Source organism: Vicugna pacos, chromosome 12 (assembly GCF_048564905.1).
Source record: "Vicugna pacos chromosome 12, VicPac4, whole genome shotgun sequence".
Classification (NCBI taxonomy): domain Eukaryota; kingdom Metazoa; phylum Chordata; class Mammalia; order Artiodactyla; family Camelidae; genus Vicugna; species Vicugna pacos.
The window spans coordinates 14,707,805-14,851,983 of NC_132998.1; the positions used below are offsets into that span (position 1 = coordinate 14,707,805).

The window sequence follows — 144,179 nt, forward strand, 5'->3', positions numbered from 1 at the left end:
AAAGGGAGTGGGGAAGGGATAAATTCAGAGTTTGGGATGAGCAGATACAAACTACTATATATAAGATAGATAAGCAACATGGTCCTACTGGAAAACACGGGAACTATATTCAATATCCTATAATAAACCATAATGGAAAAGAATATGAAAAAGAATATATACACCCACACAGCTGAATCCCTTTGCTGTACACCAGAAATTAACACAACATTGTAAATCAACAATACTTCAATTAAGAAAAAAAGATCGACAGGAATAAGTTTCTAAACTCTCAAAGGAATGTCACAAAGGGTAAAATTTGCTTTTAGATTAATTTGATATCATTTCCTGAAAGCTGTCAAGCTATTGTGTTACCCAACAATATCAAATTAACGTCAGTCTCTGTTCAAACACCAGTTGTGCAAAGCACGTCAGAGTTGCTGGTAGCCTGGCAGACTCAGTCACCTACTGTCTCCCCGGGCAGCAACATTATAACTGGCCACTTAATCTTGGTGCCTCCTAGCTTTACAGGAAAACTAGAGAGAGGATACACAGCATCATTAGAGAGAAATCACAGGTAACTATTTAACAAATAACTCAGGCACAGACAGTGTTTGTTACGATATGCAAATCATAGGGGAATTCTGCACTCGTTCACACACTGGTTCAGTTAATAACTACGGAGTTATGCTATGGCGCGTGTCAGGAACCCTGATGAGAAGAGCACAGAGGCTGGCTGCCAGGGGCTCGAAGTCTAGTGGGGGCCAGACTCGTGTGTTACGATGTGCTTCTGGAGCCCAGACGAGGACAAGTGTAATGATGGGACAGAATGGGGAGAGCTTTGGAGCCATAGGCAGCCAAGTCCTAATTCTGATTCTGCCTCTGACAAGCCACTTAGCTCATTCACTTTCTGATGTCTCATCTGCAAAGTGAAGTTTAAAAACAATCCACCTCACGGAATGGTTGTAAGTCCTGAGTTCCACGTCTCAAACATGACAATTCTCTTGACCCCACCCTTCTTCTTCTTCAAACTTCCCCACCACTCCATGTCCTCAGCGTACCAAGAGAAAAAAAAAAAGTTGGAAGAGTTGGAAAGAGTTTTTCATTCACTTAAGTGATGATATGTGATCTGAGGCTTGAAAGACGAGTAAAAGGTGAAGCTGACAGGCAGAGCTGTTAGCAAGGGCTTCCAGGAAGTGGGGACAGTGTGTTCAAAAGCTCTAGGGCACAGGAGACCGCAGCGCTGGTTGCTGGGAGGCAGTGAGGGTCTAGAATATGGGTTGTAGGGAGGGGTGACATTAACTATCTGAGAAGCTGTGAGCATCAGGCTGGAAAGGGAAGGTGGCCATGACTGGTCAGCTCTCCATATGTGGTGCTGTTTCCCAACCAGAGAGACAAAAGCCGACCTCCCTGGGGGGCTGCTGTTGAATACTGACCACAGGATGCCCACTCTCCCCCATGAGCTATTTCCAGATGCCGCATGGGCTCAGTTCCGCTTTTCACCTCCTGGATGGGACCTCAGGGTCTGGACCCTGACATCCCAATCTTGGACCCTAAAGTTGGATCTTCTAAGATCCTAGGTCTAGTTTGATATTTTTGTTTTGAGATCCAGTATCTAGTTGTTTCATCATGTGTGTAAGCGAGACCGTGAGTGATCTATTCGAGCATCTTTTTCCTAGAGCCCCAAGAAATAGTAGCCCACTGAGAGAACTTAACACTAAAGAAACTCATCTGCAAGCATAATTCATGGTATTACTCAGTCTCACATAGATCAAACTCATATTCATAGAAAAGAAAATCATGGTACTGACATTAGAAGTTTGTAGAGGCTCATGGAATTATAGTAAAGAAAGAAACCATTACTTTTACAGTAGTTATTTTAAAAATCATAATTTTATGGCTAAGTGTGCCATTGGGGGCTGGCTACATTATAGGCAGGCAAACAGTACACAGTCTTAGTCATGAAAATACTCAGGAAAAAAAAAGGAGGCAGGCTGTGGAAAGGGAGACATTGAATTCGAAGCCAGAAAACCTGGCTCACGCTCCAGTCTGTCATATATTGGCTCTGTGAGCTTGGAGGAGTCGCTTAACCTCTCTGAATCTTGTTTTCCTCTCCCGTGAAACGGGGAAAGTAATAATACCTCTATGGTGGGCTTGTTTTAGCATCAGGAGGCAAAATATATGTCAAGGTGCTCTATAACCTGAAGCTATTTTGCTAATTATAATAATTATTCACTGAAAAAATAATCCATGTTAAACATTTACTATCAAAGAAAAAATTTAAACAAAAGTTTACTAAAATCACTGCAATCAGATTTTGCAATGAGTCATAAATCAAGGAACTTCGTATGTATGATGTTTGAATAATAATTGTGTTTTATGTCCTTCCTAAGTATAAATCCTTTACTTACACTAAACTTCAGTAATGACTGTTGCCTGGATAATTAGACCTTAGAAACTTTTCTCCAAAAAGAGTTCATGGTCATAGAGTAAACTTCATGCTTCATCCCACCTTCAAGAGACTGATTCAAACCTCTGAGGAATCCCACAATAACTTTTAGCACAATGCTTTCCAGACTTATTGGAGCACAGAGCTCTGTTTCCAAGTATCAGCTTTAGTTCAAAGGAATATATTTGGGGGATTTTTTATAAAGATTTTTCTTGAAATAGAAGCATCCACAACAAAACTAATAATCATTCCTAGGAACAGGGTGTTAATATAACTTTAGAGTGGAGAGCTTCGATCAGTTCAGCTTTGTGAAAATGATGGTAAATTCTAACCATTCCATTAGTTTTTTTTTCTCATTGGCAAACAATTTATTTTCCTCTATCACTATTTGAGTTTGTAGTACTGTCGGAAAAGAAGTAAGGAAAACAACGTATTCAGAAAAGTTCTCCATTTTTCAGATGGTGAACCTGAGTCACTAAGAACTTAAGCGCACTGGGCAAGGCCACACAGCTGGTAAATGGTGGCTCTGAGGTTAGGACTCGGGTTTGTCTGCTCCAGAATCAGCAAATGGTCTGATGGTAAATCAAAATGCATTTCACAGTGCGGTTCTGCTGGGACATTCATGCTGCTGGTCAGGGCTGCTTCACATGCTCTCAGACATTGGCTCAAAACAAACCCTTGAGGATCGTCGGGTAGATTCAGCGTGGTCATTAAGGGCTCACGTTTTTGATTGCAGCACAGAAGACAATGGCTTGTCAGTCGTCTCATAGTCCCCTGACATGACTCGGAGCTCCTCTCAAACTCTACTGATGTACAATAGTAAAAAAGATGTCAAATTTGAATTTTGCTTAACACTTCATTGCTTGATAGATGAATGCAACTCAGTTTACTTCATTCCACACTGGGTTAACATTAATAGCACATATATAGATAAATAAGCCATAGTTCTCTCGTAAATTAGACCATGAACTGCTGTTTTTGATCTTTTCTGTCCTAGCTAAGATACAGATACTAAGAACTGACCAAGTAAGCAGTTCATTAAAAAGTTGAGCAGCCGCACAGGGCTGCATTCATCTCATCTTTATTTGTCTTTTCTCTGGAATAGCTTTTTGGTTTAGAATCCTGGATTTTTGCTTTTACTGAATCTCAGTTTAGGTACAGAGAAATATATATCTGTCCTGATCTCTCACTAATCCTCTCCCAATCCTATCAAGTTCGACATTTTAGGAGCTTTATATAGATGCTCATATTTATTAAGTTAGAATCAATGGAGAAGTGTGAGAGTGTAATGCTAATCTAGTTTCAACAAGTTTAGAGGGACTTCACGATTATTCCAATATATTCTAACTTCATAACATGGAAACTTCTTACAACAAACTAAAGAGGGATACCATATGTGACTGGGCAGGAGATAATCAGCTTTCATAAAAAATATTTCTTGTGTGCTCTGTTTACTCTTACAGTGGAGGTACTTATCTTATCACCCTTCTATTGAATTTGCATCATTGGATGGCTTTAGCGCAACTTGATGTGCATGCCTGTGTGCTAATGGAGAGGTTTTTTTCTAAATACTCCTGACTGTTACACATTTGCATTATCCAGATGGAGTTTTGCTGTTGTTGTCGTCCTGTTTCTTAAAGTGCTGAGGTGCTGTTAATATACTAGTTAATGGGAACTGTAAAATGAGATGGTTTGAGATATTCTTGGGCTGAATAAACAGTGAGACTTAGCATTCTGAATAGACTTCAGTTGGATGTGTATGCGAAAACTTAGAAAGGTATCTGTGTTGCCTGATGAGTTTGTTAAACTGTGGGGATCAGGTCTCCACTGGACATTTTTTTTTCCTTAAAGAATGACAAATGAATAGCAAATAAACAAGGGTGTGTGTTTTTTTTAAAAAAACAATGCCCTACCTGAATATTTTTAAATTAATGCTTAATTAATTAAATAGATGTAATGCTTATGTACACATGTGTGTAATATGCTTTCTTAGAATGATATTTGATTTAAATATAATACATATTATATTTAATACATATTACATATTAAACTGTTTGAGGACAGCTGTCTTGAAATGGGAAAACCAAATCAATACTTGCAAGCATTTGTAGTCAACTGTCATCAAACAGGTGGTGAACAACTTAAAATCCCACATTTTTTTAGTGGACTCTTTACAAGTAGAGGCTGTCAGCAAACACAATGTCTGTCATGATTTGGGCGATTCTTTCTGCAAATTTATTTTCTAGCTCAGTGTTTCCAGTGGCTTTTGCTGCTTGACACACTGGTCGAAGTAGTTCTCCCAGGCGCCTCCCATTTGTTACGTGGGCTTTCTTTGAAACAAGAATTTTGGTAACATCAGAAAATAGGTTTAATATTAGCAGTCTTCCTTAAAATGGTAAGGAGTGCCTCTAATAAGCAAAACTGAAATTATAGTCCTATTTATTATATCCTAATTTCTTCTTCGTGTATACTGGGAATTACGCTTACAATACAATCCCAGGAAAAGATGGTACCACAAAAGCCTCCTACCTGTGGTTAAGTACTAGCGAGCTGTCTTCTGCTCTGCTCTTGCATAAAGTGCTTTTGACTGTAAATGAAAGGTTTTTTTTTTTGTTTGTACCCCTTCCCCCCAATTTTTTTTCCTTTATGTCAAGTTCAGGTTTAACTTGAACCCAAACCTGGAGGTAGTTTAGAGCCACCACCTGAAAAAAAGATTCTTTTACAGACTTCAAAATGAGGATCAACATGTGTTTCCGCATATAAAACAGATCCAATAAGTGCAACCTTGACTAATGAAGAAACTTAATCGTCCTAAAAAAAAAGGAAAAAAAAAAAAAGAACCCCTCAAACCCACAAAAAAGCCCGACTCACACCGAGGTCTTCTCTGTTATCATGGACCCAGGAGAGCAGGAGCAGGGGCTGGCAGGTCCCAGCTCCACTCTTTGGGGACAGCTGGGCAACTCAGCCCCACCTGGGAAGATGCTTTTGTTTACATCTCAGGTTGCCGCCTGACGATTGGTGGCTGGGCTGGAAGGGAGGGTCCACAGGAAACGCGACACTGGGGATGCTGCCCCCTATCACATGATGGAAATTTCCACTTTGTAGAAAGGCGAAAAGAAAGAAGGGTCTCTCAATCCACCCTTTTCCCCTGGACCCCAATCGGGAGAGGGAAGAAAAAGGCGGGTGAGTGAAGCTGTTGATATTTTTCCATTAGACTTGAGAGACTTGTCATTGTGCAGACTTGTGGCTGGATCCCAGCTGGGATGAGTGTGGGTGTGCGCATGGGGACACGCACACGTGTGCAGCCCGGTCTCTCAGCCATCTGGGACTTAGGTCACGCGTTGTGACTCCTCATATCTTGTTGATTGTCCCAAATCCGTTATCATTTGCCAAAGGATCCCACTTTGGGTGGGTTATTACAGGCTACAGGATTGACTAGAAATGAAGTAAACCAGGGCACACGGAGGGAAAGGGCACCGGCTGGGAGCGTTCCTGTGAGTCCCTTTGCCAGGACAGGTGGCTGTGCCAAGGCTGCCTATTCCTGGGGAGCGGGCAGGGGGTGGCTGCCGCGTGGGGCGCCCCCGCCCCCGCCCCCGGGCCCGGGATTCCCTGGGCGCTTGAATTTCGAGATGCGTGTACTGAGTCAGCCTCGCACCGCTGTGGCCGCGCCGCCTGCCTGGCGGAGGAGGCCTGAGCCCGCTGTGGGGGCTGGCTCTGCGGCCGCTCCGGATCGTGCTGGCAAGGTGTCACCCGAATCTCCGGACCCGTGCCCGCGTCCCCAGGGCGGGAACACTGGCCGCAAGACCCAAAATAGACTCATCGTCTCTGACAGCCGGACCGCCAGGAGGCCAGCACGATTCCCTCGGGTGGGGGGGCTCCGGCCCGGGAGGAAGAACGCGTGAGCAGAGCTGGGTCCGGGGGCCTGGGCTGTGGGCGGGGAGCGGGTTCCAAGACCGAGCCCGCGGTTCCGAGGGCGGCGTCCCGCGCCGTCGGACTGAGACGCCTGGGGAGCGTTGGAAAGACGGCACCCGCGGGCTTTGGGGAGAGAAGAGGAGAGCCGAGGACTGGAGAGAGGACGTCGGGGAAGCGAGAAAAGTCCAGGGAGGAGGCGAGAATGAGAAAGATAAGGGTCCAGATCCCGAGAGTGGTAGGAGTAGGAGGGAAAATTGGGAAATGAGGAGAGGATGAAAGCAAGGAAGAGAGGGTGGGAAAAGGAGCGGGGACGCAGGGACCACCCTCACCCCCACCTTCCCGCTCCGAGAGATGAGCTGGGAGCAACTCCGGGTCTGAGAGAGGAGAGAGGCGTGCGCGGGGAGCAGCCTTGGCGCTGCGGGGGCCCACAGAGAGGGGCTCTTAGCACAGGGGGGCGGGCGCCCTGTGGGGGGCGCGGACTGCGGGTGGGGGCGCGGGGCGGGGAACGCGCGCGCCCCCCAGCTCCCCTTAGTGATCCAGCAAGTACAGGTGGATAGGTGCCCCTTGTACGTGCATCAGGACCAGCCCAGGAGATGCGCACCGGGCTGCTGACTGGGCTAGAGGAAGGGGATGAAGTAAACCGGGGGACCCAAGCCCGGGAGACTGGGTCGCTGGTGTGCCGGGGCGTGTGAGAGGTAATGAGGGCAGGAGCTGGGGGTCCCGAGATAACTTGGGGAGGATCTGGAGATCCCGGCCGGCCCCTGTCCTCCGCAGTGCCTTTGAATACCTGGCCCTGGTTTCACCGGAGGAGGACAGGTTGGCTCTTTATGCGTATCTCTCAGTGCAAAGGATGTCTCTCCACCTGTCTCAGGGGAATGTTAGATCCTGAGAAAAGAGGTGAAGGGGAAGCTGTTGCCCTGGAGGTGTAAACAGACCTGGGCCGGGCATTTCCCTCCGGACTTCCTGGCCGGTGCCGCATCCCCCAAGGCAGCTGGACCTGCTTTCTTTGTTATCGGTGGATACTGGTGCTCCTTCTCACCCTTAAGGAAGGGAGGGAGTGGCCAAGCTTTCACCGTGACTGGCCTGTTCCCCAGTTTCCTGATTTCTTATATTCATCTTTATCTGCTCCCCAGACAGCACAGACATAATCATCATTATGACTAAATTGTCTTATGTTGGAAAGAGAGCACGGCACACCCAGACCACAATTTCCAGGGCCTGGTAGCTGGGATTTGCTTCAACTTTGGTTATGACCTTTTTGTAGATCTTAACTTTTGGGAGGAAGGGGTGTAAATTAGCTCATGGATTTTTTTTTTCTGTCCCCATTGCAAACAAGTCTCCAAGGAGTGTGTGAGATTGGTGGACTCTCTCATGTGGAACACAAGAAGAGTGTGTCTGTGTGTGTGTGTGTGTGTGCATGATAGAGCCTCTCAAATTCTAACAGATGAATCTACAGAAAATCTGTGCTCTTGGTAGAACTTTGTAAGGACCAAGACACTGAAGAGACTATCTGATCTTCCCAAATGACTGCATACCATGTGTGTTCAGAGACAGAAAGCTTCTCTTGGGTTAATTGTATCCCCAAACCCTCAGGAAGCAGGAAGGTTGGTATAAAGGGATAAATGACTTCCAAGGCTGGCAGATAAGAGGACAGCTCTTCTGCCAGAGCACACAGGGCTGGGCACTGGGAGGAGGTTAGTCTCCACTAGGTTAATGATCGTAATGGCTCTCACACACACACAAATTACTATATTCCGTATAGGTTACTGAGTGCTTCTTTTATGTTAACATTTGACCCTCGTAACAACCTTACCAGATCTATTCTACTGTTATAACCCTTTTACAGATTAGGAAATGGAGATACACAGCGTGGGGGATATAGAACATCTTTGGCAGTTCTATTTTGTCACTTACTCATTCTAAAATGCAAAGAACAATTTTCTTTCACTTTGCACTTTATCACGGGCAGAACCAGACAGGTGACATCTAGGGACCCAAACCTGACTTCTTAGTCTGTTAGAGACTAATCCTGTCCTGAGAAAGCCATAAACATGATCATGCTGCTAAAGAGTGAATCTTTGCCAGCCCCAGAATTAGATTTTCTACAAGTGACTATTGAGAAATGCACACTATAACTATGGTTACCTCTGACTTTCTCAAACCTGGTGAGCAAGCATAATAAATATAGTATCTTGTGGACTTCTATGTTAAATGTTTTTCTTCCTTTTTTCCTTCTTTTATATCATTGTCTTTGTTGATTTGTTTTTTTTTCTTTTTACTTATCTATTTGTTTTTTCCTTATCCTTTGCACCCACTTAAGAATATTTTCTAATTGTTTAAAAAACTTACACCCCTTTTTTATTTTTTATATTTCTATAAAAATCAAAGGTTTAATGGGGTTTTATGACGTTTTACATGTTTGAAGATATATTATAATAATATTACAAGTTCTTAAAATGTGCTTGCATGTTACCATGTGAAATCACCTTATATTTTACTACTGCTCTGACGGCTTCTTGCAGTAAGTGAGCGCCTGGAGCAGGGGAGAGACAGAAGAAAGAAAAGGAGGGCTCTTTCAAGCCAGGCTTTGAGCTAAACCCCTTCCACGCATGAATCACATTTACTCTTCACACAGTACTCCGTGCTGTAGAGGCTCGTTACCTCCATTTTACAGAAGAGGAAATTGAAGCCCAGAGAAATTAGGGAAAGAGCCAAAGGTCACACAACTAGTAAGTGACAAGGCTGGCATCAGAACTATGTCCCTCCTACACCAAAGATCCTGCTTCCGATAAACAGCAAGCAGTGAGATACAAATTACTAGGAGAACAAAAACTTAAAGCAAGAAGAGGCTTAGAGAGGTGACACCAGAGTAGGATGTGAGGGGAAGGGGAATGGAAAAACCAAATGACCTTCATGTGCCTGCTAATCTGCTCCTGATCTTCCTCCTACTCTGTTTGTAAAGGCCTAATTCCATTCATTCATTCCACCAAGCATCACTGGGTATCATTGTCTCCCGGGAACTATATTAGGGAGTTTTTTTTATCCTTGTCTCCCTAACACCTTCCATGGTCCTGGATAGATACTAGGTGCTCAAGAAATGTTTGTTGAATAAGTGAATCAGTCTAGTGGGGGAAAGAATAAATAAGCAAACGGTTGCACTAACAGCATGTGAAGGGCCAGGGTTAAAAAAAAAAAAAAGAATCAGATTTGAGCACTCTGCCACCGAACCTGGCTTAGGACAGAGGTCAGAGAAGATTTCTAGACCAGATAATGTCTGAGCTGGGTTTTGAAGCGGAAATAAACATTAGCCGGGCAAAGAAGTGAAGAAAATGGAGGAGGATTCTCAACAGAAGGACCCTACTAAACATTGAAAGGAGAAGGTAGGAGCCCTTTGGAAATTTAAGAGTTTCCTGGGAGGAGGCAAGGAGGGGACATGGCGGGGAGGTGTGGTCTGAAAGTCCTTCCGTGGTCTCTCTGCAAGTGTCCCATACCTCTGCCCCTCCCTTGAATTTCGAAAGTGAACTGTGCTAACAAGGAACAAAATGACTGAATACAGGAGTCAGCAATACCTTTTATTACTTTATTATGGCCCTATAATAGAGAACTATAGGTTTTTTTTTTAGACTATAGTGTTAGTGTTTTAAAATGAGCTCAAATGGAAAGACTAGACTTCATTGTCTCCTGTATGGGAAAAATAAATCATTTTTCTTGGTTCTTAAAGAGATATTCTATTTTAGCATAGATACAATCTACACAACCAAGAAAAAGACTTCCAAATGTTTCCCTTAGGAGGTAGCTAAGGGGGATTTCTCTCCTTATTTTAGTTTTTACTGGTCTAAATTTTTTTTTAATTTTAGTGTGTTATAGAGGAATCAGGAAGTAAAAATATTTTTAAGAAGTGAAGCGGTGGGAGGAGGGTATAGCTCAGTGGCAGAGCGCATGCCCAGCATGCACAGGGTTAGGGGTTCAACCCCCAGTGCCTCCATTAAAAATTAATAATAAATAAGTGGGGGAGGGTATAGGTCATTGGCAGCGGGCCTGTTTAGCATGCAGGAGGTCCTTTCTCCAATCCCCAATACCTCCACCAAGAAAGAAATAAAATAAATAAACCTAATTATCCCCCTTTCAAAAATAAAAAAATGAAATGAGATGACAGTAATGATATTTCACCCTCTTATCTCCAAGGTAGATGTTTATGCCAGTTAAGATTCTGGCTTTTGATAACAGACTTTGAAAACTTAACTGCCAATATCTCTTCTTTCTTTAGGGATTTTTTTTTCTTTTGGTAACAACTTTATTGAGATCTAATTCACATATCATACAATTCACCCACTTAAAGTATGCAGCCATCACCACAATCAGTTTGAGAACATTTTCATAACCTTAAAAAGAAGCCCAGCATCGCACCCGTTAGCTGCCACCCCAACAACCCTCAGCAATCTTTTATGCCAACGTTTCGTTCCAGGCTCCGAGGTCTGCGTGCCACTTCGCCATTTCCACACTTGGGAAATACTCTCAGTCATACTGTCATTAGAAAGGGGATTCAAAGCATAAATAAAATCTGTAAAGAATCCAAACCCTAATTTCAGTTCACAGATTAAAACCTCCACTTTTTAACATTATATCCTTGGGCAAGTTTCTGAATCTTTCTGGACTTCAGTCTCTTCATCTATAAAATCAGGATCATAATAAGCATCTACCTCCTGAGACAGTTCTGAGGATTCAATGAGTTACCACATGTAAAGTCCTTAGACTCGTGCCTAGTACATAGTAAGCGTTCAATATGTGATAGCTCATATTACTAATGTTACTGCTTCTGCTACCCAAAGCACCATGAAATGTTTGCAAATGTCTGTACTGAGTGTTCTTTGATAAATGTGTTTTCCTCCAACTGTCGTAACTAAAATGAAGGAAACAGAAGGAAGGAAATGAAAAAAGGGCTAAATAATACTCATGCGGGACAGTGCAGCTGAGAATAACGTCATTCCCTGGGTAGTAAGACTGAAATGGTCCCTTATTTCCTGTTTACCATTTGCCCCTGATACATCTAGTGTGTCTCCATCATTAAAACAAACATCATCTCTGTTTCCTTGCTTTCTCTCATTTGTGTGTCTTCTGATCACTGCTGTCGCCCTGGTGCCTCACATAGTAGGGCACAAACTGGCATAAACCACATTCATGCATGTTTGTTGAATGAAGGAAGGAAGGAGGAAAACCTGTCCCCTGCTCATCTTTTTTTTTAACAATATTTTTTCTTCAAGTTAACACTTTATCATTGCAATATTAAAAGCCTTTACAAAGTAAATCTGCATTGTTACTAGTCAATCTAAACATGTTAAAATTAAATTATGTCTTCAGTGTGCATTGTTACACCTGGTCAAGCAGGCAGGTTGGGAGTCAGGATGTGTGGATATAAATCCTGGTGCCATTGTGGAGTTGGGCTTCCTGAATACAGATCTCGACTCCATCCTTACAGTTTCTTCCAAGTTCAAATCTTGGCTCACTGGCTCGAGCAAGTCACTTAATCTGACTGCTTCATTCCCTTTATGAGTAAAGTGAGGGAAACAATTCCTACTTTGGAAGGCTTTTATGAGAATTAAAGGAGCTAATCTATGCAAAGCATTCAGAAGCATATCTGGCACTTGGTAAGCACTAGAGGTGTTTGTGAAACAGTTAAAAGAAACCCTGGGTTTCCAATTAGACATAATAACAAGCACCTACTTTATAGAATTAATTCGATGCTACTGCATGGCACATCCCCCTATTCCTACTGCTATTATTGCAAATCTTTATTTCTACTTTGTGCGCGGGAGGGGTTGGGTCCCTGACTCACCCTTTCCATTCTTGGTCCATTGGAAGGCTTATTGATTCTACCTTACTTTTCCTCCCTACCCTGTGTTTGTCCTGTCATTTTGCCTTGCGTCATTCGCGCCTTTTACACGGCCTGCTCCTCAGGACAAGGACTTTGCTCTTTGTTTTGGCATCATTTTATAACACTGAGTACACTCAGGGTACTATAAAAATGTTAAAGAAGAAAAAGAAAAAAAGATGTAAGTCACCAAGAGGCAACTTTGGCCGACAGCTGATCGGGCTGCTGCTGGGTTTGCCGGGTTGGTACTCGGTGCGGGCTGCTCAGTAGCATCTCCAGGTGGCTGGTGGCTGCTGGCTGGTGGCTGGTGGCTGGTGGCTGGTGGCTCGCGGGTGACGCGCGCGTCCTGCGCTGCGGGCGGCGGGGCGTGGGGAGCATGAGCTGGATCGCGGCGCGCAGGGAGGAGGACCGCGGGAGGCCGCCGCACCGCTCACAGGTTTGCCTGCTTTTGCTAGGACTTCGCCAGAAAATCCAGGCGAGTGAGTGAGACGAGCTTGGTGGGAGACGCAGCAAAGAACTGGAAAAGGAGCGGGAGAGGGAGGCGTTCGTTAAGGAGACCGGCTACGGGGACCTTTCTGTCTTAAGAGATGTTTCCTGCGTCCTGCGTGGGGCTCCATGCTGTGGTCTTATTTTCTGGAATTTTTCCAAATGGGAGAGAGGAATGTGGGACCGGGATGGAGAACGTCCGCGTAAACTGTATGACCAAACTGACCTTGATCGTTAGCCTGCTCTAGGAAAGGGGTTCGTCCTTCCAGCCTCTCTCTGTGAATGCCTGGAAAGCAGTCAGACGGTTCAGAGCTCTACGGAAAAGGGCGACTTTGTCTTAGTCTGGAAAACTCAGTTCATCACTATTTTGTTCCTTCTTGTCTTTGAAGCAATTCTTTAGTACAAACACATTTTTTAGAAAAAAGATCTGACACTTCTTTTGGCACAGGTTGTTATGCTAAATTTGTACTTGCTGTACAGAGGAGTCCAGGCTGTTGGTTGATTTCTATATATTTAAACTTTTTATTTTAAAGTAATTATAGGTTCTGGACATGAAGATGGTCATTATAAGGGAAGTGGGCCAAAAGAGAAAGAAAAAGGCCATATGATATCATTTATATGAGAAATCTAAAAATAATAATAATAATAATAATAATAATAATAATAATAATAATAATAATAATACAAATGAACTAATTATTATTTTGCTTTCCTGAGTTTGTGTAAGCACATTTGACTGTCCTTTATGACTGGAGTACTGCATTCTGTTGATTCTTATTTTGCAGTTGGCTTTATTCCTTTGATAACTATGTAAAAAAAAAAAGTAATTATAGGTTCATCGGAAGTTGCAAAGGTAACACAGAGAGGCTCCAAATACCTTTAACCCAGTTTCCTCCAATGGTTACATCAGACATAATTTTCTTACAGTAGCAAGACCAGGAAATTGACAATGGTGTGTAGAATTTCTGTGCCATTTTATGACGTGCACAGATTTGTGCAACCACCACCACAACCAAGATACAGAGCTTCCACATCTCAGAGATACAGAACTGCTCCTTTATAGTCACACCCACCCCCTTCTCTCTACTCTGACAACCATCCAGGTATCTTCCATCTCTGTATTTCTATCATTTGGAGAATGTTACATGGATGGAGTCAAGTGTATGGGATTTTTTTCATTCTGCATAATGCTCTTGAGATCCATTCAAGTCGTTGTATTCATAGTTGGGTTGTTTTTATTGCCAAGTAGTATTCCAGTTGCTTGATTGTATTTACTAGTATTTCTCTCTCTCTCTCTCTCTCTCAATTGATGTACTTATTTCGAACCTTAGTTGGATTAAAGAGTGAAGTGAAAAGTGTGACGATAAAATCCAAGTATTTTTCTCTTAAAAATGATGTTTTTACAATTGGGCAAAAGGATGGATAAATTGTATCTTTGTTTAAAACAGAGGCCACTAGAAGGTTGGAAAGGAGAAAGGAATAGGGCAGAGAAAAAGTATGTATTCAGTTAATAAGGTATAAAATTTAGCACCTTTTAAAATTTCCTCACCTGTATGATAATCTATTCTGTGATTTTACTTTAGTTGGGATAACTCAGGTTTCTTGAAACTAAGGAAAACGAAACCCCTGTAGTTAGGAATTCCCTGCCCGTCTATGCTCAGTCACATAGCTGATAACTCAGGGACAGATGCATGGCTGGCAACGTGAGCAAGTGGCTCTTCTGTTTGACAAGGGTCACCCAGAGTCAAAACAGCATCTTCAGCCCCGGAGCAACTACCAAGGGTCCGGAGATAGCCAGTGTTACCCTACTCTGGCTTTTGCCCCACCTGCCAGTGGGAGGAGCATCTCCTAGAGGTCACATAAGTCAGATTTTAAAAGAGGACGTTATCCTTCACCTGAACACCCACAAGCATAAGGAACCTGGACCCTGGCGGCTGTAACCAGCCAAGGGAATTGTATCATTTCTGAATAGCACCTAGAAGAGGTAGACTTGACCCCTCCATCAGCCAGCATCTATTGGAGAGCTCCCCCAACCATCACTGCCACATCCCCCAAGCAGAGGAGAAAACCCAAAATCCACTACTACCTGCAAGTGTAAATATCCCTTTAAGTTTGTAGAATTTCACATTTGGAGTTGTCGGAGACATAGCAATTCAAAAAATAACACAAACTATCAACCTGGAACCCTGATTGGACCCAAGTGTAACTGAAGGCACTGCTCTCAGTCTCCATTTGAATGATTTCTGTTACCAGAAACATATTCCTTATCCCAAACCCTCCCTGAGGATGGAGGGTAGGTCCGGGATGCTGGTTCCAAAGCCTAAACACAGAAAGGACCGTCATAGCTAAAATAACTGACAATTCCTTTTATAGGCAAATCTGCTTTGCTGAATCTTTCAAAATGGGATAGAATCACTTGTGCTGTCTCTATTATTTATTCTATTTTGTGAAACGTTAGATACTTTGTGTCCATTTGCAGACTGTTCTACGTCCTATCTCCTGTGTTTGGACCACAAGGTCCCACAGCCTGTGGTGGGGCAGAAAACTCAGCCCCGTAATCGTGAGGGAGCCAATGCTTTGCTGTAAATGAGAAGACTGAACAAAAGGCCCAGCAAATTTTGTTTACCTCTCTTATATTATACTGTTTACTTATATGACTAATGATGACTAATGATGACAGCGTGGGGGACAGTGATGTTAAATGTAAACACATACATAGACCGTGGTTCCCAACAGTGCAGGAGTTGTTTTTTAAGAGGTGACGGGAAAGTTGGTTTGTTTTTTGAACTTTTTCTTTAAAGAGAAAAAATAGAGCTTTTCTGAAGGAAAAATAAGATAGAAATATCTCCTGTACTATCTCAATGTCGACAAAAATCAACCATTGGCTGTACAATTCCTTTTAAACAATTTTGTAATGCTACGGCAGTATCCATGCTTTGAAGAATGAAATCAAATACAATGCTTTACTGTGTTTTTTTTTTATACCAGAATTCCATAAAGTCCAAACTCTTTAACCTGGCGGTCAAGGCCACCCTCAGTTAGGCTCTACATACACATTCCATGTGAGCTAAAGTGGACCCAAGCTGTTTTGGTATTTCTGGGCCTAAACTTCTGATGCCATTTCTTCTGCCTGGAACCACCCCCTTCTCTCTCGGAAGCCACACCATTTTTTCCTCCATGACGCCTGCTCTGTTTGCCCCAGCTCCCATGCTGAGCGCTCTGGTTCAGTTCCATGCCTTGAAGACAGGGATCTTGTTAGGAACAGTGTCCAGCGCAGAGTGGGTACCCAGCGGTGATGGAACCAGGTTCTGCAGTCAGACGTGGGGGGTGTGAGCCCTGCTCAGCCAATCATTCACCAGCTTTGGTCTTTGGATAAGTTACTCAGTCGTTTTGAGCATCAGTTGCCTGCCTTGTAAAATGGGGAGGTAATAAGACTTACCTGGAAGGTGAAGGCATTACTGATTTGATACAGGAGAAGTGTTTGGCACAGTGCCAGGCCGTCATGAATATGATAATTACTAATGAGAGCTAAAAAAAAAAAATTCAGACTTTACAGAGTTAACATAATTTTGATCTGAGTGGAGGAGAAAGACCACAGAACTTGGTTGTTTAGGCTTCTCTGTGTCTTTCCACCCTAACTGCTATCAGAAGAAAGAACAGAGTCCCTTTATGCCTGTCAATCAGGAAGCGAGAATCTCCAGCTGCCCACCCACTGAGACTGGACACAAACAGATTGAGACAGAGCGATTCTTCCCTTCTTAGATCTAAGAGAAACGTGTGTGGCTTGGCACCAATTTTATTTTTGGTAAGAGATAATCAAGTGATGGGTGAATTTCTATAAAGATGGGAACAAATGCTAGAATTATCTTCAAAGAGTAATTAAAATAGCCTCATGATGAGTCATCTGTCCTTGAAGCTACTTACAAATATAACCTGTAGCCTTAGAAAAGTGATCATTTCCATGAGTTAATTTGTTGTTTGAGCTGCATAATACCACATTATTAGGTGTTCTAATGTTTCCCTACAAAGTGGTTGATATTTCACTGAAGCAAGGCTTCAGTCAAATCAAGGACTTAACCATTAGCACTTCTTTTGGGTTACCCTGATGTCTAAACAAACCCCTTTTGTGCTTTGAATTACAGGTCTAAAAAGGACATGTTTAGATCACAGCATGTAGTTACAAACAGAGGGGCAATACTTTACATAAATAGCACGGTAGATTGGGTTTGGGTTGAGGAGTGTAGTCCCATCAGAGTCTGATTTTTCCCTGTTCCTGGGGCCACACCTTAAATACTTACTCTTTGTTAAGTGATTGGACCTCTACGTGTGCAAGTGTTTCAAGGTGACAACCCCCTCTGAAGGTGTCCTCAGAAATTAAATGAGGTGCACACTGATATGTATAAATTTCATAGGCTCAGAGGCGGAATATTTGCTTAAAAGTCTCCTTCGTCTAACTAAGGATATAGAAAAACTCTGTTAAATGATTGGGGAATTCAGTGTTCCGGTTAAGAGGAAACCACACCCGTCATGGATTGTCAATTTGCAAAGAATTAGAATACAGCAAGATCTATTTTAATACCAAAATTTTATCAAACATAATTTAATCTTTCAATGTTTCAGAGTGCCTTCAGCTCATCATTGTGAACTTCGTCTGTAATGGCAAAACTCAAAAGTGCCCATTAATGAAAATTTCTGATTGGTTGAAGAAATTTATAGTATCTTCCTCTGCCTTCAGACTTTGGGAAGAAATATCAAGGAAAATGTATGTAGTAGTTCTGAACTAGGAGACTTTTTTAATATAGAGAATTTCTAACATATTCCAAAGTAGAAAATGGTATTAGGTAACCCCATCTTCCTCCAAGTTCAACAATGACTAATGCTTGTCTGCTGCATCTCATCTATACCCAAGCCTTTCCTCCCTGGTGCCCCTACCATAACCATTACTAGATTGTTTCTAAGTGAATCCCAGTTATCATACCATTTGATCCATACATGATTCAGGATTTATCTCAAAAAGCTAAGAAGTCTTCAAAAATAGCTGAGATATCATCACACCTTAAGTAAACCAACATTACCTTACTAGTATCCAATATCCAGGCAGTGTTCAAATATCTGATTCTCTCTCTCTCTCTTTTTTTTTTTTTTGTTTTACTCTTAGTTTTTTGAATCAGAATCGAGAGTTCACACACTCATTGGTTATTATGTCTCTTAAATCTGTTTTATCCCATGGGTTCAACCTCCATTTATCTCCCCCCTTCACCACCCTGTTGCAATTTATCTGATGATGAAACCCAGTCATTTGTCTTATAGAATTTCCAATATTCTGAATTTTGTTGATATAACTTTAAAATGTCATCCTCAAACTCTGATTTTCTGCCTTCTTCAATCTAGCCCTCATAAAATTGCTCCAGTTTTAAAGGAAAATTGCACCTTGTCATTTCTTTGCCTGTTTCCTTGGGGAATCCTCCAGCCCGTATTTTGCCCAGTTTTGCACAAATTATCCTTTCTCTCAGTACCCATGATTTACCTGCCATTTCTTCCTGATGGAATCTGGCTGACCTGGAGTGCTCTTTCAGTTTGTTTTCAAAATGTGTGCTGGTCTACTAACCCATGTGCTTACTCAACTTTCTCTAAGATTGCAAGACATCACCAGTAAACAGTAGGGGTTGCGTTGAGTTTTTAAAATGTGCCACATAACTACTTTTTAATTTTTTTCCTTTTCTCCTTTTTAAAAGAAAATTTATTTTTTTTATTGAAGTGTAGTTGATTTACAATGTTACTTTCAAGTGTACAGCAAAGCAATTCAGTTATCCATATACTGGATTTGGACATGGTCGATCATTGCTGAAGCTAGAGAATGCACATGCGAGGTTTCACTAGGTTATTCCACCTACATTTGTATAAATTGGAAATTTTCCCCAATAAGAAATAAGAATGAAAGCTACTATATAAGTGAAGCTAAGTAATGAAAGATTTCATTTGGGGAACCTTATTGTAATCCTTTTCCAAGGACAATCAAAAATCACATCTAAGGAACACTACACTTGCTTTTCTCATTTTGCAAGTCTGGTTTGCCTAAAAACAAAGTCAGTTTTAAGGTAAAAAATTTCAGCATTAAATAATATTTAAATAAAATGGGGGAATGGGTTGGAGTGACTGAAAATATGATTTCTGCAGAGGTGCTTCGTAGGTTTTGTGAGTTGTCTAAGCTGCCTTTCTTAAGACCCTGGGTGACAGAGCCCACTGGCATGCCCCTGTAGTCTGCCCGTAGCTGATGAGAGACACCCTGAAGAGGAGTGACCCAAACCATTTGATTATCTTGTAAGAAAAGGTGCTGGGGTGGATTATGAAGGTCACACTTACAAGCGTTCCCTGCTCCTGTGCCAGATGAATATGCAGGTCTTCTTTTCCCAGGTGAAAAATCAAAAACCCAAACTTTCCAAACACCTGTCAGCTTTTAACTTCAGTGTGATTTCTCTTCATTCTGTTTAACTATTGAAAAGAGAATAGAATTAACCCCTTGGGGTTACATTAGCCATTTATACTGGACAATACTTTTTAAGGGGCATTCAGCCTCTATTAATAATAAATTTGTGTTACTTCATTAGCACTCTTTTAATCAAGTTATTTATTTTTTTAAAAATGTTTTTAATTGAAGTGTAGTTGATTTAGAATGTCAGTTTCAAGTGTAGAGCAAAGCAATTCAGTTATACATCTACATATTATATATTTTTTTCTTTTCAGATTCTTTTCCATTGTATCTTATTACAAGAAATTGAATATAGTTTTCTGTGTTCTACAGTAGGTCCTTGTTGATCTATATTATATATAGTGGTGTGTATCTGTTAATCCCAAACTCCCCGTTTAAATTAAACACATTAAATTGAAATTAGGAGTAAGTAATTTATATAATAGTAGTTAATTTTAACAGTAATCTGCTATGCAACAGCAACAGTTAAGATTCTAGAAATGTTTTAGTGAGCAAAAGGTGAGAAGTTGAAATTTGATTGTATTTATTCACCATCAATTTAAAATATGTAATGATATCATTGGTGATATTTTTACATTTATGAGTATAAAAATATTTTACAGATTCACTCAGGCTTGGCCCCAAGCCCATAAGCCATATCTTCTCTGTGAGTTATTTAGTTACCCAACCTGGAATTCTCCTGTCATGGACTTTTCAGGAATTTGATCCTCTCAACTGCTGAGAGGTTATTCTACACACAGGTCCCCCAGTCCCTCTGGGGCGTTACTTCCTACAGAGCCACTTTTTAAAAGTTTCGATCGGAGTTGAAATAAAGGGCCAACTGGTGCCCTTTTGTAATTCTTTTCAATAAAACTAATATTTTAGACGTATATAGTCCTGAGGTTCTAGACTTGTAAATATTTTGTTTTGCAAAAAAATTAGAAAAGGAATTCAATAGCCCATGTGAAAACTTTTTTTTTTTTTTACTCCCTTAGTCTCTATCAAACTTAAGTGAGAAAAAATAAATGAGGGCAGCCCACTTTTGTACAGGGACAGTAATGGAAATAGTCGTGTGTATTGGGCTTCAAATTGCATGAGACTTAAGTCACCAAATACACCAAATATTGAGGCCAAAAGCAGGCCCAGTCACCTCCCCGCCTGATAGTAAAGCACAAATCATTTTCTCACCATAAAAATAGAAGAAATGTTTTATACTTGTTTAGAAAGATATAAAGTGTTTTTTCTCAGGTTCTTCAAGGTTCATTGTTAACAAATAAACTTCAAACATATATGTAAAATATCATTCAAAATAAAAATAAGGCGTTATATTTACAAATCATCACTTCTATACAATGATAGTCATTAACCCAAATTCTTTGCCAGAGTCACTGTTATACATCCAAATACCCTACACTCTTAATTCCTTTTGTAAATAATAATAATAATAATAATAATAATAATAATAATAATAATAATAATAGCAGTAATCAATACTTAGAAACATTCTAAGGATTTGGAAATATTTTTATGGTCTCCTATGAAAATGTTCTTACTATACACATTTCCATTTTGCAGAATATCTAGTCTGTACCTGTACAACTAATGTATTTGTGCATGTTTCTTTAAGAAAAAGATCTCCTTATCTTAGAAACACATATATGCGTTGTGTTGCAATGGTTGCTATGGTAAGTGTGTATATTTTAATAAATACCAGACCAGAGTAAACAGACATTGCAGCAGATGGGGGTAGGGCTGGAGGCACCAAGGTCATGTCAGCATTTCTGTTATAAATACACATGTGTTCAGGGCTTCCTACATGTGAAATGTTAACTCTGCAACAAGTTAACGCACGGCAATGGATGCTAATGCTTAAGAGGCTGAATATCTGAACGAGCCCATGAAAGGAAGCTATGTCTCTCAGGGATCTGTGAATAGTGCAAATAATGAAAGTTTGGGGACCATTCCTGGAAAGTTTGCCAGTAGACCTAGGAATTACATTTGCCATCTGGAATTCAGGCAAGAGTATAACATGAAATGTTTAAATTGGGGTTTAGTTAATATATGGTAACTTTTTCTGAATCAAAAATAATCTACTGTTGAAGAGGTTTCTCATAAAAATGTTAAATTCCTAGGCTATTTTATGAGGTTCACCAATTTAAAAATATAGAACCAACAAGAACAATTAATATTTTATGAGTTCTTACTTTTTCTCAAGCCCTGTTCTAAGCTCTGTACATGTATTTTATCCCATTAGCAGAAAAGTAAATAAAAAGTATGCGTACCTTCTTTAATAAGTCACCGTGTTCTGTGCAAAAATAAGGAAGGAAAGAAGGAAGGTGGGAAGAAAGGAAGGGAAAAGTATTAGAACGAAATATAAAGAGATATTAATTATCAGTCTACTCAAGATACAAAGCAAAGTCTGTCACCGTAAGATTCATAGAGCCATGCTTAAAGAGTAAGACAGGTACTCTCTAACTTAGAATCCTTAAAAAGTAATTCTTTCCCCAAATCTACTCATTACAGGCACACTATCTCACGTACATCTCTGTCAATTAGTCTCAAATAATTTCAGCGACCACAACATACAATAACTAAGTGTGATTAGATGAGATAATACAAGCTTTGAAAGAAAATTATTCCTTTCAACATTTTTGGTGGAAACTCATGTGCTGAGAACACGTGACCGCACCTGTTTCTACACACTGAATATGGGTCTGTGTAGACACCCAAACACGCCTCGTGGGTAGAGCTACACTTGGTGATAATGCGTGTACAAACTGAGCGCTTTTCTTTGCTGAAATCCTAGGGAAAAAAGAACAAACAGAGCCTCACTTTTCCACTACAGCTGGAGTGATTTAGCTGATTGAAGTCATACAAAGGCAATTACTCTGTTGAGAAGACATCTAAAAATGTGTTTTATGTTTTGGCCACATATTTCTAAATCCTTCTATTAGTTCATTAAAAAAAAAACAACTCTACTGGACATTAAAGAAATATGTAAACAATATTGTGACTAAAATGTGACCAGAAAACACTGAGTAAAATCCTAGGGGATTTTTCAACAACTCATTGCAGCCTCATTTCCTTGATTTTATATTATAGTTCTTGTTCTTGTTGATTCTTTTCCTAATTGGGCATGGGAGAGTTAAAAACCTTGTTTCCTTAATGACTGCCCCCAAAGAACCAGTACTGGGGATTGAACCCAGGACCTTGTGTGTGCTAAGCGTGCACTCTACCACTTGAGCTATTCCCTCCCCCATGGGGTCCTGTTTGATTAAGAACCAGCCTCAAAGAGAGCCAGTCATCCATCCATACTGCCAGCTTGTCTGACTCATAGTGATGAAAAGGTCTTACCTTTGTATCGACTGATTCTGATTAGACCAAAGCTTTGTGGCTGGACAATCTGAGAACTAGTACAAAAATGCCATCTCAAATCCCAGCATGGCGGTAAAGTGTAGATCATTTATTGTGGCATCTGGAAATGTCTTGGTACATATCGGGCTCTTCATGCTTTGTCAGTCTCACAGAAAACAAAATAATCCAAAGCAAAGTCAAACCAAACCCCCCAAAATCTATCAGCACATTTGCACGTTTAAACACTGGCTCTGAGGGCAGGTTCAGGGGTAAATACGGACTATGGTGCTGTTCAGTTTCACGAGTTGGTTAATGTTAAACAAACACATATTGCAAACCGTATCTTATTACGAGGTTGTTTTCTGAGATTCCAGGGGTCAGGGTCAAAACCTGCTGTTTTCTAGCTTTTCAGCAGTGCTGATCAATAGCTTAACAAATGAAATAATCGTCTAATAAATAATGACAATACTCTGCCTAAGCAAAAGGTGTTGAAACTAATTTAACTCTAGGATCAATTTTTGCTAATGCCACATTGCCCTTATCACCAAACAGCAATAAAAATGCTTCCATAATGCTTCAATATCCATTATCTCATTTGATCCTTACAGTAATAATGGTTTTTATTAGATCTGGTTTTAGCGAGCAAACTGATTTTCAGAATATTTACATGACTTGACTTTTCAACAAAGACTTACTAAGTAGGTACCTTATTAGGTTTTGAAGTTAGAGACGATTCTTTAAGTATATATAACAAATATTTATATAATGTTTACTCTGTGTCAGACACTCTTCTAAATGCTCTGTGAGTATAAACTTAGTTAATCCTCATAACAGCAGTGTGAGGCGGACGCTATTACTGTCTCCTTTTTACAGAGGGGGAAACTGAGGCGTGGCGATAGCAAACAACTTGCCGGAAGTCAGACGGTTATTAAGTGACAGGAATCAGATTTAAGTCTAGGCAGTCAAGCTCCAGAATCTACACCACATGCAGCTCTGCTGAATCAGACATACTGTCTGCCTCTGAGGAAGGGCTTCAAAGTCTAGGAGGGCAGACACATAGGCAAATACGTTAGTAAAATATGTGGGCACAATGGTAAGGCTTGTAGGAAGCAGAGACAGCACAGAGGAGGGAGGGATTAACTCTGCTTAGTCTCAAGTCTTTCAACTAGTAGGTGGCAGAATAGGGGCCCCATCCGAATCCTTGACTTTGGGCTCCAGAGTCAGAGAGCTCTCCGTGTCCTAATGTCATACTGTTCTTCAAAAACAGCCAGATGTTCAGAAGTAGAAGGAGAGCCTAAAGACAGGGAGACACGGATGAGCATCGTTCACGGCTCATAATCGCTGTTCAGTGTTTACTCCTAACACCATATTTGATAAAAGAATTTGGAATTACAGTGAGAAAATAACAATGCACTCAGGAATATAGCATATGAGTCAAAGGATAAAAACTAAGTTTCTTTAAATAGGGGGAAAAAGCACTATGGGTCCTAACAGATATAAATGTAAATGTAAATACAGGTGTACAGATCTCTCTCTCTCTGTTTTTTATATATATTTTTATGAAGTATAGTCAGTTTACAACGTTGTGTCAATTTCAGGTGTACAGCACAGTGCTTCAGTCATATAGGAACATACATATATTCATTTTCATATTCTTTTTCCCCATAAGTTACTACAAGATAATGAGTATAGTTCCCAGTGCTGTACAGTATAAACTTGTTTATCTAGATCTCTCTGTATATGTGACATATAATACATAACTTAATATATGTGTAGATACCCTCAGCCTTCTTGTGAGTATCAACTCAACTGGAAAGCTCTCCATTTCTCCAGGGCTTGTGGTCAGTCAGAAAAAAACAGAGGCAGATGTTCAGAAATAGAAGAAAAGCATAAAGACAGGGAGACGTGGATGAGCGTCGTTCCGGGCTCATAATGGGTGTTCAGTGTTTATTCCCTAATTGAATGATTGCTTGATCGACCAATAGAAAACAGGAAGAAGGAAGGAAAAAAAAGACTAAAAACAGTCCATTCCATTGTTCACCTTTTAACTTGGTAAAAATGTTGATGAGCAGAATTATTTAAATCTAATTATTTAGAATCGGAATTTTATGCCAACATATCAGAATTTCAGCCCACTGTGTCTCTATTGGACAAACACTTTGCTATTTCTTCGACAGTTGTATAAGGATAGCTACTACCTACTTATGTTTCTAAGTTTTGTAGTCCAAACAGCAGCAATAGATGCTCCATGGGAAGAAAGAAAGAACTGTTTTGCCACTTTGAACAACAGTCATGTTTATAAGTGTATTTTGGCACATAATAGGTCCTCATAAATGAACGAGTGCATTTCATTTGCTCCTTCCAATGGTCTTGTTGTCATCCCAGGAATGGTATATTTTTAATAAATGAGAAAATGAAGACCCGGAAAGTTTACCAAGTTGTTAATAGTTCCACATGGTACGTGATGGACTTAGAACTTGAACCCAAAGCTTCGGTATCCAATGCAATGCTAAATGTTAGCCTAACAAAGGAGGAAGACTTTGTTCAGCCATTCAGATCCTCTGGGTGTCAGAAGCCTGCTCACGCTCAAGTAGATTAGAACAGTTGACTAGAGACAGTTTCAAGACCAAAAAAGTGAGCTCCTCTCAGGCTTCCTCTGAAAAAACTAACAGTGAAAGTCTTAAGTTTCAAAGGAAATACCAGCCTTTTAAACTCAAAAAAGCACGAGCAAAATTATTTTCATCAATACGATTGTCTTATGCACATGGAAAAATCAGATCAGCTGTCATTAAAAAGCAAGTATCAGTCTTCCAATTGTTATTTATCATACTATACTAGATACATGGGGAGGGTATAGCTCAGTGGTAGAGTGTGTGCCTAGCATGCACAAGGTCCTGGGTTCTGTTCCCCGCACCTCCACTGAAAATAAAATAAATAAAAACCAAATTCCCTCCCTCCTCCTAAAAAACATACTATACTAGATACCACAATGAAAGAATTAGAGACTATAGATGCTTGCAAATTAGGACACTAATATTACTGAATCAATTACTCATATAATTTAGTTATCAACCTTTACTTAGATGTATTTTTAAATAATTAAGAAAAGTTTAAATAAGTTGAACCTTAGAGTCTAACTTTAAAAATAATCTTCAAATATCTAGGTAAAACTGAAAACAGAATCAAGATTTCTATAGTTAAAGATTCAATTTTTGCAAGTCTTGTAATTAGCTCCTTTTTCATATGTTTTACACTATTTGAAGCAAAATACCTTATGAACCTGAATTTTTCTGTTCTCGGTCAAAATATAATACAACAATTCTGTTGGTCCGAACACAAAGCAGAGGGCCCAGCCCACCTAAACACTCTCTCCAAGGCCACAATGCAGGCAAGAATTGCCTCATCCTACCCTGGTGGTCATTGCTGTTTGCAGTAACCTTAATTTTTACAAATCCTAACAAAGCACATTTTTTTCCCATATCTGAAATTGTGAGCTCTATGTGGCATTGTTGGGCTGGTCTTTTTTATGAACTCATTTGAACTGCACAGAATAAAGAAAGACATGGCACCCAGACCCTCTGTGATCCCATCAGTGACCTCTCCAGTCACATTTCTCAGCATTCCAGAAACACCAGGCAGCCAGGAGCCGCTTCTGGCCTCCTTGCCTTTGCTCATGCTGTCCGTCGGCCTGCAGTCTCTCCCCCTCCAATGCTCTTGGCTATTTCTTGTTATTTCAATCTGAGTCCATCTACCACCTTCTGCAGGAGGTCTCCTCTGTCCTTTCCAAGCTGAGTTGAGTACCACACTCTCTGATCCCTCAATTCCCATGGGCATGTCACCCACCTCATTATAGCATCATGACCTACTTAAGCAATGGATTCCCTTGTGAGACCAGGGCTTCTTGAGAGCAAAGACTGGGCCTTATGTTTTGTCTGTCTTGCCTTGACCCCTGCTATAAAGCCTGGCACATAGGTGTTCAATAATATTTACTGAATGAATCAATGAAGATGGCTGATTACTATGATCTAATAGAAACTGACTATCTCACAGCATTATAAAAAATCATTGAGGCTCCAAATATATTTAAAAGTCTCCATTTCTCTCAACAACATTTTGAGATCTATTAGAGTGCCTCTTGCTGATGGGGAGAAAACAATCCATCCTTCCAGAACAAACTGGACATGTATAATTTTATCTAGACTCTAAATAACTCATAAGTGCCCATTCAGAATCGAAGATTTTTTTTAAAGCGAGTTAATTGCTGCTAGTTAAGCACCTAAAATATTCTCACTAAAAATAAAGATTTACATAGTGGCTAGTGTCTGGGATTGATGAACAGTTGTTACAAAACTAAGAGAGGGAGCTCTTTGTTTTTGTTGATTTTGTTTTTAATAATGGTTTTTTTTCTCATGGTGAAAAGTTAGTTTTTTAAGGTTTAATTTTTTTTAAGGTATTTAAAAAAATTTTTAAAGGTCAGTTGGCAACCATACGTGAGAAAAAAATAAAGATTATCCACATCTTCACAATCTGGAAATAACTGCTATTTACATTTTGATATGTGTTTTTTCAGGCATTTTTCCCTTTGCAAATGTTTTTTATCCATTACATATATAATTAAAAATAAACACATATTACTGTTAGGCTTTGTCTCTTGCTTTTTAAAACTTGTCATAATTATAATTTTCCCATACCTTTATTATTCTTGGACTATTCTTTGAACACGTGATTGGTAATTTACTGCTTAATATTCTGGGAAGGCAGCTCTATAAAAGGACTAACAGCTCCTTGCATATAGCATGGGCATTCACTGTACCATCTCATAGCTAGCTCTGAGCCTCGGAAGGAACGACTGCATTTTAATACACAGCAGGATCTCAGTTAGGACAATTATTAGAATGTTTCTTGTTGCAACCCTTAGGTAAGTTCTAAAGAATTGTTTTGGATGCACAGATTGAATCAATACTTTTAATAAAGACTTTTATTCATTTGACATTTATACAGTGCCTACTATGAACTAGGTATAATAAGGTAAACAAACAAAAGAGATTGTTGACAGCTAATCTAAACTGGCCGTCTAGACATACTTGAATCCATCCCCAAACCTCCTAAATATACCATCTGCCCAAATGTCCCTCTACTGCTGCCTGCTGAATGAGGTCAAGACATTTACTTTTTCTGAGTCAGCTTTCCTATATTTAAAGAAAGATTGGTGCTCCCAACTTTATACGCAGCCTTCCAGGAAGTATAATTTCTAACTCACGCAACCCATAAAGTACAAACATTTCAGTGAATCTTGCCATGCTGAGCACTGCTAACCCTGGTAGCAAAGGACAGTACATCTGTCAGCAAGCATGCTGTGAAGGGCTCTGACTGTGCGGTGGCCGGGCCCTGGGGTTGCTCACAGCCCAGCGCAGAGCGCGCTCCCCAGGCAGTAACCTTCCCTCTCACTTACTGAAGAGCCCCGACCCGACTCGGGAAATCCTCTGCATTCCCTGTAAAGTCCATGAGGAAATGTCAGCATCACTATGCTATGTCTTGCTCTACTCAAATTCCTTTGAAGAACACTGTATGGTGGACACGCATTCCTTATTTCAACATTCTGGGTAGGCCAGCCTGAACATATCTTTTGTTATCAGGACACTGATTCGTTTACAGCAAAGATTTGTGTCATCACATTTTCGGAGAGTCCCCTCCCCTTAGAACTCCTGCTGAGTGCTCCTCTGCCTCCTCGGTCCTCTGTCTCCTCCCAGTCTAACCAGGCACCCTGTTGGGTCCCAGCTCGGGAAACTGTTGGTTGTCCAAATGCGAGCAAGATGACACCAGGTTGACAAAGTCCAATCGCTGATAAAATTACAAAATCCAAGTGCACTGAAATCGTTCCGGTAGGGAATTTGCTTCTAAAGGAAAGGCATGGGTGGGTATATGAAAGAGCAGTGAAAACTAATCAGCTATGGCCCAAATAGAATGTAATTTTTTTAAACCATCAGTTGCTATTAATTTGAAAGGCAGTCAACTCAACTTAGCACCAAATTAATACTGTATTCTGTATGAAAAACTTAAATTAACAAAGTGACTTAATTGTTTAGGAAATGTTGAAATTTAATCATTATAATCATACGTCTCTTAGCAGTGCTGTTTTCTGAAGCAGGCATTTTAAAGGATATGAATCATTCTTCAAAGCAAGTCTTTAAGAGCTTTAACTGAACACTGAGAATGTCAGTCCATTACTTAAATTATAATCACCCATCAGCCCCATGGACCTTGTCATCCTTTTTCTACCAGGGTATCTCCTAGGCAGAAGCCTGGAATGAATGTGTGATACCCTTTTCTCTGCCTCCTTTCAATGTGGGATCAGGAAATGAAATGGACCAGGAAGATGTGAGTTTCTTGAAGCTGGAACACAGAGAACAAAACATCGTGAACAACATGAGCTGTCTTCTGACTAGGTGTTTTGTTTTTTGGTTTTTCTGTCAGCTGAGGCTAAAAGGAATTTTCTATTTAGGTCTGTGGCCAAGTCAGTTGAGTTTGTCAACCTGCACCAAACTTGTTTGCTAAGTTTGCAACACAGTGACTATTCAAACATTTCCAAAATGCTCCATTGTATAACTGTAGAGGTGGTTTAGGCTGGGCTCAAGAGAGGGAGGAGGCCATCAACCAAGCAATTTCCTCAGCACGCGTGGCTCATTGCCCTTCTCTTGGTCAGGATGGTGTTTTAGAACAGAAAAGCAGGGCCACCCTCAGCATCCTGGGCTGGGCAGCCTTTTGGGGCCTCTTAATTGGGAGGGTCCCAAATTTAGACTTTTGAAAGTTCTCATCAAATAAGCCTATTCATCAAGTCACTTGTATGATATGTGCGTGAAGGTGTTATTTTGTGAAACAGGAACATTGAAAACGCATTACAATTTAGTCACCCTGTTTTGGATTTTTTTTTTTAATTTCAAAATTATATTTGGAGCCTCGAGAAATGGAACTGGCCTGTGGACATCGGAGAGGCTCTGCCAAAGGGGAAGTAGAAAATTATTTATTTTTCTGTGTTTATAATGAATTTGGTCTGTGGCTTTTGGGGGCAATACTCATATTTTTCTTTTTTTAGTCTTTATTTCTTTTTTGGTAAGTTGAGGTTAATGATTTTGTAACCGTGAAGAGAGAGACTACAGCACACCGACGCTTTTCTCACCCTGCAGGTCATGCAAAGAACATAAGCACTCAGCTCTCCTTCAGGGCAAGATGAATTCTGCTCATTGAATGATTTAGGAAGATTTCTGCAACATTTCTGTATGGATTTTCTTCTTCTTCTTCTTTTTTTTTTTTTAACCCCCCCCCATATGTTCATACTAAGAGAGATAACATGAAGAATTTGGACACCCAAAGTATGACATCAAAAAAGATCACAAATTCTCCTCATTGCTATTAAACCCGAAACACAAAAGCTGGAGAGTAAACCCTACATTGAAAAGAAGTAATCAAAATCTTGTTTCTCACTGCAGTTGTGCTAGTGTCCTTCCGTTTCTAGGAATGACTTGTTCAGATAGACATTTACCTACAATACTAAAAAAAAAACAGTTGGGTTAATGTATGTGTTGTCCGTATTTGGAAGTGCTAATATTGGCTGTAGGATGAGGACAGACTTGTAATCTTGGAAACTGATCTATTTCATTAGATTTTGAGTTTATGAATCTAGAGACTGAACATGGTAAGAGGTAACTTCTGGGAGAATAAGGTATCAAGAAAAGTGTTGTGCAGAAGAGTTAAAAAGAAACAGAAGTGAGGAAAAAGGTGACCCAAAGGGAAATTGAAATAGGAACAAAAAAAAAAAATCAAGTGAATAGAGACACAAAAGCCATACAAAATTATTAAAAATTAGGTTATTTTGTTTGTTTTTTAGTCAAAACTGTTTCTATCTTCTTCCAACTTGGCTCTAACCAAATTGTATTTCTAAGTATTATTTCATCCCATGACTAAAATTAGAAATTTGGGTACAATCATGATGAGAACAAGAGGTTATCTTTCCCTGGGTCATTGCAAAATGGCATGATGGTCTGGCTAAGGGATTTTTTTAATTGTTGACAAATTTTAACTTTATCCAGCTGGAACTTTCTCTTTGAGGACATCGATGAAGGTAGAAATTTGAAACAAGGAACAGTGCTTTTAAATATGGACAAGAAAAAAATCTCATTCAATGCATAGGCGTGATCTGAGTCAATTTATTTGGAGCCAGCAATTTTGTATATTTGATAAATAACATATTGGGATTTTATATCCTAGGACCTTCTCTGTACCGTTTGAAAATGATAGCCACAGACTGCTGGGAAGGGTGCTGAAATGGATGAGTTACCACCATCTAGTCTCTTTCTCTAAGTAAAGAAAAATGAAGATTTTATTACATTTATTCTTTCTCATAGAATAATCACATAAAATTCACAGCATGTGTTGTGAGATAGTGAAGGTGATGAATGGAAACGGTAGAACAAGAAAGAGGTAAACTACCACTGACCTCACTTGAAATCCTTTCCATCTGCTTTCTCTTCTGCCAGTGTCCCCAGACAGGCAAACATCAGCAAAGCCAAACCATCAGTCAGCTTCCTCAGCGTCCTCCTTGTCCCCAGCTCCCTCTCTACCCCATCACCCTCCCCAAATCTCTTCCCTGCTGATTTTATGATTTTCTTCAGAAGCTTTCAAGAGATCCTGATGACAGAAATCTGAGCTCCCCAGACTTAAGGCCTTTCACAGTCTGGACTGTTCCATCTTACCCTTCTATTTTGTTCCAGAAGTCTCCCCGTAGCCAGATTAGCTTTTACCATTGCCAGAATATGCTTTTAGCATGTCTGTATTTTTCACTCAGGATGCCGCTCTCTTTCCTCTGTACCTGTTGGGATCTCACCTGGATTTTCAGGCCCTCTTCAAGGTCCATAGGCTCCCTGAAGTCATCTTGGGTGGTCTTAGTCCCCGGGGATTTTTCGTCTTCTGGATTCCTGGGACATATGATGCAATGCTGCTAACATGACATTATAGTCTGGGAAGTCAGGTCTCCCTTGAAGTGAACATAGCTCACCCCCTGCAAACCACTCCCTCCCCCAACACAGACCAAGTCTCATATACTTGCTCTTGGTGGCACTTATATGAATCCCTTATGTGAAGGATCAAAGTGTCATCTCATTGTTCAGACTTGCTTCATTATTCACTACCCACATATTTTTTAAGTCTGTACATATTCTGGCTCATTATCTCGTTGTATGGTGATACTTGAACCATATCAGAGCCTAACAGAATATGTGGCATTTGCCATATGTTAAAAATGAAGAGCATAAACTCATTATCGAATCTATAGGAAATTACATCATGGTATGATATTAAGAAATATTTAAAACACTAAACTATATAAGTCTGTGTTTTCCTTATGAAAGGAAAGTTACTGTGAGCTTTGTCAAGATCAGACTCTATATTTCTTCATTAATTTTGACATGTCTAAACATGTCAAATATCAAGGGGAAAAAATCCTCAGTGATTTTAATTCCACCAACTTTTGTCAAATTAGTTTTTGTATGTTTGTATTTGATTTTTAAGTCACTGTTAGGAAAGATTCATGATAAGAATTTTGCAATTAGAGTAGGTTTAAAAGAATTATGAAAAGACCCTTCGTAGAAGTCTCATGTGTACTTTTTATTTTAATCCAACATGTGAACTTACTATAGTTATTTAGTGTACTTGAAGAAGATCAGAATTACATGGAAGCCAAACTTAAATTTAAGAGGGGTAAAACTCTAGGTATTTATACATTTAGGTATTTATACATTTATCTCTACCCTATTTTATATGAAGATATCATAGTATGAAATGTAATTCCTATTAAATGGAATTTGACTAGAATATAAGTATTTCATTTTCTAACAATTAGTGAAGGTTTTTGCTTGCTTAATCTTATTCTCATCTGGTAACTTTGCAAACAGAAGTAACATTAAGTTGGAAAGATTATAATTAAATGATGGACGTAATCTGGAAAGGAATATTCTTTAAATTTCTCTGAAATTGACATTAGTATATTTGCTATCATTTTTTTCCCCTAGACCGTAATAATTTTCATCTGATAAGGGATAAAACTACAAGGTAACTCTGAAAATAAAGAAGCAGCTAACTAAAAGACAAACAAAAGTAAACATACCATATTAAAGTTAAAGACCAAATGGGCACATTTGAAAAGGAAGAGAAAAATGGGTAATTGAACATTGTTCGTTTAATGTCGTGTGTCAACTTAAGAATTTCTTTCTCAAAGAACAATATTTAGTTTGGTTTTTGTTTCAATAGAAATAGGGAATTGACACAACTGTTGCAATCTAGCATTTCTTCTGATTGGTTATTGGATAGTTCGTTCATGTTATAAATATAAAAGAGGCAAAGAACCTTTAATTCTGGGTTGATTTTTAATCTGTTTTTCTCACCCCGCTTTCAGAATGGTAAGTCTGCTTTTTACATTTTCATCACAGAATAAATTATTTGCCAACACATTTTAACTCTTCCTCTAGTATGTGGAAAACCAAGAAGATTTTTCTGAAACGGGAAAAATGCCTATTTAGAATTCTTTAAAAACTCCAAACAGTGTTTTGCTTACTCAGCGCACTGCCTTTGAAATGACAGCAGTGGCTGGAAGGACTTATGATCTCCAACATCACAGCACCTTGAGTAACTTAGTGCTGTTGTTATTTATAACATTTCCTCTGAATAAAGTCAGCAATTCAAAAGAAAATCATTCTTCTGCTATTTAATATTTTTTATACATTCTGATTACAGTGTTTCTTTGGACAGTCTGATTCCATTCTTATTGTATTATTTGACTTTGACTGCGGTTCCTAAACCGCTTGAAAAATGAACATTTCTAGATTTATCAGTGAACCAACCTACAGAATCTTGCTACAGAAGGACATGACTTGAGGCAAAACTTTCAGTAAGTGAGTATGTGTTGCCTAAAAGCCAAAATTCTCAAAGCAAATAGAAGTTGGTGTAACCGATGTTTAATCCAAGTGTACAACAGTACACAGATTTAGCGTCTCTCTTTTTTTTAAGCGGTGACGCAAGTTGGACTGAGGGAGGTGTTGGGGTGAGGTGGTGGTGGTGATTGGCTTGTCTCGTTCACTCCCACTGGTCTTTAAATCATTGACTAGATCCTCAAAGGTTCATAGAAGTCGTCTCTGCTCCAGGGGTCTGCCATTTCCAAACAGCCCCGGAAAGATTGCGCAGGACTGGATAAATAATTAAGGTAAAGCTGTTTTTAGATGAAAATTTGCAGTGTTAAAATAATGCTTCCTTTCTTCTTTTTAAGCTATCGATTATTTATTATGAATTGAATGTTTGAAAATACTACTTGGGTAGCTTTTTTTTTTCTCACTTAAAAAAAGATCAGTTTAATAGAATGTCAGACATTGAAATTATTTACCCAGATCCTGATTGCCATTTTCTCTTGCAGATAATTTTAGGTTTGAGCATAAAATTAGGACACTGGGTAATAGAAAAGGGAAACATTGCAAAACTAGCAATTAACAACTGTTCAGTTATTTACGTCTCCTGGTTAATCACTGAGTAGAGTGAAGAACTGACATAATTTGTCTTAGGAAAAAAATATAAAATTTGAGAAGTGCATTCTCAATGTCATAACATTAAAGACTTTCTTTATCTTGAAAGCAAAAGCACCCACGAAGACTTAGTCTAATCAAAGAAGGAACATCCTGTGACTACAGCAGGTGTAAGAGGCTAAAGGTTTGGGCTGCATCATTGTCAAATTAAAAAAAAAATTATTCTTGTCTTATCTTCTTGTGTAACCATTTTAATGAAGGGGTATTTTTCCAGCAAATCTACTAGAAGAAACTGAGAGATTGAGTTGAATATTAGCAAAGCTTCAGATTTTGAAGGACTGGAATCAATTATCTGAAAATTAGAACTGAACTCCTCAAATGTATTAATCAGACAAGGAGAGAATGCTCGGTGAATTTAAGTATCCTTGTATTTTGAGCTTCTTGTGAAGGAGCAGATGGTGATTATTTTAATTAGATGGCCCAGGGGATAATAAAACTGAGTGTTTTATAACTCAGTGAAAAGATATTTGAACTGACCATGTAGGTCATATTGATGGACAACTTGTTGGCTGGAAGAAGTTTTATTTTTGACAGAGGAAAGAAATTTAGGGATGTTTCCTAGAAAAGACTGTCATTTATTTTACGGGCCAAAAGCTTCCAGTTGTTCAGATTTATATTTAGATAATGTTTGGGTATTTTCTTGAAAATCTTTTTTATTTATACCCCTAAGAAGTATATCAATAACATTGAAGTACAGAGAAATGTATTTGAGAGCTAAACTCTTGAGTTTTTTTGAACCATGTTATAAAAAGTGTGCTTTATGGGTTATTGAAGCTACTATTTTTGATATGCGAGTTACTTTTTTAAAAAGTCAAATAATTTATTCTCAAAAGAAAAAAAATTACCTCTGGAGGTGGTCCAATATCTATTATATAGAAAGTAGACATTTTGGAATTTAGTGCATCCTCAGTGTGTGACAGATGATTAAATATCACGCATTAATATGGGTAGCATAAAGAGCTCATTATGTTCATATCAGATATGCTACACGTCCCTGTGCATTTCTGGAAGCTAACCACAGTTTGGGAAAATACGAACTAAAATTTATGCAGGAATTTAAGATGTTTCTTGACGTTTAAGATGACTAGAGAATCTATGTCTTTTTCTAAGTGCAGAGCTAGAAAATTTGGAAGCAAAAGAACATATTCAGATTTCATGAATAGTCCTTTATACTTCATTAAAAGGCTGCTTTAATTCTTATATTAACAAGCATGTAATATTCTTAGTGAAGGGGAAAGACCTCAGCCATAGGGTTGTTTATTTTAACTTTTCTAGTTCTCTCTTGGTATTATTTCTAAGTGACTAAGTAGAGGAAAGGAATGAAAATGCTGAAGTATCAACACCAGCTATAGTAGTTGGGTAAATGCAGTTCTGCTGTTATTGGCACTTTCTTTTCTAAGATGCACCTCAGACTGATTGATAGTGAACGCTTTTACGGAAGCTAATTTCTGTGAGAAATCATGCCATAGGCGGGTAAGCCACCTGACTATCCGTGAATGGCATTGTTGGGGACAGCATTTAAGAGAATTTAATATAAAGGTCACAGTAGGCTGATTTTATTGTCAAAGCTATGTTCATTTATCTAAGATACATTTTGGATGTGGATTTAAATCCATTCCTTGGATGCAAGATAATTTGGCTTTCATGGTCAGCTACTTCCTGCTCCCTGAACCGAAGGGTAAATGAGCAACGCGTGAGGTTTATCTGCTACATTTCAGAGTAGGTTCGTCAGAGCTGGGCTGGCAGGAAAGACAAAACAAATAGGGATGATGGGAAATGCTCTGGCAATATTTTCACTTTCACTTCTCAAGTGAAATAAATGTTAGTAAGTCGTGTTATAAAGAAATGTTGTACGTAATGTTAAATAACTGGAATTTGAATATAAGGAATCAGCTGTTCCGGACATTCAGATCGCTTAATAAATGTGACGAAACAAAGTCTTCTGAATGGTGATAGGATTGCAAATACCTTCGTTTCAAGTTTTGATTTTATACCTTCATATGAATGAGTGACGTGAAGCAACAATACAGAAGACCACTGTACTGGAATAGCCAGTCTGTTTCTGTAAATTCTCCTTTTGCAGAGAAACTTAACTTCTTTGGAGAGAAAGGCTAGACTATGGAAAGTGATGTCAAATCAAATGTGATTTTTCTTTTAGAAGAATTTTGAACATCCTTTGTGCAACAAAGCCATTCTTTCTCTTGGTAACCAGAAGGGAATTTTTCTGTTTCACTCTGAAATGTTAACCTATAAAGCTGTAACAGGAATACACACGCTTATCCGTAAAGGAGATTGTATAAAATTGCACTGGTCTCAGTAGAACGGACCACCAGGCACTGTGCTGGGTGCTGGGAATATGTGTCATCTACAAACCTGGCACTGTTCCCACCTTCATGAAATTTTTTGCCTAGTGGAGGAGACAGTAATTTATCAAATGGTCCAACAACTAAAAATGTAAGAGCAAAGTGTGACAAGTATTGTGAGGGGGAGGAGACCGCGCTCCACGGGGACTGAGTTTTGATGTGAGTCTTCTCAGACCAAGCGGCATTGAAAGATTTTCGTATTCTTTTGGTTAACTTTGGGAAACACTTGGGTTAAGAATGTGGGAAAGGGCATTCCACAGGCAGAGGGAACAGCATGTTGAAGCGTCCTGAGGTGGCAATGAGCAAATGAAAGAAATCCGGTGTCTCTAATGAGTAAAGGGTGGGGAAGTGTGATTCAAAACAGGACCTTTTAAAAAGCTATGTCTGGATTGAACTATGTAGAGCTTTATAGCATGTTAGGAAATTTGACTTTATTCTAAAAAGTGATGATAAAATCATTTCAGGGCCTTTAGCAGCTTTAGTCATTTGGAATAACATGATGGTCATGGAGAGAGAAGTGGGTGAAATGTAAATAAATGTTGCAAGGATTGCTGGGACTTGGTGATGGATTGAACGTGGGTAGGGGGTTCAGGACGGATAATGGGAGGTGTCAGTGATGACAGCCAGGTTTCTCTAAGAGCAGTTGGGTGACTGGAGACACCATGTACTGCAATGGGGAGCAAGGGAAGAATCTATAGCTATGAAAATTATATTATAATAGATAATACATTATATACCTATAATATAACATATTATTCTATTGTATTGTATTATACTTTTTGATCACAGTGCTGGCCAGCATCATTCTTTTCTAGCCTCTTTATGCAGTGATTCATTGATTAGTTTTCAATAAATATTTATTCAGAGAAAAATGCAAAAATGTAAATCATGCTATAAACAAATAGTTTGTTCAAAGATCTGTTTTCTGTACTAAACAAATTTCATCAGGTGTAAGGATTCTATCTTATTCATGCTTTTTCCTTCACAGTTTCTGGCTCAGATTTCATTCTCAATATTTGTTGAATAGATAAATAAATACCATCTTTACAATGCTTCCATACTGAAGTATAATCATGTGATTAATCATGTGATTAAGTTTCGGCCATTATGATGTAGTCTAAATGCTTCCAAGTAGGTACTTTGTGCTGCAGGCAAATGATTCAGTGTCCAGTTTCTCCTAATGTTCTAATTCTTTTAAAATAATGCTTTTAACTCTTGTCCCCTTAAAACAAGATCAGTAGTAGATCCTTCTTCAGTGCTAGAGATACGAGCTGTGAAAATGGGTTCCAACTTTTGTGAGAACTTGGCTGGGACCAAAATGAGGATTAAAGGCCAAGGTCTTAAACTACTGTTTCATGTTTCATGGGATAGATCACATCACCTTCAGAAGAGAATGAAATACGTGTTTTATATGTGGTAAAAATAGCATAAGGTGAGGTTTCAGTCTTCCTATTTGTGAAGGAGTACCGACTTCGCTTACACTGTTTGTGCAAGTTTTGAGAACAATAAAGCACTCCAACTGCCCAAGGTAAATTATATGCCGGTGTGGGTATGCATATGAAATATTACATGTGTTTGCCTGCAGACATAGACAGTGACTAAATTCTGATGTTTGGAAGAGGGAAAAGAGATTTAAATTTATTGAGGACCGACTACGAACCAAACTTTGACATGCATAATATCATTTAAACCCTCACAACACTGCTTTATGGTGAATGATATGATTCTCATTTTACATGGGAAGAGGGAATGTCAGAACTTACTTAATTTGGTCAGGATTTACACCCTGTTTTATTTATCACCAAAGCTAGAGTTTCTGTTCCCTGTCTGGGCTTTGGTTCTCTGCGGGAGAGACAGCAGCACAGAGGCGGCGTGGCGTGAAGGATACTTCATCTTTCTGGGCCTCCATTGCCTCATCTGTAAAATGGGAATAAGAACAAAAATAGTACCTACTTCAGCAGGCTGTGAGAATTAGATGAACTGAGAGATATGAAGCCCTTGTGACAGTGTCTGGTATGGAGTTCGTACCATAGAGTGTTTGATGGTCTCTCTCTCTCTCTCTCTTTTTTTCATCCTGAGATGAGCATGGCTTAATGTGAGTAAAATCAGTGAGGTTTCTATGAAGAAGTGTAACATGAAACGAACCCTAACTGAAGTCCCCAGGCCTGCTGGCATGGATACTCCTGTAATCCCCCAGGGAGTTGACTTGGCAAATTGCTGAATGCGAGAGGGGGACAGCATTCCAGGTGCTGTGACCTGAATGTGACCTGAGGTGGCGGAGAACACGGTGAATTCCTGAAACTGAAAAGGGGCTAGTGTAACACAGAAGCAGTGAAACCAGAAGTAGGTGGGCCACCTAGAACCTTGTGGGTATGTTGAGAATTTTAGACTTTATCCTAAGAGTATAGGGAAGATATGAAAGGGTTTTACACAAATGACCTAATCTAAGCTTTGTTTTTAGAAGTTCACTCTGGCTGCTGGGTGGAAAATGAACGGGAAGGGGAAAGACAGGCAAGAAAGGACTCAAGGCGTCAGTTACAATTGCTGCAACTGACAGTGTAAGAAATAACGGGAGCTTGGACGAGACCCGTGGTGGAAGAAATGGAAATAAGTAAACTAACTTAAGAAATATTTTAGTTGCTTGTAAAATCAACTGGACTTTGTAAAGGACTAGATGACAGGGGTAAAAACAATTAGAAGACTGATATTTCTGGTTTGACGAGGCTGATAAATGGTGATGATGTTCTTTGGAGAGGAAACATTGGAAGAAGAGGGAACCATCACAAGTTAGGTTTTAGACACGTTGAATTGAAAATACCTTTGAAATATGCAAGTGTATATATATCAAGTCACTGGACACATGGAACTGGACATAAAGGAGAGGCCTGGGCCAAGGCTGTAATTTGAGGAGTCCTTGGCTTCTGAAACCTTGGGAGTAGATTGGAATAAGGGGGTCTTGGAAGCTACACTTGAGGAATTCAAGCTATGAAACTTCAAGCAAAAATGATACTTTTTGTTTTGTTTCATTTTTTATTGAAATATAGTAAAATGATACTTCTTAAAGGAATAAAACCACAAAAGTTCTGTAAAATAATACGAGTGTCATTAACAAATAGAAGTTTTAAGAATTCCTAGGAGCCAGAAAGCAGATAGGGCTGGAAAACCTGTGAAAGGGGAAAGGAACCAGGGTGAACCCGATAAATGGGCTTTTTCCAGAGGGAGCCCTCGGGCAGCTCCAAGTTAAGTCAATAAATACAAAGAGGAGGTGTGGATCACGAGCCACCGATGACCAGGTGTTCACCAACGAGCCTTGGCTTGGACTTGGTCTGTGCGGGCTGCCTTTTTTTTGGCCACTGGATAAGGCTATGACCTAGTCTGTAAAGAGCCTGAGAATAAACTCAATACTAGATGTTAGGGGCTGCACAGCAGACAGAGGGGGATACCCGCAGGAATGGAAGCTCAGCAAGAGGAAAAGACATCACTGTGTTTTGCTCCCAGAGGAAGCTCTCCCACAGTGCCAGCTGTGTCTGGGAGTAGGTTCCTGCAGATGCGGGGCACACAGATGGGCTGCACAGAAGCCACTGACACAGGACCTACAGGGGAGAAACCCATCAGTGGCATGAGCTTGCAAGATTTCAGAGAAACCCCAAGTTAACCAGCTCACTCTTCATTCATAAATATGAACTAACAACCTAGGATTGCTGAGAATTTAAGAAAAACCAGGCATAGAGAAGAGAAGGGCCGGGATGAACAAACAGGATAACTCCAGAAAAAAAAGCACATAATTTAGGGAAGAAAAAGAGCTTCTGGGAACTTTTAATCAATATCCTTAGAAAGATTTGAGTAAATATTGCATCTATAAAACAAATTTAAAAAAAAGGTGTTAGGAAAAAAGAAGAAGAGAATAAAAAAATTATCAGATATTTGTGAAAAATAATTAGTAGACAGGTTGAAAAATGAAGTGAAAAATATTTCCAATTTGAAAAGCTACATGCACTCCAGTGTTCACAGCAGCTTTATTTACAATTGCCAAGATATAGAAGCAAATCTATGTGTCCATCAGCAGATGAATGGATAAAGAAAATATAGTGTGTGTGTGTGTGTATATATATATATATATACACACATATATATATATATATATGATGGAATAATCTTAGCCATAAAAAAGAATGAAATTTTGCCATTTGCAGCAACATGGATGGACTTGGAGGGCACTAGGCTAAGTGAAATAAGTGAGAAAAAGACGAATGCTGTATGATATCAATATGTGGAACCTAAAAAATACAACAAACTAGTGAATATAACAAAAAAAAAACAACCTCAGAGATTAGAGAACACACCAGTGGTTACCAGTGGGGAGAGGAAGTGGGGAGCAAGATAGGGGTGGGAGAGTGGGAGGTACAAGCTGCCAGGTGTAAGGTTGGCTCAACATAAGGAATAGGGCCAATACTTTGTAACAACCGTAAATGGAAAGCACTCTTTAAAAATTGTATTAAAAAGTGCACAGTGTTTTTCTAACCTACCCTCAATACCTGTACCAAATGTGTGGATTTTTTCACTCCAGCCAGTTCTCCCCAACTAGCTATAAATCAGATTTAAAAATCTTCTGAAGTCGCTCACAGAACTCAGGAAAGTGTGTCTACTAGGTTACTGGTTTAATATAAAAGGATATAACTCAGGAACCACTAGACAACAGAGATGTTTAAGAGGAAATATGTGCGAAGGGGCACAGAGCTTCCACGCCCTTTCCTGGTGAACCACCCTCCCAGTACCTCCGCATGGTAACCAGTTCAGATGCTCTCCAAACCCCTTCATTTAGGATTTTTCATGGAGGCTTCATGACCTAGGCACAATTGATTAAATCATTGGCCATTAGTGGTTAGATCCACCCCCAGCCCCTCACCTCTTCTAGCAGGCTGGGAGTGGGGCTGAAAGTCCCAACCCTTTAATCACATGGTTGATTCCCCTGGCAACCAGCCCCTCATCCTTAGGGGCTTTCCAAAAGTCACCGCATTAACATAAACTCAGATGTGGTTGAAAGGGTCTTGTTATGAATAATAAAAACCACACCATTATCATTTCAGAACTATTTCAGGAATAGGGACAAAAAACAAACATTAATTTATCATATTACATTAGCAGCTCTGTGCCAGGAGCCAGGATGAAAACCAAATACATTTATTTCTTATTACAGCACAGTATCACACAGCTGAAGATCAAATTTGTTATTCTGAACATGACATTGAGGAATTATCCCTGAACACTGAGTAATAAAACAAAGAGATGGAAAATAAAGAGAAAATCTTAGCAATATTGATCTAGAATTCTGATACCTGGAACCAATACCAGAGTTCCAATAATAAAAGTTTTAGAAGGATTAAATACAGGGGAAGGAAATGGTTTTAAAACAGTGGAACATTTTTCTGATCAGAAGAAGGATACAAGTCTTTTAAATAGTTGTGCTCTCCACTTGTGGAGTAAGAGGAATTTTTTTAAAACTACTCACATCTAGTTATGTCCTGGAGACATTTCAGATTGTGACAAGGAGAAAAATTCCAAAATCTTCCAGAAGAAAAAAATCAAAGAAATAAGACTCAGACTCAGTGGAAGCTAGAAGTTGGGAGACAAATGTCTTCAGCACTGCGCAGGGAAATGATTTTGAATCTAGAATTTAATTTTTTTGGAGGGAGAGTTAATTAAGTTTATTCACTATTTTTTTAGAGGAGGTACTGGGGATTGAACCTGGGACCTCATGCATGCTAAGCAAGCACTCACCACTGAATCTAGAATTTAAACAAAAAAGTTTGAGGACAAAGTAAAGATATTTTCCAAGGCGAAACAACTTAAAAGTTTCACTTACAAACCTGGACATATTGTGTGAAAAAAACAGTTGTTCAAGGTAGTGCTGAGCACAATGCAAAATGAATTGAAGAAAGAAGATGGAGTGGCCTTCAAGAACCACTGGCAGCTGAACGAGACTAGAGGATGGGGGGAGGCCGTTCACAAAGCAAAAGAGCATGAATAATTTGCTTTCAAAGTTTTAGTCATATAGGATTTTATGTCATTTATGATGTAGTCAAATATACCACTTGGTTCTTTGGGACCTACCGTTTACACGGTCATAATGCTGTCAATGCTGATCATTGGGTTTTAGTGTTCAGAAACCTCCTTTTGATAACTTACGAGAGATTTAATTGTTTTACAGAATAGGATGAAATATAAATGAATCTCAATATTGTAAAAGTATTTCATGAACTAAAATGATTGGGGGTGTGAGGGAAGGGAAGAGGAGCCTAGAAAGAGGTATGATGACTTCCTTAGCTTTCCTAAGTGTCAGTCTCGAGTTGATAATCCAAGTCAGAGAGGTTGTAGTGAATGGTTTAAATATAGAATGAGTAACTTTAAATGAAGAACTAAAAACAGTAACTGTCATTAGTGACGGCTGCTGGGAAGTGAAACTGATCCTGTGTGGCACTGAGAGAAGCCTTTGTGCGCAGTGAGTACAAGGTTCTGTTTCTTCCTTTTAACTGTGTTCATGTCTCCCTGCTCTTCTCTTTGGTGCTTTTAAGATTTTTCTCTTTATCTCTGATGTTGTACACTTAACACTACCTGGCATTAATGAATATATTTTCCTTCTGCTTGAAGTACTGTGTGCTTTTTTGAAATCCTGAAAACTACTGTCTTTCTTTAGTTCCCAGCAGTTCTTTTCCACTAGGTCCTTTTTGTCTCCTCCTAGTCTCACAATTCTCTCTGATTTAAAGTAACTGTTAGGATATGCTTAAACTTCTTATTCTTGTGTTTCGTCCACATGTCTCTTAACTTCATGTTTTTCCTTCTTCCTTTGTGATATAGTTTGAGTGATTTCCCTTCATCTGTCTTCCAGTTTCATTACTCTCCCTTCAGCTGAAATTTTTTCAAATTTCAATGACTATATATTCTATTCTTAGACTCCTTTTGTTGGCTCTTTCTCAAACCAGCCTGATCTTCTTTTATAATGTTCTTGTTCTATGGATGCTATTTCTTATTTTGAGCCATTTTATTATATTCGTTTTTAAGTCCATTTTAAATTGCTTTGCAGTTTGTCATCCCTCAGGTGTGACTCTTACAATTTCTTGTGCCTGCTGACCCTCATCGTAATGAATTTCCATGTGTGATGCATAACTTTTGCGATTTGGGATCTGAACTCACCTTGAGTATAAATTGCCTTCCATGGATGGGCTACTGCAGCCCTGGACTGTGGAGGCTTTCTCCTGTGGCTGTTCCATATTTGTCAGGAGATTTAGGGATTAAGTGAGTTCTGGAGCAATTTTTATGTTAGTTTCTCTGCTCAGGATTTCCTTACCAAATGGGTAGTGCCCGTTCCAAGAGCAAAAGTGTTTCTCCCACTATAATGACTCAACAAGAATTGAATGAATCTAATAGTAAAAGTTTCAGAAGAAATTGTACTAACCACATTACTGGATTCATAGCTTTTTTTTTTTTTTAATGATGCCAGTCCACTCTTTTTCACTTAACAATGGAGGAAAATGAGGCTTAAAAAAATTAAATAACTTGTGCTGAGATTCAATGAATTAAAGGCAGGGTAGAGCCTAAAAGCTGGATTCCTTTCTTGTTAAAATGCGTTTGAACTTTATATAGATGGTGACTGATGCTGATTCAAAGATAAACCCATGCTTCCTTTTGTTACCATTCTTACCTCTGGCTTCATGATCCAAGTGCCTGGAAAGTGGCCTCCTAAGCCTGATCCTCCCCTGCGTTACGTTATTAAGCATTTTGGAGGTGTTCATTCTTCCCCCCACCCCTCCAGTTAACAAATTAAAGCAGCAGTTTTCTTGTGTTACTGCTAGTAGAGATGCTAGTAGATTCTGCCTTGACCAACCTTCCTGTATCAACGGTTTACCATTGTCGCCACTTCATGTAGATCATGCAACCTGCTTACAAATACCTAACGCTCCTTGAAGACTGCTCCCATGGGTTGAGATACATTTTTTTCTTCTCACAGTGACTAGCCAAGTACCTGCCATGCATTGACATTCTATAAATATCTGCTACTTTGGCAATTTGTGAATAATTTCCTTTTTTGCTTCCGTTTTCTTTCTTTGAATTGGGTGATGGAAACTTTGGGGACATATGTATGTGACGTTCTCAGGAGTTTACTTCCCTTTCCATGTTTTTTTACAGAGAACACACTCACAAATAGGTGATTCATATTTATTTATCCAATTTAAAGAAAATTGTAACGACTTATTTTGTGTTCTGTTTGCAGAAGAGAGTGTTCTGAACGTTAACACCCAGGGGGCAAGCCTTAAGCTGAAGGTACAGTATACTGTTTGCACTGAAGGAGCCTGTGCGTGGACGAGAAAGCGCTGACAGCTCAAATGGATCCCCTGGAACTGAGCAATGTCAACATCGAACCTGATGAGGAAAGCACCAGTGGAGAAAGTGTTCAAGGCAGCTACACCGGGACGGGAAATTTAGAAAAGGCAGCAATGAGCAGGTATGGGGTTAAAAATGGCCGGGTTCCATGGGAAAATTTGAGAGATAACAATGACATTGATGTTAACACATCCAGCTCCCTGATCCTGAACTACACATTGTTATAGCATTTTGGGGGGGTCAGTCCTCTGTGTGATGAATTTAGATTTGCAGGAACAGTGTTCTTGTCCCCATTTATAATATAGAATAATTTTAATTATATCAGCCAATCACTTCTCTTACCTTTGGCCCCATTTGGCCTTTTCTCAGATTCCCCCTTCTTTGACTGCCTTTAAGCATTGCTAGGTCTCCAGAGTTCTGCAGGGACGGTTCTCTCACTAAAAGTGTCCCATGAGCAAGGTCATTCACAACTATCATGGCTTCACCCACTGAACATGTGCCGTATCTTCAGCCTGTTAGGCTTCGCAACTGGATTTCAGCTCATCACATCCAGCTGTTCACTACCCATCTCTACTGGAGCAGGGCAAGAGAGGGACTGGAGAGCTGGGTGAGGACCAGCTGATGAAGGGTCTGAATGGCCTTATTTATACAGTCAAATGTGCCACGTTTAACACTGAACTCCTATAATTCCATTCAAAGTTTTCTCCTCCTCCAACAATCTCCATCTTGGCAAAAGTCACCACTAGCTCTCAGTGACTCAATCAAAAGACTCTTGGTGTCAACTTTGACTCCTCCCTTCCCCCAGACGGCACATCCAATATTAAATTGTATCCAGTTAGTTCTACCTCAGTATCGTGTCCTTGTCTGTGTCCATTCTGTGGCCGTCTGACTCTAGGCCCTCTTCATCTGTCACCTGTCTATTAGAACAGCCCTGATTTGTCTCTCTAATGTCTTACGTTTTGCTCTCTTTCAACTAGCCCTCCACATGCCTTGCAGAAGTCATCTTTTACAACTGCAGGTTGACTCATGTTCCATCCCTGGGTAAAACCTCTCAGTGGTTCCCCATTAACTATAGGACAAAGATTAGATTATACACATTGCTTGGCGTATAAGACCCTTCATGAGCTGGTCCTCACCTGGCTCTCCTGTCCCTCTCTTGCCCTGCTCCCTGTTCTATACCCTCTTTTCTAAACTTGCTGAGCCACTCAGAGCTCCTTGTGTCTCCATGCATATTCCCTCCTGTCTGCCTGGAATGCCCTCTCTCACCTTCACCTTCTTCTCCATTAACTGCCCTCATCCTTCAAGACTCAGCTCAATGTCAGGGCACCTATGAAGCCTTCCCCCAGTTAGAAGTGACCACTCTCTTCTTTGCACACCCTCTCCCTGTCCGGATGTTCATGATGCCACGACAACAGGTTCATGGCACTGCCTGGTCCATGGTAGGTGCACCATGTTATTTGATAAGTATATTAATTTCTCACAAAATGTTATATAACACAAATCAAGTCACATTGTGTGATGTAAGACACTCAGAAGTGAACTTTTGACCAAATCTAGGCCTGAATTAGGAAATATTATCCTCAAACCAAGATGTCTTGTTTCATTCACAATATCCAGGAGAGACTCTCTGGTCCGAAGCACTGTTCTTTCTCCAAGGAGTCAGTGCCATAAACTTCAGTATTGTTGGACTGGAGAGGCCATGGAGATGTTAACATGGCGCTTTCTAGGTTGGTTGACTCTTGAGGAAGGAAAATGGGGCTTTGGAATCTGCAGAGGAATTGCCTGACTTTGGAGAAGATATTTATCTTCTTTGACTTTCATTGGAAAATCCAGAATGGCCAGCCAGCACCTACTTTACTGAAGATTAAACGAGTGCCTGGAAGATAGATGATACACAGTAAACTAATCAAATCTGAGGGCTCTTTTTTTTCTTAGAAGGATGCACATGGATATAAGCTCTCCACAGGGGGTGGAGCTGAAGGGGACACAGTCCTCAGAATCGTCCTCCATGGTTCTGCAGAATCATTCAGTTTGGTCCTCTGAGAGCCATAATGGAAGAAGCAAGAATGCTCTTATTAAATTTTGGACATTGTGTTCTGGAACACTTACAGTGTTCCCTGACTCAAACGTGGATTTTTATTTTGCAGTTTTATAATCACTTTAAAAACATGGGTTTTATTTATATTTGGTTTGGATTGACCTCTCAAATGTAAATTTCGGGGGAAGTTCAATATAATACATTTATTTGGAATCATTAAACTTATGTTTTCACTATATGCTGGGTTTGGTATTAAACCATTTAAGACACTGGGGACATTTCTTATATACTTTATAAAAGATGGCATGTTTTGTGACTACAACTCATCTCATGCCAAAATAAGAAGAAAATCTATTTACTTTCACATTTAAAAATTTAAAAATTACTCATGGACTGAAGGGGTCTAGCTTATTGGTTAAGGTAAAAGATAGAAGGTTGGACCTTCAGAGTTTAAATCTAGATGACATTTTTGTTTTTATAATCGTTAGGCCCAATTTAGGCCCCATTTCATCTTATTGTCTCAGTTTCCAACTCTGAACGTGACGTACCAGTCTCCACATAGCAAGTATATTAACTCCAGACTATTAAAATAAAGCACAAAAAAATGAGGGGGAGTACAGAGACGGGAGAATGCAGCATCTGAGGTCATTATGCTGGCTACCAGAAATAGGAGGGAAAATGCCAGGAAATGGTCCTAACGTGTACGCGGCGAGGTGCTAAAAAGCACGCTTCTTGGGTTCCAGAGGAGCACGTGTGACACTTTGTGATTTCGCCTGCTGCTTCTAGCTACACTTTCTATTCTTTTCAAAGAGTAACCTTGTTACCCCTCTTTCTCCTAAGATGTTTTCAGGATTAGCTTCTACTATAAAAGAGAATTTGTACAGATTTCCTATAATAATGATTCCCCCCCTTTTTTTATTTCTAAGGGTTATTTTGCTAAAACACTCTTCGATCATTGTATCTTACTTTCTCATGCAAGAAATGTCCTAAAAAACACAACTGATCTAATTATACAGCACTTTTAAGAAGCGTGCATATTGGAGCATTTCCTATAACAAAAAGAAAGCTTGTGTGGCATTTTGCAGCTTCAAAATGCAGTGGTGTTTATCTGTTTTATATACAGTAGTTTGTATCTGCTAATCCCAAACTCCTTTAATGAAAAAGAATATGAAAAAAAATGTATGTATGTGTATAACAGAATCACTATGCTGTACACCGGAAACTAACACAACATTGTAAATCAGCTGTACTTCAATTTAAAAAAAAAAATGCAATGGTGGCAGCTGGACTCATTAGTCAAGCCTTTTGGAGACACGGCTGGTACTGGATCTGGGTCCTCAAATCCTCTGGCACAGAGCTGCGGGAGCCGACCAGTACAGTCGGGGTGAGAGCTTCCAGCCTGTGCCAAGTAGACCATAGTCACAATGTTCCGTGGATAGTGACATCTTAAAGTCCTGCTTCCCTCCTAACTCTTCTACTAATTCATTTGGCTTTCTTTAATGTTTTTCTTAGTTTCACCCATTGTCTAACAACCCAAGTGCATTTTCAGAGTAATTAAAATACACACACTGACACACACAGATACAGCTGAACACAACACAGAGCTACCATCAGACTCCTTTCCAGCGAGGGATATGTGTATAAACAGCTGGAGCCACAAAAGAGGAAAATGCTGGGTACAGGGCCTGTCTGAGACTGCCTGGTGCTGTGGGAGACCCTAGACATGGAGTCTGGTGAGGGCAGGCATGCTGCCTCACTTTTCTGAGCCATAGTATCTTCATCTTTAGAGCAGGGACACAGAAGGTCCTCTCACAGGGACATTTGAGCATCAAGTGATCTTGGATCACTTAATGCCTAGTCACTTAACAAATATTTACTGAATTAATAAGCTCATCTGATCATGGTACATTAGCAGTTGGGAAAATTCAGTCCCTATGCTGTTCTTTTTCTTTGGACGGGCTCTAAATGGCAATACATTTGGCTCTGATTATTCTCTTTGTTGCATCGTCCATGTGAGAAGAAGAAATGTGGCTTGAAAAAGATCCCAACTAAAAAATATTTTCTTCCTTCTTAACTTTCTCTCTCCCTCCCGAAGTATATTCACTAATGGAGCACAGTCGTTGGTCTGGGGAGAACGCTAGTATGGAGGAAGGGAGGAGAAAAGGTGTTCTGTGTGTCTTGTTTTTCCTCCCCAATTTCAGGTACTTAGATCACCTGAAACACAAATCTAATTCAGAGCAAGGTACTTGGATGTTTTTGCAGTCTCATATTCCTTTTTATGTGGGTTTTCAGTCAATTTGCTAATGAAGATGCTGAAAGTCAGAAATTCCTGACAAATGGATTTTTGGGGCCAAAGAAGCTGACAGATTACGACGATGAACATGTAAGTGAATCTCTGCTTTCAGGGCAGTAAACAGGACCTGAGGGTGTCTGATCTACCTAGGTCTCTGTGGGAAAACAATATGACTGAAATTTTCCAGGCCTGGATCAGCAAATTCTCTGTTTATTCAGGCCCTTACTGGAATAAGGGCTTGTTTTTCCTGTTCGCCATATGGCTGCATAAATCATTTATGAAATTAATTTGTGTTTTTGGAGAAATCATTCTAACCCAAATGTGACTGGCAATTACGCACACTTTCCCTTCTTTTTATTACTTGACCTGTAATTAAAAAAAAATTTTTTTTTTTACTGAGATCCCCTGCTGAAACCAGGCACTACATTCCATTGAAAATTCCATGCTCTTATTGAAGTTGAGAAGTGGCTTTTATCCATTGTGATTTTATCTTAGTCTTCGACGTTGGACGGTAGCCTCCTCTAGTAAAGATAATGTGGGATATGGATAATCCAAAAAAGGGGTCATCCTTCAGCAACTGTTTGCCTGTAATATATGTCTTTTCCCCCAAGCATCCTGGAACCACCTCCTTTGGCATGTCTTCTTTCAACCTGAGTAACGCCATCATGGGCAGTGGAATCTTGGGCCTGTCCTATGCCATGGCCAACACGGGGATCATACTTTTCATGTAAGTCAACAGGCATTTCTGTATTTAGTCTGAAGCCCATGCCTACCTGGGGCTCTTTCAATGTAACAATCCTAAGTTGGATATTCATGAATAGGAATGATCTGAGAAGATATTAACATATTCTCTTGCTTTCAAATAAAACGGCAACAAGAAATCATCAGAGCAGTCTAATCATGGTGCTTGTTCAGTCAGCCAGCCCTACCCAAATGGGGGTGCTCCACCACCCCCAAAGTGCTGGGATAGCCCTGCCAGCCCACAGAGACTATTTCAAAGTAATTCATTGTGAAATAGTTTGATGTTTAATAGTTAAAGAGATCTTTCCTAGTAACAAATCTGATTTTATCACACTTTCAAGAAAAAGATCTGATTCCAAACTAGGCCTATAGAGTTCTACATGCTCTGGTCCCATCTCACATCCCATCCCTCCTGCCCCTATATGTCAGGTGCAGTGAGCACACTGGCCTTCTCTCCATCCCATGAAGGTGCCTTATTCCCTCTCACCACAGGACCTTTGCATGTGATCTTGGAACCTTCTTCCCTTTCTTCTTCACCTAGTTAACTCCTCATAGCTCAGCTCAGCCTGACTTCAGTTATTCCTTCCCCAACCTCCATAATTGGGAAAAACCACCTTATTATACATTCAGCACAGTATTAACATTGTAGTGCAGTGGTCTGACTCATTTGGTTAATATCACTCTCCCTTGCTAGACTACCATCTCCAAGGGTTGAGCCTTGTCTGTTTTTATTCACCCCATGTCTGTATCCCCAAGGCTGTGCTTGGCATGGGGAATATTTGCAGAGTGGCCAAAGGTTATTCCTGAACCTTTGCACTTTAACCATACTTGGTCAAATGCTGCCTAGGGATTGCCATGTCACATAGCTGACCTGGAGGATGGACATAACACAGCCTGTGACAGACAGCCACAGGCATTTGTGCATTACGTACAGCCTGGTGTTCTCCAAGGCACAGTTGGCAGCAGTGGAATTCTTCACAGGAATAAAGTCTAATGTTAGTCAGGCATTAGTGTGAATGCAGACCGCAGCCCCTAATGCAATGTTAGAGTGTTAAATAACTGTCTAAGAATGCAACATTTATATTATAAATATATGCTATTTATGTCCTGAACATCACTTGCGATTAGGTAATCACACAGCTATTTGAGGGTCGAGGATCAGGCCAGACTATAAATATTTATATTGTGTCAGTGTTTTGTTTGAACTCTCAGGTATAATATTTTTTAGCTGAATGAGTTTTTGTATCAACTTTGCTTTAATAAGCCATATTTGAATTAAAGTAGTGTTTTTAAAAATTCTCTGAATCTTAATGGTTAGAGATGTGTTGCTATGTATAGTTGTGTAGTTTCATAATCTACAGCATGTCTAAGACGAAAAGACTGCCTTCTTCATATAAATTACACATGCTATTAAAATTAATTAGGAATTTTTCATAGATTATCGATGAATAAGAATTAAGAAACACGTCCTCTGATCCTAGAGCCACAGGTCATTTTCATGGGAGGAGAACATTACACTTTGAAAAATGAGAGCCCCATTTCAGGCCTATAAACATATAGCAGATTAATTTGGCCAAAGCAATCTAATTGCTAGATATCACAGGTGTGTTTTGTGTATCCACGTAGCCCAAACTTGATTCAGCTCTTTCCCTTAATTCATAAAAAGTGACCCAGGACTTCAGTGGTTTTGCTTCTAGTCTTTTCTGCCAAAACAAGTATATGTTTAGAATGCAAGGAATGTTCAGTTTTCCAGGGAACAAAGTTATGTAATCTGAAATACAATCACATAATTGTTTGAAAATGGGTAAATTCATAAGGCGTATGGGAAAATGTATGAAAAGGACATTGATTAGGCAGTTCTGGTGAACATATTTTGTGGGAAATAAGAGCACAGTGGAGCTAGAGTAGTTATAACATTTGTAACTCATGGTCTGAATTAACATTTGCAGCACTGACTGCCTCAGGAATTACCGAAGAATTAGATCAATTGTGGGGAAAATGTTTAGTGTACTCTCATCATATAAAACAGACAAAGAATATGGTTTAAAAAAAATTTAAGTAATCACCTCACATCAATCGGAATGGCCATCATTAAAAAGTCTACAAATAATAAATGCTGGAGAGGGTGTGGAGAAAAGGAAACCCTCCTACACTGTTAGGGGCAGCCACTGTGGAAAACAGTATGGAGGTTCCTTAAAAAACTAAAAATAAGGTTACCGTATGATCCACCAAGTCTACTCCTGGGCATATATCCAGAGAAAACCCTAATTCAAAAAGGTACATGCACTCCAATGTTGATAGCAGCACTATTTACAATAGCCAAGACATGGCAGCAACCTAAATGTCCATTGACAGGTGAATGGATGAAGAACATGTGGTATATATATACAATGGAATATTACTCAGCCATAAAGAAGGTGAAATAATGCCACTAGCAGCAACATGGTTGATGCTATATATTAAATAGCTAAATAATAAGGACCTACTGTATAGCATAGAGAAATATATTGGGTTTTTTGCATATTTTTTCTATTGAGGTTTACAATGTTGTGTCAATTTCTGGCGTGCAGCACAATTCTTCAGTTATACATGAACATACATATATTCATTTTCATATTCTTTTTCACCATAAGCTACAAGATATTGAATATAATTCCTTGTGCTATACAGTATAAACTTATTGTTGATCTGTTTTATATATATTAGTATCTGCAATTTCTTATAATAACATGTAATGGAAAAAGAATAAATACATATATGTACAACTGAATCACTTTGCTGTACACCTGAAACTAACACAACATTGTAAATTGACTATACTTCAATAAAAATAAAAACTTTAAAAAGTCAGGTAAATTTTAGCATCATGCCTTAATTTATTATATAGGTGCTTCTATCTACACTCTGACTTTTGCTCTCCAATTTTTGTTTTTGGAGAAGCACTGATCACTGTATCCATAAAGAAACCATACCTGCCTATTGCACATGGGGAGGGTCCTGAGCCAGAAATGATTTTTTTCTGGATACAACAGAGGTTTTCCTGCACCCTATATTTACCTTTCTCTGTTTTCTCTATTACACGGGCAATTGCCTGACCCTCTGATTCACAGAATATCCTGTCATCTAGTCTGCAGGATCAGTAGTAATGGAGCTCAGACTTCACTTTGGCTTCCATATTTCTAAATTTTAATTTAAAGTTTAGTCAGGTCTTTGAATAGCCCTTCATTTATAAATATGCATGAGAATGTCATGCAAATATGATATACCTATACCCACGTGCTGAGTAAGTACATATAGTATTTGCTAATTTTGCTATATATTTAGCATCTAAGTTATCAACCAGATTCTACTACTGGGTAACACTAAAAAAAAAAAAAAAGCTAGGTTGGGGAATTCAGGTAGTACATTTTGCACATAAAATAAAGCACATTCCAGTTCTGTGACGTGAAAGGACATTTATGGAGTTCTGAACGGAATTTTTCGGCTTTCCCCAAATCTACATACTCCTAGAAAGTTAACAGTTTAAAAGGCCAGTGTAATCATGCATTGTAACATCTCACATCAGTAAGTCTCATATTTTGTAGAAGTATTATTTCCTCCTCTCTCTTCCTTCACAGAATCTTGCTGCTTGCTGTGGCAATCCTATCACTCTACTCCGTTCATCTTTTATTAAAGACCGCCAAGGAAGGAGGTATGCTACTGTTTAGACCCAAGAAATTACATTTTGATTCTCAATAAAAGGTTTATTTCAGTCTATAACTCTATAACTATAGGATGAGTTTAGTCAATTTCCCATTTCATTTTCTTCTGACCCCAATGGCATGGTCTCTCCGTATTTTCAGTTAACTGGGCAAGTGAGAGAAGTTAAAGTCAGCCCGCTCAGGTTCAAGCCATATAGAGAAAAGGACTTTTGATGGATGACAGAAGTAACAGTTCTGGCTTCTTGTTTGGGGAACATTGACCATATTTTGCATTGGCTTTTGAGATTGTGTATCTGGGGTTTATAATTTCCCATGGTGTTTATTTACATGTGTGAGGAGGCTCCAGGGTAGAATTATATTATAAAGATATTTAAGTCATTAACCCAATCTTTCTAACAAAGTTCTTTTAATCTTTGATTATAGGATCTTTAATTTATGAAAAACTAGGTGAAAAGGCATTTGGATGGCCTGGGAAAATTGGAGCTTTTATTTCCATTACAATGCAGAATATTGGAGGTAAGGGGAGATAGCTTTCAACAGACCAGTTACACTTTCTGAAGGGTGTTCAAGAAATAAGAAAACTTGACGGCAATGAACAAGCACTTCAAATACAAAAAAAAAAAATAGCTGCTTTTTAGTTCTTAAATTTAAAAAGTAAGGTTTCTTAAATAGATTTTCTGTCCCTCTTTACTTAAAAAGAGCAATATCTGAGAAATGCAATACTATATGAAACCCTGCCAAATGAATTCTGGAATTAAAGTGTAGAATAAAACCTTTCTTGATTTCAAATGTCTTTAATTATTACTTTAAAAAATTAAAGCATTAGCACTTACATCTGTCCTTGCCTAAACAGTAGATGTTTCACAGGTATGACTGAGTCTATTTCACATTTTTCATGATAAAAAACCGTCCATTTTCCTTGAGACACAGCCTGCATAGAGTTTGCTCATTGGAGAGAGTCCCTAAAAGTCGTGCTAAGGCAAAACTCTGGCCAGACGTCAGAAGCACTGTAAACCATAGATTTCTCGGTTCTCCAGATTCTTATAATTAATTCCTACTGAATGATCCTTTCCAGAGAGGAGCCTAGAAGTACATATTTTTAATAGTGTTCCAGGTGATATGTTTGCCCACCAGCTTCACTGGTCCTATCATGTTTTTGACTCTCAAAAGGCATCTTGACCCAAATTTCAGACATCCTACAGGCTGCCGGGCTGTATCCTCTCTCATGACCTAGACTGTATCATCCCATAGTGGCACTGACTTCCTCACCTCCTACCCACTTCCCAGACGTGTTATTCTACACTTCTGTTCTTTCATCTCTCGATGAACAATACTAGCAGCATCCAGTTTTTTAAGCTGGAAATCTGGATGTCAGCCTGAACTCTTCCCTCTCTCCCTGACCCTAACCATCCAATCAAGTACCAGCTTGAATCATTCTTTCTCTTACTTGTCTCTTGAATCTCTCCTCTCCTTCTGTTCTCACCAGCACGGCTCAGGTGGTTGCTCTTTCTGCTCAGACAATTGCAGTAGCCATCTAACTGGTCTCCCTGTCTTCAGTTTCCCCTCTTCCATCTCTAATTCATCCTCCAAAATAACTTTCTCAAATTCGTATCTACTCTTACTTCTCCCATGCATAAAATTCGTCAGCACGCCCTGATTATTTTCAAGACAAAATTTAAGCTCTTTAGTCTGACAGATAAGGGTCTTCATCATCTTTCCTTTGCCTGCCTTTCCGATATCTTTCCTACCAGCCTCCATCTCTCTCCCTGGCTATCCCCCATGTGTCCTGTGTCTCACCATAACAAGCTACATTCAGTTCCCCTACTTTCACAGTCCTCCATCCCTGCCCCGTAACACACATTCTCCAGCTCTACCTCTATGTTCCCACGTTCCATCGTTTCTTTAGGCTCCTGGGTACCAGCTCTTCTGGGCTCCCATGGCCTTGTTTGTATGTTACTGTTTTTTCAAAGATATTTTAAAATCCTCGGGTCACAAATAGACTTTTGGAGCCTGATGTACCCAAAATTGAGTTTGTTTCTGTCACTATTTGTGACCTTAGGCAAATCACTTTACACCTCTAAGTGCACTTTTTCCATACATGCAAAGGAAAGTAATATTTCATTCTCACAAGGTCATGGTTATAAGGGTTCATGCTTCCTCTCTGTCCCTAGTTCTTGGATTCCATATCCATGTCTCTGGAGCTCTCCCAATGGTTTTTAAATGGGCATTTTTACAATTATAAGACAAATTTATTTTAATTGTGGAAAAATAAAGCATTACATAAACATAAATTGCAAATAAATGTTTAAGTGAGTCATCCTTAGAAATAACCACTCCAAATTTTCCTCTGTGTCAAATTTAACAAATATCTTGTTACTGCTAAAATTGAATCATCTTGTAATACTGATTTGCAGCTTGCTTTTTTTACTTAACAATGTGCCTTGACTGTGTTTGCATATTACTCTTTTTAATGACTTTTGAGTTTTCCAATGCACGAATGCACCATAATTGGTTTACTGACTCCCTTGATGAACAGTTTTGGGTTGTTTTTTCCAATTGTAAACAATGCTGCAATAAATAAGCTTGCACGGAGATCTTGCAAGGAAGTCATTCGTTTTAATTAATAAAACCATTGAAATTATCTAGGATTTCTGGAATGCAGCAATTCCTTTAGTCCCCTTTATCCAACTAGACCTGCTCCTGACAATGGATAGTTGGTAAGCAGATAAATAAGATCCAGCCATATCTTAATGATTTGTATTTGTGTCTTTCATATTTTTATATAGTAAGAGTGCAATTCTGGGTTGATTGGGCCATAAGCATATAAGCCCCTCATTCCCCACCAGATTGATTGCTTTACCTTTGTTTCAGATTTTCAGCCTTATCAAGATTTAAAATATAAAGCATTTCATAGGGTCCCCTCATGGGTCATCTAACATACTTGCTTGGACAACTGAACTGACTGGACATACAGGTATTTAGCCCTGAGCCCAGCAGGCTGAGAGACAACAGCATTGTCTGTTATTCCAAATGTAGCTGCTATTATGCTTCTAAATAATGGAATAAACCATAACATGGTCCCTCATTCAAGCGCCCCCCCCCAACACACACACAAAAAATAGCACGGCTTTAAGGGAGTGAGATGAAATTTCATATACCATCCCTGAAAATGTGCCCACTTGGGTTACTCTTTACCATTAGTGGTGATTATGGCCTAAAAGAAATTATTGTATTTCTGTATTTGGCAACTCTACATTTAGAACATTTAATTTTCTCAATCCCCTGAAAAACGAACATTTTCCACGGATGTTTCAACATTAGCAGAATAATGTTGACATTACCCAGACCGGTCTGGATCATTCTGAATTTTCAAAGACCAAACACATTAACAGTGGTGACATCACTGAAAGTCAGCAATTAATAGCTCTAAAATTGAATGGTACCTCACTGAACCCGTTACCCAAAGATACCTCCTCTGTTTACGCTCTGTAAGATTTAGCGAAGGTCTTTGTAAAGATTAACTAAATGATGTTTACAGAAGATACATCATAGATATTGTAAAAAAAAAAAAATCATTTCATTTCACAATAGAGAAGAGACACTGGCCTGAAATCAGAGATCTTATATTTTGGACATGGTCTGTCATTTTCAAGCTGTGTGATCTTGGCCATGTCATGTAAGCTCTCAAAATCTTTATATCCTCAGCTGTGGAATGAGGATGGTAAGGTGTGACCTGCTCTTTCATGTTGCTTTTCAGCTGATCACGTGCAGGGCTAAACAATGTGAGGAACTGTGATCACCACTATTACTTTTATTTGAAGTTAAGGATATATTTTTAAACTGTTAATAGTTCAAGTTGCAACTTAGCTATCTACTTTAAATGTCTGTTCGCAAAAACTCACCGGAGGGTTGTAACACACATTTAAACCTTGCAATGTAAAACCTGTCAGTTTTATCTTTAATTGAGTCTTTTGACCATGTGTCAAATAACAAGTTAATATTATACTTCATTGAGTGGATGGACTTGTGAAAAGGATGTTGCATAAATCCCTACTTTACTGTAGGCAAAATTGTATGTTATGCATATGTATACATATACATTTTCCTGGGAGAAGGTTTACAGATTTTATAAATCAGATTTTCAGAAGAGTATATGATCATGTAAAGGATATAGAAAAAAAAACTTCATTGATAAAGGTTGGAGAAGCTATTACCTCGTGTATTTTAAAAATTTTTAATTTTGCCATCATTTGGGGAGGGGTGGTGATTAGGATATTTTTATTTCTTTTAATGGAGGGACTGGGGATTGAACCCAGGACCTTGTGCTTGCTTAACACGCACCGTACCACTGACCTATATCCTCCCCATCACCTTGTTTTTTTGTTTGTTTGTTCGTTTTTGTTTTTAAATCAATCCAGTAGGATGCAGTTTAGAGAATCAATAGTCTGAGACTTTCTGTGCCGCTCAGGGGATTACAGGGGACTAGACTGGTGTCCACCCCAGGAGGGCCAGAGTGACATCTACTCTCCCCAACTCAGCCTGTGATCCCTCCCTCTCTCTTCTGGCCCCCGCCTTTTGTGGCTGGACCGCAGCCCGGGTTATCGATGCTAAAACAGGCACACTCAGTAAGGCTGTGATGACTTACTACCACTGAGGGAAAAGCTTCACGATTGTGGCTTCCCTGAAAACCTCAGAGCTGCATTTAACACAGAATCAGCATTGATACTATAAACAAAGCTCCGTAGGCAAGAGCCAAAGGGCTGAATGTCTGTTTATGAGAAGCACTTTTGGAAGCAGGACAAAATACACAGCAGACGGCTTTTCCTTCCGTGTGCGGGGTTACGGAGAAGGATGAGTGTCCCAAACGCCTGAACTTCTCACAATTTACCTGTGACCTCTGTGCTGTGCACACCACTAAGCTGTCACGTTTTCCATTTTAGCCATGTCAAGCTACCTCTTTATCATTAAATACGAACTACCTGAATTAATCAGAGCGTTCATGGGACTTGAAGAAAATACTGGGTATGTCTTCTGTTCTCTCTGTAACATCAAGTGACTCATTCGACTTGGTCTTTTCTGATCCTAATATTCTTGTCTCTCTTTTCTAGAGAATGGTACCTCAATGGCAACTACCTCGTCATTTTTGTGTCGGTTGGAATCATTCTTCCACTTTCTCTTCTTAAAAACTTAGGTAAAGTCATTTCCAGTGTTTATTTTCATTTCCTGTTCTAATAGGGAAGCTGACTGGAGATGCCATACTCACCTTCCAGAATTTCTCTGCTAACTCCTAGGTTACCTTGGTTATACCAGTGGATTTTCTCTCACCTGCATGGTGTTTTTTGTCAGTGTGGTAAGTGATTTTTGACATGATCCTTGGAGCTTGGTGGGCCTGTGATGCTTGTAGTGCCTGACTTGGTGTCCTCCGTTTTGTTCAAGCACGTTATCGGCATGAAATTGTTCTTGCATCACAAGCAATTCTCTTGTTTTCTAATTTGGAATGAGAAAGGAACAGTGATGAGCTTAAAAATAGTTGAGTTAGAATGTCAAGGCCATTGTCAATAGTATGTTCTAGGCACACTGGATGTGCATTTGGACAAAAGGAACACTCCAAGCAGGAATGTGACAACGACCCAGGATTTAGAAAGGGGGAGGAAGACGAAGTGAGGGGTCTCAGAGGATAAATGAGTAGGCTATATGTAGAACGAGCCATTTTCACATGAACCAGCCATTTTCTCTTACTCATTCTACCCAGGAAGGGAGGGTGACCACCGTGGAATTAAAGAAAGAAATCCTTCTCGTCACCCCAATCCCACTCCCCTCCAAAAGGGGGAATTTCTTCTAATATCATGAAGGCCAGCATTTATACAGCGCTTCCCCAAAGAGGCAAAGAACAAGGGGGTAATTTCTGATGACTCATATTTCCATTAATTTGCAGAAATGAAATATGTGAAATGGAGCAAGAAAGTGACCCTCTTTCTCATGGAAGAGTTTGCATGAAGGTTGGGACAGGTTCATGCAAAATAGTCTTGTTGACTCTCAGGGATGGGGTTGTCAACCACAGTTCCAACTCTTTGCTTAGAACAGAGGTAGAGAGTGTCTCCCTTGTCCATTCATCTAAAATGAATCCGCAGCAGAGCTCCCTCACCTCTACCCCCTCAGCCACACAGATGGAGTTTGGTTTCATTGTTTTCCTCAAAAGGCTGACTTGTCATTGTTGTGAATGACTGGGTCTAGGTGATTTACAAGAAATTCCAAATACCCTGCCCTCTGCCTGTTCTGGATCACAACGCTGGAAATCTGACATTCAACAACAGCCTTCCGGTGCACGTGGTAACGTTACCCAACAACTCTGAGAGTCGCGGTGTGAACTTCATGATGGATTACACCCACCGGAATCTTGCCGGGCTGGACGAGAACCAGGCCGAGGGCTCTCTGCATGGCAGTGGAGTAGAGTATGAAGCTCACGGTGATAAGTGTCAGCCCAGATACTTTGTATTCAACTCCCGGGTGAGTGAGAGGACGAGGCCTCTAAGAGCCCGGCAACGTGGCCTCTGAGTTTTTATCTCATAAGCTGGGAGGGTCTGGGGTTGCCATCTGTGTTGGGATGTTAAACATGCGATGTTGTCTTTGTCTTTCAGACGGCCTATGCAATTCCCATCCTAGCATTTGCCTTTGTGTGTCACCCTGAGGTCCTTCCCATCTACAGTGAACTTAAAGAGTAAGGCGGCCATCATTTTAGCATTCTCATTTGCTTTGACAATGTGCTTGTATGTTCAAAGGTGCTCTATGCAGAAGCAGAGTTTACAGCTTTCTCCTCACAGAAAGTTTTTGCTACAATCACTCATCAGTAATGAGCTTGAACCACAAAGGTGTGAATCTACCCCCTGACTCCACTACCTTCCCTGCTTCCTTTCTCCTATTCCTCCACCCTAATGATCTAGGGAGGGGTTCAGGACAGGGCAGGGAGGAGCCAGTGTCCGTAAGGATTTGGGCAGGGTGGGGAATTTGATTTTGGATATTGGTGGGAAAAAGTGATGGCACCTCAACTGGAAATGACCCACACCCATGAAGACCAAAAATTATGATTAGGATGGCCTTGGTAGGTCACTGCTTTCACTTGTTGTCAGTCCCTCACCCTTGCCTAGAAGACATTCCGTCGCAAGGATGCGCCAATATCTGGCCTTCATTGTCTGATCTGTATAATGGAGACACTGGCTAGACGATCTTGTTTCTTCCAGCTGATAGTCTATGATTCCTTAATTCTTTTTTGCCATTGACAGCTACTTGGAGATGAGTGGGTCTGAGCCCTCCACAGCAGCTTCCTCCTTTACCCTTAGGAGAGGGTATCAGCTGATAATTCTCATCTTCTTTACCTAGACATCAATGACCTCAGTCTTCGTTCTCACTAAGTAGCAGTAGCTTGCCCCATATCTTCTGATTTAGCTCTTTAAAACCTTTTGGAACACTTTCAGTGATTTTTGATGTCTTTAATTTACTTGGAAAAATCACATGGAGCAGTTACTCTACACTTGATCTTAGCCAAGAGATGAAGAAGTGATAGTAGTTTTTCTAGAGGCCTGATGACGGACTTTAAGCAGCTAGGGGCCTCTGGAATGGTTTCCAGAAGCTGTCCAGGTGACAGCCGCAGGCTTTTGGGGTGTCTGAACTCCTGGAAATTGTCCTCAAACCTACCTCACAATGAAATGTGGAGGCATTCTACATTAGGAGCCAGTTTGATATTTGTGTTAATTGCATTCTTGAATACTCAAGAGACAAGCATACTTATCACCACAAAATTAACTGATCCTCTTCTAGGGAGATAGTCATTTCTAAGACTGAAGGAGTAGTGTTTAAGGAAAATGGAAACAGATCTTCCATTGCTCCCTAAGGCAAATTTAAATAAGCTATGTTTCTGCACTAGAAATATATATATATATATATATGTATATTATATATATATATAATATATAATGAGCCACAGAGACATACATTCTTTTATTAATTTTAAATTTTAATTTTAAATTTTAATTGTAAAAAGTGATTTTTTTTAAAATTTTAGTTGTAAAAAGTGATATTTTCATAAGAGAAAAAAAAATAAAACCCAAAGCTCAGTGTTCTTTTCCTTTTCAGTCGGTCCCGGAGGAAGATGCAAACAGTGTCAAATATTTCTATCACAGGGATGCTCATCATGTACCTGCTTGCTGCCCTCTTTGGGTACCTAACCTTTTATGGTAGGTCACTCTGCCAAAGTCATTCTCTTTATGAAAGTCCTAGTTGGACTGTTCATTAATCTGGGTAGGTATACTTGTTTTATTTATTTTTAGGGGGGGATAAAGGTAATTAGGTTTATTTATACACACACACACACACACACACATATATATATATATTTTTAAATGGAAGTACTGGGGATTGAACCCAGGACCTTGTGCATGCCAAGCATGTGCTCTACAACTGAGCTATACCCACTCCTCCTTGGGTAGGTATACTTCTTTTAATAACTCTCTACATGGAGCATGATCTATGGATACACATCTCAATTCACATGCCATTTTAGCCTTGTCATTTGACCGAAGAAAATGGAACCTGAACCAGGCTGACAGGTTACAATCATTGGTGAATTCACACATATTTTATAAAAACCATCCCTCAATTTTAATTCTTTTCCTTAAGGGACAGATGACATTTCTTCGGCTTGACTTCCCAGGCCATCCAAAGCTAGGCGTGATGAGTGTGAACTGAATTGCAATGTTATAAAGCTCTTTCGGCAGAATAACTAACTAGCAAATAACAAGCAAATGTCAGAAAAAGTACAAATTCTTGATTTGGGGTCTGCTTTTTGTTTATCAGTCAAGTCAAATCTGGGGGCTTGGAATATCAGACAAATTTTCTGGTTTATCTCATTCTATTCTGTTACAGTGGATGGTTTCTTAAGAAAAGAGAAGGACATGATGGAATTCCCTTTGATCTGGGGATATATTATCAAAAAATGAAGTGATGAAGGCCACGTTAGATTATGCCTGTGTGGCACCTTAACAGGACGCAAAAGGAGCAGGGTTGTCCTTTTCCGTGGAGATGGTCCTACAGACAATTTTCAGGGAATCAAGCATTGACTTGGTAGCATATGTTCACCCTAATCAATGTTTATCAACATAAATATATTTTTAAAATACACCTCTCTAAGTTTTTGCTTTTTTTTTTTCTGACTGACTTGGTAAAATTAAATTGATTGCAAGACAAGTTGGGAAGGAAGAGATTGGCAGGGCCATCATTTGCTTCGGGTTTTGTGGTTTTTTTGGGGGGGGGTTGGACTAATATTTGGCTATTAACCAAGCACTACTTTAGACTGGGCATTAACTCTTTTCTGGTTGTGAATTAACGAAAGTCAGGTCAATGGCGTTGAAGGCATTTTTACCTCTCTTTGTCTGATTTTGAGTGGGAAAATTAATGTACATCTGATTTCTTGTTGTTTGTGTCCAGAATTCTGAATGATTGTGTTTTCCAGGAGGGCAGCATCTTAATCTTAGAGCAATATTCATAGGGAGACACTATAGAAATCACACCAATTCATCCTTGCATTGTTACTTAATGTAATGAGTCTCATAAGGCAAACAAAAACTTGGAAAAAGCCCAAAGGTATGTCTATCAGTGTCATGATGGAGTCATGATTTGTTGAGCTTGAAAAAAACGTTAGAGATCATTTGTCCTAGGATTTCCATATTGGGTTTGGAGAAGCTGCGTCAGAGCTCACTGGGCAGGTGGAGGTGGATGGGGTGTGGCAAGATGTGAGGAACAGACTGGAGGGGTTTAGCCCTTTCATCCCTCTCCACCAGAGGACCTCAGCCTGTCCTCTGTTTTGTGATACTTCTGCAAAGCAGAGAGAGACATCACAATGCAAATGATTAGAGAAGAGCCTTAGCAATTTTATATCAGCTCCTGCAACTTTACAAGCCTCAGGACCCCTTTGTTCATTTGAGCAAAGATCACACAGCTAATAAGCTAAGAGATAGGATAACAACAGAGGTGTCTGGATTCCCAGACCTGGGTTCTTTCTGCTCAACTCTGTCCCTTCTGTAAAACATTGTCCTAAGTAAGCAGTGCCGATGTGGCCACACCAGGTGGACTCATTTCCTTCTTCCTCTTTGCAGGAGAAGTTGAAGATGAGTTGCTTCACGGTTACAGCAAGGTGTACACATTTGACACCCCTCTCCTCATGGTACGCCTGGCAGTCCTCGTGGCAGTAACACTAACGGTGCCCATAGTCCTGTTCCCCGTAAGTACACGAACCTCTGGTAAAAAAATCCCCCGTAGATTAGGGTCAATCAGTACAAATGTTCTGACTTGCTGTTGACTCAGTTGTAATGTGAGTTTGCAATTGCAATGTCCAAGAACATTATTATTTTCATATAGCATTTTGGACCCACTTAAAATTGACCATTTAATATTTGGATAGAGCAAGTCTCTTCAAATGTTAAGTACTTTTTCAATGTAGAGGGAAAAAAATTAATTTCCACATATTTATTTTGTTTTACAGCTTTATTGAGATTGAAATTTATTTTTAAACTCAAATTCAAAAAACCAGATCTTGAGTTCCTATCTTGTGGAGGAGTAGAAATGAGTAGGAGTTTATATAGCTTAATTTGAAAGCCAAAACCACATTATCTTTCAAATTCTATTGCATTTTCGCCACCGTTCTGAAAGTATTTCATCCCCCACCCCCTACTCCCAGTTTGTTGTGCTGCCTTCACATCCAAAAGTTGACTTATTTAATGATTCCTTGAACGCTAATAAGACATGTTAAGTAAATTATGTCCTTGAACAGAATTTCTTGAAAAGTAGTCATGTTATCCATCATATGTCTCTTCTACTGCCCCCAAGACTGACACACACCCTTTGGCAGACTCGTGCTGGGACAGTCCCTTCATGACATTTGTTGTTGGGATCAGTTGTTCTGGGATCACAGAGCAGGGCTGATCATGGAGACCTGGGCTGCATGCGTTAAAACCACCACCTATGGATAAACACAAGCCTGCACTTTCCTGCCAACTTCTCTTTCATAAACACTGAATTTACCACTCTTTTTAGGGGGGGGGAAATCAGCAACATAGTAACCAGCACTGTCCTGGACAGAATGTTCCATACAGGGCCAAACCGATGAAGGTTACTCCTATAATGACACTGCGGTCACTTTAAATGCAGCCTGTGTGCTGAAATATTTTTTGGCACATTCCTTTTCCATGAGTGCATGAAATCAGATCCTTATTACTATGGCGGCTAAGAGTTTACTTTTAAATAATGTCTTGTCTCTTATATATCTGAAAGTATTTCAAATGACAGGCACTCAGCTTTAGCCTAAAATCAGCTCCATGGTGGGTATAAGGCAGAAGACAGCTGTAGACAGAAAATGAACCATAGGGTAAACTTCCCAAAGCAAACGGCATCGCCAAATAAAGATTATCTGGAGCCTTCCTTTTTGTGTGTAAAGATATTACTGATGAAATTTTGGCACAGAGTGAGCGGTCACATCATTGCTGAATCAATGCATTTTATAAAAGAAATCTGTTATGCATTTCTGTGTTGGTCTATTCATAAGTCCTATATAGAGTGCTTTCAAGTCATGGTCTCAGGAGATTAAGGGACTTGGCTGTGGTTCCACAGCTAGTTGCTAACAGTTGAACTGATGCGTTGCTCACAGCGTGATACTGACGGCTGCAGTCCTGATAATGGGCAGCGAAAGTCAGCCTTTCATTTAGTGATGACCGTTCCACCTTGACATTAACAATTCAGATCTCCCATAGAAATTCTTCCCCACAGTAACAGATAAGGCACTGGCATGAATCTGACTATCAGGAATGGCAACACATTTTCCACTAGGTGTATCTCCCATAGTAGTTTGGAAACATTTCCCATCAGATGCCCATTAAAACCAAAACTCACGATTAGAACCAGATTTCAGGAAAGAAACTGCTATCCTTTGTTAAGGATTTTTACTCCACATTAGCGTTTATGAAGTTTTTTGCACGTACTTCTGTTTCACCGTTACGTTACATTGAGATGCTTCGTATATTGTCCAAATCTTCCCCTGGATGTTAAGGGTGAGCTCAACAGTGTTTGCTAAGAAAAACGGTCTCCAAATGAATCTCACCCTTTCTTGTGGTTGTATAAACTGCCTTTTCCAGCAAAAGCGTAGACTCTTCTCCTGGCTGACATTCGCCATGAACATCAGTTCAGGTGGGGTTCTTGGCTTCATGAACCAAGCCTCCTTGGAGGTTATGGATGATATAAAAGTGGGTCCAGCCTCTTTGTCCCAGTCAATTGCCACAAGGCTACATTCAGACCCTTCTCCCCAACAATGACAGAAGTTGTTAAGGGTGTATTTGTTTGTTTCTGACAATTTGGAGCCAAGATTTTCCATGTGTCAAATGCTGGGTCAAACAGCATGGTTCTCCTGGTAAGTTTCCTTGAGTTAAGAAACTCTTGACCAATACATTTATTTGCTTTGCCTTGATAGCCCCACCTACAAATAATGGAACAAATAAAACCCAATCTGGATTAAAATCTATCTCTTTTAGATATTTTTTTGTGTTCTCCTTTATTCAACTACAAAGTTGCTTATTTTTCTTAGGAGCCCAAGAAGAGATGACAAGAATTTTGTTGTCGGTGTTGGTGGTTGGCTGGATTCCCTTTTCATTTCTCCATGCATTGCCTTTTTTTTTCCCCCCGAGTCAGGTTAGCTTTTTCCCTGTTAGTAAAAGGCACAGAATAAATGCTTGAAGTGTTTCTTGAGCACATAAATAAAGTGAATAAGATGCTGGCTTTCTCACTAGCCATCCAACATTGTTTTCTCTTTCTTAGAAGGGGAGGGAGGAGCCATGGGGCTGGGGGTGTCTATTATGGGACTGCACCTCCTTCCCGGGGACTAATCATGCCATTTTCAGCTTGTGCTTCCCTTTGTGCAGAAAATGCACTTACTACCATGAAAAGCAGAAAATCCAATAACCCTAATGGGTTTATCGAGAACACATAGACTCAAATTCTACCCACTGCACCTTAAAAAAAAAGAGAGAGATCATATCTCAGAGTCTCTAGCTTCTTCTATTTCATTAGATTATAGTAAAACCATCCCTTGCTCTTACATTGCCTTTAGACCTCCCGTTTTGAGGCGTACGTAGATATAGTCATAGAAAGATGGCAGGTGTTGCTGTGAACTGGACTAGAACACGGATGCCAGTGTGGTCCAGGCATTTCCAATGCTCCTGTCCTAAGCAGTCCTGCAAAGTGAGGCTGTGATTCACTTCAAAGCAACAGAATTGATAGAATTGATAGAGTTGATTGATTGATTGATTGATTGAGTTCAGAACTAACAGTGCTTCCACATTCTATGCAGCCTCCACATTTCTGACTTTCACATGGGGCCCTACATCAGAACACAGCATCTCCCGAACAGGCTCCTGTTCGGAACGCTGTCTCTGGAAACAACAGGTGTTTTCTCGAGAGCTGTGGGGAGCTCTTCTGGAACGGTTCCGGGGTTAGAGGCTGTGGAGGGTGCTGGGGACGTCCCCACACAAGGCATCTGACCCACACTTGCAGGTTCTTGTCAGTTTGTGTCGGTGGAGCAAAGGGCCCTAAGTGGAGCAGCCGGCACAGCTTTGTGGATAATAAGCCGGAGTCGCCTGTGTCCTGACACAGCCAAGGGGAGCTGCCGGAACCTGTGACCCCAGGCGCACACGCAAGGCTGCATTTTAACCTGGAATGACTAGCAAGCTCCCTTCTACTCTTTTCCTCCACCTGCCACGGCCGGCAGCCTCTATCTCCCCGTTTGCCCCATTGCCCATCTAAGACGTGCACTGGCAACCCTACATGCCTTCAGCTCTGTTTGGGATTTCCTTATTCCCTACTGACTATGAAGAGCAAACTTTCACCATTTATTTCAGCCATTATTCCGCAAACTTTCTATACTATTACATCATTAGGCCAACTCTTAGTCTTTCTGGGAGCCTTGAGACCTGAGAAAACTGCATTTATTTACATTCCAAGACCCCATACATATAGGTTTGCCTCTGACTCAGCTTATTGAGTTAAACACATTATTTCAACAAAGGACTAATAAAGCATATACGTGTGACCTCTGCCCGAAAATAACCTGCATTCTGCTTGCTTAGGCTATAAGTTTGTCATTCTCAGACAAATAAACCCTTAAACCCTATGTGTGTACCATAGAAAGCTTATTTTTTATGTTTATTTTTTGATTTACAATGTTGTGTTAGTTTCTGGTGTACAGCATAGTGATTGAGTTGTATATATATGTGTGTGTGTGTGTGTGTATGTGTATTTAGAAAGCTTATTTTAAGCTCGGACAATATTGAACGAACACTAATTGTAGGTCATAATTTCTAGGCTGCTGAGGAAAACAAAATCAAACTGTTCGCTTTGCTCAGTCTACTTTTCAGAGTGAGTTTCATCATGTTCGCTCATCCAACTTTTAAAATCCGTTACAAACTCACTCTGTAGTCGTTTCCAGAGACTAGCTGGCGTTGCCATTCTGGAAGTGAACTTGCCTTTTAAACCTAGACAGATGGCTTTAATTTTTGACAGAGTGGTGTGAAAGGAATGTCACGTTAGACACAGCAAGCCATTCAGCTCGAAGCATTTGTCATTCATACGTGTGTTTCAAAATATATTTTACATTTTCTCTCTTTTAAAAGAATTCCCACCTCTACACCATTAAAAGACTTCAGAGGCAAAGTTTTAAGGGAAAAAAAATCACTCCCAATCTCGGCATTTCTAAAAACGGGAAATCCTAGCTTAACTGAAGTGCTCACTGCTTGCAAAGCCAATCAACTAATTCTACTGAGTCAAAAAAGTGTCCTCTAAAAGATTTCAAAGATAAGAATATTTCCACCTTTGTTAAGCTCTTCAACCATAAACGGCAGTCCCTCCCTCGACCCACAGGGATCTTTTTATCCAGTTACATCAGAGTAACTTGAGTGGCTGCTACAACTGGAGCCTTACTTGACCCTTCACCTGCTCTTTTCAGCTGCTGAAATAGGGCTGAAATCTGTCAAGGATCCTGAAGGAAGGGAAAAGATTAATTCTGTTCAATTTAATTCAGCATTTATTGAGTGCCTGCTGTGTGTAAGACACTAAGGTAGAAACGCAGAGGAGCGTTAGGGTCATTAGGTTTTCGTCCTTGCCTTTTGGGCATCTATAATCTGTAACTGGCGGAAGGTAAAGGGGGAAAAGGGGAAAGGAGTAAATACAAAAAGTATTATATTTAAGAAAAAATCACGGGGCAAAAAATGCTAAATGTGAAATTGAGAAACACTGAGGTTTGTAAAAATTCTGTTCACGATCACATGCCAGTAAATTCAATGCTTGCCCTTAACAATGAATCCAGTCTGGTAAGACATGATTCAAAATCAACAAGGGTTTTTCCTGCATCTCTGATTTATGTATCTTATCTAGCCTTTTATCTTTTTCTGACTGAGACTATTTTTAAGAAAACATTCTGAAAGCAAAGAAAGTGAGCACAAGATATATCCCCTGAGGGAAAAGCGACCCTCTCCCAAACATTGAAAATCAGCATCAAGCTTGCACAACAATATGAATATATTTAATACCATTGAATTGTTCACTTGAAAATGGTTAAGATGGTAAATTTTATGTTATTTGTACTTTATCACAATTTTTAAAATTAAAAAAAAAAAAAAAGAACCAGCATCAAGATCTTTTCTGGGAGAAAAAGGAAAACCAAGAATGTTTGAGAGGGACGAGGATATTTGAAACAGTAGATAGAGTCAAAAACAAAGCCGTGACCTTGCCTTTGAACTTCCTGTTGCAGATTCGTTCATCAGTGATCACATTGTTATTTCCCAAAAGACCCTTCAGCTGGATAAGACATTTCCTGATTGCAGCCATACTCATTGCACTTAATAATGTTTTGGTCATCCTTGTGCCAACTATAAAATACATCTTTGGATTCATAGGTAAGTTTCAGAAAAGCTTTTATTTTGTCAACTCAAGTGATACCTCCATTAACAGAGGACAGGGAGCCAGTGATGGAAGGAAAATGATCCCCATCCGTCACAGGCTCACAGAATTCCTAGTAGCCCAGCTGGGCTCCAGTTGGTCACTTTCCCTCCCTCCCAGTCACACTGGAAGTTATTCACAGGATCAGAAAACGTTAGTTAAAACCTACCTCTAGACCATGTAGTCTAGCTGCCTTTTCCGGCAGACCAGGAAACTGAGCTCCACAATAGTCAAGTCATAATACTTGGAGTGGACCCAGGATTTGAACTTAGGTATTAACTGTGCATCAGAGAAAGAGGAGGGAAGTTAGATTTTACCTACAGGATGCCCTCTGAGGTCTGTGAGTATCAGCTGAACATTAAAAGGATGTCTTTGGAGAAAGAGGAGGTTGACTTTGTAAAGTGTATTATTTCTCTTAACTGAGTGACCTGTTAATATATTTAATTTTTCATTCTGCTGATTTCAGGATTCAGTCAGACTTGAAATATAATGTAAAACTTTAAAAACAAGCATTTGGAAAAGCTAGAAGTAGATAGGAAGGGGGTGTGATGGGTTCATAGATGTATTTACATTACTAATTTCCTATAAATTTGTAACATTCAGTCTTTTTGTTTTTTAGTACATGTTATGTATAGTTAGTATGCAGCTACTATGTAAGGTACATTTAAATTGTATTTATAAACATATCTTTTTCAATGAGCATCCACAAGCTTATAGTACCTATCGTGCTAAGATTAGGGAAGCCTTAGGTTTGGTTACTTTCAAGTGTACGCCCCTGGCTCTCTGCCTTGCTGATTCAGACCTGCTGAGTAAGACTGTGACCTGTCCCGTGTCTCTCCTCAGGGGCGTCTTCTGCCACTATGCTGATTTTCATTCTTCCAGCAGTTTTTTATCTTAAACTTGTCAAGAAAGAATCTCTTAGGTCACCCCAAAAAGTCGGGGTAAGTAAGGTTTGCCATTTCTCCCATTATAAGCTGCTCTCAGACTACATAGAGAAAACCAGGAGATGCATGTGGTCCAAAAAAAATGAATTGACAAACAAGAACCAAAAATCAGAGATGGGCTGGAACTCTCCAGTGGAGAGAAAGAGGGAGTGGATTTCTGCCACTCAGAGAATTCCAGAATTTCCTCTCTTCAAATGTTAAATATCCTGTGTTGGGTCCCTCCCACCTGTCAAACGTTAATGGAGTTTGCGCGCAGGCGCGTGTCCACCACCAAGCTGTTGCTGTATTATCCGAGGGAAATTATCCTGGAAGGAAAACTAGGGTCCCTAGCAGTGTTAGGAAGTTATTTAAACATTTTGTTCCTATTCTTTAGGTTTGTAAGGCCAAAAGAAAAAGTGTTGCTTTTCATTCTTTTTTTAATTAATCTCTTTAGGTATAATTTATAGTCTTATTAACCTAAAGAGTGTGTATTTCTTTTCCATAATAGTATTACAGAAACTTATACTAGAAATAATTGTTTTTCCCAGATTAAATATTATCAGCTGCTGCTTAATCAAGTCTTATATTAAGGTTGGAAAGGTGCCTCTGACTGAATGACCCTGAATTTTTCCTGGGAGTCATTCTCCTCGTGGGATTGTTCTGGGACTTGAGGACAGCTTGGTTTCAGAAAAATCCTCCCATCCCTGGCCCCCAAACTTCCACTCTGTGCAGCCCATTCTGCTTGGACTTTTCCAGCAGTGAGATCTTGGCCAAATACTTGTCTTTGTCAGTTTGCCCAGATGTAAAAGTGAGTAAAACTATCTCCTGGATTCTTTCTAATGAAGAAAAAAAACTTCAGCTGCTGCTTTCTATATGTAGAATTAGGAGGTTGATCTGTGTAGTAATATATAAGACCCCTTCTAGTGTTAAAATTGTGAAATATTTATGTGTGTCTGTAGTTCTATGTATACTATATGTACATGTGTACATATATGTGTAATTATAAACACACATACACGTTGGGGTTTTTATCAAGGAATATGCAACATACATTATCTTAGGCTTTTGTTTTCATTTGTTTTACAAAATTTAATCATATCACACCTACTACTCTTTTATAACCTGCCTCTTTTCACCTAAAAGATTGTGAGCGCTCCCTAGGTCATTAAATCTTTTTCTGTTACCTGATTTGTAATGATTATGGGATATTCATCATTGTGATGCACCAAATCAATTCACCATTTTTCTATTTCGAACATTTGGGTTAAATCTCTCTAGTATTGTATTCACCCTCTTTCCCCAGCTAGGGGTCTAATTTGATTGGACAGCTGGGTGTAGACATCTGAGCTGTAAGAACGGTATATTTCTGTATGCAAATCAGATTGCTGCCTTAAGTAAACAACTTGTGAAAGCAAACTGTACCGAGTAAGTATAGTTCCCATGTTCCCTAACGAGTTCTCTCTGACTTACAGGCTTTGATTTTCCTCGTGGTTGGAATCATCTTCATGATTGGAAGCATGGCACTCATTATACTGGACTGGGTTTACAATCCCCCAAATTCCAAGCATCACTAACCCAAGGGAAAAATACTTTCTTTTCCCAGTGGAAATGGTTGCGAATTATGCTCCCAAAGATATTTGAGTTATCTTGATTGGAATGTTATTTGTAGGAAATAACAGGAAGATTCCAAAGATGTTTACCAGCAACATCACCAGCCACCTGCAGAAGAGGAAAATCTTTTTTTTTTTTTTTTGTCGTGAATGGCTGTTTATGTATTTAAAAATCTGTGGAGCCCATTTCTACCCAGGTTTTACTAGAGCAGTGTGAGATGGTGTATTTTTGCTGCTGCACCAGCAGAATAAGGGGAGCTGCACGTAATGGTCATCAGATAATATCCTCTTCCCACCTCTTCGCCCCCTCCCACCAAAATACCAAATTCCTGTATTCTCGGAACATCAAACAAAAATGCCCTGGTGGCAAAGCTATCACCACTCAATGCCTTCCCTCAGTCTTGCACCAAACACTCTGCGTCTATTTAGTAACAGAGGCAAAAGGCATTATCTTCTGAACTGTCCCTGTGAGGTACCTGAATGATCAGACACCAGGCTAGAACATCTTATTGTCAACACAAGGAATATTTTGCCCATCCTGTTTGTGACATCAAATTAGTGGCTTCTTCATTCAGTAGATCTTTTGTAAGTGTTAAGACATCTTACCAAACATAGAGAGGGGCTTGATTTAAATTATAGAGGAACAGCAAAAATAATGCTTATCGCTGACCTGCCTATTCGGGAAGCATTTGCTTACCCATGTGATTCCCAGTCCTCTTGTACTTTTGTCATTGAACAATGCTCTCCCTCTCGTCTTCCATTCTCATCCAGAATTTTTAGAAGACCACAGTTCATGTGGCGCTACACTACCCAGTATTGTTTGATACATTTTTATTTGATAAACATTCAGTGCAGGAAACTGTGATTGCTTATATGTTTCTGTATATAATTCTGTAGTCATCAGAATTTTAATGTATGGTACATTTGATTTTTTTTTTTTACATGTGTAGTTTTCTCTCTTTCACGGTCAAACATTTATATTACTGGGGGTGGGGGCAGGGAATTACCTTGACTGGCTCAGAAATCCATTTGTATGTATCTGTCTCTTGGGGATATCTTAAATTTGAAGCCTAAGTTATATGTAGTTCAGTAATGCTCTTCTTCAATGTTTACAATATTGAATATAATTATCTACAAGAAAATAAGGTCCCTATTTGCAAATAATTACCACTACTAAGGTTGCGTCTTTAATTTAGCATGTTTAAAATAGAATTTAGTTCATTTCGCTTGCACAGGTGTTTGCTGACGTTCACTTGCCATTTAATACAATGTTGAGTGGTTCTCTCTAAAAATAAAAGTGCTAACACTACAAAAAGATGCAAACTATTATTCTTGCTCACTTCTACAACATAGTTACCTGAAATGGATTTAAAAATTAGTACTCACTGCCTAGAATTTCTTTTTTTTTCCCCCCTAAATCAGTAGCAAGCATATTTGTGGTATATTTTATATTTTAGTGTAGCCAAGTATGAAATACAAGTTGCATATAAGTATGATAATATTAAATCACATTTCAATAGCTTTTTCTGGAATGTGCCTTAAGTAAATATATATTTGTTTTATGTATTATTTTCTAGAGGCAGAATACTGCAAAATGGTGCACTTTATTAAGGAAATTGAGCATTACTAGAAACTATCATAACTTCTGACTTACTATTACTGGAAAAAATTTGTCAAATAGCATTTTTAAGATATATTTCCATTTTCATTCACCCAAAGAGTGTATCAAAATAGAAAGTGGAAAAAGGTACCTTCTGAGTGTTAAAAAAAAAAATGTTTAACCTGAATGTATTTAAATGTAAATATCAAAGATTAATCCAAAAAATTGAAAAAGTGTAAAAATCTGTATATATTTTGAATGCTTTACATTTGAAATGACTAACTTGAAAACATCAACATGTGTAATTGTATAAATATTCAAGAGCAATATTACAGTGCCAAATAATAAAGCACCATTTCTCCTCACAGCTATTTTCAGGATTAGAGTTCACATAGACTGCAGGGCAGACGTACATGTGGTATCTTGTACTGGTTAATTTAGCCCCATTTATAAACAGATGAAAATTTTTATTTTCTTATTTCATTTATAAGATGGTTCAATGTATTGGGAGGCTTTTTTTTATTATGGAAAGTGTATATTGGTATATAATAAATGAACTTTTCAAGTGACTATGATGTCATTTTCTTTCTATTGTTGAAGGCTGTGAATTATTTATACATGAAAAAAATTTTAATGTAAATACTGTCTTTTTTATATTGGTATATGGCCCATTCTTATTGTTACTCTTGGCATATAACTAACATTTGTAGCTTTCAAAATAGTTTCCCTCTTATTTTGGCAATATACACAGCTCATCCTAAATCATTCTTATTTTATATCATTCTAGAATGAATGTGGAAGAAACGACTCTCTTTATAATGCATTAGGGAAACGTCATTTGGGACGGAAGAAGAGGGAATAGAAGAAAGGTGAGAATAGTAAAATAAAGATATGGAAGATTTGGAAGAAGAGAAAGCAGCATGGGAGAGCTGAGAGCTGGGTAGAATGGACTTTTAGGGGGATTAAGAGGTCACAGGGTAAGTGTATGCTTAACTTTTGAAGAGACTTCCCAGCAGTCCTCCAAAGCGGTTCTACCATTTTCATCTTCACCAGTAATACATACAAGTTCCAGCTGCTCCACACTTCTGCCAGCATTTGACATTGTCTTTTGTATTTTACAGCCTTTCTAGTAGGTGTGAAATGTTATCTTGTCGTGATTTTCATGTACATTTCCCTAATGATTAGTGTTGGGAATGGGGATTTTTCACGCATTTAATGGCCATTCATGTCTCCTTTTGTAATGTGTCTGTTCAAATCTCTTGCTCATTTTAAAAATTAGGTCATTTGTCTTTTAATTGTGTATTTGTCAGAGTTCCTTATATATTCTGATACAAGCCCTCTGTCAGATTGCAGATACATTTCCCTGATCTATGGCATGCTTACTCATTTTTCTAAAGGTGTTCTGCAATTCCTGTTTTACTGAGATGAGATGGATTGGAATTGTATTGTCATGATTAGTGTTTAGGTTTTCAAATTTGGAGGGTAAGAGTGTTCTTTTCTTTCTCTCTTTTTTGTTGATATAATATTCGCTTGTAGTTAGCTTTATTTAATGTAGGCTGATCTAATTCTTGTTTTATCCAGAGATTTGATTAAAAACTAACTTTTTCTACGTCACTTTAAATCTTGGTTAGGAGACCCAGTAGTACCTAGATAGGCCCAGCACATCAAAAATGCTTTCTGTCTACTTGTAATCAACTTTATTATTTCTCTCAGCCCTCGTTACAGGCACATAAATGGGAAACAAAAGATATGACTTCATTTGGTTCTTATTTAACACATTGGAAGTTCTGCCATTTTCTCTTGACTCTGCATTTTCCATCATGTGCAGAAGCGGTTCGCACAGCCTTGGCTTCTGTAGTGTGCATCCTCATGACTATCTTCCCCCACCAAAAAAGATTGTACTAATTATTAGTGTTGCAGAAACTGATTTAAATGAAAAAATCAATTTAGAGCCTTTCTTTATACTATACACCAAAATGAAGAAATTCGGTATAAAAGCCCAAACAAGTAGACATTTTAGAAAAAATTATTTGATAGCTGCATGTGAAAGTAAAACTTGATGGAAAAAAAAATCATGAAGTTAATGATGAATTCACATAACTATGCAACAGTAAAAATACCTCTGTTCATTAAGGAATAAACAATTAAAAATAATGGCTGATCCAAAACACAGACCAATATATCCTCAATGTCTGAAGAGATAATACAAGTCAATAATGGAAATATTAAGCATCTAATAGAGGAGTAATGGACATGAAATCATGGATGAGTATTTACAAATACTTTACAACTTCTTAACATCTTTATATTTTTCAACTGAATCTAAAGACAAAATTAAATGAAAGCGCAGTTCACAATTGGGAAATACTCATTGATGACCGAAGCAGAAGCTGAAAGGATGGGGCAGATCCTGGCCAGAGGTGGGGCTGGGACAAGATGGGGAGGACTTGAAGAAAATGATGTAGCATAGCCAGTAGACCAAGATTTGAGTCCCATATCCATGTTTTGGGCAAGTTGTTCAATTTTACTGAGCTTTAATTTTCTTATTTTTGTTGGAACAATTTCTGTGTAATGCAATTCCCAAGATCATTTAGCTCGGAATCATTCGAAATGTCAGCAAGTTCTTTCTTATAACACAGTCACATCTCTAGCACAAATGCTTGGCAATAATCACAAATAAGGGATGGAAGAATTCTTTCCAGTAAGAGAGTTCCAAAGCATACCTTGCAGCAATGATTTCTGCAGCTTGGTCCTGAAAGTGAACAGATAAGTCAAATGTGTCTGAGAAATACTCAGCCTTGCCACAGTTTGCTCGAGGTGATTAAATGTTGATGTGAGTAGATTGTGATAAGTCACGTCTGTATACTGCAATACCTCGAGTCCCCACTACAAGAACTATACAAACAGATAACTTCAAAGCACTATCAATAAACCAAGATGAATTTCTCAAAAATGTTTGAGTAACCCACTGGAAGCCAAGAAAAGAGAAACAGAAGAATGAGAACAAGAAGAAACAAAGAGAAAACAAACAATAAAGTGGCAGACTTAAGCAATAGCATACCAATAATTACCTTCAATGTAAATGATCTTAAGTGCATCAACCAGGAAAAAAAAAAAGACTAGAAGAATGAATAGAAATTATGACCTAACTATATGCTGATTACAAGAAACTCACTTCAAATGCAGTGACATAGGTAGGTTGAAAATAAAAGGGTGAAAAAATAAATGCATACAAATAATAATAATAGAATAGCAGGAGTGGCTATATTCATATCTGATAAAGTAGACTTCAGAGAAAAGTATGAGAGTCAAGGAGACGTCCCTTTGTCCCTATCATCTACATAACAATAAAAGGGTCAATTCAGCAAGAAGACATATCAACTCTAAGTGTGCACACACCAAACAGCAGAGCCTCAAAGACATGAAGCAAAAACTGACACAACTGAAGGAGAAAGATGAATCCGCAATTATAGTTGTAAACTTGCACATTTATCTCTCAGAAACTGATAGAACTACTAGACAGAAACCCAGAAAAGATACAGATCTGAACAACTTAATCTAAAAAGGCTCTAGTTGACATACATGGGACACTCCATCACCAGCAGTACAATGCACAGATTTATTTTTCAAACACCTAAGGAACATTGACCAAGATAGACCATGTTATGGACCACAAAACAAACCCAACAAATTTAAGAGAATTGAAATCATATAGTGTGTTCTCTGACCATGATGGAATCAACTAGAAATCAATAACAGATGTGCAAATTAAACCACCCACTTCTATGTAATCCATGGATCAAAGAAAAAGCATCAAAGGAAATTTTCAATACACAGAACTGACCAAAACTAAAACCAACATATCAAAATATGTGTGATGCATCTAATGCAGGGCTGAGAGGAAAGTATATAGCACTCAAATGCTTACATTAGACATAAGCAAAGGTCTCCAATCAGTAATTTGAATTCCTGTACTAAGAAACTAGAAAAAGAAGAACCAAATAAACCAAAAGAAAGCAGAAGGAAGAGGAGTAATAAAGGTAAGAGTACACATCATTGAAACTGAAAATAAGAAAATAAGAAAATCAATAAAACAAAAGGTGGTTCTTTGGAAAATTCAAAATTGATAAACCACTAGAAAGACTGACAAAATACAAAGAGAAAAGAAAGCACTGTGTTTTAGTTTAATGGACAGCAATTTTCCTCTTCTGGTGGTACATAAAATAATGGTGCATCTTAAAATTTAAAAGTAACTCAAGTTGAATAAAATACGCTTTTGTTAAAAAAAAAACTCAGTAACATTTTTTGGTCAAAAGAATACAGACTCCTTTTCTTCTAGTGTTTCTGTGCATGGTGGTACAGAACAGTATCACCATGAGCCGCTCTAATCCTAGAAGGGTGTGTGTGTGTGTGTGTGTGTGTGTGTGTGTGTGTGTGTGTGTGTTGAAGGTGGGATGGAGGGGGCCAGGCCAACTAAAGGAGGGTTATAGAAGGTGACCAAGTAAAACATGAGTTCCCTGCAATCTGAATTTTTTTCCAAATCAACCTCATTTAGCCTAACCGGTTCACTTAGTAGACTCATAGGAAGAAAATATTATATTCATATTATTAAAGAGAAATTGAGTCCCGAGGAATGAAGGAGAGTAATCATGGTCTCCACATTGCACTTGGCCTTCCTGGTCTCCATAAATCCCAAGTCTGGCTCAGGCTGTGTGTAGCTCCAGCAATAAGTCTCCTAGACAACCACCTTTACACTTAACATTTAGTTTGACGTTAAGTGTAACTGTCACTAAGCTGGAGTATTTCCACCAGCCCTGGGGATGTAGGGAGGAAGACAGAAACCCGATTCTCCCCCGTTTAGACAGCTCCGCCTCCCCGGCACAGGGTGGTGGAGCATTTGATCAGGGTCATTTGTGAATAAGCTGCATGAGAATGATGGTTTTATGGTCAGGATCCTGGTATTGTCATCTCAAAGGAAAACTTGACTGTTCTGTGCAAAGTGATGGCCATTTTTTTCCCTATGACTGCCAACTTTTAAACTTAAAATTTTGGAAAATCACCAAGTTTTAGCTGGGGAGTAAAAGATTGTCTAAACCTGGTTTGCAGCCCAAACCTCTGCCCCTAGTTGGCTAATCAGCATTTCTTTCAGCCCATGCTAAGTCAGCAGTTTAGAGAGGGCCCCAAACAGTTGCCGTTATGCAATTATCTCTGTTCCTAAAGGTTCAAGTCTCGGCCAGCCGCTGATGGGTTGCTGAGTGGCCACAGTTGCTGCTAAGGTGACAGCAGTCCTCGTCTTGCTGTGTGTGCAGGAAAATGTAAAGAAGATGGATTATTTCATCCAACAACTACTTAACTATAAAAGATGCTCATCACATAGATCATTTTCTATTTAATAGTGTTATGAACTGAAGTACTGTTTAGTAAAGCTTTATGTAATTATTTTTGCTATATGTTTAGAGTAAGAGTTAACTAAATTAAATTATTTTGTTTCCAACTCCAACTTCGCTGATGGGAGGGTATAAAAATTGAGAAGTGAGGCCTTGGAGGCTTGAGTGCCGGGGGACCCAGGGAAGCACCCCCACCCCTTGGCATCAAACTCTGACACACAGAAATACAAATGACAGGAACCAGATCCTTCCTGGGGGCCTGCTGGGTCTACAAAGCAGCCTTCAGCTAGAGGGAAGTTTAGAGGAAGACTTGTCACGTGAAAGTTGCAAAATTGCTGGATTCCTGTAGCACTTTCAAAATCTCCTTGAAGGACAGATTGCCCAAGAGTTTTGTCAGAATCGAGTGTTGAAGTAGAGGGTCAGGACATAGCTTCCTGGCTGACACAGCTCCACAGCCCCATGCTTCTCTCATCAGTGACACGCACACACACACACACACTGCTATGCACTGGATGTCTGTACCCCTGCCAGCTTCACATGTGGAAGTTCTAAGCCCCAGTTTGACGGTGGTTGGAGGTAAAACTGTTGGGAAGTAATTAGGTTTAGATGAAGTCCTGAGGGTGGGGCCCTCGTGATGGGATTGGTGTCCTTATAAGAAGAAGAGACCAAAGCGTTTTTGTTTCTCTCTCTCTCTCTCTCTCTCTCTTCCATGGGAGGACACAGTAAGAAGGTGGTGGTCTGCAAGCCAGGAAGAGGGTTGTCATCAGATACCAAATCCACAGGCACCTTGATCTTGGACTTCTCAGCCTCCAGCACTGTGAGAAATAAATGTCTACTGTTTGTCACCCAATCTGCGGTATTTTGTTGTGGCAGCTCAAGCCGGCCGAGACACACACACAAACCCCCACCTCACTGTAGCATGTGCATATACACATGCCATGTCACACGTACACGAACACACACACATACATGTGCACACACATGTGCACACCGCACCATGCACATATACACACCACACTACCCGCAACATGTGTACATATGCCTCCTCCCCACCACTCCACACTCATAAGGATGCCCTTGGTCCAAACTGGTCTCCTGGAATTCTCCAGGTGTGCCATGCCCTCTCTCACCTTTCAGGCCTTGACACATGCTGTCCCCTCTCCATGAGCCGTTTCTCTGTGACCCTCTTCAGCTGGCTGATTCTTCCTCATCCTTCAGTTCTCACCATAGATGACTCTTCCTTCAGAAAACTTTCTGGACGGCTGACATCCCCATGCTCCCACCCCAACTTGGCACAGACCCACCGGTGCACTGAGGTTGGCTTGTATTCGCTTTCAGGGGCTCACCTCTCTTCATAACGATTCAGTGATGCCATGTCGGTAGCTCAAAATTGCTGGGACTCTACACCATGGAAATGGGCAAACACTACAAATCACGGGGTTGGTTTGATTTGGTTTGGTTTTGCCTTTTTGAGAGAGCCAGTTGTTAATACTTAATCAGCACCCCACTATTTAGGTCCCTCTGTGGTCTTCCTGCAGCACCTTATAATTTCCCTTTGTTATACTTGATGCAGATTACACTTGCTGGTTCCCAGGCTAGATACCCCACCAGACTCTACGCTCTGTGAGGGCAGACCCTGCCTGTCTTGTTCACTACTAGTACACCCAGCACCTTGCCTAGTACCCAGCTACATCGGCCTCCACAAATATTTTGGAATGGATGGCTAGATGATTTCCTGTTGTCCCTCTCCCCCCTATTTGATATCTGACATGGCCAGTGACTACCTGTGGGCCAGAAAGCCATGGGAACGTGGTTACAGGACACCTCTGTTCCAGGTAACAGCGAACACTTCTGCAGAAGCTCAGAGCCAAGCTTTGGGCAGCCTCTGTGATTGGAGAGCTCCATCTCTCCAGGGCGACATCACTATTTTACCCCTGGACAACTTTTAAGAAGTAGAGGAGGTGATGCACTTAGAAAGCCACAAATTGTGACTCAAAAGGGAGGCTCTGAAAACAGCTTTCCCCATTTGTGAATGCCTGGACTTGCCTTAAGAAGAGATCAATCATTTCTTGCCACAATCAGAGAGAGAGAGAGATAAAGTATAAATGTCCTGTTAGAATGGCATATCTTGTTCTAAATTCACAGTTAAAATAGACGAATTCTGTAAAATCTTTTCTTAAAATCAAGCTTTGATGGGAGATAAAGGAGAGTGTAAAGGAGCCAAGAACTGAAGGATGCTAATTGTCTAAAACAGGAGGATAATATGGTAGACAATCTCCAAAGATTTCATCTCCACCAACACCACTGAATGCCTGCCATACCTCCCACCGAGAGGCGAAGTCTCCTTGAGTCTGGGCTGGCCATGAGACTTGTTTGGACCAATACAATGTAGTTGAAATGGCCCTATGCCACTTCTAAGCCTTTAAGAGGCCTAGAAACTTCCTCTTTCACACTCTCTGGGAAAGTCACTATGAAGAGTTTGCTATGCATCCTTCCAGATCTTTCCTTATATTTTTATATCATAGACAAAAATAGAAAATTATTTCATATCGTTTTTAAACATAAATTTATATATTGTGTTTATTCTATAATTTTCTTTTTATTACTTTACATAATTTTTAGACGGATTTTTGTTGATTCATATAGATTTAGTTTATTGCTTTAACTTTGGCAACTCCATTGTATGAATACATCACATTTTATTTAACTATTCCTCAAGTAACAGCCATTCATTGTGCCTAATTATTTTCATTACTACAAATATGCTGAAGTGAATTATGCAGATCATAATTCACATCTCCATATATATACATGCAAGCGTTTCTCTAGCTGGGTCATAGAGCATGCACATCTTTAATTTAATAGAAACTGCCAAATTATTCTCCAAAATAGCTGCATCAATTTATTCTCTCACCACCGGTATATGAGAGTATTCATTTTCCCTCAGTCTGATAACTCTTTGATACTGTCTTTATTTAATATTTGCCTTTGTGATGGGGAAATACAATACTTCATTGTTTCAATTAGCATAAATCGGAGTGCCTATTTTGCAATCTGTTTATATCTACTGCTTCATCGTTGGAAAGTTACTTGTTTATATTATTTGCCCATTTTTTCTGTTAGGATGTTTCTTTTTTATTCCCCACATTAATCTGTGTGTTCAGTTTCTTATAGATGCTGTGCTGATGTGAATTTAAAATGACCTGAGCAAAGTCTTCTGATCCCAGATCTCTCAGGGCACATCCTAATTTAGTCACCCCATTGGATTTCATGGGAGAATACATTTATAAGGCAAATATTCATAAGAAGAAGAAGATGGGCAGACAGAAAACCACTTACGCAAGACCCTTCTGAAATTAAAAGTTGCTCTTTGAATAGTTTCTCCTGCAATATTTAAAATCATTTACTTTACATAAGGAAAATTCTCCTGCTCCGAATGAAGTCACAGCTTAAAAATTGGAGTGCTGTTTTTCTATTCATGATCTTTCATCAGATGATAACATTAGTATTTCCTAATTTTCACATATTGGTTAGTTCATTTGGAGTTTCGGTATTTTGTAACTTCTCCTTAATGCTTAGTGTGGAGTCACTGCCATGAAATTGGAAGTGTGCACTTGGAACCCGCGTGTGAACAGTTATCCCGCAACACGGAGGCTTTTGAAATGTAGCTTTAGCACGTTAGGGGACTAGGGACTTAAAAAGGAAAGGCAGGTCAAAACTCATCACCCTTAATATCTACCTTGTATATTTTTAGCTTTTCATAGCCCACTTAATACACACAATATAATCTTCAAAAGAAGCTCATAACTTCATGAATTACATACAGGATTCCATGGGAAATTCATTTTCCAAATATTCTTTGACTTCTTGAAAGAATTTTGTAGAAACACAGTCTACCAATCAAACCTGTATCGCTCAGTCCCCAAGTGTTAGCATCAGCGCACCATTGACCTTCCTGTGTCACAGCCAGCGTTTGTCAGACCCTTTGGCATCACGTCGTGCACACTGTGCCCCTTCAGAAGCCCCAAAGCATCCAGCTTTCAGCCGTCCTTCCTGCTCTGCAAACCTACAAATAGGATAGCGTCTGGTACTGGTTGATTACAGCTATGGCTAAATTTAAGTCAGCTGTTTTCCTCTTCCTGGAGTATTTACATATAATATTTCACTCACACTGAGATGGAAATCTCTGATTTTTTTAAATTGTGGCTAAAAAAACATATAACATAAAATTTACCATCTTAACCATTTTTTCATCTTTCAAAACCAAAACTCAGTACCCACTGAACAACTCTCTCCCTGCTCCCCACAGCCCCTGGCAACCATCTTCTACTTTCTGTTTTTAAGAGTTTGACTACTTTAAGTACCTCATATAAGTGGAACCATGCCGGGTTTGTCTTTTTTGTGATCGGCTTATTTCATTTAGTAAAATGTCCTCAAGATTCATCCACATTGTATCATACGACAGGATTTCCTTCAGCACGAATAAATTAGAAAGTAGAAAAATTATAAAATTAGAAAGCAGCAAAACAGAAGCACATAGGTGTTTTATGGTTAACTTATCAACCACAAAATCCACGTGGTTCAGATTGGGCAAACCTCCCTCTGGACGAGAATAGTTGGAGAACCGGTGTGCCTTAAAGCTCAGAATGGATGGACTACTTGCTACTCTCCCCTAAATGTCATAGAAGGGAGTAAAAAAAAAACCCAAATCCTTAGAAGCACTAGCGAACCAAAAAGCTGACATTAGCAGACCAGAATACTAAGGAATTTCTGTATGATACAAAGCAGATGGACTGGACTTAGATGTTGGCAAAATTTAACAGAGTGTGGGAATCTGCTTTCCAGGCAGTTTCCTATAGCATTTGCCCCAGTCTAAATCCTAAGAATGTCTCTCCAGACAACAGAGTTTATTTCTAGAGGATGCCCAACACAAGCCCTGGGGCTGGAGAGGGAAGTAATGTAATGTCCCATGTCACTTCTGGCTTCTCTGTGGACATACAGCCTCACACTCAAAAGATAAGCCTCTCTGACCTTCAAAAGAAGCCCCCCCCATCCCATGGGCCCACTCACTTTAGGGCCAGGTCCCAGCATTTGAGAAAACAGAAAGGAAGCTAATATATGGAATAAGTAGAAGAATTATCATCAAGGAAGCACAATGAATAGAAGAAATTAAATAAGTCCTAAAAAATGATTTACAGGAATGTTTCCTGGAAATTCAAAAAATTATATCCACTGAATGAGAAGAAAATAGTATGAAATTTAAACATGAGAACACTAAGTCATTCTTAGGAGTTAAAAATCTGGTCACTAAAATGAACGTTCAGTAGAAGGACTGAGTACAGGAAAGGGGAGGCTAGAGGCATATTTAGCAATCAGGTGGCTTTCCAAAAACACAGTTCAAAAAGAAAGAAAAATGAAAACTATTAACAGTTAATAAACTTGGAGCCATATCCAGATAAATATACATCCAGACATTTTCCCAATAAGATGAGAGAACAGAGAGCATGGAGGGAAAAATAAAATCAAAGAAATAATTGAAGAAATCTCCACATGCTAAAGAAAGACATGTAGTTCAGATCAAAAGGGCTTACCATGGGCTTTATGCAAATATTAAGAAACATTTGGGTGAGTTTTTTGAATTCCAAGGATAAAAAAGAAAATGCTACAAATTTTCACAAAGAGAGAGAGGGGGTGGAAGAAATGGAACATTACAAAGGAGTTAGAATGAATCTGGCACCAGATTTCTGACTGGCAAGTGAAGAAGTTAGAAAACCATGGAGAAATAGCCAAAAAAAAATTCTGAGGGAAAAGAATTTGGGAACTTTTCGCAGCTGAATTATCATTCAAGTATGAAGGCAATATGAAGATAATTTTGAGCACGCAAGCAATTTGGAAATTTAGCCACCCATGGAAGCCTCCGAAAACACTAATCAAAATAAAAATGTAATCTGAGAAAGGGAATGACTTGGGGTACAAGAAACAGAACAAGAATAGGAGAAATGGACAAATAATTTCTTTTAGTGTAGCTGTAGTAGGTATTCCAATTGTTGAGCAAAGATTTCTAAAAGAAAATATAAATTTAAAATTACCTGGAACAAAGGAAAAAGGAGGAGGAAGAGGAGGAGGAGAGGGAGAGGAAGAAGATAAGAAAGGAAGAAAAAAGAAAGAAAGAGAAAGAAAGAAAGAAGAAGGGGGAAGGGAGGGGGTGGGGAGGGGAAGGAGGGGAGAAGTAAGAAGGAGGAGGGGTAGCAGCAGCAACAAGGGGATGAAGGAGAGGAGTGAGGAGGTGAGAAATGAGCAAAATGAGGTCAATGCCCTTGTCTTGTATAGTTTTAAGGGAAGGCTGGAGGGAGGGGACCGAGCTCAGCAGGGTACTGGTTAGTGGGAAGCACCCCTCCCCTCCATTGTCACTGAAGATTCCATTAGGTTTCCAGTTCAATTAGCAGGAACCACAATTTATCAGAACCCCAGGAACCTTACAGAGCACGAACAGATGATGCCTATTCTGGCGTGACTATTTCCTGACCACTTATTTGTTTATAAAGAAGTTGTCCATAAATTTTATCATCCAAATCTGTGTATGCATGAGGGTGAAGGGGGCTGGATGGAGGCAGAGACGACAGGTAGAAACCAGGGCTTCCCCAGAAAATGAGGATAATGGGCATCCTGTCTCTAAGATAATCATCCCTCAGTCACACTGGCCACACTGGCTGGAGCCCTGCCGCGTTGGCGGAAACAGCTGGGGCCTTGCTTGGCCACAAATCATCTGTGGGTTTTCATCAGCATCGTTGAAGAACTTCTGTTATGATGTCCGTGTGTGATTCCGTCCCATTCCATGTTTGCAAATGTCAGGATCTGTTAGTTCCCGAGTCAGGCTCTGCTAATGGCTCTTCTTGCTGAGAGCTTCCTCCTCTGCCTCCTGCTGACTCCTGACGTGGTCAAATCAAACAAAGAAGTCGCCACATTTGAGGTCTGTTGCAATCCTTATTTAAAACGGTCATTTTCCTACATTAGACAGGGGTTGTAAAATGCTCCTTTGAAGGGACTTAAAAGATCAAATTGCTATCTCAGAGGCTGAAAGCTCTGTACACAGTGTCCATCTGGGCTGGTCGCAGCTGAGGAAAACACAAGGAAGCATGTGTAGACAAGGAGACCACCTGACAGCCTTATTAAAGGCAGCGGTGCTTGAAGGGCAGGAACACACAGCAGCGAACAGCCGGGAGGGCCCCAGCTGAGCCAGTCAGGGCTTCCCACTCACAGCCCTGTCTCTGCCTCCTGCAAATCTAAGCAGCATCTTTACAGGCAAGGCTTTCTGTGATGTGGGCTTCCCGGGACGGGGGCCCAGAATGCAGGTCCTGCTACATCCTCTGAGACTTCAAAGTGTTTATTCTCTGCCAATATCCTTCTCCTTTCTTGCCATCCTCAAGGTTCTTTAAAAAAAACACACACACATTTAGGTTATAATGAAAATTGTCCAAAATGCAAATAAGTATGTGATGAATAGGTGTGGCGTTGCCTTTCAATTATTCCTGAGTTTTCTAGAAAGTCAGCATCCAGTCTCCGTAAGCAGACGGACAAGTGAGTGTGAGAGAAGGGGTTAAAGAGATGCAAAATTGAGCATCTGAAACAATTGGGTTATTTTTCTTTATCAAACATAGGCTTAATCCCATGGAATTAGACCTGATGTTCACCATCAGTTGATTCTCCCTACAATATATTAGCTACGGCATTAATGAGACTTGGGCTCTTTGCCTTGGTAATGCTGAAATCACCCTCTAATGTTTTTTCACTGAAGAGAAAGATTTAGCACCAAATAATCACAACAACAAGGCTGGAGCTTGAGGGCATTATGCTGAGTGAAATAAGGCATAGAAAGACAGATACTGTATGACTTCATTTACATGTGGGATTTTAAAAAGTTGAAGTCAAAGTTACGGAGGACAGATTGCCAAAGTTGGGGAGGTGTCGGGGGGCAAAAGGAGGTAAAGGTGATCAAAGGGTACAGACTTCCAAAGCTAAGGTAAATAACCCCTGTGGATATAATGCGCAGCATGGTGCCTACAGTTAGCAATACTGTCGTGTATATTTGAAAGGTGCTAAGAGAGTGAATCTTGAAAGTTCTCATCACAAGAAAAAGATCGTAATTATGAGGTGATGACTAATTAAATGTATTATGGTAATAATTTTGTAGTATATACATATATTAGCTCATGATGTTGTACATCTTAAACGAATACAATGTTATGTGTCAATTATACCTCAATAAAATTGTAAAAAAAAAAAAAAAGAAGAAGAAGAAAAAAAGGTTCATCTTAGATCCTATCCGAAGTGGTTTAATTCCTGAAGTTTTAAAAGAAAATCTCAATGAGACAAGATGGTCCCCAGAGTATGACTAAAATATCTCTTTTTTTTAACAAAAAAAAAGTAAATAAATGAAAGGGAGCATTCAAATAATGCTTACTATGGGCCTGGAGCTATTTTAAGTGCTTTACAAATATTAATTCATTATAATGAAGTCAAAAGGGCTTCACTCTAGTAAAAAAACAATAATATGAAATGTTTCTAAAAACATAAAAAACCCTATTTTTAAGTCAGGAGAGGGAGAGGAAGAGGGAGGAGGAGGGCAGACAAGAGGGGAAGAGGACCAGGGAACCAAGAAACAGAAACAGAAAGATTAGGAAAGAGAGACAGAAAGCGGGATGTTTTTCAATAGGGAAGTTAACTGAAGAGCACTAATGAGGAGAGAGAAACAGTATGAAAAGTTACTCATCAAAAACTAATCCCCTTCCAGCGCTGGTAGTTCGGAAAAGCCTTTTATGAGAGCATGACCCTCGCAGCAAAAAGAAGACAACGTAAAAGTTTGTTTTCACTTTGTTCTGAAGAAGCTTCAGGCTTCTCCGCTGGAGTCTGTTTTTTCCCATCGATGAGCAGTGCGAGGCCAATAGCAATAAAGATGGTTAACGTGAATTGAGCCTCACCCGTCACTGGCACTGGTAAGAAGCCCTTTGGCCCTTGTGTCAGGTTCTGCCGATGGGCATGCATGTCTCTGTTCCCTTACAGGTGATGCTGATGCCATTGGGTTATGCATATACAGAAAACAGAGGATGAAAAGTGAAGGACCACATTTCCTTGACTGCTTCAGAGTTCAGCTGGTCACATAGCTCACGCCAAGCAGACATACCTGCATGAGATTTGGAAGATTCAAATTCTGGGCTATCCAGAAAGGTGCAAGTTGTTCTGTTAGTTCTCCTGGAAAACAGTGCCATGGTGGGTATTTCTGTGTTAGATATAGGAGATGCTGGTCCTTGGGGACCATCCCTAGCTTTATGGGTACTGAGAATAAGGGGATCCATTTACCTGCCCACATCATGGCAGAGGTCAGGGGTGGGAGACATTCTGGAAGTTTCCTGTTTAACCAGCTTCCTGACTGTGGTCGAGGCACAAGCTCACATAGTGGGCTGGTACTTCAGGACCATTTTAGGAGTCATGCCTAGAAGCTCAGCCCAGAGCCTGTTACTCCAGCCTTCAAAGTTTCGTAAGCACCTAATTCCTTGCACTAAATCTTTTTCTGCTTAAATTAGCTTGAGGGGATTCAGTTAATTACACTGAAATCTCACTGGAAAACGATGACTGACTGGGTTTGGTTGGACTGGAAGGTAGTTAAGATCCAGCTGCCATTAAAGAATGGAATACTAACTATTCACAACATGCAATGGCAAAATAGCCACTTAAGCCATCACTTAGAGCCATACGGAGAAAGGGTCCCTTAGCATTTTGGGCAGATGGGAGCCACTTCCACAGCACTGTATGAGTGGTACGAGAAATACAAGACCTGTACTGAGGGCTGGATGCTTCCAGCGCACTTTGAAGCTTAAAGAAAGGAAATTCAAGGCTCAGCATTGTAAGTTTTTAGATCAAGGCACGATCAGAGAAACAGAGAGTTTCTCAGGTCACTCTACAGGAACCTCTTATCTCAAGAACAATGTCGCCAAAAGTCAGATGCAGAGTGTCATCACGTGGGTTGGGAAGTCAAGTCTTACAATGTATTTTGGGCGAAAGCAGAGCATTGACCGAGAAAGTGTAGAACCATGAAAATTAGAATGGTGACATTTGGGAGAATAAGATGATTTTGAATTCCCCCAACTCTACTGATCATTCTTTGACAGCAAAATCGCCTTCTCGTTCTCTGTCTGAAATAGTTCTTGCTTCACGTCTCCTTGTATTCCATCTCCAGCACTACTCATTGCCTTTAGCTCTTTCCCTATATCCCAGCATCCCCTGGGAGACCAATTAGAAAGTCAAATTCAGGATGAAAATGCTTACAAGGCCCCCAGTTGCAAAACTTCGCTAATTAATTTTACTTATTGCTACATAACATAGCAACCAAAACCTTACTGGCTTAAATAAACAAACATTTTACCTAACTCATGGGTCTGTGGTTATCAGTTTGGGCTGAGAACAGCTGCATGGTCATTCTAGTCTGAGCCAGGGTCAACTATTTATGGCTGGGTTCTCTCCCATGACTGGGACTCTAGCTGGAATGTCTGGGATGGCAGACATTCATATGGCTTCCTGTTCTCCAATAGGGTAGCTTGGGTTTGTCCACATGGTAGTGGAATGGTACCTAGTGTGAGAGCAAAAGCTGCAACTCCTCTTGAAGCCTAGATTCAGAGCTTAAACTACATCACTTTCTCCATATTCTAATAGTTAAAGCTAGTCAAAAGCTGGCTCATTTTCCAGAGATGGAGAAAGACTCCACTTCCAGATGGGGATGATGCAAAAAATTTGAAGCTACTTTTTCAACCTCCCAGATATATAATGACAAAAAAACAACAAAAACAAAAACTAAGCTGGTTGAAAAAAACAAAGAAATTATTTCTGATGAGGCTAGTGCAGACAGACCGAGTCAGGGGTGGTGATGGTGGTGGAATATAATTTATGTCAAGTGAATTTAATAATATAGATACACTTAGAGATCTGGGATTTAATATGCTGGCTAGAGCGGCTCAGAGTGATTCTCAGTTTTTGTTTGGCTGATTGTCTTAAAATCTGAATTAGTGGCCATACTTTAACTGAGATGCAAAAATGAAGAAACACAGAGACTAATGGTAAAAGAACTGATAAACAGATCAATACTCACATACAAAGGGCCAGGAATTGCAGTTTCAATAAGAGCTACCACTTTGTTAAGCTTATGATACTACACTGTCACTCTCCAGGGTCTAGGTCTTCATATCAAATAGGTGAGTTAAATGATATGCAATATTGCTTCATTTTTACTGTTTCTTACGGATAAAGAGCTCCAGGAGATTCTACTTGGCTTTCGCTAAGCTAAGAAGCATAGTTATAGTAAGCACTTGTGACATTACTGCAGGGACCATCCTCAAGGGACTATAAGTCAGTGAACTGACTCAGGTCTCAAAATTGCATGAGAAACTGTGACTTTTATTGAGGTGATTCAAATTCAGCCTCTGCTTTCAGAACCTAGGATTCTGTTTGTTGTACCATGATGTATTTCCAAATGAAGACAATTTTGAGGGGGAAAGAAGGCACTGAAGATAAAGAAAAAAAAAATACATATATATATATATATATACATATTATATATATAACCTTATCAACACTTTATCAGTAAGTTGGCTTATACTGGTAGTATATACAAGAGTTCCATTCAAAAATTATGTTTGAAAAGAAAATTCTTTCTTAAAAGGAAAATAATATAGCTTTGTGCCTTAGTACAAAATTTTAAAAAATTTATTTATCTTGATTATTTAAACATTAAAAATTAATGTAAGCAAGTTGTGGGAGATCTTTATCTCACCAAGGAAAATAAATAAAGCAGGATTTAAACATTTTTCTTCAGGACTATTTTGAAAACATTGCAGAACTATCTAGGAGGCCAAGACTGAGGACCAAGATCTCAAAGAGAAGACATCATTGATGTGAGCCCCATAGTCTGTACCATTTTTTCCTTTGGAGCATTTGCTTTACATAAGCAGTACTGAGCCGAGCAAAAGCATCAGCTAGTCTGAGAAGATAAACAGATTTCAGATGTCTTATCAGCTAGAAAGACAAAAAACATAATCCAGTATCCACAAAGTAGGAGAAGCCTGTTACAAACCCATGTTTTTAGGTTGGACCCCAAAGGGCTGATTTACCAATAGTAAAAGTGAACCAGAAATAAATTCGTTTCAGCAAATGCTGAAACCCACCTTAAGTCAGATCTATGCTTGATTGCATTGAGATAATCTATGCAACCCTGACTTCAACAAGATTTTCCCGGAAGACTCAAATCTATTTTTTCCAAAGTACCTAAAGGAAATTATCGAGTTGTAAATAAAACAACTAAAGTTCGAAACTAAATAAGTACTTAATGCACTTAATCACAGCAAAAGACAGGATTAGTGATCTGCAAGATAGAGCAATAGAAAAATTGCACAGTGTTGCAGGCCAGACTCCTGAGGAAGCAGACTCTAAGATAGAGATTCGTATGCAGGAGGTTTTGTGGGTAGAGCTATTGGGATAAACAGTTAGAGGGAAATAAAGAGACTGAAGGATGTAGAATTGGGCAGAGGAACATTCTGGGGCTTGATACAGTCAGTCAACTCCATTGGAAACTCTCAAGCTGGTTTAGTTCTTTAGAATTTTCCTAAGGAGGGCAATGAGGACCATCTCTGCACTGATCAGTTATCAGATGTAGGCTGTTCCCAGGAAGAGATCGTGAACTTCAAGGAGGTTGCTCCCTTTAGCTGAGTTCGATTCCTGGAAAAGACTGATACCTGAGAGCTGTTAGCAGCTGGGAAAATAAGCCTCTTAGTCCTGACTGAGGGATGTGGGTGGTACCCAGCAGCGTCCACAAAAAAAGGAGAGGGGAAAGAAAAAGGGTTAGTACCTATTTGTTGTGTACGTAAGTATATTTAGTGAGGAAACACTTATTTTAAAAGTCAACAGCAGCATTTCTTAGTGAGAGAATCATTTTTTATCTGACAAAGCACCCTGATGGCCCGCAGTTCTGGACGATGTGGGTGTGAAACAAGCAGAACGCTAACTGCTGCAAATAACAAAGGGGGAAAGATGGAGTTCTGGCAGCCCAGGAAAGAGGACCTGAGGAAACTAGGCTGAAAAAGAAGAGAGATGAGAAGCTGAAGCTGAAAGGGTGAGGAAGAGGCCCAGGGACTTGGCTGTGGGAGACAAGTGGTGGCCAGGAACACCTTCCTGACAATGGGAATGCTCAGCGGGCTTTCCAAAACAGGGGTGTCTGACAGTCCACGGGAAATTGCAGTGGTGTGGTATCAGTGGCGCTGTTACCCTCTAAGCCTTGGGTGACATTCTCCTAATTGGCCTTGTGATGGAGATACTTTGGGAATTTTTAGGACAAGAGCCTGAGTCTCTTGGTAAAAAAAAGAATAGCCACAGGACATGAGAAGTAAGCGGGAGTTCTGCAAGGAAGAGCTGCCATGATTGGCAGGAACGCACTCAAATCTCGGGGAGGACGCTGTAGACCAGCCCTTTAGCCATTTTCATTTTAATATCAAGAACAAAATGAATCTTTGAGATATGACACTTGACTTAAATATAAATAAGAATAATACCAGTGTTTTTTTTTTTAGTTGAAGTATCGTCAGTTTACAATGCTGTGTTAGTTTCTGGTGTACAGCATAGTGATTTAGTAATACACATACATTTTCTTTACATATTCTTTCTCATCATAGGCTATTACTAGATATAGACCCTATAGTTCCCTGGGCTATACAATAGGACCTTGTTGTTTATTCATTTTATATATAGTAGTCAGTATCTGCAAATCTTGAACTTCCAATTTATCCCTTCCCATCCCCTTTCCCCGCTGGTAACCATAGGTTTGTTTTCTATGAGTTTTTCTGTTTTGTAAATAAGTTCATTTGTGTCCTTTTTTTTTTTTTAAGATTTCACATACAAGTGGTATCATATGGTATTTTTCTTTCTTTTTGTGGCTTATTTCACTTAGTATAACAATCTCCAGTCCATCCATGTTGCTGCAAATGGCATTATTTCATTGTTTTTATGGCTGAGTAGTATTCCACTGTATATATGTACTACAACATCTTTATCGAATCATCTGTCGATGGACATTTAGGTCACTTCCATGTCTTTAATACCAATATTTATTGAATTCTTAGTATATAGCAGTTTTTCCAAACCCTTTAAATGTATTAACATATTTAATTCTTACAACAGTCATATAACTAAGTAAAACCATTATTTCCACTTTACAAATGAAGGTTAGGTAACTTGTCGAAGATCACACAACTCTTCCATGGTACAGCTGGGATTTGAACTCAGGGAGCTGATTCTCCACAGCAAGTGTTCTTATCTGCCAAATCATTCCCCCCTGGAAATTTATCACTCACATAGACAGTCTTTATGATCAATTTCAAATCCAATTTCCACCACATCACAGCTCCCTTTACTTCCCTGTGTTCTGATGTGTAGAATGAAATGTAAACTAATCTCCTTTTTTATCGTCCTTCAGTATTTTATGGGTGATTGTTTCATCAGGTTTATGATTTAAAGCCACTTGTGTTTTTCAGCACTTTGGAATTGAGACAAGGTAAAAATTCTTGGCATCCTGAAACTTTTTTGCAGAATCATCTCTGTGGCTCTCAGCCCTCTAATTTAGAATGAGAGAGGAAAAGGCAGCAGGAATTGAAGAGGAAAGTATTTTTTTTGGTTTTGTTTTGTTTTCTATTTTCTGGAACTTAGGATCCGGCAATGGTGGGGTAGGTAAGTGCCTTGGGCCCCTTATGTAATGACTTACACAGCCAGCACACAACAAACACAGGCTCATTAGACACATTTAAGTAAAACCTTGGCATATAATAAAGGGAAGTAACCGAACAAATTATTTCCTTTTGCAGGAGCCATGTAATATTCACGTTAAATTGCTTTTGTGCTGTTTTAATGTATTCTGGCACCTTCCAGTTAGGACGCCTCTTTGTGCCAGAGCTGGTTCGCACACGTTCGTGCGGGCACAAGTGCTGGATACACGCTATCGGCATTAACACCGCATGTTTGGGGAACTTGTCATGTCTGAAAGCAGGAGCTTCCTCTTCTGGTGGATTGAGGCATGTTCTTGCTTGTTTCAGTTCACGTCTTCCTTCCCCCAGTGGCTTAGCAACGCAAGGAAACTGACAGCTCATTATTTTAGAACTTGGAAGATGTGCTGAAGTTGGCAAGCATGTGCCTGCCTTCTCCAGGATGACTCCCTCCCTGATCCTCGATGCAGTTTCATTCAATTACACAAATATTTATTAATTGATTTAAGTACAAAGGACTAGGCTGGGCACCGCAGGGAGGAAAAAGGACATGACACACTTCTGCTATCAGAAGTCTCATGATAAGGGCATTATAGACCCTGTACTTAAAGTAAGGTGAAGTGTCCTGAGAGAGGGACAGAGTGCTGCGTGGGAGGAAGGACACACCCAGAGCCCGTGGTGCCACTGTGCACAAGGGTCAGGGCAGCCCTGCCCTTCCCAGGCTGGGCAGGACACTCATCTCAGACCCGTTTCTTATCTCTCCTCTCCCGAAGAGTTGGATTGAGGATTAACCAAAATACCACACACGAATGTCCTTAGTACAGTCCCCAAAAGATTGTAGGCACTTAGCAAATATTACTTTCTTTTGCTTTGATAGTATCTCTGAAATGGATTCTCCCCAAAACGGGAGTGAGGTTGGCAGGCAAAGAAGGGGCATGGAGACAGGCATTTTAGGCAGAGAGATCGTGAGAGGACACAGAGGTGGGGAAGATGGATTTCATTAAGAAAAGAGTGAATGCTCCAGTTTTACTACTCGGAAGTAAAGAGATGGAAAGATACGTTGGGGCCACACTGAAGGGGCTGCTCTGTCTGGACAGACAGGGTGGTGCTGGGGTCACACCTGGGCTTTGGGGGTGGATTGCTCAGGTGCCACTCCTAGTCTCTGTGTGAGCTTGAGCAGACTTCTAACTCTGTGTCTCAGTCCCTTAGCCAATAAAATGGAGTTACTGTGACTGTCTTTGCCATATTTATTTTCTGTGGATTAAAAGGGTTAAAATGTGTAAAGCAATTAGAACCATGCCTGACACGCAGTAAATGCCCAATAAACCCTGGCTAGCTCCCATTAGCAGGCTGAAATATTCATCATTGACGTGGCGTGGTCAGAAGGCATGTGCACGCCAGTCGGAGGAAATCAATCTGCCTCTATCTAGGTAAATGCGCCTTTCCAATCTGAGGAATGGCTCTGCCTTTTGACCTGACTGAGATAATGTGGCGGTTTCTTAGCTTTCTCTTCTTCAGATGAACCTGTAGGCTCCCCACCTCCATGAGGCTCCCTAGTTCCCTCTCTGTAGGGGGACTGCCATCTGCCGCCTGGAACCTCCTGCCAACAGCAGACATCATCTCTTCTTGCTCGCTGGTGATTGGAGAACTGATCATAACATGCTAGACAGAAAGATGACTAAATGGCCAGAGACCAGCTTGAGTAATAATAGTTCATATTTTCGGGAACTAAAAGCCTCATCTTCACAAAGAAACCACAGGAGCCCCTGAGTTCAGAGACTAGAGACCTGCCCAGGCCAGGTCCAGCTCCTGATGCCTGCCTGGCTGTGCTCCAGAGGCTGGGTGCACCGGAGGAGCCTCCCACAGAGGGACCTTCTGGGGGCCCCAAGCCTCCTTCCCCAGGATCTTATACCTAGCTGGTTGGTTCACATATTTGTGGGGTAACATTGTGTCCGTCGAGTTAAGAGCATGTATTGCCTCTGAGTAAGAGATAGGTGGTTGGGACTGAATCTTTTGCTTTCAGAAAACCCATTAAGTGAAAAATTCAATCCACGTTGTTTGGAGAAGAGAAATTATATCCAATGCTAAAACTAGGACCTAATCTCTCAGCAAAAAGAAGAAATTAGGAGGGGAATTGAGTGTGTGTTCTATAACTCCATGGTGAAGTGGATGACAGTGAATTCCATAACTTCAGACTAGGCATGAAAGTACAAGATTTACTGGGGAAACGTGAAATCCGAGGGCATTTGGAGACCCCATCCTCCTTATCATACAATCCTGAAAGTGGACTTACCAGTGGACTTGGACTGTTGGACTCAGGTGCTGAGCCGACTGAACGGAAGTGCTGGCTGATTAGAGGAGCGCTGAGAAAGGCTAGCGGCCTGGGACCCGGGGAACACGAGGGCCCATGGGGATTCATGGCCTCTCCCGCCGTGGGCAAGAAACCACCCATGTCTTTGGCAAGCTGGGATCAGGTGCAGCCCTTCCCCCTGGGAAAGAGGGCCCTTCGGTCCCAGCTCACTTGTTGTTAACAATCCACAGGGCGCTCCTGGGTCATTCCACAAGGCTCATCCCTAGATGAGCCCACACACTGGGGAGACCCCGTTTTGATCCAGGAGGGAGAGTGTGAGCTGTGCTCTGACTCCATCAGCAACGGAAGGTCAAGGAGGAGGAGGAGCCAGGAGGTGTCACAGCAGCACTGAGACATGCATTGAAGTTGCACCCGTGCGGCTCTGGGTATTCAAGATGGTCAAGTGTCCCCAACCATATCCTCAGAAAACAGCTGGACATATTTTAGAATGTTAGCTGAGAGGGACTAGGCTCAAGTTTAATGGTCCCACAGAAGGAAAAATGGACTTATTTAGCGTAATCCCAGACAGGAGACCTAACAATAATGAGCAAATTTTACCTCAACATAAAAACAAATGAAAACATAATTAGAGCATTGCCCAGCAACGGATGCCGGGGTACCCTTCAGAAGTGTGAGTTCTCTACCACTGCAGCAGAGACTGGGGACCATCTGTCAAGATGGCAAGTAGGCAAGATTTCTGCACTGGGGGATGGTTGCAGTCAACAAAAAAGTTGATCTTTGACCTACACTTACCAAGGCTGTTTTTGCTCTTTCAGTGTCCCAAACTCTCAGATGGCTTTAAAGTCGCTGCACAGAACCCCAGAGAATAAAGAGTTTTGCTTTGGTTTTTTCGATTCTACAAAGGACCTTAAGGATCATGTAGGTCAGCCTCACCTAATTTTGCTGATAAAGAGACTGAGATGCAGCTTCTAGATGGCTTCAAAGGTTACATGGTTGTTAAGCGGTAGAACAGCGATATGAACTCATGCCCTGGGGTACCATGTCGGTTTCTTAACTGCTTTACGTCCCTCTGTTATCTCCCCGATGCTATTTATCTTGCATGTTCTACACATACACCAGACTGCTGTCCCTACCGCACAGATCTGATTATGTCCTTGCAGTATTTAAACCAAAAGCATCCTGTGCTTTTTAAAAATATACCTAGGACTCTTTATTATGGCATTTAAGATTTAACCTTCTTGGTTTTATCTCCAACTCTAACCCCTCAACCCAGTTCTTTTTATACACTAAGATGTTAAGTTAAATGTGTATTGAATACAACGGGCTTGGGGAATTCCAATTTTATGTCTTAGCCTATTTCTTGCCATATTCCTCCTTCATAGGGTTTGCTAATCATCTGGTTGTTGACCAGCATATGACAAACCTCAGAACTGTTAAAATGTGCTGTTCTTCAGGAAAATCAGCACAAGGCACCATGGAGCACGTTTGGACCAAAGTTACACTCAGGGGGATTCACACGAAAGCCTATAAATGTGGGAGGAAAAGAACCCTAGTCATAGCTCACTTCCAAGAATTTCTTAATAATTCCTCTTTCTTTCACCATAAAAAATAAATCAGAGGTTTTAAAACACGCCTTCCAGATACCAGCTTCTCAGAAATCATTCTGCAGTTGTGTGAGAGTATGTGCCTTCACAAGATCAGGAGTAGCATTTGGAGTATTTTAATAGAAAAGATCAAGCCCCTGGATGCATTTAAAAGTCAAATGGAAAAGGCTTTTCCAGAAACACTTAAGACATCTGTAATTCTGGACTTTAATAGGAGTGATGAAATAAAATGTATTAAATCACTGCTTAATCTGAATTCATGACAAGGATAATTTAGACTCTTAATCGCTTTTGCAAGCCATCATTTCCACTAATGATAGACAATCTATACTCTTCAATTTGCTTGTCAAATGAGCCAGGATGCTACTCCTTTGAGAAGGAAAAATGGAATGACATGTGATGGATCTGTTACTTGCCAGAGTGTATGATTTAGCTTTTGCTGCTTAACAACTTACTACCCAAACCTAGCGGCTTAGAACATTTTTGGATTGTCAGAGGGTGATAGACCATCACTCAGTATCTCAAGCAATGATCCCAATGATCTCTGCCTCCTGCTATCATGCCTTGTGTAATTCCCTCCCCTTGAACGTGGGCTGGATTTAGTGACTTGCTTCCAGCAAATAGAATGCGGCAGAAGTAGTAAGATATCAGTTGCAAGGTTAGGTTATAAAAAGACTGTGGTCTTTTTTCACTTGCTTTCACTTGGATTTCTCTCTGGAGGTCAGGGGGGAAGAAAGCTGCCATGCTGTGAGCAGCTCTGCTGAGAGGCCCATGTGACAAGAAACTGATATCTTTAGATTTTCCTCCAGGTGATTGCGTAACTTTACTGATTCTGTAATTGCACAGGGAACGCAGGCTGGGGATCCAGATGCACAGGCGCCATTGTAAATGATAATCTGAGTTGCTTCTATTTTCTGAAGCTGTCACCGAAGCTCTTGCTTCCTTCCGGGCCTTGTTTATCTGTTTTCTTTTCTGGATTCTTGTCCAGTCATTTGCTTATCCTAGCTTTTAACAAACCATACGCATTCGACCATGCCAGCTTCCATTCTAACACAATGGCTTTTCTATATATATCACACTCATCATTGCAGAGAAAACTGATTCCAACTCCTTCAACAGCAGAAAAATCGATCTTGAAATTCACTGTAACACACAGAGCAAAAATAGACCATATTGAATCCCCTTCTCCAGACCTATAAAGGCAATTTTTTTCTTTCATGTTTGTCACACTAAACAGTTGTTCAAAATTAAGAATCTCATGTAGTTTACAATGAGGCTGAATCAGTAAATGTAGTTTTGTATAATTGGTTATTGTAATGCTTCCTTTATAAAAATTTCTAAAGAAATACCCATTGATTATTACACAGCATAAAGAAAGTATTTATAGGTAAAAAAGGAGTTTGTGGTTCAGTTTATAAAAAGCTGGCAACCAGTTCCTTTTCAGAAAAATAATCTAAAATTCTTTGGAGACAAATAGCAGATTAAACTGCTTTGAGAATATCTCTTCCAGAAATAGAGCACATTGTAAGTGTGAATGAGAGTACTTTGTACCTTGTAAGTTAATATTGATTTTGTCTATGAATGCACATAGAGTCAAAAGTAGAGAAGGAAGAGATGCACTGATTATTACTTAGAAATTTTAGGTTTTTCTTAAATGCCCTTTTTTTATCTGTATTATAGTGAAATCATTCTTAAAGGGTCTCATACTATAACTTCAAGAATATAGGAACAGTGATTGAGATAAGGTCCACCATAGACTAAAAGGTATCGAATTCCACATGAAAATAGTTATCTTCTTGTATATAGTATATTATATATTTTGTGTGCTTTAGGTGTATTATATTTTTATGTGATTTTTAATGCTAAGGAGATCAAAGAAGCTGGTAGAGACTTACATAATCAGAATTGTCTCATGGCTTCTTGTTCATGAACTCAGTATATAGTTCAAATAGCTATCAAAGCCTCACACCTAATATTTTTATAGCAAATTAGAAGTAAAAGGGATTTTCTCATCTTTTTCTTCACAACAGCCATATAATATTTCACTCCCCCCAAATCACTATATGACCCACACTCAGGGGTTCCAGCTCCAAACACATTTCTTTCACATATATGTATCATGTCACATAGCTTTACCCCCCAGCCGCCCATAACCAGTCTATTTCTCGCATCCAAAGGCACTGAATCCACTGTGTGCGAAACAGTCTACATGAGCTCTCTGTCCCTCAGCAGTTACAGAGCTCGATGGGCCTTCATGGCTTAACTTCTTGTTAATTCTGTCAGCAGGCATTCTGAGGGTATGGAAAATCACAAATACCTACATGACGCATCATATTGATTAAGCTCAAGCTCCAGCAGTAAGCAGAAAATTTCCTTGGTGTGGGGCACACTTGTCTTGAATTCGATATGAACATGTACATACATCTGTTGTTTATATTCTCTTGAATATTCTTAGCCAACCTTCATGTTTTAAAAAATCCTATAAGCATATGAATAAGAGAAAGATCCTTGTATATGTGAAGTGTTTTATAGTTTATAAAGCACTTTCAAATACATTATTTATTTAATCCTGCCACCAAGTTGTGAAGGAAACAGAGAGCAATTGTCCTAATTTTATAGACCTAAAATCAAAACCCAAGGAGAGGTTAATATTCCCTTGAGTTTAGACAGCCCTGCTCACGGGGCAGCTCGCGTCAGACATCAGAGCTGGAAGGATCCTCCTTAGATACAAGGCAGGGCAGCATTTCCCAGCATGTGTTCTGCACCACACTGGTTTTGTGAGATGCTCTATAAAAAGTCGTGCAACATTGCAAACTGGCTATAATTCAATAAAACAAAAAAAGTGGTTCAGCGGTCCAACAAATTTAATACACACTGCATTTTATATCCCCTACATGAGAATCATAATATGAATTGGCATCAAAAGGCTCTGAGAAGTATTACCATTTTTTTAAGATGATTATGCTCAACTCAGAGTTTCCCCCAATTGACCTGCAAAACCTTGACCTAAGGTAACCCCCAAATTACGGTGATGAGAGAGCTGGGGTTGAAAAATGTAAACCATTTATTCAAAACCACACAACTTACTTACATTAGAGTTAAGGATGGAACTTAAATCTCCAAATCCAGATTCAACATTCTTCCTAATATCCCCCACGGCTTCTCTGTACTGATATGCTTACTTCTTTATTTTAGGAAAAATAATTGGCTGGTTTCTATATTCAAAATTAGAAGCATATCTTGAATAAAAACTCTTGTAGAAAGGAAAAGAGACCATTCTTAGTTCTGAATTCACTTTTGTGCTAATTAAAATAATCTCAGTGAAAGTAGCCTTCATTCTTGTCTGCCAAGATTATCAAGAATTTCTAAAGCTTGTAACAGACTTGCCAGTTAAATGTTTTTACAGGTGAAGACACTGAGGCTCAGAGAAATAAAACAGCTTGAAGAAAATCATCCATTTATTAAAAGGAGAAGCCATGATTTAAAGTTGCGTCTATCTGACTCCAAACCTATTCAAACTAACATCCTAAGGGTCCCATTTCTTTTAGAAGATTCTTGAAGCCTGACCACTCTCCATCTCATATGATGACTACTGCACTAAATTTTAATGAGCAGGCAAATCATACAGGCAGAAACTAAACAATAAAACCTATACACAGATCAAGCAGACTGGGAACAGAGCGCATGAGAAAGGGAAAAGGATTTAGTTAGAATTACACTAGACACCGTATGCATTCTCTTCTTAATGTCTCTAATTCTGCAATAAATATTTTTAAATAAAAGACCAAAATCCTGAAACACTTTTCAATTTTCTTTGTACTATAAACCAAGCTAGCCACCATTGGCACGCTGATGAGGCTTGTCAGAAAATCAGTATTTCAGGTCTAATGGAGACTTAAAGTCCTTGAGCATTTATTTAATCAGGACCTGAATTCCATCTATAACATCCCCAAAGGTGGTCATCAGTGATGAAAGGACATCTTAACACCTCTAGAGGGAGGCCGTTTTATTATTGGACAATTCCAACTGTAGGAACTCCAATTAGATTCCAGTTAGGAACTTCACTTAGAAGAAGTGCATTTCTGTCTCACTCAAACTACATCTTTAAGTGTCTAACAAGAGAGACTCCATCACTAAGCTCTTTTTTTTTTTTCTTGAATGATTGAATGGTACTGACATGAAATATCCCTTCTTGTAATGTTTATCCCATTATTCTAACTCTGTTTTCTGGGCAGAAGTTAAATGATTTTCCCAGAAGGTATACAACTGGGCAAGATGCTTTGGGAACAAAACCAAATCTAGTTACCTTTAAAAAAAAGATACACAATTCAATACTATAACATCCACCTTTTTAAAGCGTAAAATTCAGTGGTTTTGAGTGCAATTAGAAAATTGTCTACACCACGACGATGATCCTCTCCTCCGTGAGTTAAGACACTAGACGGGCATTCAATAGTTATTTCAACTAGCTGACTTCGTATCAACTGTTAAATCCCAAAAGCACCCTTCTAAGACATCATTTTTGTGTTAGAAATACACTAAAAAGCCAAAGGTATTCACAAGTGTCAGAGAAATAAGTATTGTAAATATGACATTTTATCTGATAATCTAAGTGTTATTCTCCAATGTAAATTTCCACCTTATTTTTGGCAATGCACATTTTTCAGGTAAAGTCATGAATGTCTGCTGTGGGCGATATTTCATGTTGGAGACTTACAATGGATAAAACAGTATTATGTGTGTGGGTTTGAAATTGCTCATACCTAGGCAGATACTTACATTGTGAGTTACATAAATACGGTTTTTGAACTGAGGCATGTAGTGACGTAGAGGAACGTGGATTCCGTGTTGGAATAATGAGACTTGAGACGGATGATGGGAGCCATGTTCACAGAGTCCTGTACGTGGCGCTACGTGTGCTGTCCTTACATTTAACGTGGTTGAGAGTTCTAGAATGGGAGCTGATCGCGCTGGGTCTCAGTGGGTTAGTGTACGATAGCAAATTATACAAATACATCTACCACACCATCAAGTCAAGAAATTAAGCAAGAATTAGGTATGGTAAGTATTCAAGGAAGGGGTGTCCTGAAATTTTGCCCTAAGAGACTAGGGTTTTTCTTTTAAAATTATTTTTAAGTTGGATTTTCTAAGCCCCCAAATCAAATGAGTTGACCCTCTACCCCCCTCTACTGGAAGATATTGGTACTTGATGATCTAAAAAATAGATAACAAAAATGCCTTGCTGAGGCGCTACTAATTTGTTTGAGAATTCCAATATTCTCCTTTGGCTTCTAACTATAATTTGCCAATGCTTGTTATCTTGATACCATAGTTTCTTCGTAACTTCTGGGAAAGGACTGGACAATTCATCTTTGACTTGTAATTCTTATTAAGACCACATAATGAAGGAAAAAAGGAATTTTAACTCTGATTACAGAAGAGTGGACTAATAATTTGCTTACTTTTTTCAGTTATCATACTTGCTCAACAAGATACTGTGTAATGGGTGGGGAGGGTATAGCTCAAGCAGTGGAGCACATGCTTAGCATGTATGAGGTCCTGGGTTCAATCCCAGGTACCTCCACTAAAATAAGTAACCTTCCCACCAATAGGTAAGATACTGTGTAACGATTCCTTCATTTGTTTTAACAGACTTCACCTAAGAAACTCAAACAGCTTTTTAGGTGTATTTAAGTAGCCTACCATTTATTTCCCTTCTCCCTTTTTCCCTTTGCCTCTCATTTCTCCATTCTTCCCTCATCCTCATCCCACTCTTGCTACCCTCAAGGCAGTATCTATGCACTTTTTCAGCCAGCAACCACCACTCTCTTCTAAATCAAGGTAAGAGTATAATTTAACAACATCGTGGACCTAGAGATCGTCATTCTAAATAAAGTAAGCCAGAAAAAGAAAGAAAAATACTATATGTTATCACTCATACATGGAATCTAAAAGAAAAAAAGAAAGAAAAAGGACACTATGAACTCATCTATAAAACAGAAACAGACTTAGTACACAATTTTATGGTTACTAGGGAAAGAGGGTGGGAGGGGATAAATTTGGGAGTTTGATATTTACAAACATTAGCCACTATATATGAAAATAGATTTTTAAAAACTTTCTTTTGTATAGCACAGGGAACCGTGCTCAATATCTTGTAATAACCTTTAATGGAAAAAATATGAAAACAAATATATGTATATGCAAGACTGGGACATTGTGCTGTACGTCAGAAATGGACACATTGTAATTGACTGTACTTCAATAAACAAAAATGGGAAAAACTAAATTAAAAAATAAAACAAAATGCTATAGAAAAAAAAACAACAACAACATCATGATTAAATGTGTTAATGAGTGAGTAGAGAGACTTGGTGCCAAACCATTAACGAGTTGCTTGGTTTTACAAATTGTAACCTCCTTAGAGCATTTCAGTTAACTTTATGAAGATGTTGTATAACAGAAAAGGAGACCCAGGACTAAGACTTAAGGACCGACTCAGAGCTTTGCTGAATCACCAACTCCCCTTTTAAGGTGCTTCTTGCATTTTCTTAGCCTTGTGCTGCACACAGGTAGCCTTCTTCACTTCACATCAGTCCGGGCATCAGCACAAGGCTATAGGACGTGCAGACTCAGAGACCTAGACCCCACATTGCCCCTTAACCCAGCACGTCAGCAGGCTGCCTGCTCCAAACTATGCCTCTTCTAATCCCCTGTCAAATGACTGCCAAACGTTCCGGCTTTGCCCAGTCGTCCTGCATGTGTGGGGTTTTTATCGCCAAAAGATGTTTTTAAAGATAAAGTTATATGATATACCATTAAATTAACAAGACTAACCTTCCTAGGTGGCTTATTGGAATTAGCTCTGTTACTTCACAGTCACATATTTTTTTACTGGTCTCAAATTATCCAGTTAAAATTCTTACTGCTTTGGATGAGCAGGTTGGCTCAAAGTCTTTAAAGTATTCCCTATAAAATTGTAAAATAAAACTTGGATTCTGAAAAAGAGCTACGAATGTTACATTAGTATTTAAAATGTCACAGAAAAAGGCAATAAATAGTTTAAGGCTAAGATTCAGCTTAAATCAACTCTAGAAATTTTAAGACTTTATGATTATTTCTTGCTTTTAGTTAGAATGATAATAATTTCTAATGATCCCTATTGGAGGCTAGAATAATAAATTAAAAAAACCTGGTGACCTCATTTTCTTTGAGGATATGGTTTCTTTTTCTTATGCCAAAAATCCAGGACTGGTGCATGACAAAGCCTTCATGTAATAAAGAGGTTCCTTTCTAGGCACCACTGCCACATCCCAGCAGCTCCTAATGAGCAGTGAGCACCTGAAGGTCACCCATTCCTCTGAAGAACTGCTCCCAAACATTAATTCACTTAACTGAAATTCATTCTGCACATTACAGTCAGAATTGCCTCTTTAAAAATGTATATTTTTCTTGTCAACCCCTATTTAATGCAATAAGTGGCTACCACTTATCCTTAAAAAACCCTATCTTGTTCACCTGATTTTTTCCAGCACATTGTAGTGTTTCTCACACATAATCGTGGTGGATGGATAGGTGGGAAGATGAGAGGGAGGAAGGGAGGGAAGACAGGTGGGAGGATGAGGGGAGGATGAGTGAGAAGATGGGTGGGAAGACAGGTAGAAGGATGGGTGGGAGGATGGGAGGATGCATGGATGGGTGGGAGAAGAGGTGAGGGGAATGCACAGATAGATGGGTGATGGGTGAATAGATAAACCAGAGGGTGGATGCAACTAGCAAATTTCCAGTACAGCTAACTTCCAGCTTCCTATAGGATTTGGTTGTAGCAATTGTGGAAACTCTCCCAACTTCCCTCTAAAATGAGCACGAAGAAAGAAAAAGACGGAAACTCACAACACCATAAACTTGTATTTAAAAGCAATCTAACTGTGTTCAGAAAAATAGACTCAAGTTTTGCCTGCAAACAGAATTAAAATTCATCTCATGAAAAAAATACACTTGAGACAAGCAAATACATCTTCCAATGTGATCTAAACCAAATGAAAGGAAATGAACTAAGTGCTCAACTTAAGTTTAGGCAGAAGAATTGCAAGGAAGAAGGAAAGTGAATTAATAAAGACGAGAGCAGATCTTAATTAGCTTCCATAAAAGCACTAGGCCAAATAAACTGTATATTAATAACTCTAAGAGTTGGTTCTCATAAAGACCAATAAAATAATTACACCCCTGATGATACTAATCATGAAGCTAGAAGCAAGCTAAATGCATCTCAACATTAGAATGAATAAATAAATCACGTCCTTTGCATACAATTGAATGCTATACAGTAATAAATCTGAAAAATCTACAGTTACATGTACCAGCACACTTGAATCTCATAAATACAATGTTAAGCAAAGGACCTAGACAAAAAAAAAAAAAACACACACACACATAATATATGCTTCCTTTTATAAGAACTTCAAAAACAGGCAAACTGATCTGTGGAGATAATAACCAGGCCAGTGGTTACTTTGGGAAGAATGATTACCTTTCACTGTAAAGTGCTGTCTGTATCTGCAATGGGAGGTTCTTGAGATGCTGGTAATAATTCTGTCTTGACCTGAATAGTTATCTCACTGGGTTCAATTTACTTTAATTCATCACGAGGTAACTTTGATTTATGTACTTCTCAATATATATGTTATATTTCAATTAAATGGTTTTTTAAAATATAATCAATAACAGAAATTTTTAAGGCCACGTATAAATTTAATCAAGAGGAAAATGTCAAAATATTAGTAATGTAAATAGCGAGTATCTATTGAGTGCTTACTATATGCACAATGTTGTGCTAAGCACGCTGTAACGTTACCTCACAACAGACCTGTGACATGCCTACTTGATTAGCGCTATTCTATGAATGAGGAAAATGATCCTTATCATAGTGAAGTAACTGCTAGAGGTCACACAGCTCAAAGCCCATGTTCTCAAACACTATTTTACACTGCTTCAGAATAACTGCAATCCTCAAGGCACAAACAAGGTTATATTTCTTGCATGCTGTGTATATTTTTCTGCAATGAGTTTTCAGACTTTTGGATTTCATGAAAAAGTTAGAATCACCAGCTTTCAATTTTTTTCTAGTAGAAATGTTGTGTTTCATTACCACTTATCATCACAATCATTTCGTAAGAGAACAAAAATGCTGACGCTGAGAGTATAGGAGGTACACAATCTCAGAATTAAGGACTATCCTTTGAATTAAATCAAATTGGGTTTTCAGACCCATTACATTATCCTTATTTTTCTCATTATACCAGAAACTCATGAGAACTTTTTTGCGGATCAGCATTTGGGATGCACTGTTATCCACTGGGGTAGGGGCAGAGAAATATTCCAATTTTATGATGATAGTACAACCTTAACACTCTAGTCTGAGAAAGATAAAATAGACCAATATAACCAATGAATGAAGACACAAATGTTCTAAATGAACAATAAGATAGATAGAACCCAGACCTATGTTAAAATAATAATAAATGCTTATTTTTTCAGGAATCTCAGGTTTATTTTAGGAATGTAAAAGAGTTTTATACCAGAAATGCAATCAATATAATTAACCAAGAGCATGCTTGCATCAGTCAGCCATTGCTACGATAAGGCTGTATAACACATAGCTACAAAATCTCGCAGCATGCAACAGTAAGCATTAGTTCAAGTGTCAGTCAGTGAGTTGGCTGGAGGTTGACTGATCTAGGCTAGCATCAGCTGCAAAGGCCCTACTCTACATGTTGCTCATTTTCTTTGGACCAATGGACTGGCAAAAGCATATTCTTCTCACGAAGATGGCATGCGTACAAGAGAGCAAACAGAAACATCGAGCCATGAAAGCTGAGGGAAAAAGTTGGAGAAGATCGACATGGAATCACCAGCTTTTAATTTTTCACAGTGTCATTTCTGCCTCATTCTATCAACTGAAACAAGTTACAGGACTGAATCCAAAATCAAGTGATGGAGAAATAATATTATTCTCTTTTGGTGGCAAGAACTGTAAACTCATAGGAGAGGGGTGAAGAATTGATGCAAACTACCACAAAGGCAAGGGAGAAAAAATAATACAATCATCTCAATAAATGCAAAATATATAACTGAAAGAAAAAACCTACTCTCTTAGCAAACTAATTTAAGAAAGATACTTTTAGTGAGGAGGGTATAGCTCAGTGGTAGAGCGTGTGCTTAGCATGCAATAGATCCTGGATTCAATCCCCAGTACCTCTATTAAAAAAAAAAAAAGATAAACATAATTACCCCAAAAGATTAAAAAATAAATAAGTAAAATATAAAAAAGAAAGATACTTTTTCCCATCATGATAAAGAATATCTATCTTGATTTTAGCCATCATCATGCTCAATTCTAAGACACTAAATTCATTTTTATTAAAGTCAAAGCCATTAAAAAAAATACAAGTTATCACTCTCTCAACACTAAAACTTCTCGACTCAGTAAGAAAAGTAGATACAAATATCATCCACATTCTTTTTTTTGGTTCTGGGCTTGGATATATTTCAGAATTTAGAAGCTTTATCTTAGAAAAGTTAATTTACTATATATCGTGTAATAACAGAGACTGACATAGATTTCTGTGATCAATGACATTGCTGCCTTAAAATGTGTGAATATTAACCAAAAGGAATCATCAAGACTGTAGATCCAGTCAAATCAGATTTTAGTGCCTAAACGTACAAACTTTCCATCATCAAACTTAGTTGCAAATAAGAGATTGTGAACTATGATTAAAAGAGACCAAATTATGGTATCAGTGGATTGTCTGCCTAGAAAACCCCATGGAATTAACTTGAAAATTATAACAGGAATTCATCAAGGTGATCTCTTATTAAAGAAAAGTGCTTTTGTAAACACCAACAAAACTCAGAAAACATAATGGAAAAGATGGTTTTCATAATAGAAACAAGAACCTTACATAGAAACTAGCTTAGCAGAAGTGTGTAATAATTTTTTGGATGCCAACTTCATTTTACCAAAGAAAATGAAATAAACAAAAAAAATTGTAAATAAATTCAATTTAATTTGATGGGAAGATTTTATTTTGCAGAGTTGTCAGTTCTTCCAGATTAAAGTTACTAAAATGTATAAAAAATGAATATATAAAATAACATATAAAATTAATGATATTCCACTTAATTTCCTAATAAGGAATGTTTTGGAATTTGATAAAAATAATTCCAAATTTCATCTGGAAAGTAAACAGGAATAAATAACTGAATTTTTTTCAACAGAGTGGCTTCCATTATCTTATAATATTAGTTCATTAGAATATGTACTCCAAAGTTATAATAATAAAACCAATAGTAATGAAGTTGAAATAAAACAAAAGGAACATATGTTCCTTTGTAGCTCTTGACAGAGTCACTCAAAAATCTATAGCACATGTTTAGATAAACTTGAGAATAGCTTTCATTTTGTGGACTTTGCCAAAAACATTTCGGTGTGTAGACCCAAGTTGTTGACTACAAGCTGTTAGTTTCTTCAATCTACAATTTTTAGCTTTCTCTAGCTTAACTCGAGGACTATCACCATTCACCAAATTTTCTTTTTATTCTTTATCCTGAGATGTTTCAAATTTTATTATAATTTCAGGAGATATTTGAGCTGATACCTAGATAACAAAGTGGTAAACCTGTGTGATTTTGTTGTACTTTCATTCTACAGTGTGCATCTACAAAGTAGCTGGTAATAAAACATACAGGAAAGAAAATATCTCCATACACAAGATTTGTTTTGTGATACATTTCCCTCCAGAGTAAGAAATAAAGGTGTTGCCTATGGAGAAATCGATTAGATCTAAGGTCACTACCACTGGCCTACCCTGGGGTCTCAGTAATTGCTACATTTGTTAATGATTAAACCTCAGTTATAGGTAATGTTTCTTATCTATTCTCATTCTACCTTACAAGGATTTTTCTCTTGGTATAAAGTCACAGCTAAGCTACTAGAAGAACTTGACCACCTCGTGTTGCAGGTTGACAAAGCCCCGTTTTCATCCTTGTCTCCAGTATTGAAGATTAGAATAGCTCCTAGTGGAATGGGGCGTAGACAAGGCTTTTAAGGATTTCACATCTCGTTTGAGATCCCAGGCTCTTCTACGCTCAACGTTTTGCTACAAGCAAGGTTAAACTGCTGCAGACGAGTCTGCTGGGAAACAGAGAGCATCTCTAGATTTCTACGTGCAGTCTACTCACTGTGAAGATGGCCCAGTGCTTCCCACGACTTTCAGAGCAATGCATAAACAAATTTCCACCTGTTCTACAAAACATTATTTGTAGAATGAAAATAAATGACGTCATGCAAAAGAAATAAAAATCTGTCTGTGAAGCAAGATGATTTTAAGTAGAGTTTGTCTGAAATTAAAATTAAAAATACTCTGATTTGTAGATACTAACTACTAAATATAAAATAGGTAAACAATACAGTCGTACTGCAGAGCACAGGGAACAATATTTGATAGCTTGTAATGGCCTATAGTGAAAATAAATATGAAAAGGAATATACATATGTCTGTATAACTAAATCACTATGCTGTACACCAGAAATCGACATAACATTGCAAATCAACTATACTTCAATAAAAAAAAATCCTGATAATCTTTGGCAATAGAGTGATCTAATGAAAGAAACTGAAGAAAGATAAATTCTGGCAAGTGTAAATAAAAAATGTACTAGTACAGGATAAAGAAGATGTGTTTTACTAGCAGTAACGTAGGCAAAACAGACAGCAGGGCTTAAGTCAGTGGTAACCTCAGCGTGAGTCATCAGCATCCTGACCTGACACTCAGTGGCAGACACATGGTCTGACCTCACCAAGGAGACTGTCTTGGGCTCTGCGTGTCCCTTAAAAAAGAAAAAAAGAAAAAAAAGAGATTGGTCATGTCAAATGTGTGAAGAAGGAACTAAGCAGGATTTGGAAACCTGGCCTCACACCATATCATATGAGAAAAAAATCAAGTAAAAAGTAATTTAGCATGGAAGTCCAAATGGGAAAATGAATACTAATTTCCAATACTTCGTAGGCTCCATTCCATATGCTTCAGAGGTTAAAGGGGGAGATAGACTGATGAGGACTCAGCGTAAGGAAAAACCTCATAATTTTCCAAACAGCCCAGTGATGGAGACGTTGTCGTCGGAGCTGCCTGTGGCTGGAGGAGCACCAGTATAGCAGGGCGCGGGGATCACGTGACAAGGCTTTTGCAGGAATCGGCAGGGAGTTTGGACTAAATGACCTTAAAAGTCTCTCCCCCACCTGAATTCTGCAATTCCTTTACTCTGAAACAAGAATTTAAAAGTTGCCAAAAAAGAAGGGCACACTTCATATCTTAACTCCATTAAATCACCTTAATTAATAACTGCCCATTCATCATGACAAGGCATGACGTGGATGGAAAGCTAGTCAGCAATGAAGCGAGACAGGGGTTGAATATTGACTCTGCTACTTGCTGACTGAGTAGATGTGGATTAATTCTTAACCTCTGGGAGCCTCAGTTTCCTATAAATTGGGGATAACAGCCTGCACCTCGCAGGCAGCATATGCAAGAGGTCTGGCTCCAAAGATTCTCAATCCACAGTAGCTACTACTATTATCACCCTAGAGAAGGTCTGAAAAGCAATAGTCTAGCTACGGCAATGCAGTACTGAACTCAGCACAACTTGATGAACTTTACCTCCTCAAATGGAAGGAAAATACTGACTAAATCGAGTAAGGAGTGCAAAGAAGAAAATCACAGTCTCAAATTTAAGAAACGGTATCAAACTTCTTTCTTCACTAGTGTAGAAACCTTCCATCTTTTGCATCTTTCCAAATTGCTCAAACACCTGTTTGGGGTTTTTTAAAACATTTTTTTAATTGAGTTATAGTCATTTTACAATGTCAAACTCCAGTGTAGAGCACAATTTTTCAGTTATACATGAACATACATATATTCATTGTCACATTTGTTTCTCTGTGAGCTACCACAAGATCTTGTATGTATTTCCCTGTGCTATACAGTACGATCTTGTTTATGTATTCTGCATGTGCCTGTCAGTATACAAATTTTGAACTCCTAGTCTATCCCTGCCCCCCCCCCACCCTTAAACACCTGTTTGTTTAAATCCCAAAGAGGATTTGTGTAAACGGATAACCTCTGGCTGGAAACAAACACAGCTCGACTAGAGATGTGCTGAACTCATAGGAGTGAAAGTGGGGAGTGGGCTGAGAACTGACGATCTTAGATGGCGGCTGCTTTTTTCACTCATTTAAACCCCAAGTAAGCAGTGCACCACTTCTTGGCAGGAGGCACATTTTCTTTTCCCTAAATGTTATTTTCTTTAAATCATGAAGTTTCTGGTGAAGAATTTTTTTTATTTAAATGTTGCTATTTCTCCTTCAGAGAGATGAGGAAAAAGGGTAAGCACCATTTTTATTACTTTGTGTTTACCAAACTCTGGTTGAAATTATCCATCTTGGTAATACTGTAAACACAGAGTTTTCCTAAAATTTTCCAAGATTTGTTCTTTAGGTTTAACTACAATGTGTAGAGCTGCATGCTATAGTGGGAGCACCTCTGAGCTCTACCTGAAAGAGACCTGGATTCTGGTCCCAGCTTGGCTCCAGAGTCATCCTTTTCAAGCATAATAAAACATGTCAATCCTCCATTCAAAATCCTCCAGGGCCTGAAACCCCAGAGTCATTACCACAGCTACCAGGCCCTATGATGTGTCCTCTCCCTTCAGTACTCTCAGATCACATTCCCTGCCACTCTGTTCTCCATCTACCCATTCTGGCCACATTGACCTTTGAGTTTGAGTTGACCTCAGGGCCTTTGCACTTGCTATTCTGTCTGCCTGGAGTGATCTTTCCCCAGATGGCCACATGGTTCATTCCCTCACCTCATTCAGGACTCTGCTCAAATGTCACCTTCACTGAACGTTCTATGTAAAAGAGCACTCTTCTTCATCACCCTTTATCCCTTATCCTGCTTAATCATGTTTTTTTAACACTTACCTGACCTACTCTATATTTGTTTAATTTTTATTGAACGCTCCCCTTTCCATTAGCATACAAATCCTTGAAAGCAGTGTCCACATGTTTCACTCACTGCTGTGTGTAACCCCACCATGTAGAATAGTACCCAGCATATGAAAGGCACATGATAAATACTTGCTGAATGAAGGAATTAAAGAATGACCTTGGACAAGACTCATAATCTCACTTGTGTTTCAGTCTGTAAAATGGACCAATCAGATTATCCTCCGCCTGTAAGACCGGCTTTGCACGGGGTCGTCATTGTCATCATGTGTCCTCAATTTCTGTGTATCCTTCTTTCTACAAGATGTTAAATGTTGTCTTCAACAAATGTTTAGGGATACACCCACCCCTATTTTAGAGATGACAAAACTGAGAATCAGCTAGAATTTGAAAACTTGACCAAGAATATTTTCCCTCTTACCTAAAACTATAACTCTAGGGCTTAGAACATGGTAGAATATAAAATATGTACTGAGTGGATGGGGGACTGGCAGAGCTGGGATTTAAATCCAGATGTACCTAGTTCAAAGCCAGTTCTGTTTTCACTCTACCCTGTGGCCTCCCAGTTCTCGTATGTCAGGAAGGTCAGGGGAACCTGCAGAGTGGCAGAATAGACCCCATCTTCTAGAAGCTTCTTACTCCACGGCCTTTGTGACTCATTTCTAGCCAGGAAATGTCTCTCTGGAATTCTTCTTGGAATCATGAAAGGGTAAAGTGAGGCTGAAAGTAAAACAAGCGAAACAAAAACATCAGGATGAAAGCTCAGGAATTCTGTTTCAAATCCTGCCTCTGAGGCTTACGGTATGTCCCACAGGCTCCCCGAACCTCGGTGTTCTTGTCTGTGGGATGGTGTCACGAGTCTCTTTCTCGGAGAGTCACTGAGAGGACTGACCGCCTGGCAGCTGGGAGGCGCTCGGATTCTGCGTTCATCATAAAACACTCATGGAAAGGTCGCGATCTCACGGATCTCACCGTCAGTGAGGCAAGTGACCGCTAGGGGGCACTGGGCCGGCAGGAAACGCGGAAAGAACGAGCCTGGAGGAGCCGAGGACGCGTGTATTTGCGTCGCGGCTTCTCCCTACTGGACGGACTGTTGAACTGCGTTTGGGGTCACCGTGCTCCGAGCCCTGGGGAGAGCAGCCGTCCTCTGAGGATTACCGAGCAGTCCGAGGCCGTGAGGACAGCATTCTGTTTCAGCGCCGTGGGTAGGTGACAGCATCAGTGTTTACAAGCGTGCGTCTCATCCTCGCCGCAGCAGCGACAGAACGATAACAGTCTCCCCTGAATTTTCTAAAGAGACCAGGTTTCAGTTTTCAATCACCGTGATCGGAGATCTCTCTCAGTGTTTTACTAATACACTGAGATGGAAGCGTCTGGCAGCCCAGTTTAGCAGGAAAATATAAGTAAATTGTATTTGCCTCGCTGGTGTAAAAGATGTTTATGCAATATGTCATAGAAAGCCTCGTCCCCTGTTCCTTCCCTGGCCCTTGTACAAAGGAAGATGAAATCTTTTAGAGACACGCGGGCAGGCGTTTCCAGGAAAGGAAGTCAGAAATGAGAACTTGAGGTCGCGCCGCCCCACGCCCTGTGTGTGTCCTTGACACAAGGCAGAAGTATTCACCCTCCCTCCACACTCCATACTATTTCTAGCATCTTCTGTTTGTGATTGCCAAATCCTTAACAGTGAAGATGGGACTCTGTGAAAGGACCCCTTTCCAAAGGCTGATGCCGATTTGCATGTGATTTACCACACAGACTGAGACAGTTTTGAGAGTGTAAGGCGGTGCGATGAATAATGAGTTTGTAATCATTTGGTGCCTCACTGTGTTTAGAAACTATTCGACTAAAACATTTACTGCCAATATTTTACCTGAAAAAAAAAGTGCTCCTTAGAAAACGTCTTTACACAAACAAATGTCTGTGCTTATTCTGTACAAACTACCTTGGCGCCCAGGGCAGGTTGGTACCTGCCTCCTGGAGTGTCTTCTGTCTCCTCCTGTCCCTTCCTCCCTCCCTCTCTAGTCTATTGGCCCTGTGAGCCCTTTCTTTACGGAGGCTCTCTCTGGTGGCTGCATTTCTTCTGGACTTCCTCCTCTGCCTCCGCCCTGGGCCAGCTCTATACAACTAAGCTTGTCTTCTCTGTGGAACTGTTTTAAAATGCTCATATGCTATTGTCATTTCCAAAAATGGGTTCTTACTAGTTTTCTATCTAAAGGCTACTTAGAATCCCCTTTTCCAAGAATGAAAATGCCATACTGATTATTTAATTAATCTCCCCTAACACGTAAAATGTTGCCTCTGCTTGTTGAGAAGATGAACGTAGAAATAGAGACAGGGACGGTCTGTTGACCAGGTAGATCTGGCTGCTGGGGTAAGACGCAGATGCCCGGCTGACCGATGGATGTAAGTCCCATAAGAGCGCACCGCCAGCGGGATAATTTCCTATGAAAGATAGAGTCTGCGTGTTTACTGGAAAATCCTCCTGAGAGGAAATGAGCATTATGAGTGCACTTGAATATTATGTATTAAAATTCAGCCTAAATGAGGAAGTAGAAAGGAAGTCATGGGGCAAAGAGGAGGGGTGGAGAAGACCGAAGACAAAGGCCACGCTTTGTTGTTCTCTGTGCTTCCTGGGCAAGCAATGAACAAAAGTTGGAACGTTTTTTGTTATCAAAAAATCATCTTGATTGTTCGGACTCCTCCCCAATCACTTCAGGTGGGAGGTGATACAGATGCATAACAGAAAAGGAAAAGATAAAAATAAAAGCTTGCTATATTTGAAAACAAACAGTGTTTTGAGGTTTTCTTAGCTATGTCTTCTCCTTTTTGAGCCACAGACACTCTCCTTTCGGTCTCGCTTGCCCATGTGTTCAAAATAGAAGGTTCCAACACAACAACTTAAAAGAAAAATTCTCTAGGGTCACCAGCTCAGAGATAAAAAAGAGTTTTCCTTAGGTGGGAGCTGTCCTGTGAGCCATTTCCAACCAGCATTCCAGGAGGAGTCCAGAGACTGCAAGGTATTTTTAAAAACAGCTCTGGATTTCCCTTAAGAGCCAACCCAATTATCCACAAATACATTTATGACATGATTTCATCGGCTGCTCTAAATAACAACCTGTATATATCATTGTTTAAAAAAGTACCTAGCACAGGGAACTATATTCAGTATCTTGTAGTAACCTATAATGGAGAAGAATATAAGAACGAATATATGTCTGTATATGTATGGCTGAAACATTATGCTGCACACCAGAAATTGACACAGCACTGTAAACTGACAATACTTCAATAAAATAGAATGCGAATTAAAAGAAAAAAACTATCAATTGGGTCTGTCAATACATCCCTGTGACCTGTACACACACTTGGTCTGCCCTCGCCTACCCCGCCACTCTCGGCTGCCCCACCTGAAGTACAGAATGTTCAGTGAGCATCATTTCCCTAGGGCCCCCAAACACTGGTCTTCTGTTTGGAAGTTCAGTTCCCAAACACTTCCCCAGAACACTCAACCCACAGTTAAACTCTATTAGTTAATTCGGTCTCCATGAATACACCACACACCGCCCCTTATTTTCTGGTCAAAACAAAGTTAAACAAGAAATAAAAGATTGGCAAATGTTTTTCACATCAAGCAAAAGATGTTACCCATAAGAGCCTCTTGTTTCAAGGCCCAGAGGTGGTGGACAACAACAACTTTCTGAGCCCTGAAGTACAGAGTTGCCTCCAAGTGGGGTGGAAGGTTGGATCCCAGGGCACCAGGCATTATAATTATAAATTAGCTGATTTCTCTCTGGTTCTTGGCCATGTTGGCGCTAAGTTACCTGAAGTCATTACTCAGGACACCGGCTTGTAAGTTCCTCACTTAGCGTTCTTTCTAAAGCACTGGGAGTGGCTCCCTGAAAGAGCCTTTTGTGAAGTCATGAAACTTTTGCGAGCAGTGTGAATATTCCTCTTCTAATTGCTAAATTCCTTTTCTTAGTGTGTAGGGTTTCCTCAAAGTGAAATACCCTGATTCGGTGATTTGATACGAAGGGCACACCACAGTAAATCTCCTGTAAAAATCTAATAAATCAAGGAGGGAAGTAAAAATCCCTGACGGCGGCTTTTCCTCCTTCTCAGGTGAGGGGAGAAGGGCTCCCCCTCTTGCAGGACGTTAACCCTTGCCTTGCCAGTTTCATCTCATCTTGCAGGAGTCACATCCAAAAGAATGGCTAAAAGTGCAGTCAGGCTCGCATTATACCATTCAATAAACTGCAATATTTAAAATGGACCTAATCTTTTTTTATCATACCATGTTGGGAAAAAACAATCTGAAGTTTTGTGATGTGTCTTTACGGCTAGTTTAAACCCTCTATGGAAAAGTCAATGTGATTGGGTGTTTTTTTCCCCTCCGACCTAAAAATCAGCCAAGTGTCACCTCCTTCAACCAGAAGTCTGAGCACAGTGGAAGGACAAAGAGATTATGAAGGTCATTCTGATCTAGGATTAATGAAATAATCCAAACAACTAACCCCCTCTAACCACTCAACCCCTACAGAACTCCAATTTAATGACTCTGAACGGGAAAAAAAAATGACAATCCTGATTGATCATATTTTGCCACTTTCTTGTTCATTCTGTTCTGCTTAGTGTCAGTAACAGCTAATGGCCTTAATGGTGTCTCTGTCTGCAACACGGTATCAAGGAAGTGTGATTGGTTGTCACTTAACACACGCACCCATCTGCAAAGGGACAGGGTTTCTGTCTATGGGCCATGATGTCAATGACATTTCATGATAGTTGTGTCTCAAGAGTGAGTCTGCCTTATTGAAAAAAACATTAAAAAAAACACTTCCTGGGGAAGTCTGTCTCTCCCACCAGTACTGAGTACTGTCCCCCTCCTCTGAAAAGGAAAACCATTCAAATATGATAACTTTCCAAGTTTGTTGGTGCAACTCTGTTTTTGCTTGAGAAAAAAAGAAATATGTGATTATGTGAATTCGATACTGAATTGTCTCCAGTATAGAGTTTCCCTTTAAGCTTCAGGACAAGGTATGTATTGGCTTCTATGGTGAGGATTTAACCCAAGAGCGAATACACCCAGTTCTGATGAAGAGATCAGCTTTCCCTTACAAGAGCAGGAAGGACTGAAAAACTGTCTGTTTGACTGGAGGCAATACCCTTCACCCAAGCACATTATTATTGTAGTGACCTACTTCATAAAAAAAAAACCCCAACAACAACATTGGATCAAAATTAAGTTAGGGTGTCTGATAAGCTGGAGCCTTCATTGTTTGGATTTATTCTTCACAAGTCCACATTTGACCCAAAGTTCTAGGAGATTAATTTAAGATACCTGAATGAAAACACTCAGCCTTGCTGGTTTTGCAAGCTTTCCAGCTACATAGATCTGAACTAGCCTCAGAGAGTTCAAGGGATTCTTAAAGTCTACCAAGTCCTATGGAGAAACTGAGGCTAAAAGAGATCAAGCAACTCGCCAAAGATCACAAGCAAGCAGTACCAAGAACTGGTCTCCCCTGCCTCTTGGTCTGGGACGTCTCCCTTTCCACTATATGACTGTTACTTAGGTCAGCGGATTCAGTGCATGAACCATGACAATATGCGCCCACCCTTCACTTTGACAAATATTCTTAGGTTCAGTAAACTTATATAAAACATATTTAATAACTAGCACTCAGGGAACTATTATCTTGCAAAAAAAATCAGTATTTAGTAAATCCAACCATCTAGTTTTCGGATATACTATATCCCATCAATCACAGCTCTAAATCTAGGAGAAATTCAAGCATAAACCCTGAAAAATAAATTAGTGGGGTGGGCCCCATTAGGCATGGCAGGTCTCAAGGCAGCTGTTCCAAGGGGTGGGTAAGCGAGCAGCCAATCAAGAGCCACCACTGAGCGGCGAAAACAGTGCAAGAATGGGGCAGAGGTGAGCTTGTCGGAGCCTGAGACCCAGCCCTGTGCTCAGGTTGACTGTCCAGCCTGGAGAGGGCTTACAACCATCCAAAAAGCTCTGCCAAATGCTAGCCACAACACAATTATGCCCCAAGGACACTGTTGTTTTTTTAATGTCTTCAAGTTACTAGAAATTTCTGAACAATGCCCCCTCTCCAGTCCCTACCCCCAGGCATTATATAATCCACCATTATATAACCACTCTGTGACATTTTGATAGCCTTCTCATAGTTCACCAGAACCTATTTTTCCCCGTTCTCTGAGGTGAATTGTGAAAGCATCTTAAGGCACATGACTCAAACATTGAAAGCCATGTTGTAGCTGAAGGCACTACGCAGCTACACACCAGCTTACGCACACACGGACACACACACACACACACACACACCATTCCCTGAAATATGTGGAACCTTACACACAGCTAAAGAACAAATTGAAACAAAAAAAAACTGAAGAAGACAATGTGTCCCCATCCAGTGTAGAATCCTCGCTAGATTAGATTGTATGAGTGAATTCATCCATTAACAGAGCAACAGAGTGCCAATGGGAGCCAAAGCATCACTGTGGTAGCTGTCTTCTGCAGGGCACTTAAGTTCTTCTTTTTTTTTTTAAACAGACCTACCTACTGAGCATTAAAACTAAATACCACTTTGCTGCCTTTAGAGGCAAAAAAATGCCAATTACCAAACGTCCCAGGGAATTCCTCAATCCCAAAGCATACCCACTGGTTGGTGGCACTAACTGACTGGCGTTCTCTGGCTTCTTGCCACAAAATGGACATAGCCTAGTGGCTGTTGAGGAAGGTCAGTTCCCAAAGGAAACTCACCATTCAACCCTCTCATTTTACAGTGAGGTAACAGATGCAGGGACAGATGGGAGAGGTCCTGGCTCAGGCTGCCCTCCTTTCAGTCACTCTGTTAGAGACACAAATCAAGGTGAAACACAACTGGATTGGAATCTTCCTAGTGATGCTACAGCCTTACACGTACTTTCCCAGCTTTATCAATGTGCCCTCCACTGACTGTGAATGGACCCTGGAAAAGACATCCCCTGACCATACTGACAAGGTTTGTAATAACCACTCCTCCCAAACTCGGGATTTTAAGTGACCCTACTGTGTGCTCTCAGCCCCCTCTGCTTTTCCTATGACAGTACTGATCCAACTGTATTTGTTTTAATTGATGCATAGTTGATTTACAATGTTGTGTTAATTTCTGGTGTACAGCATAGCAATTCCGTTTTATATATATATTCTTTTTTCACATATTCCTACTTTACAGATGGGAAAACTGAGGCACTAAAGTAAAGTAACTTCCCCAGGGTCATTCACCTAGTAAGTGGCACCTCTGGGAACACAGCCAAGGTTAAATGAATAGGGGACTGGAGCTCTTGAATTTTACTCTATGTTGCCTCCCGCTCATGCGAATGCACTACTTTTTGCTTCTGTGTCCATCTACCCCACCTCCCCACACCACTCTGTGAGCTTTCTTAGAGTAGAGACTATTTTGATCATCTCTGACTATCAAGCACAGTGTTAGGGACCCAACAAAGTATACAGTCACCTGCAGGGGATCGGTTCCAGGACTCCCTGGATTTAGTGAATACTAAAATCTTCAGATGCCCCAGTCCCCTATATAAAATGGCAAAGTGAAAGTGGCCTCTGTATTCGTGGGTTCCACATCCACAGATATGGACAGCCAACTGTACCTCTGTTTTCCTCATCTTAGCTCTAAATCAATTGAGGGGTGAGACCCAAGAGTAAGGCAGATATAGATTAAAAATATCAGCTTCATTACTGAGAAAGACTAGACTGGAGGAGGCACCTCGTTGTAGAGGAATCACGGTCTGCCTGATGCCAAACCCCTGAATTACTCATACTGACCCTGTCAGTCATGGCCAAGGCCGGGAAAACCACTAGCATTCACTCTAAACTGTAGGGTTTGAAGAGCAGCTGGGAATGTGTGGAGACAGGGGGAAGAGGGTGTATCCACACCTGGTTGACCAGCCCAGATCTTGATTTTCTACGTGGAGAGCCCCTGGAGAGGGAGGAGCGGAAGTTTTTCCATCAGAGTTAGAAAGCCCAGGCCAAGGAGGTTCCGACAGCCTCCCCTAACCTCAGTGCCTGGAGCTCAAAGTTCTTGACTTGGTTAGGCAGGAGAGCCACTGTGAGGGTAAAGGATAGCCTGGTCATAAGCTGTGTGACGTAACAGAATTAATCAGCACCCTGAGAGTGGACAGCCCAGATCCAGAGCAGATCTGGGGAGAGCACTCCAGTTTCTTAATCCCTCTATCAAGTGCACAGTCCACTGGTAAGGAGGGCCACCCCTTTTTTAAGCTCAGGTTTTGACTGAGGGCTGAATTGGGCTGGATGGGGACATCCTGGCATATCTTCTGGGTCCTGGGGGTGGGGTACGCACCTAAGTCCCAGCTTTGAGGGGCATCAATGAAACACAGAGCCCTGATGAGAACCAGAATGCACTTCTGGCCAGGAGGTAAGCACACCCGTGACACTTCGTTTGAGGAGGCAGTGGCATACCCCTCAGCTGTCAGAGGAGTGGAGGGTTCCACTGGCCGCCCGCGATGCTTCGCTTTCCCATCAAAAGACATCATGTCCTCCCAAGGCAGCAGGATGTTTCTAGAACCTCAGAATCTGCTTGCTATCATCCCCTCCATCCCTTTCCCCTAATCATTTCATTGGATTCTATGTGTCAATATTTTCACTTTTGAGAAGGGGGCAAAAAACAGAACCTATAAGTCAGCCAGGCAAAACAAAATAGCACAGCCAGGCCCAGAATTTGAGTCTTCTTGAACAGACAGTCTATACTCAAAGAAAATAATCTTTTGCTTACATTGTCTAAATTGGCTCTTCTAGCTCTAAATTTATTAAATTTTGACTTTCCAAATTGCTCTGGCTCTGTTGGCCCATGGGAGCTGTTCTCTGCTGCCAATTAAGAAGTAGGGAATGGACACAAGGAAAAATTGGCCCGTTGTGAACAGGAACCCTAGTGTCATGGCCTAACCCAGCCCCTATCACTGGATTTTGTTCAGAGATCTAGGTGAAAGGACCAGCTGAAATTCTTTTATCCATCAGCTATTTATTTCCATAGATATTACTTTAGAGATTTTATCCTGCTCAAATCCATTTTATCCTAACCATGTAATTAGGATCAAACTAAATTCCTGCACAAACCCCCTGCCCAGTTCGGTCTAAGCCTAGCACGGTGGTGAAGAGGTTCTGTGAACAGCTTCATCCTTGTCTGTTCTGGTCTGCTCTGCACAGATAAAATCAGTGGTCAAGACTCAGAGATTTCACTGGTGGCCCCAACTCTGCCACAAATAAGCCAGTGAGGGTCAGGAAAGATCAGACCAAGGGTGACTCAGTAAAATCCACTGTCAACGGGAGAGGCATCAGAACAGGTCCAAATGACAGTGACATTTGTTTAGAAGGACCATGGGTCTATAAAATGTTATCTCTGCAGCTAAGCTGTTCAGACAAAAAGACAAGAGCTTGAAATAATGGTTAAATTGATGTAATCTACTGTGAAAGGTTCGAACCCCATCTGTGGTATCATCCAAGGCCAAGTTCAATCAGGCGCGATGGGAATGATGCTATCTCCGCCTGGTCCTGTCTGGACAAACACCACCACCAGAAAAAGCATTCGGCCCCAAGCCAGTTGTCGACCAGAGGTAATCCCCAAAATCATGGGGGCAGCAGCAGTGCTGTTTCTCCACTCACCTTTCAGTAAATTAATAAATGTCATAAGGTTGTGCTTGCAGCCCACAGAGTTAAATTTCACATGCCTGTTAAATTCAGGTAAATAAAGTAACTAATGGCATTCTGATTTAGCTTAAAAAAAAGATTAAAATTTTTTCACTGGACAAACTGCAGGACCCAAATATTATGATTTTTGAAGATACAAAGAAAGAATTGATATAAGGCAACTCTCAGTTAATGAAAGAAAAACAACTTTAGCAGTAGAAAATAATCTAACATTTTCACCTCACCAAACTCTCCATATTGTCTTTCTCCTTCCCACTGACTAAAGTACTTTTCTGAGTTACACAGTTAACAGAATCACTCAATTGTCAAAATATTCTTGCCTCCATTATCCAGATTAAGTACTAACTTTGATAAACTTTGGTTTGTGATCCTTTAAATCAGTTAACTGTGGAGTGGAAATCAAAATCACAACTGGAAAATGTCAGAGAGAGTTCTCCATTTTCATCAAGAATATTTGCATAAAATTGCCTATCATTTGAAATAAGAAGCCTATTTTTGAAATTAAAAAATTTAATTGTTGAAAAAACCCAGCATCTTAGAGTAATACAAAATAATGTCTAAAGTTAATATCAACACTAATAAAAATGAATCAATAAAAGTAATAAAAAAAAAAGAAGCACCAACAATACATATTTGCCCAGAAAGTGAAATAAAGCTTGGAGAATACTTTAAGTTCTAAATTGAAGTGTAGGAGGAACTAGTGAGAAGAAACTGGCCTTTGGCACTTCCCCTTTGTTTCTTAGTACTTCTCTCCATGGAAGACACCTGAAAGTCCCTTCTAATAACCAAGATTAGGCAAATTATAATACATTTTTATACTTTGAAAAATCAAAGAGGCTTACAAAAATAAGAATATATACTTATCAACCATATATGTGTATGTTTATTTCTGTAGTCTCTATTCTGTTCCACTGATCTGTGTGTGTGTTTTGTGCCAGTACCATACTGTTTTGATGACTGTAGCTTTGTACTATAGCCTGAAGTCAGGGAATGAGATACCTCCAGCTTTGTCCTTTATTCTAAAGATGGCTTTGGCTATTCAGGGTCTTTTGTGGTTCCATACAAATTTTAGGATTATTTGCTCTAGTTCTGTGAAAAATGTCATGGATATTTTAATAGAAATTGCATTCAATCTGTAAATTGCTTTGGGTAGTATGGAAATTTTTAGCAATATTAATTCTTCCAATTCATGAAGATATTTTTTCATTTATTTGTGTCATCTTCAATTTCCTTCATCAATGTCTTTTAGTTTTTTATGGAACAGATCATTCACCTCCTTGGTTAAACTCATTTCTAGGTGTTTTATTCTTTTTGATGCAATTGTAAATGGAATTATTTTCTTGCTTTTTCTTTCTGATAGTTTGTTGTTAGTATATAGAAAAACAACATATTTCTGTATATTAATCTTGTATCTTGAAGCTTTACTGATTTTTTAAAATAATGATTTATTTATTTACTATTATTATTATTATTATTTGTGGTGCCTCCATATCTCTGTCTCCTTGGGCAAGGAAAACAAAAGCACAAATAGGCAAATGGGATATAATCAAACTTAAAAGCTTTTGCACAGGGAAAGTAGCAATTAACAAAATGCAAAGACAACTTACTGAATGAGAGAAGATATCTGCAAATGATATTTCTGAAAAGGCATTAATGTCCAAAATATATAAAAAGCTCATACAATTCAATATCAAAAAATAAAAATAATAACCAATCTGATTTAAAAATGAGCAGAAGACCTGGGCAGGCATTCTTCCAAAGAAATACAGCTACCATATGATCCAGCAATTCCACTCCTGAGTATTTATCCAAAGAAAATGAAACACTAATTAAAAAGATACATGCACCCCAATGTTCATAGCAGCATTTTTTACAATAGCCAAGATATGGAAGCAACTAAGTATCCATCAGCAGATGAATGGATAAAGAAGATGTGGTCTGTATATACAATGGAATATTACTCAGCCATAAAAAGAAAAATTTTGCCATTTGCAACAATTTGGATGAACCTGAAGGGCATTATGCGTACTGAAGTAAGCCAGACAGAGAAAGAAAAATTCTGTATGTTTTCACTTATATGTGGAATCTAACAATAAAACAAACAAATGAATGTAACAAAACAGAAACAGAGTCACAGATACAGAGAACAAACTAGTGGTTACCAGTGGAGACAGGGGTTGGAGAAAGGGCAAGATAGATGTAGGGAATTAAGAGGTACAAATTACTATGTAAGGAATAAGTAAATTACAAGGATATACTGTACAGCACAGGGAATATAGTCAATATTTTATAATAACTTTAAATGGAGTGTAATCTATAAAAATATCAAATCACTAAGTTGTACACCTGAAACTAATATAATATTGTAAGGTATCTATATTCCAGTAGAAAAATAATAATAAAATAAATAAAGGGGTGGGGGCAAAAAGAGTACATAACATCTCCTGCTCTCATGTCAACCCAGAGTTAAAGTTTAACCATCTTTCTTGACATGGTGTCCCAACAACCAGGTACTTTTTGGCCTCTGAGCTCCACAGGGAATTGGCTCCAAGGCAGAAATGTGCTGCTCACAGTTTTCTTGGTGATGTGATGAAAAAAGCAAGGCTTTAGGGGTTGGACATCCTATGAACAATTTCTCGTGTAAACTGCCTCACACCTATTTGGGGAATGGACAGAACCAATCCCGGGGCCCACTTTTGTAGGCCACCTCACTTCTAGAGAACAAACACCAAGGACATCTGGGCTTCAGCCCTGACAGCCCTGTACCCTTCTTCCTTTCATTAATATGTTATCCTCACACCGTGTGACCAAAAGCTCTCGAGGTCTCGGCACAAACTTTCCCAGTCACAGCCACGCCCACCACCTCCCCTGATTCTCATTTCAAGAGATGGCAGAAGCTCAGCTCCTTTGGGTTTGTTTTAACCCCAGCGGGTTGGTGGGTTGAAAGAGCCAGAGTGGGCTTCTGTAAGCTACCAATGGACACTTCTGTTTCTCCCCAAACTCCAACTTTGGGATGGTTTGAGGAGGGCTCAAGAGAACAAAGGAAATGAAGCCATTTTGAAGCTTGGCCACTGTGATTGTCTCTCTGTCATTTCACACACGGTGAGTTCTGAGGGGTGACGGAAGGTTGCCTCTAAGACAGGATGTCTGTAGGGGTCAGTAGACAGCCTCTGGGTGAAGGTGACACCAGCCTCATAGGAGTTGTCCTGCAGTGACTTCAAAGGAGCCAAAACATTGCTTTCCCTGACTCCAGAACAGATGGTCCTTCCCTCGCCAACTCCAGTCAAAACTCCATCCTCCTCTTCTCCCACAGCCACACAAAAACACTCCCTCGGCTTAGCTTCCACTGCATTTTGTACTGCTCATGATATTAAATATCCAATGTGCATTGTACATGTGTAATTGTTAAACCCTCCGTTAAATGATAAAAAGGCAAGAGCATTTTTTTTCTTACCTCCATAGCACCTACTACTGTGCTCTGACCAGTAGGAGCACAGTAAATACGGGCTCCACTGAACAGAGACTTAGTCTGCCCCCATTACCAGTATGTTGCTATGATTAATGTTTATGTTGATTATTCTAAAATATCTGAAAGCTTCAAAAAGAGATATTCTAATAGTCCCAGTGCGGGGTGGTGGGGGGCCGGATTATTTGAGTTAGAATTTGAGCTTGTATGCTTTTTTTTTTTTAAAGGAAAGATTATTGAGACCAAAAACCTGGTACTTAAGGATTTCCTTATGTAGGTCACTGGATGTAAGCAGAAATATGTAATATGATAAGGCAACATTTCAATTATTAATAACAATTAACCATGGTAAAACGGAGTGATTTTTTTTTCCTGCCACTGAAATATATGTGCCCTCCCTTGGAGGGTGGTTACATAACAGACCACTGAAATCCAACCTGCCCCACTTCAAAAATTAAGTGTTTAATGGTACAGAGGCTGTTCACCAACCCGAAGTATTATAAATTTCTCCTTCTGTCTCATCCTAAGAATTGCCCAGTCATTTTCACCGGGCTCTTGTCCCAGGGACTCATCTAAGCGTTGCAGACAGGCACAGCCAGCGAGCAGGCCAAGTGGCTGGAATCAGATCCAGGAAATTCGAGTTGGAGAATGACACACAAACCCACCATCCCCTGGCTGGCCGGCTGCAGTTATCAGAATCGCTGAGTTGCCAAAGGGGTTCGTTTTACATCCATGCTCCAGATTAACTAGTGATGTTGACAAACTTAGGTTGGTGATCCTTTTATTCACTCTGGGATGAAGACTAAAAATCACCCTTGAAAAATGTCAGAATTGCCTGTTTTCTTTAAAAAAAAAAAAAAAAAAAGCTGGAAGCAATTCACCAGCAAGCGATTCCAGTGAGGACAGTAAAGAAATGAGTGGCAGGATCACGCAGACTGGCTTCTGAGGTTCTCGCCTCTCCCGCCGGGCATCCCACCCACACTTCCTCTGCCCGAGGGCGAGCAGGACGGTGCCTCCGCGTCTGCCTGGAGAGAGCATGGGGTGCAGCCAACATTGCCCTGGATCTGCATTCAGACCCGTTTCCAGCAACACTGACTGTGTAAGGATGTTGACAAGAATCTTTCCTAAATTATTTATTTTTAAATTAAGTAATGCATGAATACAGGCTCCTTTTAGGCCACTCAAATACAGAACTATGTAAGAAAAAGGGTTAGTCCTCCTTCACTCCCACTGACCCCCCTCTCTTCTCTAGAGAGATTTCCAATGGAAATTTTAGTGCACATCCATTCAGATCTTTTTCCTGTGTGTGTATATAGATACACACATATAACCATTTTATATATATATATACACACACACACACACACACACAATATATAACCAAAACCTGCCTATCTGTAAAACCCTTTTACAAATACTCTTCAGTGATCCACTGTATTCCCCTAACAATTCATCTACTGTATTCAGCTAACACACTTTTCCCTGTTTGTGGGGACCGTGTGTATTGCCAGTACTCGTGTATTCTCACAGTAATTTACTTCACCTCTGAGCTTCAGTTCAGCTCCCTTCTCTGAAATATGTGGATAATGAGCCCACTTTCACAGGACTGCATAAATGAGAAGTCATTTTTTGAGCAGGGACTCATGGATTCCCTCCTGGTGAACACTCTGTGAAATCCTCACCTTTATTTGTAGTTTACATATTTATTTTCCGGCTTTGGCCCCGCTATAATGTAAGCTTCTGGAAGGTAGGGTCTGTGTCTTTTTAGCGATGTGTCCCCAGTGCCTAGAACAGAGCTGGCACGCCGTACGAGCAGAATAAATGCTCATGAGCTGGCTGGTTAGCTGGCTTCTTGGCCATTCTCATCTATACTGGTCCTGCCCAAAACTGAACAGCTGAGTAGGAATCAGCAGTGAGGAAGGCTCACTCACCTATGTGGTGTGTGGAGGTGGTCAGGCCATTTTTTAAATTTTCAATATCACAATGTTTATTGATGGATACAAGTATATAAAATCAGGGCGTGAAGATGACTTGATAAGTTAAGTAGACAATTTCAATACTATAGTAAGAGGCACCGATGCAAATTCTCACCGTTTGTTTCACACCCACAAAAACCACTTCAAAAGCAGTACGATCTCTCAAAAGTGACGAGCTTTGTGCCAAGAGGCAGAGGCAGAGGCAGATGGGACAGGTCCGGCAGACATACTGTGGAGGCCAGAGACATGGGAGCTGAGCAGGAAGACAGCGTCAGAACTTGGGGTGAATGAGGGTGTCACCAAGAAGGATGCCTAAAAGAGAGATTCCAGCAGAGGCAACTCACTGTTTTGTCTCCTGGGTGGGAGGGGCCTGGGCCCCAGGTATAAGCAGAGTCTGAAGGGGCAGGTCTATCTCTCACCATCAGAACACAGCCCCTGGATAAGGGGGCCAAAAGGTACAAACATCCATTGATGAAACAGTCATGCGGATGTAATGTACAACAGGGTGACTATAGTTAATAAGCTGGACTGTATGTCTGAAAGTCGCTGAGAGAGTAGACCTTAAAAGTTCTCACCACACTCACAAAAAAATTTGTACCTATGTATGGTGACGTATGTTAACTAGATTTATTGTGGTGATCATTTTGATATATATAAATACCATATATATTTATTTATATATGAATATCAGTTGTTACGTTGTGCACCTGAAACCAATATATTGTTATATGTCAGTTATATCTCAGCTTTTTTTTTAATTCAAGAAGATACTATATTTCACCTATCAAGTTAACAAAGATCAAAAACTTGATGACACGCCATGTTGTGGGAAAAATGAACAGTTATTCATTGCTGGTTGGAGTATAAATTGGTAAACCTTGATGGAAGGCAATCAAAATACAGAATGCACATACTGTCTGACCCAGCAGTTCCATTGCCATGAATTTCTTGCAAAGATGACAATTTAAAGTTTCTATACTCCAACTTCAAGAAAGGAAAATGATGACTGTTCTTTGGCCATAGTCCCAAGCTGTAAGCAACTATTATCAAAACCATCCCAATCAATCAGTGAAAATTCAATTTAGTAACTTCATTTCTTTTTTTTTTTCAATTTGTCAGTTTACAATGTTGTGTTAATTTCTGGTGTCCAGCAAACTGATTCAGTTATATATATATATATATATATATATATATATACACACATACACATAATTTTTCAGTTTTTAAAGGCAGCATCTGGCCTCGGAGGCAGCATGGGAGCTTCCCGTGGAGGGAGTCTGCAATCCTGCAGTGTTGGAGCTGGAAAGGTATTGGGAGAATCTAGTCCTGTGACACTCAGACTCTTCATGAGGCTCAGAATCCCCTGGGCACTTGTTAAAATGCAATTACCTGGGCCCCATCCACAGAAATTCTGATTCTGCCAATTTCCTGGCTCCACAGTCAAAGAACAGAGCCAGGCAGTGCACACACCCTGGGAGGGGCAGAGCCGGAGCACGGACACAGTGAGGTGCAGAGAGTTGCTCAGCGTGAGTTCTGAGGGCCAGCAAGAAGTCTCCTTCCCTCTCTCCAGTGGGCAGCAGCAGAGCACACAACAGGGCAGTGGTCCTCCACGTCTGGACCTTGGACCAGCAGCATCAGCACCACCCTGGGACTTTTAGAAAAGCAAATTCTTGGTCCCCACCTCAGAACTATTGATGACAAATTCTGGCAGTGAGAACCAGCCATCTGTTTTAACAAACCCTCCTGGTGATTCTGATACTTCCCAACGTTTGAGAACCTTGCAACAGGGGATAATCAGGTAGCCATTCATATGTAGGGCCTTTGGGAAAAGTTCAACTTGCTTCTGGATGTGGTGTACCTAGCGTTCCAGAAACTCACTGGAAGACCTCACTGCCAATACATTGTCAAGGTCATACTCAGAAGTCAAGAAATGACTCCACTTTCCTATTCAGAGCAACTGATCAATTCCAGTTCAAACAATTTCCAGAAATCCATCACGTACTGGAAACTGATGGAGCGAAGTGCCAACTTCAGCTGAGCTGCCTTCCGTGGGAACTGCTGTGAGACAGAGGTGCCCTCACCAACACAATGAGCATCACCATCATCGTCATCATTGTCAACATTTACATAATGCTTACAATATCCTGGACACTGTTCTTAGAACTTCATAAATATTTACCCACTTAATCTTCCCTCACACACAAATCACAAAGCTGGCACTCAATTTGTGTTCTCTCATTTTACAGATAAGAATCTGAAGCAAAGAGAGATGAAGTGATTGGCCGATAATCCCATTGCTCCTGAGGGTCAGAGGAGGATTTTGAACCCAAGCGGATGGCCTCCTGAGCTCTGCGCAAGAGAGGCGGTCTAGGTGGTGGTGAAGAGGACTCACTCTGGAGCCAGGTCCCAGGATTGGAAGCTGGCTCTGACACTTACCTGTAACAATCAGCTGCTAGCTGGTCTCCAGCTCTCTAGTCTCACCCTTTCCTGGAAATCCATCCTCAAATAATTATCTTTCATATGCAAATGCATTTTGTCACCATCCTCAAAACCCTTCCATTTTTCTCCTCCCTATAAGCTAAAATCTAAGCACAATGCTGTTCACGAAGAAGTTTCCACTTACTCACCTTGCTTCCTCTTTTGCCATTCTTCCCAGTGCACTGAGCCACACCATCCCAGCTACCCCTCCTTGATTAGGCCAACCTGTACTTCCTCCACTTGGGAAATTCCTACTCACTTTTTGTTGTGGCTAAACCACTGCTTCCTTTGGGAAGTCTTCCCCGAGTCCGCCCCTACTCAAGCTTTTCTTTTTTTTTTTTTTTCCCCTGCTTCCATTGGCCAAATCTCCATTACAGTGGTTAGTATATTGTGTTGGAATTGCCTGCGTGTATCTCAGGTTAGCCTCTGAACTTTTGAGAGCTGAAACTGTCCTTCCATCTTTTTGTCATAGTCCCGGTGCACATCATAGATGCAAATAAATAAATATTGGTTAAGCAAATGGATGGAGGGCACAGGGGACAGGTGAGCCCTTTGCTTTAGAGAAGGCAAGAGACAAACTTTGAGAACAATTAGAGGGGGAACTGAAGTAACAATGAAGTCATGGTAGTTGGTGTGAGATAATGTTCTAGGAAGCCAGTGTGTAACAATGCAGCCACCCAAAGCACTGGGCTGAGCTGAATACGTGTCACTCCTGGCACGATATTATTGAGATATCTTTAACTGGGCATCCAGTCCTAGGAATCACTTAATGGAAAATGCCTTTACCTGTCCAAAGATTTGTCAGTACTCTGTGCGATACAAAATTCTGAAAGTCCCGGTAAGATTCTCTCCTCGTTGAAGATGGCCTTCCTGGTGGAGATTTAGCTCACAGCTGCATGGATGAGAGAACCCGCCTTGAGGATAACCACTCACAGAGGCCACACGGAGGAAGAAATGGAGGCAATGGTGAGAGTGAAAGGAAAGATCGGACACTGATCTGAAGACATGAAAAGCCCAGAGTTAAGACTTCAGCCACCAAACATCTGAGTCTTACCAAACCCAAAGAAGACTTCTTCTTCAACTTAAATTTTCCTTTTGTTAAGAATAAAATGAAACTGCCAATAATATATCTAAAATTCCATTACGGTGGCTCGCTTAGTTTAATGGCGCATCCAGCAGTGCTTGCTTGATGGTTACTTGAGTGCAGTCTGCTTGTCACTGACTTTTATATACTAATATGTCAATAATATTATATATTCTAAAATAAATTGTCATATATATATGATGTCATTGCATATATAATATACACACATATAAAAATATACAAATCTATCTATACACATGTGTGTATATATACCTAGACACCTATCAAGAAAGAATAAGATGGCACTTATACTAAAAAAGCAACCCTAATGGCACAGTCCTTTAATAAAAGTCTTCCATATTAGGAGCCTCCCCAGTTTTGAAAAGATCTCTCTGAAAGGTTAACAGCCAGCTCAAAACTGTTTCTGGGGTGAAATTCTCCAGACTTTCATTTCCAGTTATTGTTTAAAGTTTGCCAGGTGATAATGGAGAGACGCATTCCCAAAGGAATGGACTAGAAGCCTTGTCCACATTGCTGGAAACCCTAATAGAGGCTAATTATTAAAACGCAGCACAACCATAATTCTAAATATAAGGTGAAACCGCATATCCTGACATTTTGAAAGGAATAATGGTATCAAGAAACACACTGAGCCCCTCGCTCTGTAGACCTTTGCAGGATGGATGGCCCCAGCCCTTCCTGGGCTGGCTCTTTGTTCGCTTAGACCCCCACACACATACCTGCAAACACACAATGAAATTAAGAAGGTAGCCTATCCTAAGTGCTACAGAATTTGTACAGACCCGAAAAATACTTCCAGAATCTGGAGTAGCATCTACAATACAGAACAGACTCACAGACACAGTAGCAGACACAGTAACCAGTCTTATGGTTACCGGGGAAAGGGGGTGGTAAAGGATAAATTGGGGAGTTTGAGATTTATGGATGTTAGCCACTATATATAAAAATAGACTTTAAAAAGGGTTTTTGCTGTATAGCACAGGGAACTATGTTCGATATCTTATAATAACCTTTAATGAAAAAGAATATGAAAATAAATATATGTATGTATATGCATGACTGGGACATTGTGCTGCACACCAGAGATTGACACGTTGTAACTGACGGCACTTCAATAAAATTTAAAATACAAGAATAAAAAATTTTTTTAAAGAATCTGGAATAGGAAGAGACCAAATACTGAATGGGGAAGACTCTGTGGAAGAAGTAAAGTGAGAGAAAGAGAGGCCTTGCAGGAAGTACAATTTGGAAGAGAGAGGGGCATGATAGGAAAAGACTATGTAGGGGGCAAAGGCACACAGACAAACGTATGTACACGGAGACTTTGCATATGCTGTTCCCTCTGCCTGGAACGCTTCCTCTTAGATGTGTGAGGGACTCATTCCTCACTTCTTTGGGTCTTTACTCAAAACCTGCCTTCAGTGGGGCCTTCCTTGGCTGCCTTATATAAACTGTCAACCCTTGCCACGACTTAAGGTTGCATATTACCTTTGCCCACTTCAGATTTTCTCTTCGGTACTTATCACCAACTAGCTTATATTTTATATTTTAATTATTTACCTTGTTCATTGTTTCTTCCACTAGAATGTCAAGTCCCCACAGCAGGGAATTTTGTCTGTTCTGTTTCCTACTGGGTTCCCAGCCCCAAGCACAGAGTACTCAGTAAATGTTTGTTGAATAAATAAATAAGTTGTGTGGAAGAAAAAGGGGTTGATGAACAACCCCTTTATTAGTGATTATTAAAATATCAAATTGACAGAACTAGACATTTTACATGAGGGGACCAGGTTATGAACTGGGGAGACAGTTTGGAGACCACTGGGGAGAACTTGGAACGTCCTGCCAAGGACTCATAAGTGACAAAACTCCTGGGAGAGTCTGAAGGGTCATCTGGTCTACTTCTCTCATTTCTAGGCAGCCCCACAGCTAAGTTACCCCAGACAAAACAAGCTATTCAGCTTTCTATTTATACAAGTTTCACTGCATGTTTCTCTGAGGCTGAGGCAAACATCACAGAGGTCAAATTTACAGCCTGCTGGCTCCATTTTCAACCTCAAGGAGGGAAATTTACATCTTTGCAGAGCGGAGCTGTTGAATGCGCTCTCAATGTTTCAGATGATTGGGCTTGGATATAACTTTCGTTCACTCTGATGGAAAAACTGGAAAGGAAATGGTGTTCTAGTTGAATGTGAATTGTTTTCTGTTCTAGAGTCAGACAAGCAGCTCCCTGAAGCCTAGAAGGGGCTTCTGAGTCGTTGGCTCACCCCTTTGGCTGTGCTTCCCAGCGGAGGAAATTCTAAGTATTTGAGGCCAGGGGTGACCAGTGTTCATCACCTGTTTGAGCACCACAGTCAGGGTCCTAAACTCCACCTGCCTTCGCTTCCAACATTTCTTCCCTGTCTACATGGAAAGAAGAGGTGTAAGAAGACATTAGACATGATGGTTCTACATCAAAGGTTCTACATGGAGGGGAACTGGACTTCTAGCCTCCTGCCACTCCACACTGAATGCCGCTTGTGTATAAAGCATTCCCAGGTGCAGGTGTCCACCAGCAAAATAAGTCCCAGCCTGCTCCCCAACAGGGAGCATGTAATCTAAAAAAGAAGGGGAGAACAAAAAGAAATGGCAGGGGGAGGGTATAGCTTAGTGGTAGGGCACATGCTTAGCGGGCACATGCTTAGCATTCACAAGGTCCTGGGTTCAATTCCCAGTACGTCCATTAAAAATATATATATAAGTAAACTTAATTACCTCCCCTAAAAATAAAATAAAATAAAATGCATTACAAAGAAGTAGTATATAGAGCAGAAACAGGGAGACATCAAGTTAACCACAACCACACAAAGTAGGCATACAATATCTACTTGCTGTGCTGAACTATTTGCTGAAAGTTTAATTTGATTTTAAGTTACCCTCATTTTGTTGGTTTAAATGGGTCTTAAAATAACTGACAATAAGCTAGTGCACCAGCCAGCAAAAACAAACTCCTGGCTACATGCTCTGATGGATGAGACGAAAAATCAACATTCCTAATTAACATCTGAAATTCTTGAGTGAAATATTCAGCAAACCATGATTTAAAAAAAAAACTGTTAAAAGGATTCAAATACCTACAAGCAAATTACTTGTTTGTTTGTTTTGATTCCCTTTTTTAAATCAAGAGATAATAACCTATTTTTTTAAATTATTTTTTCTTGCATTTCTCATTCTATGCTCAATATCCAATATTTGCTTTTCCAACATAAACATGCCTAACATTATACAGCTCAGATTGATTTTAGACCAGGAGAGGCATAGATAATATTCATCAATTTGGTTAAAAAAAACTGAAAACATCAATGGAAGTAAACACAATGGACTGTCATCGTGCATCTGTTTTATTTGGAGACAAGCGGGCATACGCTGGAGGTTTTCTTGTATAGTTTTGGGAGTGAGAGCACTAACCATCAACTATCCCACTAGTTCCATTTTTCAAAAAAAGCTTGTTAATAACATGGTGATATATGTTACCTATAATGCATTTTCCTATTTTGAAGGAATGACTCATGTCTCTTTGGAATTTGAAGTACTGATTTAAAACAAATAAAAGAAAGATTTAACCATTATTTTACTTTCCTCCTTAGATGCATTTTTATTAATCAATTTGCCATTACACTTTGCACAATCAAAAGAGACAGATTTTGCTGACATCTTAATGCTTTTGAAAATTATCCTAATTTTCTTAGGATCCATCATTTCAAACTTGATTGTGTTAAGACCTTTCTGAAAGGGAAAGGGAGAAACTGAATGTTTACTGAACAGCTTCTCTGTGCCTTCGTCTTTGTGTTTTGGGTGTTTAATATCTCAACTCATTTCAATGTAATATTATTCTTATTTTACCTCTGAGAATACTGAGACTTAGTAACTGACCCGTGGTCGCACTGCTAGAAACAGCAGATCAGAATTGAACCCAGCTCTGTTGAATTCCAAGGCATGGGCTCTTGTCCACATGGTAGGGAGACAGGATTATGCAACGACTGCATGGAGCCTCAGAGATCTCTTAAGCCAACAGAGCAAACCCTCCCTCCCTCTCCATCTGCTTACAACTCTGCCGAACACACACATTTCACAGACAAGAACACTAAAAATCAGATCATTTAAGTGCTTTGCCAAGCCACAAGCTATGCAAATAGTGAATATCCTCATACAAAGTGTTCTTTAACAGTTTAAAAGATGTAAAATTATTGATTTTTACATCTTCCCCAACCCAATCTTTTTAAATTCAATTTTCTTGAGATACAATTCATATTCGGGAAACTTCATCCATTTAAGGTATACAAATCAATGAGCTTTGAAGCGCTACCCCTTACAAGCAAGATACAGAACATTTGCATCTGCCCCAAAAGGTTCCTCATACTCCTTTGTACACTCTTCTCCTCTGTACCCAAGCCCAAGGCAAAAACTGACCTGCTTTGGTTACTGTTGGTTAATTTCCATTTCCTAGAATTTTACATAATTGGATTCATATAGTGCATACCCCTTTGCGTCTGAATTCTTTCCCTTAGGATAATAATTCTGAGATTCATCCATGTTATGGTGTGTATTTTGTGTAGTTTGTTCCTTTTCATTGCTGAATGGTACTTCATTGTATGGATGTACCACATGCTGTTTCTTCAGTACCTCTCGATAGACAGTTGGGTTCTTTCCATTTCTTACAGCTATTGTGAATGAAGTCGCTGTGAACACACATAAACAAACCTTTATGCCATCATCTGTTTTTATTTTTCTTGGGCTGCCACAGTGGGATGCCTAGACCATATGTTAGGTATACGTTTAACTTTTTAAGAAGCCAGCAGTCTTCCAAAGTGGTTATACTATTTCACTTCCCACCAGCAATATCGTATTCTAGTTGCTCCACATCTTTGCAAACATTTTGTCAAAATGTCCAGTCTTTTTAATTTTAGCCATTCTGGTAGGTGTACACTGGCTTTCACTTGCATTTCCCTGATGACCAATGATGTTACACATCCTTTCGCTGGCCTGTTAGATATTATAATATCTTCTTTTATAAAATGTCTGTACTTCAGTTCTTTTACTTATTTTTTTATAGAGTTATTTGCTTATTATAGAGTTTGTGTTCTCTAACTATCCTGTACAGAAATTCTTGGTAAGATATATGTTGTGGTGGTTCTAAAGCCAGTCCAAAAATTCTTGGATACTTTGCCCATCAAGAGATGGGGCTTAGTTCAACTTCCCTTGAGAGGGCTGGATGTAGGGACTCACTTTTACTGAATAAAATATGACAGAGCTGTGAGCTATCACTTTGGAAACAGGTCATATAAAGACTGCAGCTATGCTTTCTGTGTGCTCTCCCTCTTTCCCTCTTGAGCTACTCACTCCAGGAAAAGCCAGCTGCCATGTCTTTAGGACAGATGGGCAGCCCGTGGAGGGGCTCATGGGACTAGGAGCTGAGATATGCTGGTAGATTGTCTGCCACCAGCCACATAAGTGGGCTTGGATGTGAATCCTTCCCCATTCGAGTCTTCAGATGACAGTAACCCTAGTCAGCAGCTTAACTGCAACCTCCCAGATTCCTGGCCACAGGAAACCGATAATAAGTGTTTATCCCTTTGGGTTGCTGAGTTTTAGGGTAATTTGTTACACAGCAATAGATAACTAACATACTTGCACAGCCAAAAGATTGTCCCATTCCATGGCTTGCCTTTACATTTTCCTAAGGGTAACTCTGGAGGAGCAAAAGCTTTTAATTTTGATAATCTGATTAATTGTTTTTCTTTAATAGTTCATGATTTTTGTGTCTATCTAAGAGCTCTGCCTACCTCAAAGACATAATGATTTTTTCCTATATTTTATTCTAGAATTTAGGTTTGCAATTCATTTTGTATATATTATGAGGTAAAAATCCAGGTTCATTTTTTTTCTGACAAATCTGTAATTTCTCCATTATCATTTGCTGAAAATAATTTCTTTTTCTTCCCATTGAATTGATATTTTTGTTAAAAATCAACATAAATATATAGGTCTGTTTCTGAACTTTTCTGTTTCATTGATTGATATGTGTGCCTTTTCAGCAATACCACACTGTCTTGATTACTGTAGCTTCAGTAAGTCTTAAAATTTGGTAATACAAGCCCCCCAACTTGGCCTTCTTTTTAAAAATTGCTTTGGTCATTCTAGGTCGTTTGCATTTTTATATACATTTTAGAATCAGCTTTTCAATATTTACCAAAACAGGCTGCTGAGATTTTGATTCAGAATGCATTGAATCTATAGATCAATTCAGGGAGAACTGAACCCTTAAAAATATTGAGTCTGTAATAACTCTACCTAATAAAACTGAAAAAGGGAAAAAAGAAAAAAAATACTGAGTTTTGGCTGTGTATTTTTTTTTTACAGTATCATTGAGTTTGGCAGGTATGTTACCAATATGAAAAATCAGAGTTAAAGGCCATTTCCTGTTGTACAATTACTTGCCTTTTTCTGAATTTAGTTTTACAAAGCTTAAATTCAAATCTCAATTCCACGACTTGGATATGCCTCAGTTTTCTAATCTGCAAAGTGGAAAGGCTACTTATCTCTGAGGATGGCAGCTGGAGCTATACGGGGACAGAGTAGGAGATTGGAATTCAGAAGTATGGTCCTATTTGGCTCTAAGAATTCAGGGGTGACAAATCTTTTCCTAGAATAATTTTGGAAATGAATTCTTCAAGAACGTACCTGAACTAGAAAATAGATTTGCCTTGTTTTGTTTTCACTTTCTGGGGGCCTACAAATGAGTTACACAAGCAGCTAATGCTTTGTGCAAATTTGATATGGCTTTGTTTCATTCATTCATTCAACAAATATTTACTGTGTACTAGGCTTAAATTGAATTAGGCTCTGAGTACAGAGTGTGCATGTGTGTGTGTGTGTGTGTATTCTTGGTGTGCATGAGAGTACTTATAATGTGTTGTACATGGGTTTTATCTTTATCTGTATGTATTTTTAGATGAAAACTACTGTAATTGCTCTTGTCTTTTTCCTGCACCTTTTGAGCTAAGATAGAACTTATGTATCATGGATTATTTCAACCTGTTCTGTTTATTTTGTCCCTGATATGTTTGCAAAAACATAATTTCTCTGGCCTCTGCTCTGAAGCGTGAGGAAAGAGAAGATGAAAACTGAGGTAAGAGGTAATGATAGAGTGATGACCTTGCCCTATTACGGAGATGAGGCTCCCGGCATCCCACAGTAACAGAAGACATACGGCAGCTGACAAGTATTTACTGCGTGTTCAATAGGTGCCTGGACTTGAATATACCTGGAGGCTCTTTATGCTAATATTGTCTCAACTTGAACTGCACTGTTTGCCGGTAATAACTTGAGAAGGCTGAAAAGATGCAGGTAGAGCTGCAATCGTACAGGTGAAAGGCAACCGAAGTCAAGACCAAGGATGGCAGCAGAAATGGGAAGAGGATGGATGCAAAGAATATCACGGTTGCTGATGGATTGATATGGGGTTTGAGAGAGAATGATACCCTGGTCACTGCAACTGCAGGATGCTGCTAGTTCACTGAGACTCGGGAACCGCACGTGCCAGTCAGGATTGGTGGGGGAACATGATTAATTTGTCTGATTCATGTTGAATTTGACGTTGGTTTTTGAGACAACCAAGTGGATAGATAAGGATATATGTGCCCTGGAATTCCAAGGAGACCTGGGTTGGACAGAAAAAAATGTCAAGTCACAGCTCTAACGATGGGAATTCAAGCTTGGTCATAGAGCTTGCCTAAGGAAAATGTATAGAGAAGAAGGGAGCAAACAGGGCTTTAGAAATTCTAACATTTTATAGGCACAGAGAGGAGCAAGAGCCTCAAAGGGAATCAAAGAAGACCAAGGAGAAAGTTAGTTGACTTTCTCTAAAACCAACAGAGAGTAGAAGCCAGAAGAAAAATGTTTCAAGAGGGTGGTCTACAGTGTCAAATGATGCTGAAAAGCCAAGTAAAGTGAGAATTGATTTGGCAAACTATTTTATAACAGGATATAGTTTCCAGCTAAGGAGAATCTTAGTGAAAGAGAGGAAGAGAGGGAGGGAGAAAGGAGGGAAGGAATGAAGGAAAGAAGAAAGGAGGGAAGGAAGGAAGGAGGGGAGGGAGGGAGAAGGGGAAGGAAGGGCGGAGGGAAAGAGGAAAAAAAGGAGATGATATTCTAAGACAAAAACAAAAACAAAACTAGAGGCACGGTTCTTGGCACTCTCTACCTATGGACTATAGTTTCCAAGTTTTAGATTCCTCTTAAAATCTTCTCTGGCAAACAAGGAAAAATAACTCCTTCACCTTTTGACAGATTAGGATTATGTCAGTGCTCTCTCTTGAGAAGAATTCTAGACGTGGGACTGTCTGGCTTAAAAAAATGCCTTTCACTTCCTACGTCAACATACCTTGAAGGAAACGCCTTCTGGAAGCTCCATGAACATCTTGATTCCCCGTAAGATGCAGTTCATGACATCTCTGTAGCCTGGAGCTCCAAGCCAGTTAGCCGGCAGTAATCCCACAGATTCATTTCGTAACCATCATTTACACAACCGGAAATCGATGATGTGTGTAGAATTCCTTTATGCTCAGGGGCAAACAAGCTTTGAAATAGGGAGAGAAGCGGAAGGATATCCAACCAAATGAAAATTAGGCTATGACCACAGTATGCAATTTCTCCAAAGTTGCTTTTTGACACATGAATTACTTTTTGGAGATTCTTAGCAGATTGACTTTTAGAAGTCAAGACATCTGAACTTAGTTTTGTTAAATAAACTAGCTTGCTTTATGATGTGGGCAAGCTATTTAACCACACTGAGCTTTGGTTTCCTCATCTTTCAATTAAAAAAATGTCTAGCCTACCCACACCTCATTATCGTCACAGTGATCAAAGGCTATGCACATAAATGTTCCTTAAAAACCACCAAATGATATAAAAATACCATAAAGATGTTTTCATTAACATTCCAACTTGTTGTAAATGTGACTTAAATGTCCGAAGACGGTTAAGGCAAACAATCATCAGAACATCTCTGAGAGTTTACAGCAGAGATTTTAGAACTTCACTTTATCTAGGCAACGGAATTCATAGCCTATCATTTCCTCAGTATTTTAAAAATTCTAACCTGATGCTCTCTCAAAAACAAATAAATTCACGAATAAATGTCTTACTTTGGCTTTATCTTAATCCTTAAAAAAAAAATCTGCATCTTATTCAGATGTACAAGTCACCCACTTCAATTCTCATCCTCTCCATGAGACCTTCCTGACTTCAGCCCAGGGACACTGCCCTGCCCTGTGTTTCTGGGACCCGTGATCTCTGTTCATCCTGGTTATGTGTATGTTCTGTCTCACCAGGTTCATTGAACAATCCAAAGTACCACTCATGGTTTTTCTACAGTTCCTCATAGAACCTAACCCACACCAGCCACATATGTTTGTTAAACTCTAAAATTGAAATAGCATGAAGCAGTGTGCGGGGTAAAGAACAGAAGGCTCGGAATTTAGAAAATATGGGCTCTAGCTGAGATCTGCCATTAGCTGGTGGCACTGAGTAATTCATTTAAACATCCCTGAGCCTTCCTTATCTGTAAATGAGAAAGTTGGACAAAGTCCAGTCTCTTCCAGTTAATTTTATGACAATCAAGTTTGTATCTATAGATTCTTTCCAGCAATGACCTTCAAAATCTCTCCCTAAAAAAGTTCACAACACCTTAGGTCTAAAAGTACACTCATCAAACTTAGAATATAAGGAAACTTCCTCAACATGGTGAAAACCTCCACATTTATGAAGAACCAATAACTAACATCGTGCTCAATGGTGAAAGACTGAAGGCTTTCCTCCAAAGATCAGAAGCAAGACAAGGACGCCTGCTTTCACTGCTGCTGTTCAACACTGTACTGGAAGCCTTAGCCAGAACAATCAGGCAAGAGGAAACAAATAAAAATCTAAATTGGAAGGAAAAAAGTGAAACTTTCTCTATTTGTAGGTGGTATAATTATATAGAGAGAAAATACCAAAGATCTACTAAAAGAAAAAAAAATCACCTAGTGGAGGTAACAAACTCAGCAAAGTTGCAGGGTACAAGATCAACACATAAAAATCAGTCTGTTTCTAGACACCAGAAATAAAAAATTCAAAAAGAAAGTAATAAAGCAATTGCATTTGCAACAGCATCCAAAGGAATAAACTACCTAGGAACAAATTTAACCAAGGAGATGAAAGATTTGCACACTGAAAAAACCACAAAATATTGTTGAAGGGAATTAAATAAGTGGAAAAAAAACTCCATAGCATGGAATGGAAGACAATATTGTTAAGATCGTAATACTTTCCAAAGCAATCTACAGATTCAATTCAATCCCCATCAAAATTCAAGAGGTCTTTTTTACAGAAATAGCAACTCAATCTTCAAATCCATATTGAATTGCAGGGGAGCTTAAATAGCCAAGACAATATTGGAAAAGAAAAAAAAAGTTGGAGCATACATTTTTCTGACTTCAAAACTAACTAAAAAGCTACAGTAATCAAGACAGTGTGGTACTGGTGTAAGGACAGACATATAGACCAATGGAATAAAATTGACAGTCCAGAGTCAAACACCTATGGCCCATTTTTTTTTTGACAAAGCTGCCAAGACCACTTAATGGGGAAAAAATAGTCTCATTAACAAATGGTGCTGGGACAACTGGCTACACATATGCTAAACATTGGAGCTGGATCCTTATCCACGCCACATACAAGAACTAACTCAAACTGATCAATAACCTAAATATAAAAGCTAAAACTCTAAAATCATTGAAAGAAACATAGGGTTAAACCCTTACCACCTCAGATTTGGTAATGGATTCTTAGATTTGACATCAAAAATATGAGCAAAAAAAAAGAAAAAATGTTTAAATTGGTTTATATAAAAATTAAAAATTGCACATCAAAGGACATTATGAAAAAAAGGAAAGGACAATCTATAAAATGGAAGAAAATGTTTTCAAATCACATACCTTACGAGGGTTTAGTATCCAGAATATATTAAGAACTCTTACATCTCAACAACAAAACAAACAGCCCAAGCTTTAGATGAGCAAAGGATTTGAATAGACTTTTCTCCAAAGAAGATACCCAAATGGCTGAAAAGTATATGAAGAGATGTCCAGCATTCACTGGTCATTAAGGAAATGCAAATCAAAGCCACAATGAAGGGGCCATAAGTCAGAAAGATGACAGAATAGGAGATCCTAGGCCTCATTCCCCCTCAGAAACACCAACTTAACAATGACATATGGACCAAAATACCTTTATGAGAAGTAGAGTCCAGTTGAGAAGTTGCAGTACCCTAGAAGAACACAAAGCCAAAGACAGCCACACTGAAATGGGCAAGAAGAGCAATTTCATTTTATCCACATCTGCTCTGCCTCCAAGCTGGCACAGCTTAGTGCCAAGGGATATTGTCATTGTCCTGGCCTGTGACTCGTCCCTCAGGGAAAGAGAGTAAGGCCTGTGTCCAACATCTTAAGCTCTCAGAGAGTTGCCTGAGGGACAGGTTTCTGTCTCACCTCACTAAGAGCACTGACAGAACCAGCGTAGTCTGGATGCCTGGGGGCAGCTACAAACAAAGAAAGGGAACAGATGGCCTGCTGTGGCCCACAAGGTTCTGGGTGATCAGGAGAAGGCACATAACTTGAGGTTTCACCTCAAGGAGGCAGCAAGAGGAGTGGAGCACACCTACAATGTCCCAGAATCTCAGAGCATTGCCTGAGGATCTAATTTCTACCTCATTTCACTAGGAGCATTGATAAAACTGGCATGATTTGGATGTCTGGGGACTACTGTGCACAAAGGAAAGCAATGGGACGCTTGCTACAGCCAGCATGACTTGGTACAATCAAGAAAAGGCACACAACTTGAGACTTCTCCCTCAGAAGAGAAGAAGAGTAGTGGAGCATTCATCTAGCATTCCAGCTTTTTAAGGGCTGCCCAAGGGATTGGTTTCTATCTGGCCGGATTTGAGATGATGAAGAGACCTGGCATGTACTAGATGTACAGGCACTGCTGAGAACAGAAACAGCTGGGGGGCATGGTGAAGCTTTACAGGATTTGTGGTACAGTAATCAGACACCAGAGGGAGCAGAAGATTCAGATCTCTTGAAAAAAGAAAGAAAGAAAAAGAAAAAGGAAGGAAGGAATAAAGAAAGCAAGCAACCGAGAGAGAGAGAGAGAGAGAAGGAAAGAAAGAAGGAAAGGAAGAAAGAAAGAAAGAAAGAAAGAAAGAAAGAAAGAAAGAAAGAAAGAAAGAAAGAAAGAAAGAAAGAAAGAAAGAAAGAAAGAAAGAAAGGAAGAAAGAAAGAAAGAAAGAAAGAAAGAAAGACAGACAGGGAGGAAGGGAGGAAGGGAGGGAGGGAGGGAGGAAGGAGGTAGGGAGGAAGGAA

At 39.7% G+C, this 144,179-nt stretch overlaps 1 protein-coding gene and 1 long non-coding RNA gene across 2 annotated transcripts; both read left to right on the plus strand.

Annotated features, from left to right (window-relative positions):
- Window positions 1-7,244: 7,244 nt before the first annotated feature.
- SLC38A4 (solute carrier family 38 member 4) lies at window positions 7,245-72,183 on the plus strand. Its single transcript, XM_072973918.1, has 16 exons — window positions 7,245-7,355; window positions 44,775-45,005; window positions 49,215-49,305; window positions 49,827-49,942; window positions 53,574-53,647; window positions 54,081-54,173; window positions 58,598-58,679; window positions 58,766-58,848; window positions 58,949-59,007; window positions 59,892-60,164; window positions 60,296-60,375; window positions 61,788-61,888; window positions 63,806-63,930; window positions 69,499-69,643; window positions 70,530-70,627; window positions 72,082-72,183. Exons 2-16 carry the CDS (start codon window positions 44,887-44,889, stop codon window positions 72,181-72,183), a joined length of 1,641 nt encoding a protein of 546 aa, XP_072830019.1. The 5' UTR covers window positions 7,245-7,355; window positions 44,775-44,886.
- A 31,520-nt stretch (window positions 72,184-103,703) lies between these two features.
- Window positions 103,704-110,296, plus strand: LOC140700427 (uncharacterized). The gene is made up of 2 exons (XR_012078815.1): window positions 103,704-103,757; window positions 109,875-110,296. It is a non-coding gene; the product is annotated as an uncharacterized lncRNA (long non-coding RNA).
- The last annotated feature ends 33,883 nt before the right edge of the window (window positions 110,297-144,179 follow it).

Bases quoted from the DNA above. Each gene is read 5' to 3' on its own strand.
- SLC38A4 (XM_072973918.1), top strand. From the start codon at position 44,887: ATGGATCCCCTGGAACTGAGCAATGTCAACATCGAACCTGATGAGGAA. The intron at 60,165-60,295 runs GTGAGTGAGAGG...TTTGTCTTTCAG, and splicing joins ACTTTGTATTCAACTCCCGG to ACGGCCTATGCAATTCCCAT. The intron at 63,931-69,498 runs GTAAGTACACGA...TTCCTGTTGCAG, and splicing joins TGCCCATAGTCCTGTTCCCC to ATTCGTTCATCAGTGATCAC.